We start from the raw sequence: 144,179 nt of genomic DNA on the forward strand, positions 1-144,179 counted from the left end.
GTTAACTAAGACAAGAACAATTATGTCATACCTTCAAATATTTGAATATCTCATTAACATCACACTTAGATGTCATTGAACATACAAATTGATTTATGCATTTTTCCACTACTTCTTAAGCTCACTAATTCTCATTTATAGTTTCTTTTTACATTTAAAATCATAAACAGTTTAGCACTTTCCACAATTTAATTGAGAATGTTCACATTTCCATGTATTTGTCTTACAGGAATCTATTAATTTCTTTTCCTTAACTTCTGGTATTTTTTTTCTGGGTTCAGTATATGATACCTTTAGTCTACAAACTCTACAATTTACAGCACCACAATTCCAAATCATCACATGCTTGACAGTCTCTATTTGGGCATAGCTATTTATTTTTTTCAATATTTTTTACTGAACAATTTGGATTTACTGTCCTTAGAGATGTTTCTTCAAAATAATCCCTAAAGTACATCCAATTAATTTTGTATTCCCTTTATTGTGACTCTTTCTTTAACAAGATCAGTTTTACCACTTTTATCCAATTACAAATTTGCCTTCAAGTTTGTTACTCTTTATGCATGGGCCATATGACTTAAGGTGCCCACACAAATACCGATGTGCTCACGATGCGATTTTACGGCCAATTTCCTCATGAACTTTCATGGGAGCTCCCTTGCCATCGTTATCATGATTTTGGAAAAAAGACAACCAATCTGTCTTACGATCTCACGATCTATCGGATCATACGCATTGTGAGATTGGCCATAACAAATCGTGAGTTGAAAAAAAAAATAAAACAGGCTCTTGACTATTGGTGGGAAATTTAAATAGCCATAACAATGGGAGGGGCTAGCTAGGGAGTATAAACAGCAGGAACCCTTTAAACTCTGTGTACTTTCTGCTCTGCTACTAGATGAGGCTAGGTGTATTCCTGCTGAATCCTGCATATTGCTACTGTGCTCTTTGTATTTGGTTTGCCTTATACAAAGTTTATTCTACCTGCAAGTGTGTGCTACCTACCTGCATTCTATCCTGTTCCTGAATTCTGTACTGATGCGTCCCTATCAGTATAAAGTGTTGGTCGCTGAAGCTGGGGTCTGGGAAATTAGGAAGAGGACCCAGCGAAGAAGGATGAGAGCATTCTGGACTAAGGAGTGGCTGCTACAAAGGGATACCTGCTCTCACATGTCCCTGCTGATGGAAATCAAGGAGAACAACCCGGACAACTATCGGAACTACCTGCGCATGGATGACGCCAGCTTCCAAGAATTGCTGCATCTGGTGACCCCCCACATCAAGAGACAGGACACAAGGTGGCGGAGGGCAATCCCTGCTGAAGACAGACTGGTGGCTACCCTAAGGTACCTGGCTACAGGAAGGTCACTGGAAGACCTGAAGTTTGGGACACTCATCTCACCTCAGTCCTTGGGCATCATCATTCCGGAGACCTGCAAAGCCATTGTAAAAGTGCTACAGTACCATTATTGCAAGGTAAGTTAAAAAAAAACACCACACTTTGTTTTCTTGTGTAAAGAAAATTTTTATTTTTTATTTTTTTTTAAAACAAAGAAAAAAATATCCTTCATTTAGTACAATGTGCACTGACCTGCAGGCAACTGTAAGTGTGCACTAAACTGTGTGTAAAATACTTTGTTTATAACAACTTTACAAAAGAACATTATCACCAAATTTTATGAATCCCAATAGGTAGCCGGCTGTATGTGATAGGGTGGGTCAGACGCCAGTTTGAACAGGCCAATACACACATGGCACAAGTACACATTGTGGCCCTGGCTTCCAGCAATGTGTACTTGTGCCATGTGCGTAGTGACCTTGTCCAAATGGCATCATCACCACCCTATCCCATGCAGCAAGCAAATATTAGAATTCATAAAATTTGGTGACATTAAAAGCAAGACAAAAAAACAACCAAATTAAATATCACCAAATTTTATGAATCCCAATAGGTAGCTGGCTGTATGTGATAGGGTGGTTCAGATGCCAGTTTGAACAGGCCAATACACACAGGGCACAAGTACACATTGTGGGCCCGGCTTCCAGCAATGTGCACTTGTGCCATGTGCGTAGTGACCTTGTCCAAATGGAGTCAACACCACCCTATCCCATGCAGCAAGCACCTATTAGAATTCATAAAATTTTTGATATTAAAAGCAAGAAAAAATGTACATCTCTGTATATTGGGACGACTCATCTGCTGCATCCAGCAGAGCATTATACAAGGTGGTGCTGGTGCTTGTTGTGCTTGGTGGGGGAGTAATATCTAACTGGGCAGGGGGGCAGACATACCTATTTGGGGCAGGGGAAAATAGCATTGGATCTGCATTGTATGTAGAATTTGAGATATTTTTGCTCATACAGTGACTCAAGAGGTCCTAGTTTAACCTTAAAAATTTCTTTGGATATCTGCATCCAGATTTCTCAATGTGCTGTTCACATGAGCTGTGAAATCATATATTGCATCTAGGGGGTTTCTGCAGCAGCCGTTCTGCATTTTGTAAAAAATGGTCCTCACGTTCTGTAAAATTCTCCTTTCTGCCTTGTTTTTTTTTTCTTTTTTTGGGGTTGTTGAGAAGATGATGATCCAGGTGGAAGTTGAGTTTCCACTTGTGTGCTATTCTCCGGATCACTGTCACCACCGAGAAGACTGAGGTCTGGTGTGGATGTTAAATCAGGGTCTTGGGTGGGAGTCTATAGGGAAAAAAGATATAAAAAATATTATAGTCATGTTTTAACATCTTTTTTACAGTTTCCTAACACCGTGGAGGAGTGGACCAGCATTGCGGAAGATTTTGAACAACGTTGGAATTTCCCTAACTGCGGAGGAGCCATCGATGGGAAACACATCCGCATCAACCCACCTGCCAACACCGGATCATATTACTACAACTACAAAGGATTCTTCAGCATCGTTCTCATGGCAGTGGTGAATGCCAACTACGAATTTCTGTTTGTGGATGTCGGCAAGAATGGGCGTGCTTCGGATGGTGGGTCCTTCAAAAAGATGGCTTTCTACCAGAGACTCGCCAACAAAACTCTCAACCTGCCCTCACTGGACCAGACAAAGCACGGCCTAAATTACATTTTCGTTGCAGACAAGGATTTTGCATTACATGAACATGTGATGAAGCCATTTGCACACAGGGGCCTGACCAGAGAGAAAAGGATATACAACTACCATCTATCCTGGGCACGGCGCATTGTGGAAAATGCGTTTGGAATAATGAGCAACCGCTTCCACATTTTCCACACCACCATCAATCTACATGTGCAGAAGATACACTGGGTCGTGACGGTGTGCTGTGTGCTGCACAACTTTCTGCAAAGAAAATCTACTCAACGAGGACCAGTCCCAGCTAGACCAGAAGATGTAGGACCCCTGGAGGACATTGAACATTTGAAATCTGTGTCTGCACCACCAACTACAACAACATCCACCGCACGTGCCAAAGAAGTGAGGGAGGAGTACATGACCTATTTAAATGGACCAGGTGCTGTACCATGGCAGGAGGACTGTCTGTGAACTACTGACTAAATTGGACATTTGGGATTTAACAACAAAAACATTAAGGATTTTGGTTTAAACTGTGTCACTACTTACCAAGACTTCTGCAACCTCCTCATCTCCCTCACGGTCAGACATCAAGATGATTGATTCCATTTGAGGTGCTTGTTCACTGATGAATGACATCATTTGGTAGTACCACAGCGCAGGAGTATATATTTTATCTGTAGCCGCTCCAGATTTTTTGGAGTCATCCACCTTTTTTTTTTCTTTGATGTACACTGTCCTGATTTTTTGAATCTTTTGCCATACAGTTTTCAGGTCTGCATCAGATATGTATTTTTTTGTATACACCAACAGTTCCTCGAGTGCGGCCAACTTGTGCGACTTATTGTGGTACTTCCGAGAACTGATCTTCCACAGACAGTCTTTCGAGTGCAGGATTTCAATGAATCCTGTAACGAATTCACGTTCAGAATCCATGGACATTATCTATGAATAAGGAAAAAGAAGGACATTTAAATATTTGTGTATATAGTTTTGTTAAATGTAATGTTGTTTTAGTTGACATTTTCAATGTTTTAATATTTTCTTTTTTACAGGTTTTTAAAGGTTTATTATGGTATTCTAATCATGTTTTATTTTACAGGAATGTTATGTGTTTATTGCTTGGTAATATAATGTTTTTCTTTGTTTGAGAGTATGGGTTTTCCACCTTTGTGCCTGTCGTTGTGGTAGAACTAAAGATCCCAGGGTGCCCTAAAAACAGTTTCAAAGGTGGGTGGCAGGTCATCCTGGGATCTGTAGTTCCACAACAGCTGGAGACCGAAAGGTAGAAGACCCCCAGCTTTAAATAATGTGTGTTTTTAAATGTAATGTATGGTGATTTTTTTGTAAAATACGTGTTTATTTATTTATTTTTTTGATGTATTACACACATTGGTGGGCAGTGGGAGCTTAATGCATGACCCAGCCACCGCCCACCTCAATATGGCGGGCAGTGGCTGTGGCATGCATTTAATACCTGGGGGCACACATTGGTGGGCAGTGGGAGCTTAAATGCATGACCCAGCCACCGCCCGCTTCAGTATGGCAGGCGGTGGCTGGGTCATGCATTCATTACCTGGGGGCACACATTGGTCGGCAGTGGGAGCTTAATGCATGACCCAGCCACCGCCCACCTCAATATGGTGGGTGGTGGCTTGGTCATGCATTTATTACCTGGGGGCAAACATTGGTGGGCAGTGGGAGCTTAATGCATGACCCAGCCACCGCCTGCCTCAATATGGCGGGCGGTGGCTGGGTCATGCATTTATTACCTGGGGCCACACATTGGTGGCCAGTGGGAGCTTAATGCATGACCCAGCCACCGCCCACCTCAATACGGCGGGCAGTGGCTGTGGCATGCATTTATTACCTGGGAGCACATATTGGTGGTCAGTGTGGTTGTATTAAACTGTACCAATACTCACCAAAACTTGTCCAAAAAAACACTTCAGTGTGCAGGCTCCCAAAGTGCGACTGTCTTGCTCCATACATGATGCTGCACAAGATGGCGATGGGGCGTGTCCAGGCTTCTGTCTGTCAAATTCCGCATTGTGTGATGAATCGTATGATTCATCATGAGGAAAAAAACCCTCACGATCGGCTTCCATCGTATTCATGGTTGGCTAATCTGACCTACAGCACGGCAGATCAGAAGATGCGATATACGATGAGCGGGGATGCGCATCGGCATTGTGCTCATGAATATAAACTCACGATTTATACTTTTTTTTACCCGATTCGTCATCACGATTCATCGAAATTGGCCAAATCATGTAAAATGTCGCTATATGTGTGGGCACCTTTATGTATCTGTTGTAAATTTTAATCAGATGAAGTGTGCCATTCCATTCCTTCGGTCGCCCCAGGACCTATAACTGTACATATAATATCTGACAGTTGGACAGATGTTTGCTGTCCGCATTACCCATATCTATGGGTTTACCAAAACCCTATTTTGTGGGCCTACCAAACCCTATTTTGAAGGCCTACCAAACCCTATTCTGAGGGCCTATCAAACCCTATACTGAGGTCCTACAAAACCCATTACTGAGGGCCTACCAAACTCTATTATGTGGGCCTACCAAACCCTATTCTTTTTGTTACTAAACTGGGTCTTCTTAGTAGTTCTAGGCACACTATGACCATACCTTTGGGATATAGATTGATTGACAAAGTTGTTATAAACAAATCCCAAAATGTTCCTACTATAGTCTGGAGATAATCTCCATTAATATAGCAACCTACCAACAAACAAAATGTACTTCTATGTCTATTCACTCTGGAAGTATAAAGATCACAAAATGTATCAAGGGACAACACTTATGCTAATCAGGGAAACAAATTATCAGACTGTTAAATAACATTGACACATTTGCATTTCTCAAATGTAAATCTATAAGGACTATAGTCTGTATACATTTTTAAATATTCATTAGACATGTCATTTCATAAAACAAAACCCAAAACCTAAAACAAAAAAAACAAAAACAAGAGTCTGAGACACATAGATATCTATACCTGAATCTCTAGGCAGACACTAGAGTTCCCCAAAACAGTGCAGTTCAACTTAAGCAGAAAACTATTGATCCCGAGATTGAAGACAGAATCCACTATTCTGGTCACTCCCAATGTGTCTGCCCTCAGACCAGGGATAGGATTCTCGGTGGAACACCTCCAAGTGTTAGATCGTAATTAATCTTCTGTAATTAATCACCAGCCAAAGCTCATTTATAGTTTGTTAGACCCTTGTAGTACTGAGAACTCAGGAGACAGAATCAACACAGCCAGCAATCTTTGTGTTTCAAGATTCCTCTGACTATATTTACATGTCATACAATAATATAAAGCACAGTGTTCTCACATTAGCAACATATAAGTATTTTCACACTACATCTCGACACAGCAGTCATTGTTAGTATTCGTTACATTATTATCTGTACACGAGGTAGTTAGTTGTTAGGGAGTAAGGGAGGTGAGCATGGGAACATACATACATTGTTATCTCCAATACATTCCAATCTTCCTTAAACTAGGAAGGTTACTACAGCTGAATTCAAAATTAACACTAATGAATAACTCTACAGGCACAGATAATCCATCTTGTTACAAAATGGAGTCTTATGTGGTTAGCTTAATAACAGATTTATCACAGGCATGTCAGGACCATTTAAAACTCTCATGGATGTGTAGAATTTAGCTATTGAGATCTCCTTCACAGCATGAGATCTTTCTGCATGACAGGAGAACCAAAATGGTTGAGGCAGGTCAGACTTGACTCATGCGCTGTGCGCACTTCCCCATCTACTTTGATGTTACTAATGTTAACGCTGTTGCACATCATTGGATGGATATGAGAAGGCAGAAGTGGATGTCCCTATGTTCGGCTAAGCTTTGGAAGGCATCAGCATATTTTAGCATCTGCAGTCCATATGAGATCGCAGTTGTGATTGCATTAGTGGAAATCCTGGTCAGCATTCCCTGGCTAGATAGTTCAAGGCTCAGTCACCTGATAGTGTTTGTTTATTAGAAACTCATCTTGGGATATATTTATAATGGTTCTATTTTGTTTTCTGTTTGATTTTGCATTCGATTTTGGTTCAATTTCTTATGAAGGGATTTACTAAAGGCGAAATTGAATGTGAAATCAAACAGAAAAAGAAATTTGAAATGAAATTGAATTTCTGAAAAACATCGATGTTTTCACATAGATGACAATAGGATGCCTTCATTTATTCAAACTGCAAATCCCCAAATGAATAGAAGAACTTCATGCATTCATTTTCAGCTTCATCAGTTTGATTTTACACAGATACATGCATACATCAGTGAGTTGCATGCATGTATCTTACTGTAAAAAGCTTGTAAAGAGTTAATGTTAAATACACAACCAGCCCCAGACTTTCCATAGCCAGTCCTGGTTGTGTAAGTACAGGGAATAAATTGTGTCGGGTTCCGCTGTCAATGGTGAGAGCCGCAGGGTTACTAAAGGTGATTCTGCATTTCCCACCATTGAGTTCAATGGTGGGAGCTGTTCATTGGCTGAGAGACTCAGGGGCTGATGTCTCTCAGCCACTGAACTCTCAAACATAGCCCTACAAAGAGAAAAGCCACATCTGAGCTCTTCAATCAGGTGGTAACAACCATCGTTGTTGTTACCTGTTGCGCAGCTCAGGTTTTCTCGGTTTTTTATTTTACAAAAAGGATGCCTACAGTGAGAAGAGGACCAGTCCAGGTAATGTAGGTGAGTATGTTTGTATGTATGTATGTATTAAATCTATACTGTCACTATACTATGGTGTGTTTGTATTGTGTTTATTTAAACATTTCTTTACAGGTCAACTACAGGTACACCTGTACAATCTTTGGGTTTTATTTTGTTCCCAGATAACTAGAATTTTTTATGACACTGATAGCAGTGGGTTGATTGTGATAATCTCCAAGCCTGGTAACGATCCATCTTTTCAGGACTCTTACCATGCTATTTCTCTATATCCACTGATGTTAAAATATTTGCAAAAATGTTAGCTCTCAAGCTTAATAAAGTAATTTTGTATATCATTCATCCTGACCAAACTATCTTTATGCCTGGGTGCTCAAAAACTAATAACCTACAGCACCACTATACCTAGATTTCTGGTGAAGAACTAGAAGATGCATTGGCTATGTCCTTGGATGCAGCCAAGGTGTTTGATTTTTTAGAATGGTCTTTTTTGTGGGAGGTGCTTTCTATGTTTTCTGTGGGTCCAGTTTTTTTAGCTTGTGTTCAGCTTCTTTATTCTTGTACTACTATCAGGGCCTATATCAATAGTTTAGTTACATATTAATTCACATGTGATAAGAGTACCAGATAACAGTGTCCATTATCATCTTTATTATTCACCATTACAACAGAACTGCTCACTTGTGCTACCAAATCTTCCCCTGACATTTCTGGACTCTTGGTTGTGGGACATTAGGATTGAATAGCTTTACATGCTAATGATATGTTGTTTTTGTTTCAAATGGAATGCTACCTGCATGCTCTCTTGGCAACGCTGAATCTGGATATTTTTGCAGTATTCAAATTGATTGGGAAAAATCAAGTTTTCCCCTTACAGTAGTTCTAAATATTTCAAGGTCAATAGGTCAACCTCCTATGATTTCCCTTCAGCTTGTGTATGCAGTTTAAATATTTGTGTATGCAAATAGCTCACTCCTCTGTCAACTATGTGACTTTGAAATTGAAGCCTAAGATCGACTATTTCAAGGTTAATTATCATGTCTGGCAATGGATGCCCCTCTAGCTCATGGTCCCAGTGAAGTTGGTGCAAATGGGTATGCAGCCAAAATTCTTAGATGTGTTGGAACATTCTTTAGTCTATATACCTCAATCCCTCTTTTCTATAATTAATCATAAATTTACTTCCTTTGTTTGGGGCAACAAATGAGCCCATATTTCCTCTAAAACACTGTGCTGGCCTATAGAGGAGGGTGTGTATCTATGCCCAAAATTAGAATATATTATTTGGCTGCACAGCATGTTCACCTCTGGGACTGGTTCTTTGCTTTGGAGCAGGGGGAGGTGTAATGGGCTTTGTTGGACTGTATGGGTTTAAGTTATACCTCTTTACAGTTTCTTTTGGCAAAATCCTCACCTGTCTGCCATCCTGCTCTCCTAATGCAAGCACGTAAAGTATGGTTTGTGGTGTCCAAGTTACTGGAGAAGTTTTAGGACCTCATTCAGACCAACTCGCAAGCTCCTATATGCTCGCAAGTGGGTCGATGGTGAGGCCCTGTGCATGCGCAGTGACCGCAGTGCGCAAGCCCCGGAGCGAGTGACAAAGTGATGTTGATCAACAGCTCACCCCATTTTGTAGGCAAGGAGGGGGGTGGCTGGACAAATGAAGGCATTCCTGAAGGAACGACTGCAATTTGTAGGTGGCCCTACTGACATCAGCAGTGATGTCAGTAGGTAGCTTCCTGCTCTGTTGCAGGAGATGAGACTCGACCTCGAGACCATCACGACCATCACCTGGTCACTTGATAAAGCTGTTGGTGGTCACCCACAGCTTAGCAAGCAGCCAGGAGACCGGATTTTAAAGAAGAAGTGGCCGCCCTCATTCAGTGCGAGCACTCACATTTTGTGAGCGGCTCTGAATGAGGTCCATAGTTTGATCCTTGTTCTTTGCTCTGGAACAATGCTGACTTTCCAGAACTTTGTACCCTTAAGGATTGGTCCCCCTGACAATTCTGGGAGGAATCGGAATCTATGGGACATCTTTGTGCTTTGTTCCCTTTCCTAACTGTGTCTTGAATTTGCTCTCCCAATCCCACCTGTTTTTAGATACCTTCAGCCCCCTGTACATTTTTTGCTTCAGACTTTTTATAACTGAAAGTCTATTTTAATAACATACTGTACTCCACTTTTATCATGACTAGTGTTTGGTGGGTGGACCTGGATTCTCTGTCTGAAGATGATTGGAGTTTGCTACTGGTGTCCCCCTGTGCTGTCACAGCAATGCCAGATTTGAACAGAACCAATTATATAGTACTATTTTATAGAATTTAATGGACTCAGTGGATTTGGTGATCATCTACTGACTTCTACCTTAAGTGTGGGGTCTATGAATATGACTTCTTGCACTTGCTCTGGTCCTGTAATCAAGCCTTCTTGTTTTGGACCCAAGTCTTAAACTTAGTACATATGATTGGGATTAAGATACCATTACTTAACCCTTATCTCTGTGTTTTTGGATTTAGCCTGGCTGACTCTCTTAATTCCTATCTGTAGCTATTTGTTAATAATCTGTTTTTGTTCACTAGTGTTTGTATTTCTTGGACCTGGATGTCTCTGCATGCTCCAACCTTTCCCTTCACGCTAGGTTTGGTCAATGCTACTCTTTCTTGTGAGTGAATTATGGCCCTCATTCAGAGCCGTTCGCTATTTGCGGTCATTCGTTCAAAAACAAGGGGTGGCTATTCAAATGATCCGTTCACACATTGCAGTCTGTTCACACCTCTAAGTCTGAATGAGCGAGCAAAACATACGCTCGTTTATTTGATAAAAACGACCCCCTGGCCGCTCGCACCATACGTCATGTCCGCTATTTATTAGATTAATCGAGTACATCGTACAGCATATGAACTGCTCGCTATTCTTGTGGTTGGTTTTTTCAACTGCTATTTTGCTAGCAGTTCTGAGTTAAAAAAAACCAAGTGACGCTGCTGTATTAATTATGCACTCCCTTAAAACGCCCGTTTTGACCTTTAAGCACGCCTGCGTTCGAATTCCACTCCTCCGTTTTCAAGCACCTTCCCCTGTTACCACCCACATACGCCTCATTCTGTCACTCAAAATTGCAGGCACTCGCTATATAGCATACAAATGATTTTCGGCCGCACTGACTGGTTCGCGCATGCGTACTAAAAACCGTACGCATGCGCAGATGTGCGAACATCGCTCAGAATGAGCGTACTGCCGCTAGTGAGCGGCTCTGAATGAGGGCCTATGTACCTTAAATGGAAATGATTTCTTACATTTGACAGGGTTTCAATCCTTTGACAATCTTGCAAGTATGCCCTGGGCTTACAATCAACCGCATCATAAGAGCTATTTCTGTGTCCTGTAGATATCTCCACTCCCTTTATTTTATCCTGTACCATACTTTTTGTCATATGTTTTACTCTCTTGCTGTGTTTTTGCCAATATTCACTGAATTATTTCATGTGAGTTTGTGTCCCACTTGGTTCTTCCTTAACCCATGTTCTCTTTTATTATGTACTAAGTTTGTTCTTTTGATTTTGTAACAAATTGTTGTTTATTGTTTCTTTTTACTTTTTTATTTGTTTTTTTTCCTGTAAAACTTATCATTAAAAATGCTCACTAATTTTTTTTTAAATGTTGTTTCAACTCCACTCCTTCCACTCCGATATTTCAGTGCAAAGCAAGTTATTCATTAAAAGATTTCTGTGTTTTACATACTGAACATGTGCATATGGGGCACTGCAACACAGAACTGCCTCCTTCAAAATTGTCAAACTTACATAGCCAAATAACATGATTATACTTTTGTCATTTAGATACCATAAAAGTTAATAAACAATACATATTTTCAGTAGATCTTCATGGTTTATGTCAGGTGCTTGCTTGACAGTTTTACATTTATTTTATAAGTAAACAAAAAAATGGGATTTACTGTGGTACAGTCTGTGTTAGAAGCTGATGCTTAGGGTATATTGTGAAACAAGAAGAAGAATGAGTTAATCTCAGCAATTTCTTTAGTCTGCATATGTAATGACTAGTTGAATCCAGTGGTGCCACAAGGGGTGTGCTGGCCGCACACCCGGGTGTTACCCACCGAGGGGTAACATCAAAGTGCCGACTCCTCAGTGACAGGAAACTGGAGCTGCACTGTAGCATTACATGCAGCACTCTGCTCCTGATGCAGTGAGGGAGTCAGAACTGCATGCAGACTGGTCCCCAGGGGCAGCCCGCATCTCTGAGACCCCCAGAGTAACTAAACTGGGTTCAGGCCATGAGGCCATGCCCCTACCTAGGAGACCACACCCCTACCTGTGAGACCACACCTTTTTTTGTTAGCTCATGGACTTGCCGCACGCAATAAAATCCTATCCTCATCGGGTGCCACCACGGGGAGGGATGCCACTGGTTGAATATTCAGATAGCTATTAGTCAGTGTTTCTATATATATAGATATATTCCTTTATCCAATCCCAACTTACTTTAGTACTCCCTTTCCCATCTATAACAGTCCTCATCTGATAATAAATCAATTATTCATATCATATAACTAACCTCTTTCGCAAATTTGGAAATTAAGGAAGGACCAAATAGATGAAGACAAACACCAGTATTGGGTAATTAGTCCACATTCAATGTGCAGTGCTAAAGGAGTACTTACTGGTCAATTTTAATCATCTCGAACTAAGGGTGAGCCTGGATGTCATATGGAAGAAGATCAGGTGAGGGAGTTATTTCTTGTGCCAATCTCACAATAATATATTATTCTGACCTCTCTAAGTGGCATGCTTACACATGCATGGCATATCTTTAGACCATGTAAAACAAATATATACAGTCTATGTTACTATGCATCTCATTGTGAACTGTGGGCCTGATTCAGACCCGCTCACAAGCGAATCAATGGCCGGGCAGTGCGCACTGCGCGTACACGAACCCTGGAGCGAGCAAGAAATCACTCACTCTGGTGTTCGCATCAAAAAGGGGTGGCTGTCAATGTTGATCAACAACTCACACCATTTGGTAGGCGGGTCGGGGGGGTGGCTGGCAAAATGGAGGCATTCCCGAAGGAACTCCTGCCATTTGGGGGCGGCCCCGCTGACATCATGAGTGATGTCAGTGGTGAGCTTCCAGCTCTATTAGAGCCGGAAGCTCACTGGGGCTTGCGGCAGGCGAGACCCTAGCACAGTGATTCCCAACCTCGGTCCTCAAGGCACACTAACAGTCCTGGTTTTAGTGATATCCATGATTGTGCACAGATGGTTAAATCAAAATAACTGAGGTACTAAATAAGTCACTTGTGCTCAAGTATGGCTATCCCTAAAACATGGACTGTTAGTGTACCTTGAGGACCATGGTTGGGAACCCCTGCCCTAGCACAAGGGTCTCGTCTCAAGCCCCAATGATCGCAATGGTCATGAACATCACCTGGCTGCTCGCTAAAGCTGTGGGTGAAAATAAAGCAGTTTATTTTTGATTGCAGCATTTAAATCTCTCAAACTACCCTGCTGCTGCTCTACTCCCTATTATATTGCATATTCTCTTAAACACCCCTCCTGCAAAGTGGGTACTTTGGGAAAATGATATTACCTAGGTAATCCCATACCTACAATCAATTCCTATACTATTTTCTTGGCAACCACTGAAGATGATTACACACACCAATACATACTTAAGCATTCTTGCCTTAGGGAGTTGGATAAAATCAATCTGCAGTACAGTATCTAAAAAGGCTTTTTTGCAGGTTTGAGCAAACTTAATTGCATTAACCTTTAAACACCTCGGGGTATATCCTATTAGGTGTAAGTTTACCAAAATTCTCACACCTGCATGGTTTTTTCATGCAGATGTGAGACTTTTGGTATTCAGAAGCTGATTCAGAGCCACTCGCTAAATGCGATTGCTTGCACAATGTGTATGCAAATTGCTTAGGCAGTGCAATCACACAGCAAAGCATTAGCATGCCCAGTATTTCTTAGAGAGCAATCACATAGTGTATGCAGACACCCACCAGCCTGTCTTAAGATGCCCACTTGTGCACGTCATGTTCAGAAAGCGTATGCAACCATCAGTACATCGGGTAACATCTGATTCGATCACAGTGCTTGAGGTTGACCATACCCTGCCGCAAGCACTGCGAGCACTTCAGTTTAAAAACAAGCCAGGTGATGTGTACTATGATGCTGTCTTTTAATCATGCACACCTCTAAAACGCCATTGAGTTGCTCAGGCACACCTGCGTTTGCACCTCCACTCCCCCATTTTTAATGACCAGCCCCTGTTACCACCTGCAAATGGCTTCCCCTGTCACTCACTCTGCTGGGCTGTCTATGCGCAGTGAGCAAATGCTTTGAGAACTTTTGCTAAAGTATATGCACACGCCAACTGCAATGCATGCGCACAATGCATACCATCGGCAGCAGCAAGCGTTTGCATCTTAGCATCTCTGAATGAGCTCCTCAATTCGGTTCAGGATTTTTTTTGTAGCACTTCCAGATCAGGTCAAATTTTTTCTTAAATCCATATTTTAATGAAAAATTATCGGGACTTGCTTCTGGACCCCTGTGGCACCTACCCAATGACCAATTAACCAATTGGATGTTTCCAAGTAGCTTAATTAATCCAATAATTACTTCAAGCGATGCTCTCCTTCCCCTCCATTTCTCCGGCATGCTGCTGTCTTTCCTCCAATGTCTACAGAGTGTTTGAGTGATTTCTGTGTGTGTTTGTGAGATTCCTGTCACCTCCTTAACAGGTGAGGTTGTTTTATGTTCTTCCCCGCAAGTATTTGCAAATAACCCCACAATCATTTTTTTTTTACCTGGATACAGTGGATATCATGAGTGCGTATAGCCATGCTAATCTAAAACTAGTTGCAAGGTCTGCATAATTGTTTGTGGGCAGAACCTTGCTGCCAATTGGATGTGCCCCATGGTGCAATTAGTACAGTACTTTGTAGCAATAAAATAAAATCCTGAGGGAAACAAAAATCATTAATCTAATCAATCATGCCCATTTTTTATACATGTGTCAAACCATAAGATAACTCTTCCCCAAGATTCTTGGGTATCTGTAATGCAGTTGTCCTTTTGCCATCATGAGACTTCCTGTGAAGGACAAACCGCTTGCATAGATTTTAGTGTATGTTCATCAGGTATGGTAACACCATTTAGAATAAAATAATTCTTATAGGCTTATTCAATTACCATGATTTATCAGTGTAATATTCATAATTTTGCATTTTACTAGCTTACATGGTTCAGTGAGTACTCTTCTACTTCCTTGCAAAACACACAGGTATATAAACTAATTTAATATGTCACCATTGACTGTATAGCACTTCTGAGACACACAATCGCCAGTCACTACAGCAATGCCTGGAGCAGCCTGAGAATGCTCTGCCGAGCTATAAGGGCAGGGTGTGACAGTCTGAAGCATCCTAATGATGCACCGGGTGGCACTACTGCATAGATTCTGGCTTATAGGCACCATGCTATCCAGATGAGGCTAGCAGAAATAAAGCTCAGAGGGCAAGAGCAAATGATTCCGGGAACCTTATATGGCCCCCCATCCCTGTGTTACAAGAAAAACAAAGTTACTTAAAGGAAAACAGGGACTGCTCACAGTTCCATGCCCCCCTACTCCCCCATCTGTGACAGTCAAGGAACTTTAGGTGGTATGTTTAATTTCCATTTTGTCAGACATGAAGCTGTAATGTGTCTTTTCTGTTGGCAAGTCTGCTGAATTCTTCACCAGGAGTGCTGTTGCAGCCACAGTCTTTGTGTGAGGACAACTGTTGCAACACCCACACATTTATCACAAAACAATGAGTTTGAGGGGCATATTTACTAAAGTGCTGGTGGAGAGGTTGACAATAGCAACCTATCAAATTCTACTTAACCTTTATCTCGCACCTTCTAGAAAATAATAGCTTGAATTTGATTGGTTGCTATGGGCAACATACCCACTTCTAAAAACCCACACTTTAGTAAATTTACCCCTGAGTTTCTTAAAAAAACATTGTTCAGTCTCAACAATGTGCACCAGAGGTTATGGAATGGTGTCTGCTGTAAAGTATGAAGTGGTAATGTGTAGTGCTTATATGCAGCCTGAAGTTGAATGTCATAAACCCAGTGTGAGACAGTGTTCATGGTATAATATATGACTTTGTTAGTGCATAGTTGCATTTCCCTGGACACCATGGGCCAAATGTAATAGGGTGAGAGTTTAGAGAATATGAGAGAAAACTCAGCCAATGTAATTAAGTCACAGAACATGCAAACTTGCTTGTTTCTCAGACTCAAAAAACTCTCAAGATTTAAAATCTCATCCAGGTGTTCCCTATATTGAAAATACATCTCGATCAATGTATTAGTGTAAGAGTTTTACTGCTAAATTCTCACATTTTCTAAACTATCACCCCATTACATTTGGCCCTTTATGTCCATTATCTGCGAGAAATACTAGTAGTGCTTGTGTATCATGTATTGATGTTTCTTTGGATTAACAGATAAAAGATCAATTACATACTAATGAGTGTAGAGTCATGTAGAGCTATGATACAAGTAAAATTGTTCTGTAATGTTTGACTAAAAAAACTGGGGCTATTAAAAAACCCATATGAAATCAGATCCAAGTATATGGTTGACCCCTGGTTGTGAAATAAAACAGCCATTGTCTACATGAATGGAAATTACAGAGAGAAGACATGATGAGCAAATATGAATGGCAGTGCAGTATGAACTGGTGAACTATTAATCAAACACCCTACTGCAATGCTGTAAAATGTACAATGGTAGTTTGGGTGAAGTGGGAACTTCATGCATATTTGCAAGAAGTATGGCTGATGGATTTAGTTAATCTTTAATTTTTGCTCATTTTCTTTTGGTACCTGCAAGGAATCTCCATCAGGAGTTCAGTAAACAGTACAGTTTTTAATTCACATAGTTTAGTGAATCAGTATTGATAATCATTTACAGTCTTCTCTGTTAGGGATTGCCTTATAGTTAGCAATTTTGGCCAGTCATAATCAATGGTGGCTACATTGCAGTCCAAAATCAAATAGGGGAGCCACACCAAAAGCAAGTGAGTCCCAACCATCTATGTTTGTAATTGCAGTTGGTGTGGCTCCCCTATTTGAATTTTGGACTGTGCTGCAGCCCCACTTCTGGAGCCACCACTGGTCATAATTGAGTGGGAACAGTTTAATACTGCATTTCAACATAGTTCCCAATGGGAGTTAATGTCCAGGCTTGTTACTATTCTTTCCTTGGGCACCCAATTAATCTAATTATTTATTATTTATTTATTAACAGATTCTTATATAGCGCAGCAAATTCCGTTGCGCTTTACAATTTGAAGATTCAAGGCATCTGTGCTATTAAAGACTGCTTTTTCCAATCACAGCAATGGGGACTGTGTACACCAACTTATTCAAATAGGTTATGCAGTCATGTGGATCTGTTCTGGACACTGTTGAGGGATAGCTTGTAACTCTACCAGTGTTCAAGGTACATGTAAAGTCCATTTTGATGGTTTATCTTCTGGGTAAAGCACAGTCAGATTTCTCAATGGGGTTTAAGGACACTGACTGTTTCTGCTCATCTCTTGTTTTTCTCTGTCTCCTAGCACCCTACTTATGTATGACTGCCAAGACATATTAGACAGCAAGAGTGGACAAATAAGGTGGATTGGAAGACTTGCAAAGTCCACTCTGAAATTGTAGGTGGCAGCATCTTTGCCCTCCTATCTTCTTCCCAAAGGTGTAAGGTGGCATTTATAATATTAACCACTTACTATCTGCCATTAGCTCATACATAATTGGTGGCAACAGGTGACAACAAACTTCATCAAATGGTTTCAGTTTGGCAGTGGTAGTACCCAGTTTATCAGGCTAGACATCACACTGTTCTAAGCTAAAACTGTCGATGTCTATGGAACTCTGCATATCTTTACCTGAGGTGCCGTTATTTTCTCAAATGAAACTATAGCAACTCATGGGAGCCAAAATAGCCAATAACTCTATACATGCAAATATACAAGGTTAATATCCTTTTCCCTTTTGCAGGGATATCTTTCACTAGCAAGGTTTGCTGATAAATATGAGGTGATTTACATTGTACACTTCCATTTAAATTAACATTTAACTTCTGCACAAATCACATCCATAAATCCAGAATTTTCGAAGGAGGATCAAGGGTAACACTACAACAAGGGAAAAGAGAAAATGGTATGATAGCCAGAACTTATCATTGCAGATGTGTGAGTCCCTAAAAAAGGCAAATGTAATGCCAATATTTTCTCCAATATTCTCTGGATTAGTCTTGCACAGCAATGTTTCTGTCCTTGGCAATGTCTGAGTCTCTCTCCACTTTCTCAAATACCATACTGATTCTATGCTCTTTTTTCAATAAACCGTACTCACTTCAAGCAGACAATTTGCAACCATCAAAAAGTTCTACCCATTTTTCAACTGCTTTTTAACAATACAGCCTTCAAAACTAACTATGGAGGTTAATATGCAGTCTTTCGTAGATGCCTTCAGATGCCATTAAAGACATGGAACAACTTCTCTGGTGTGTAGATTCATCACTGTAGGTATAATATGGCCTACCTTAACCCAAACTTGTGATGCTGACACACAACCTACAGTACATAAGTATTGTCTATTTTCTAAACATTTGTCTCCCTGCAAATTCTATCAGAATGAAACTCAAATTTCTATTTTCTGCTGTTCCCCCTTATCTATCCAAAACTGTCACAAACTTGTGCTGGTAGACCACACAGAGAATATTGCAACCTTTATTTGTGTGGAAAGCGGTATATGTTATATCAAACATTTTATTTCACCATAGACACACCATTTAAATATTCAAAAACAATTCTCAAATTTATTTTCTAACATGGAACACTGGATTAGGATTCTATCCCTTCTTTAAAACTACTTTTTTCTTCACAGACCCAAATTTTACTTATTTTCAAAACAAGTACTATTCACTGAGACTCATAGCTAGAGCTCTGTCATACAGACAATCCCTTGTCACCCATTGCAGACTCATACCTGGGGTCCAATATAGCAATCTTGAACCTGCTGATCTAATACAGACTCAACCAGAAGTGGACCTCAACCAAGAACTCATAATTGAATTACATAACTATGCACCCCAGAAATGGAATTTGGTCAATAATTCCTACAGTGATCTGCTAACAGACCAGAACCATGATCCCATACCAGCACACCCAGAAATGAATCAATGATATAACCAGCAAACTGCCTTATAGACCAGAACACTCAAGAATAAAACCAGTTATAACTGTCTTGATACCAATTTGACACCTATAAAACTCATTCAGCTGTTTAATTTAATTTCACTTTAAGATGATCTTTCTTTATCATAATTCTCTTTCTTTAAAACTATACGTTAATTTGCTCTTTTACTGTTAATTACATTTCTGGGCAACACTCCAAGAAATGACAGAATGAGGATGCTCACTCAGACCACAGTAGCAAAAGACATAGAAAAAAATACTTGATAAATTCTTCCAAATAAATATGTGGATTTCTTCTTACATGCTAGCAATTATTAATTACTTATACATTTTAAATGAACACCTTGCCTTGCAACTTTACCTGAGAAACCCAGGCTTCATTGATACCATTACCACAGGCATTAACAGAATTGATCACACATATCCTTCCATCAAGAGTTTCAAAGTCAGGTGAAAAAAAATAAAAAGTATAGGATGTGATCTGACCTGAGACCCCTGAGGTAGACGAGCCATTTATCCTAATTCATTGCAAGCTGCAGTTTGTGTATCAGAGTCTCAACACCAATTGAACAGCAGTTGAAACAACATTAAAGTTTTTTTTAACTGAGTATTTTCATTTAAAAGTTTTATGGGGAAAAAAAACAAATAGTAGAAAGAAACAAAAAAATGCTTTTCTAATTTAATATATACTAAGTTTGTGCTTTTTATTGTATTACTAATGTTTTTTTGTTTATTTCTATTTGTTTATTATACATGAACTTCACTTTTTTATTTTCATTCTTTATATGCAGCTGTGGCTGCTCTTAACTATCTCTTTTACACTGCACTTTTCTTACTATGGTGGTGACCTGGGGCAGCTTAGCTGGGCTAGTTTGGTGGTGTCCTGCACTCTGGATTTGAACCCTAGTATGTTAGGGACCTATCCTAAAAAGTTTATCCGGATATGGTATGTAGGCCCATAACCTTTGCCATGATTATGCTAAAAACCGCTATTGATTGTAAAATTTTATTGCATTTATATATTACCAGTAATTTGGAGTTATGCACCTGAGATTTGTCTGTTTCTGTGCCTGCAATTAGGTAGCATCTCCCATTATATGTATTTAGGGTGTGCAGTCCAGGAACCTTTCGTATATACTCCATTTAATGTGCTTTATTGCACACCTGAGGGAAAGGAGACACCCTCAGTCTGGATTAGCACCCCTTCCTTATTGGTTTAAAAACATGGAGTCTGGTAATGTATATGCACACTTATATTAGGTACAATTGTAGGTAAGTCCTACACATTATATACTGTAGTGCAAATTTGGTTCATTTTTGGGGTGTGGGTCCCCCTGGATTGCTTTGGGTGATCTGTTTCAGGGCACCACATTATAACACATTTTTCTTTTATAACAACTATTAACCCTTCACGGTTTGTTTATTATACATATACTTCACTTTTTTATTTTCATTCTGTATATGCAGCTGTTGCTGCTCCTAACTATCTCTTTACACTGCACTTTTCTTACTATGGTGGTTCCCTGAAACAGATTAGCTGGGCTAGTTTGGGGGTGTCTTGCTCTGGATTTGAACCCTAATATGTTAGGGACCTACCCTGAAGAGATTACCTGGATATGGTGGGTAGGCCCATAATCTTGGCCATGATTATGCTAGAAACCTCTATTGATTGCCAAATGTTATTGCATTTATATTTTATCAGTAACTTGGAGTTGTGCACCTGAGATTTGTCTGTTTCTGTGCCTGCAATTAGTCTCATCAGGTAGCACCTCCCAATATATGTATTTAGGGTGTGCAGTCCAGGAATCTTTCCTATATACACCATTACCACAGGCATTAACAGAATCAATCACACATATCATTCCATCAAGAGTTTCAAAGGCAGGTGAAAAAGATCTGAGACCCCTGAGGTAGATGAGCCATTTATCCTTATTCATTGCAAACTGAAGTTTGTGTATCTGAGTCATGACACAAATTGGACAGCAGTTGAATCAACATAAAAGTTTTTCTTACTGAGTATTATTATTGAACAGTTTTATGGGAAAAAAAAACAAATAGTAGAAAGAAACAAAAAACTGCTGTTCTAATTTAATATATACTAAGTTTGTGCTTTTTATTCTATTACTAATGTTTTTTGTTTATTTTTATTTTTTGTTTTAGATAAACAAATTTTACAGGACATGCAAATTGTTATATACATATGAACTTGCGTCCGACTTTAAATCAGTCCACAGTTCAAGCTTCAAAATAAGTGTATACAATTGTATTCTTAGGATATAGCAATGAGAATTAAGGTTAACCTAAGGAACATGGGCCCTCATTCAGAGCCGTACGCTCTGAGCAGAGCGCACGCTCTGAATGAGGGCCGGCCTCCATGAAAATGGAGCGTCCTTCTGGACGCTCGTATAGCTGTGGGTCACCACCCACAGGCTATACGAGCGTGCATTTTGATGGCCGCAATGGTCGAGACCATCGCGACCATCGAAATTGCGAGCCGGAGCCTGTGGTTGAGGTTTTCAACCGCAAGCTCCGGAGTGATTTTGGCTCTATCAGAGCCAAAATCACTCCCTCTGACATCACTAGTGATGTCAGTGGGCCGGCTTTTGACGGGAGGCGTTCCCATGGGAACGCCTCAGTCAGGGAGGCACGCCCCCGGCACGCCTACTAAAGGGGGAGTGCTGTCAATCAACATTGACAGCACGCCCCCTTTGATCGGACACAACGAGCGAAGGACTTTCCTTCGCTCATCGCGTCTGGCGCATGCGCACGATGGAGCTCCCTCCGTCGTGCGCATGCTCAGTCCAGAACATCGACCCACTTGCGAGCGGACAGCCGCTCGCGAGTGGGTCTAAATCAGGCCCCTGGTCTGCAATGGAGTTAGTGTTTATGGGCCTGATTCAGGTCTGTTATTTGCTTTCATTTAAAGGGGCAATCTGACTAGAGTGGAACTCCTGTCAAGTCTCTCAAAGCTTTTGAAACATCTAGAGCACTGCCGTTTGCAGTTTACAATTATGAAAAGGGCAATACCCCTTTCTGACATAAGAATCTGGAATTTACCAGCTCAGAACCAGATTTTTCAACTCTGCAAAAACCTGGGTTTTTGAGCGAGACTCCCTTTCACACTGCAACTTGGACCCAGGAAATTCCGAGTCAACCCCATTCACACTGAGCATGGAAATTTCTTGTTTTTTTTAACAAAACCGTGATTTATATTTTGGGCTCTTGTTTTTGCTGATAACACGGCAGCATCCAAACACCTCTGCACAACTGATTAGGACCACAGTCACACCCAATAAAAGCCATAAACCACATTTTAAAAAACATGTTCTTTATTTGAAGCCAAACTGATTTCTGCTACTTTACAGGTTAATTTGTTCTTATAGCTATTTATTTATATTTATTTTTGGGTATAACAAAGGCCCATTAATAACTGCATAATTGCAAGAAATAACGTAAATAAAATGACAGCAAAAAGACTCTCAACTGCCTAAAATAATTAAAAATAAAAACAGTATATGTGACCACTACAACAATAATGCCCTCCTACAACTGTCTATATCTATTGTTGTCAGTATTCAGAGGAGTGTGCTGTGGAGTGCTTTTGGATGGGTTCATAACATTAGACCCTGCACTATAACCTTCCTCCAACGGGTATGGAGAGTATTGTTATTGTAGTGGTTGATGCGGCTGCAGTGGGTAATGTGATTGTAGTAGTTGATGTGGTTGTAGTGGTTGATGCATTTGCAGTGGGTAATGTGTGTTTGTAGTAGTTGATGCGGTCATGGTGGGTAATGTTGTAGGTGTTAATGCAGGCGCAGTGGGTAATGTGGTTGTAGTTATCAATGTGGTTAAACTGGCTGGGTTGGAAATCTTGAAACCAGTTGACCAAGGAGCGCAATTTAACTATCATGCATGGACCTAATTTCAGATGGAAATGAAGCATGTAAGGCCCTATTATTTTCCATGAACAGCTCCATGCGTGCCTCTTCTTTTTGTCATGTCACAAGTTACTTGCTCCATCCTGGTCATTTTTTTTTCCTTGCTAGAACATTATAAACTAGAAATAATAAAATAAAAACAACACATTAAGATCAGCATTCTAGCTTTAAGTTAGTTTACCACTCAATAAAGAAAGCACAGGTGAACTTACTGTTAGAATGTAACCTATGCCTCTCCATTTGTTGGTTCTGCTGGGACTCTTGAGCCGATGCTGCTGCCTCTGCTCCCTCACTCAAAGCATACATAGCTACTGCAGGAGTAAGTGATGAGTCCATCTCACTTTGATCACCACTTGGATCATCCACTAGCAGCTGTGATGACGGTCCTGCTTGGCTACATGTTTGTCCAGATCCTTCCTGCTCTGCTGACCCAGAATGCTTTGCAGTGCACATTGAGGAGGAAAAGGCCTAAGAGTTAGACAAGGCTGAGTTGCCAAAAAGCCAGACCGCATTGGTTGTAAAAGCCCCACTTCATCCGACCAGCACCAGTTTTGTTTTTATTGTGGTCATGAACTTTGAGGAAATACTTATTCAAAGCTTTCAGCTTGTTTAACACTTGCTGTTGGCTTCCTTTTATCCCTCTGCTGGTAAGTATTTTTTAAATATTTAAATATAATGTGGTGTCCTTCACAGTCCCTGTTATTTGGTTTTGGATCTCCTACTCACCCCTCACCACCAGCAATTCTTGCACCTTATATTCTGACCAGTGAGACATGTCTGCTGCATGGAGGCACTCCAACACTGTAAAATATTGTGGCACTCCAACAATGTTGAACAATACAACACTGCGAACCACTCAAACACTTTTAAATATTTGATATAAAAGTAAAGAATAAATAAACATTATAATTATTGCTACTATAGTAATAATAATATGAAATGGTGACACTTCTGTGTTTCATAATATTGGGTTTCAAAATTAAAATCTGGTAAGAAGGCAATGCAATGGGGTGTTCACTTCTTCCCTAAGAAATAAGTCTGTAGTGTGAACAGCGCACACCTCCATTTAAGTGGTCTTTGGAGAAGATTCATATATGGATGGTAATTCAAGGCCACTTGTAATATGTAGCTGTGATCCCAGCACTGTGACCACCGTCACAAGCTGGGCTCTAACATTGCAAACATTGTTTGCCACATGTTCGCGCAAAGGGTCTGCTAAATAAGCTTCAGTTTATACAGTTGACCAATGGAAAGTGGGAGTGTGAGGCCTGGAAGTATGCATAGTGTACCTTCTAGACTGAGGAAAGGGCAGGGCACTAAGGGGATGGACAGGTAGTTTATGCAAGCTCCTGAAAAGGTACACTGGCATTGTGACATACCACATATTCATCACATGTGGGGCCATGTCCAACAGTTATGGAGGTGCTGGGCTTCCCTCAAGCTCTTCCCTCATGGGGAATAAATGAGGTGCTGGCAGTGGTCGGACAATGCAACTTTTCTCACCCACGGGACACTGTGGCCCATGGGTGTGGAAGGCACAGGGCAACCTGTTTTAGCAGGGTGATGCTAAAACAGCAGGGTATATTTTGGCCCTTTAGAATCAGGAAGGGTGTGCCAACCCACTAAAACAGCCTAATGGGAATACTAGTAACATACAGACCCTCACCTCTTACCTCTTGGAAATTGGCCACACAATAATGTCCATGTACATTATACCACACAGTAGTGCCACTGTATATTATGCCACACAGTAGTTCCTATTTACAATTTGCCACACAGTAGTGCATTTTAATGCCACACAGTTGTGCCCATGTACATTGTGCCACACAGTAGTGCTATTTAATGCCACACAGTAGTGACCATCTACATTATGCCGCACAGTAGTGCCCTTAATGCCACACAGTAGTGGCCATGTACATTATGCCAAATGGTAGTGTCACTGTATATTATGCCACACAGTAGTGCCCATGTACATTATGCCACACAGTAGTGCCCCTCTAGACAGTGATAGGCAGTACAGGTCCTGTAGAATATGCCACACAGTAGTGTCCCTTAATACCTCACAGTAGTGCCCTGTAAATAGTGAGTACTGTCTGCCCTGACACTCGACAGGCCGGCCACCAAATAACTGCAGTGTGCATGCAGGCGACTGGCATACACATATTGTGGGCAGCGTAGCTACTGCTGCTGGTGGACCCAGCTTATCTGAGCAGTTTTGGCAAGCCCCAGAACTAAACTTCCAGGTCCAGAACTTTTACACTATAGAAATCCCGGGACCATCCTGCGCAGACCCAGGAATAACCCAGGTAAATTGCAGGGTTGGAGACCTGGGCTCCCTACCCGGGTTGGTAGCTTTCACACTACTGCTACACCTGGTTCATTTCTACTGTGCTGGGAAATTCCAAGGATTTCAGAGCATGTGTGAAAGGGGATAAGGTGCTATACAATTAGAGGGGATTACTGATAGCTGATATATTTTACCTAGTTATATAGCATAACTCTGCAGTTTCCTGCAGACTGTTACTTTTTCTAATAAACAAGGTCAGCTTAAGTACAGCATACACCAGCTGTCTGGATTGGAGTGCATGAGTATTAAAGGAAAATATGTTTTCTCTCTGTAAGAAAGAGAAGATTGCTAAACCAGCATGGTTTATCAATGATAAATTCTGAAGAGGTCCCCTTGAATAAAAGAGATATTTTATAATTGTATTTTTATATGTCACTGCTAAATTCTAAATTCAAGGAAAACATATTTTCTTTGCTTGCTGTGCAAGATCTAACCATAATACATGCTGCTTAGTTCACAATTTGGTAAACACTGAACAATCTTACTTTTCATTTATCTGCATGCAATTAAAATAAACATGTGTTATCATTGGTCCAGTGATATTCTCTGACATGATCTTGGGAGAGCCACTTGGATTTATGTATGCAGCTAGAGTCTAGAATGAAAACTGGATATGTGTTTTCTTTCATAGAGGATTGAAAAGGTCCAAAGCAGATTTAATTTTTGATGGTAAGTAAAAACAATAAATGAATAAATGTTTTAATTTATGTTGATAATGGGCTGAATTGTAAAAAGCATGAAAGGGAATTTTTTTTAATTTGGAATCAAATAAATAGGAAATGTTACTCATCTCATAAGTTAAAAATATAAAATTGATACAGGTGAAGGTAAAAGCTTCCTAATGAATCAGACAAGCACAATTTAAGGACATACCTGTACTAGCCAGCACTGGAATGGATAGGCAGATGACATTAAAACTCATATGGAACTTTAATACTTGAATCAAAGACAAGGCAGAAGTTGTTACCAGATAACTAACTTACTACTTATTGAGGGACAAGACAAAAGCATTATTGAACTCGAACAGAGAAATTTGGTCATTTTCAGTGATAAACTAGTCAGTTTCCAATACCGGAATTTACAAACGTCCAACTCGCATGTTTATCACAAGTTGAGCACAACTTTACTACGCAAATTGCAGCTTAACATCATCAAAATCAATTATCATATGATTAACATTGCCATTTATGCAATATAGAAATTTACTAAGATTTGTGTTGACCGACACAAATGAACTCACAACAAAATCACAATGCAATGCACAAAATCAATAGATGACCAAATGATTGGTGTGTTAACATGTGAATATTATTTCAATTTAGAACCACACAATGATGCTTATAAAAGATGGTTAAGTCAGCTGCTGCATTGTTTGTGATCCTAAACATGGCTGAGGCAGACTTTTCAGTGATGTGGGCACAGGGCCTGCTGTCATATGGATTGCACCAGCAGACTCAAGGTCCCAGAAGCCTGAATCAGAACAGAGAAACCAGAAAATAAGGATGCTAAAGAGCCTACATAGGCCTAGGTTCTTCTGTGGGCAGTTAAATTTGAATGCAGTGTCTGATGATGAGTTCATCCAGATGTTCCGCTTCAACTGCAACAACTTAATGTACCTAAATGACCTTGTTAAAACTCATCTTGAGCCAGACACTGCATGGTCATGAGCCATATCGTGCCTACAGAAACTGCTTGCTGTTCTGCATTTTTTGGCTATTGGGAACTTTCAGTCAGTCACGGGGAGCATGATTGGAATATAGCAAGACACCTTCTCCCACTACCTGGGCAAAGTTCTAGCCATACTTAAGACCCTCTCCTACACTTATATCTACTTCCCTAGCCTGGAGTCACAATGACACGATGTCAGGATAGCTTTTAATAGCATGTAAGGTATGCAAAATGCCCTGGGTGTTATAGACTACACACACATTAGGCTAAGACCACCTAGGCCAAGGGCCCACATATACCAAAACAGGCCCCATGCCCATTCTACTAATGTGCAGGTGGTTTGTGATGCAAAACAATGAATCAACAGTGTTGTGGTGGGCTATACTAGCTCATGTCATAATGCCTTTATCCTCAGTCATCCCTCTATGCTAAGTTTGAGGTTGGACAAATGCTGGACGAATGACTGCTGGGTGAGTACACATATCTGTGGTTAACTGTTATACTTTATGTAACATTTTTGAACCATTATAACCTTCACATGTATTTTAACAGTTGCCTTACAAGGGATTTGGCTATGGCTGTTTCTCCTATCTACTGACTCCAAGTATAATGATACACATAAGACCACAACATGTGTTATTTAACGTGCATTTGGGCTATTAAATCTTGGTTTCGCTGTCTTGTTAAGTCTGGCAGGATTATGCAGTATTCCATTGATAAAATATCTGACATTGTGCTCAGCTGCTGTCTATTGCATAATCTATGTTTGTAACAACCTCCCCCATCATATTATGCAATATACAGTCGGCAGGAAGGTATATTTGTTACACCTGGTTACTCTGTGAGCACAGAAAGTGGGAGGCAGGATAGGGTTTCTGTGTTTAACACCTATTTCACCTGTAAGTATATTACTTATGCTGGGCATTCACTATACAGTTATCTGTCAGATATCTGTCCAATCTGGCTGATTGGAATGAAAACCTGGTAATGTATGTTAGCAAATTACAGTCGATCATATGGTTTTAAAAACTGGAAAATGAAAAAGAAAAACTGTTCAAATTGATTAAATTCATGTGTTTTAACCAATTTGTGTGAACGATCAGTTTTGTCTGTTTTACACTGTTTGTGAGCAAATAGTCGATTGTCATTTGCTCCCATACATTACCAGGTTTTCATTCCAACCAGCGAGATTGGACAGATATATGACAGATAATTGTATAGTGTATGCACATCATTACTCTTTCAACTTAATCCATCCCAAAATGTGTGTATGTAAAGCCTTATCAAATAACAGAACATCAACAAAATTAATAAACTATGAACATTTGCTGCTGCATTTGTGGATAAATGATGTTTTTGCACAAAACACATTAACATTGTGTAAACACATTTGCAGATATACTGGAAACTACTTAATTAATGTTTCCCCTCTGTGTGAGTGTTGCTAACTTGCTTATGTTGAATCTGTTATTAACTCATCATTTAATGGGAATATCTTAAATCACATAGAAAATGCAAGTAAAAAGGCATCTAAAGTCTACTTATATTTAGAAAATAGAAAAATATCTTTAAACATTATATTTATTGTTTTAAATGTTTGCCTTTTTTTGAAGCTGAAATTAAATAATGTAAATATAAACATCAAACAATCCTTAAATTGGCATAATAAAATAACACACATAGCAATAGTTGTTACAACTTATTAATTTATACACTTTGAAAAAAACAAAAACACAATTATTCTTTTCTTTTAGGAGGGTGTTTAGAGGAGGGTGAGAAGTGACTAGGACAGGCAGCACCATCTCTGATGTAGTCCCCACACCTGGGTGGCGATGGTGCTGGTAAGGCAGTTAGACTAGTGGAGATGCTAGTTTGAGGCTCAGGTAAATGATTAATAATCTCTCTGCCTAATGAAGACATGGTAGTATTCCAAAGGTTCTGCAGGTGGCTGTAGTCTTAGCCAGTGCTCGAAGTATGCCGGTATGCAACGGTATGGCATACTGGCTCTTCAAGCACTAAGCAAATTTTTTTTTCCAAGTTAAAGGGACAGGGCGCGTGCCTTTGCCCCATAACATCAGTCACTGACACACTGCACACAGGCTGTCACAGACAGGAGGACAGCCTCTAAAGCCTGCCGCACAAGCAGACAACTGTGTCTGGCTTTAGGGGCTGTCCTTCTGTGACAGCCCATGAGTAGTGTGCCGCAGATGATAACAGGCACCAGTCTCTGGCTCTTGTAATGTGCACTGCAGCCATGGCCAGTAACAGCCACAACCCCCTGCCACTACTTTCCCCAGACCCCCACATCATGCATTACAGCCGCCGGTTGATAACAGATGCCACCTCCCAGGGGCCATCATAGCATGCACTGCAGCTGAAGCCTCCCCGCGTGCAGCTCCACCTGACTAAGTGATGTGCTGCTGCTCCTCATCAGCCCTGACTCCTGATAGAAGCAGTGGTAAGGTGGCACTTGCCGCAGCCTGATATTATGTATTATAGCTTTATACTGGATACAGTGTACAGTGGGCCTAATTCAGCATGACTCGCAACTGCAACAGCATCCACACACAGCCGATTGTTGCATACTGTGCATGCACCGTAGTGTGCGCGCGCGACGGCAGCATTGTGATAAAATTGCCATCACGCAGACTTCAGAAAGCTGTGAGTGAGAGTGAGCAACAGGTAGTCAGCATTTGGGGGTGGTGATGGGGGGGGTCGGAGAAACGTGAGCATGCCAGTCCATTTAAATGACGTTGCATAGGCGTGTATAGTTTAGCCACTGTGATGGCATATGCAGCTAGAGTACTTACTGTGTTCATTGTGGTTAGTAATTTCTGAGTAAGGTCAGACCTGCTGTAATTGTGCATGAGGGGCCGATGTTTCCAATGTATACGCAGCACTAAAGTTATCATGTATGGGAAATGGGTAGTGGGCATCGCTATGCTGGCTGTGTGATGGCTTTGCAATAGCAAACATTAGCATATATTCACAGCAATCCTGTATGCACAATCACAATAGCAATCCATAGTGAATCAGGCTCAGTGCAGGTGCAAATGGTGAGAAACAAAAGGAAGGACTTAGAGATGGATGCATCACAGACCCGCATTTTGAGTTGTCACATCCCTCATGACACATAGCCACACCCCTCATTATGCATGGCCATACCCATTTTTGTGGCATGTACATATAGTGCATCCCCATACCCCCACTTCAAATTTACCACTTCGACCACTAGTCTTAGCAAATCTACTGTAGGTATAGACTCTGTGGAACTAAAGCAGGATATGAGGTTAGTATTTTACTATGTAATCAAAGTGAACATATAGGGCTCATTTATTAATGAGTTTATCTCAAAAACGAGTGATACATTTCCCAGTGTATGATAAATGGTGCTCCAGCCAATCTGTTCCCAAGTGTCAAATGTTAGAAAATAGAGAGTTGGGAGCAGATCGGCTGGAGGACCATTTATCATACTCAGTGAAATTTATCACTTGTTTTGGTATAAAACTTGTTACTAAATGGGGGCCACAGTATGTTAAACTATTCTACTGAGAATTGTAGGCTGATATCCTTAAGTTCACTATTAACTCTTTACCTACCAAAAAATGTATAATGCATTATGGATGTACATTTCAGACAATATCAAATCATAAACTACTTTTTTTTTTTACAGATACTCACCAAATGGCTGTGTGTATGGTGGTGTATGCAGTGTCTGGGGCACTAGTGGACTGATGTTTTTGGTAGAGACCATGGATGCTTTTTCTGTTGGGCTTCTGGATTAGTATGCTGAAGTTGTACCTTCAAATTTAATAAAAAAAGATTTATTTACATTTTATAAAAGACTAAGTACCTGGATGACCATCATCCTGCTTTAAGGGTGGTGGTGCTAACTTCTTTTTGGCAATTTTACTTTTGCTTGTGATGGAATAAGTGAAAATAAATACGGTACATCTAATAGTGTTTGGATTATGTTTTGTATATAAATTTTTAAAACATACATGTGTATGGACATGTTTAGTTCATTATCAGAGAGGGATGCTAGATATACTGTGTAATTTCAATACAATCAACTGTACTTAGAATATGTTTTTATGTAGAGATGAGCAGTTTGAATTCCCTGCAATCTGAATACGTCCAAACTTCCTGGATCATAGGTGATCCAAGCCACAGCTCAGATCTCCCTGTCTGCACCGGATCCCTACCCGAGCAGAAAACTTTGAGATCCCATGACGGCACTGAGGACACCACCACCCACAGCGCCGACACTGAAGGACCCCAGGACTGGTGACAACACCAGTAGCCCCACACTGCTGGCACTTCTGCACTCAGAAAACTGCTGGCACTCCTACACTGCCGACACTGCCAGCATTCCCACATTGAGGACACCACTGCCAACCCCACATTGCCAACACTTCCACACTCAGAACACTGTTGGCACTCCTGAACTGCTGATACCACCAGCACTCCCACACAGAGGACACCGGCGCCACCCTCAAACTGCCAACACTGCCAGCACCCCCAAACTGCTGACACCACCAGCACTCCCACACTGGACCCCATTGTCACCACTGCATGGCTGACACCACCAGCACCCCCACTCTGCCGACAATGCTGGCACCCTCTGTCACAGTAAGTGCACCATTGTTATATCTAACCCACACTGTATTTGACCTGCACTGTAATCCGCAGTGTATCCGACCCACACTGTATCCCGCTCTTTATGTGACCCAAACTGTATCCAACACACACTGTATCCCACACTGTATGCAACATGAACTGTATCCAACCCACACTGTATCGTGCACTGTATGTGACACTCACTGTAGCCAACCCGCACTGTATCCAACCTTCAGGTACAGAAGGCTGTTTTTATGGTTGGGGAGATTTGGGGGAACTGCTCAACAAAATGGCTAAATGATCACATTACTACTTAGCAAAACATTTTTAAACTGAAATAACTGCTATGTATTTGTGCCAGTGCTCTATTTCTTAGTTTAGCCAGCCAGCCTTTGGCCTATATTGGTGAACAATATTGTGAGCTGTGAGGTGGTAAATATTGAGTGGAAATTACTGGAAATTAATGTTATTGTGGTTAATAATACTTTAGGAACAAAAAAAGGCCAACCTTATGTGATTTTAGCTTTTTTTGTAAATTTTTGGAAAACATCCAAAACCAAAACCAGTCACAGTGTTTTGGCTACACCAAAACCGGACAAATAATATGAACCAAAATCAGCAAAAATTGCCCGTCACACATCTCCAGTTTTATGAATACCTGTTACAAAATAGAAAGTCTATTTCAGTGGTGACGAACCCTGGCTTTCCAGCTGCTGTGGGACTTCATATCTCAGCATACCCTGCCACAGATTTTGCATTCCCTAATAGCAAAATTCTGGCAGTGCATGCTGGGATATGTAGTCCCACAGCAGATGGAGTGCCAGGGTTTGCCACCACTGGACTCTATTTTTATATTTTTAATCTTGCACAAAGATTACATTCTTTTTCTAAAATATAAATGAAAAACACCCGTTATTTTTTTTCCTTTTGCCTTAAAAAAACATGTTGTCAACTTAAATACTGTATTGTGCCGATGTAGAGTATTTTTTTTGCATTGCAAAGTGACATTTGCATGTATGTAAAACACTAATGTTATAATTCATAAAGAGTAACATGCATATATTTGGTAAAGATGATGAGATTATTAGAAATGTGCGGTTCGGTTCTCCTGAAATCCGAATCCACGCGAATTTCATGAATCCGGGTAAATCCGATTTGCGGTTCTAATCTCCTGAGGAAATCCGGAAAAATCCGGGGCACAGTTCTGATCATTTTGTGGTTCGGAAATCGGATTTTAAATCCAAATTTTGTGTTTTGGATTGTATAAATTACATGATTTTAGCTGTTTTTAACACTTTTTATCTATTTTCTTTTTAAAAAACAAGATCAAAAGCCAAAACCAAAACACTTAAGGGTGGTTTGCAAAACCAAATCCAGATCAAAAACCTTAAAGGGGATACATATCCAAATCCAAAACACTGGGGCAGCGCACATCCCTAAATTATATATATTGTTGTAATTTTGACTTTTAAATAATATTGATTAAACAATCCAAACATTACCATAAACACATTACTCACTTTTTGGGAGGGGTATCCAAGTTGTGGACAATTGTACCCTGTTCAACCTCTGGTGGAATAACAGTCCAAAATGGCCATTTGTATTTCTGCCATTCTGGCTGAAATGGTAATCTGCCACTAGTCTGCATTTCCATCAAAGTCTTTGATGCCATTTTCAACTTAACACGACACTTAATGTCACATTTTTTGGACACATCCTCGCATTGCTTGACTAACCCAGAGAAATTTACATCATCTAAAATTTGTTTCCATATAATTGACTTTTTACATCTACTTGTGTAACTTGCATGCAGGCCAATGAGCACTTTAGAGTGCATCATCACCCCTCTCACAAGGGCCACATTTTCATCAAATGTAAAAGTGTACATTGTGCTCACTCTTTGTCTTTGCCCTGGGCATCATCATCTGCTTCTAACTCCTCCAAAGGCTGCTGCACTGACAACACCTTTTCCTCAACATCAGAATCTGATAAAACCTCCAGATGCACTGACCTACTACTACCACTGCCCTCCACCATTACATCAAATAACACTAAACACAGAAAAATAAAATAACAAACCTCCTCCTAACCACTAGCCACACACTCTTTACACACGCAACACAGGCACACACTAATAATGACAGGAGAAAACTTAAAATGACAAATGACTAAAATGAAGACAAGACTACTAACACCAGCAAACAACAACCATCAAATAAATTCAGCAAACTCTCCTCTCCAACCACAGTGCAGACTCCTCTTAAACCACATGCCAGCAATTGACGTGTTGTGGCAGTTGGTGGGGAATTTATTAGGGCATGGTGATCACACAGGACCATGTGGACTTTCTGAATAATCGGAATAGTTTTGCGTGTGTATTGTAATTTAACACCCATTACATTGCATTTTCTGTTGCAACCCCCAGTGCTTCTGAGTTTGCCGAACTCATTAGCTTGAAGGCAAATGGGAAGAGATAAGGCATTAGTCTGAGATAGGATAATGGAAAGAGATTTTCATAAGGAAGGGTGAGAAAGGGGCAAGTTTAAAGAAATGGGCAGACAGGGACAAGTTAAGCAGATTAATTTGGGAGCAAGCAGCAGGAGTGAAGGAGTGGAGGACACAGGAGATAATGTCTTGGCATTGAGGGGAACATTAATAAGAGGATGCTCACTTCATCTCCAGTGATGGGATAAGGCAGAAAGGGTGGTCTAGCCAGTATGGAAGAAAAGTGGTGCAAAAGGAAAAGTATAGAGGGAGTATATGGAGTTAAAGATGGCTTTAATTTTGGAAGTGAAGTACAAAATAAGAGGTGAAAAAGCAGAGAAGAGCATGTACTTCATGTGTATGTGACTTCCTCCAGTATCATTCAGCTGTGCAGGTACAAGTTGTTTAGTATATCCATCCATTGCATAGTGTGTTGTGGAACATGCCAGGCCACAAGTTCACTGGGATGTATAATGTCATATTAATTGAGGAAGACAAAGACCGAAAACAGGAGAAGACCAAAAAAGGAGTAATGATCAAAATATATTTCCATAATCTGTTCCTTAAACATTGGTTGCAGGCACTTTGCAGGTTGGCATTTGTCTAACCCAGAACCTCAATCAGTAAAGTCTATAAAATATAAAAAATTCTGGAGAGGACATATGATCAATCTGGAAGAGTTATAGGGCCTAATTCAAAGCTGTATGTAATCCACATACAATGCCATTGTTCATGTAGTTGAACAATTTTTGCTATTGTGGAAGTATTATACAGAGTGAATGCACAAAAGTGCTGTTGTGATTGAGAGGGAAAGTAAAAAGATATGATGTGGAATAGTGATGGGTCTTCCTGTGTGGTGACTGGGATGGGACTATAAATGAATGCAAAAATGGTCCATTTAGTAGGCGTATCACAGGAGGGTCATGGGAGTGTCAGTGAAAGTGATTGCTTACACAGAATCTCATTTGCTCACATAGAAAGGCATTCTCATATGGAGAACTGCACCTACCATAGAGCTGGTAAAAGTTTTTGATGGTGTGACCAATGGTGGCATCTAATATGCACAAATCAGTAATATATGTATAGATTATAAAAGTGGTCACCTCAATCCTTGCTCATTTGACTGCATGAATGTACAGATGTTTTCTTGGTTATCTAGCCTCAATATGCCATGCAGTGGGTGAGCCATCAGGTCCTGTACAACTCTGCTAGTGTTGGCTGTCTTTTTTTGCCTAAAATGCAGCTACATGGTAGTACTTTGCACAATGATGAAGAGACTAAGTTGCACACATATATACTAGTGTCACATATCAAATCAATCAACACAGTCTCTTGGTGCGGTAGTCTCATTTATTGCGACTTAGATGCATTTTTGGTAAAACAGAGGCAAAACAGATATCCAGTGTTAGCATAGTATCACAGGACCAGCTGCGCCAAGAAGGGCTGTTTTTCCCAACTGCAGCAATGATGAGTGAGGACACAACTGTACACAAGGTAAGGAGTTTGTAGCCCCATTTGCATAAAGTCACAGGTGGGCGACCATCAATAGACACTGCTGCATGCACTTCTGAACTTGCAGGCATCTAGAGACTTAGCTGGTTCACAGTGTTATGTTCTGGGTTGCTTGTGGACCTGGAGTGGTAGCAGGAGCGATCACAGAAGCAGATTTGAAAATAAAACTAGGAATTTTAATAAGTGCTTGAGTAGACATATAATGTGGCAGTAAATAAAAGTCCAGGAAAATATAAATGTGTACAAGAGTTCTGTGGTGGGAGCAAAAGGGTTAATGTCCAGGTAGAAACAATTAGAGCTGTCCAGGTGTGCAGGTAGTGAAACTGAAAATAATCAAGCCAGGTTTGCAGGTAGTGAACAGAAAATTATCAAGCCAGGTTTGCAGGTAGTAAACTGAAGCGCAGGATGTCAGCAGGCTCAGGCACTCAGGTATGGGCAAGGGTGGTGGAGGTAGCGGGGTAGTCCAGTGGGAACTAGGAGCTGACAGGCAGACTGGCAGACAGCGAATTCACAGGAACAGGAAAGCACAGAGAACTCCCTCTCAGCTAGGCTGAGATACACGTTGCACTGGCAAAGAAGGAAGGCACTGACCCTTCCTAAATACCCCATGCCGTGCTTTTACTGGCCGGAGGGAACATGTGACTCACCAGGATTGGCCAGCCGCATCACATGGCCAGAAGGCAAGATAGCAGCGCCCATGCCAAACAGAACAGAGACGCTGCCAGGCCTCACCACCGCAGAGTGACAACAGGGCCGCACAACAACGCGCGCAGCCAAAGCCCCCCGCCAGACGCCAGCTCCGCCACCAGACAGCCCACGCCACAATGACCTCACAGGTAACACCCGCCTAGCACCATGCTGAAATACCCTGGCCGTGACAGTACCCCTCCCTTTTGGGGTGGCCTCAGGACACTCACCAGGCTTCTCCGGATGGGCAGAATCTCCTGATGAGCGTGGGAGCATGGACATCACGAGCATCGGTCCAGCAACGTTCCTCTGGACCGTAACCTTTCCAGTCCAACAAATACTGAAGATGACCTCTGCGCAGACGAGAGTCCAAGATCTGGGCTACTTCAAACTCAACTCATCTCTCTGTCTGGACTTGAGGAGAAGCAGGTAGAGCATTATGGAGCCTATTCAGGACTAGGGGCTTTAATAAGGAAACATGGAAGGAATTGGGAATTTTTAGGTATGGGGTAACTGTAAAGGGTAGGCCACAGGATTAATGACTTATGTTATGGTGAAGGGACCTATGAAGCGGGGTGCGAATTTCATAGACAGAACTCTTAGACGAAGGTTCCGAGTAGACAACCAGACCTGGTTTCCTACTTGCATGCGTGGAACTATTCTACGCTTCTTATCGGCCTGGGTCTTATAGCGTGAGGATGCCTTCAACAAATCAGACCGTACTTGAGTCCAGATGGCTGCAAAATTCTGCACCGTGTCCTCCACGGCCGGAACATCGAAAACAGGCAGGCTTCGTAATTCGGGAACATGAGGATGAAGGCCATATACAACCGGAAATGGCATTTGGTTAGTTGACGAGTGGTAGGAAGCATTATGTGCAAACCCACGGCAGCAAGGCAGCCAAATTGTCCTGGGAAGATGACATAAAAATTCTGAAGAAAGTCTCTATATCTTGATGAACTCTCTCGGTGGAGCCGTTGCTTTGCAGATGGTAGGCCATGGAAAAGTTTAACTTCACTTGAAGAACAGAACACAAAGCCCTCCAGAATTTTGCAGTAAACTGCACACCACGGTCAGAAGCAATTTCAGCAGGAAGGCCATGTAGACGAAATATGTGTTGGACAAACAACTGTGCCAGGTCAGGGGCAGAAGGTAACTTCTTCAACAGTATATAGTGGACAATCTTAGAAAATCGGTCTATTACAACTAGGGGTGAGCGGGTTCAGTTTTACTCGGTTTTACCTGGATCTTTTTATTGGCTATCGCCGAACATGTGTTTTGGATAGCGAATAAAATCAAGCCAAATTTGCGGTAAAGTGGCGATAAAAACTGAGTAAAACCTAGTAAAACCGAACCCGCTCACCCCTAATTACAACCCAGATAGTGTTGAAACTTTGAGAGACTGGCAGGTCTGTGACAAAATCCATGGAGAGATGCGTCCATGGACGTGATGGAGTAGGTAAAGGAAGCAATTCCCCAGCTGGAGCTTGTCGCGATGATTTATGCTGGGCACAGGAGGAGCAGGAAGAGATAAACTCCATTATATCTGCCTTCATAGAAGGCCACCAATAGTGTCTTTTCAGGAACTCCAAGGTCGTCCGAGTGCCTGAGTGCCCTGTGGAGTGAGAGGAATGTGCCCAAGTGAGAAGCTGCTTCCTTAATTCCAGGGCCACAAATGATTTTCCCGTAGGAGGCTGAAGTTGTAATGCGGCGAAAACTCTTGATTCCAAGACAGGGGTATTGCTTTGATTTTCAGATTGATCATCACAGAGGAGAGATCTCGATATGGCATCAGCCTTCTGATTAAGTGCTCCAGACCGGAAGGTCAGGGTGAACTGAAACCTGGCAAAGAATATTGCCCAGCGGGCCAAACGAGGACTCACACATTGGAGGTTTTTGAGAAATAGGAGATTTCTATGGTCCGTAAATACAGTAAATGGAAACTTGGCGCCTTCCAGCAAATATCTCCATTCATTCAACGCCAACTTTACTGCTAGTAGTTCTTGCTCACCTTAGGCGTAGTTCCTTTCGGCAGGAGAGAATGTTTTAGAAAAGAACCCACACGGATGGACTCGGTTGTCCTCATAACGTTGAGACAAGACTGCTCCCACAGCTTCAGATGATGCGTCTACTTCCAACAAAAAAGGCCTGTCCAGATCGGGTTGTCGAAGAACTGATGCTGAGATAAAGGCCTGTTTTAGAAGATGAAAGGCAGACTCTGCCTCAGGTGACCATTTGGGCAGATTTAGCACCTTTGCAGGTCAAGGCTGTAATGGGAGCCAGCAGTGTAGAAAATCCCTTAATGAAGCATCTATAATAATTTGCGAAGCCCAACAATCTCTGGATGGCATTCAGTGTCTGAGGTCGGGTCCAATCCAGAATTGCCTGTACCTTCTTGGGGTCCATTTCTAAACTGGAGCCAGATATTACATAGCCGAGAAAAGGTACACTGAGCACTCCAAAGACGCACTTCTCCAGTTTCCAGTAAAGGTGGTTTTCTCTCAAATGGGTCAAAACTTCTTTAACATGTTCTTGATGTTAAGCCACAGAGGGTGAAAAAATCAGTATGTCATCCAGATAGACAACAACCGAAACATATAACAGATCCCGGAAAATCTCATTAACGAAACTTTGAAAGACAGCAGGGGCATTACACAATCCAAAAGGCATTACTAAATACTCGAAATGTCCATCTCTGGTATTAAAAGCGGACTTCCATTCATCGCCAGCTTGGATACGAATGAGGTTGTAAGCCCTCTTAGATCTAATTTCGAAAAAATGACAGAGCCCTTGACCCTATCAAACAACTCAGTAATCAGGGGAAGAGGGTATCGATTCTTTACAGTAATGTCATTAAGGCCTCAATAATCGATACATGGTCTTAGACCACCGTCCTTCTTGCCAATGAAGAAAAACCCAGCTCTGGCAGGTGAAGTAGAGGGGCGAATGAACCCCTTTGCCAGGTTGTCCCGGATGTATTCGGTCATGGCTTGAGTCTCAGGCTAGGACAGTGGATAGGTACGACCACGAGTGGTATCTTATCAGGTATCAATTCAATTGGACAGTCCCATTCCCTATGAGGGCGTAAGATATTTGCTTGTTGTTCAGAGAAAACGTCGGCGAACATCTGATATTCCTTGGGAATGGCAGAAGAAACTAATGGAACTGTCTTTCTCACAGGTCGAATTTTTGGAAGACAGGATTTCTGACAGTCCATACCCCATGACAGAATCTGCATAGAACTCCAATCAATCCTGGGATTATGTTGACGTAACCAGGGTAGACCAAGAACAATTTCTTGAGAGGCCTCTGATATCACCAGGAATTTTAAGGATTCAGAATGAAGTGCCCCAATTCGGACCAATACTGGTTGAGGGCGTCCGTCTATAGAGGTCAGAGAGATGGCATGGTTGAGAGACAAACAAGGAATCTGAAATTTATCTATGAAACTAGACGTTATGAAATTTCCGGTTGCTCCCGAGTCGAGTAGAGCAGTAGCAAAGACAGGTTTGGGTTTAAGATCCGAGGCTAGGGTAATCGTGAAATCTTTAATTTTTGGAGACGGGTTCATAACTCCTAACTTGATGTCTCCAGGGTCAGTTAGGATTTGGCATTTCCCGGTTTATGGGGGAAGGAGATAAGCAGGTGACCAGACTCTCCGCAGTACAGACAGAGGTTCTTTTGCATTCTTCTCTGACGTTCTTCTTTAGAGAGGTGTGTATGATTCACCTGCATAGGCTCCTCTTCAGTAGGGGAAGGAATGGGACGGGTAGAAATGGAGGGGGTAAATGACCTTTGCCGGTCAGTTCTGTTTTTTTCAGCCTGACGTTCCCTGAAGCGTAGGTCAACTTTGATACACAATGAAATCATGTGGTTCAGATTAGTAGGAAGCTCTCGAGTGACTAGATCATCCTTTAGTCGGTCTGACAACCCATGCCAGAAGGTCGAGGTGAGGGCTTCCTCATTCCATTTGAGCTCTGATGCTAAAATTTGAAATTGCACGGCATATTGACTGACAGGACGGACCCCTTGTCTCAGTGTCATGATGTTTGATGATGCTGATACAGTACGCCCAGGTTCATCGAAAATCCTCCTGAAGGATGACACAAAGCCTGCGTAATTATCCAGCAGCACATCTGAGCGCTCCCAGAGTGGGGAAGCCCATTCCAAGGCCTGGCGGGATAACAGAGAGACTATATAAGCCACTTTAGTTCTTGCAGTTAGAAAGTTGTCAGGCTGCAGGGTAAGATGTATGTCACACTGATTTAGGAATCCTCGGTAGAGTTTAGGATTGCCGTCAAATTTATTTGGTAAAGGAAGACGTAAGCGGGGAGATGATCTGCCTCCTGTATTCCCAAACGCTGATGCGGATGTAGATGCTGGTACTTCAGGGATAGAAAAAGAAGTTTGCAAACTATCCTGTCGCTTGGACATCTCTTGCAGAAATTTAGCCATCTGATGCTGCATGTTTTCCAGATTTTCTAAATGACCAGAAATGCACCTGAACAAATCCACTCCTGACTCCTGATCCGTGGCCAGCTCCATGGGGCCAGTGCAAACTGTTATGTTCTTGGTTGCTTGTGGACCCGGGGTGGTAGCAGGAGCGATCACAGAAGCAGATTTGAAAATAAAACTAGGATTTTTAATAAGTGCTTGAGTAGACATATAATGTGGCAGTAAATAAAGTCCAGGAAAATATAAATGTGCACAAGAGTTCTGTGGTGGGAGCAAAAGGGTTAATGTCCTGGTAGAAACAATTAGAGCTGTCCAGGTGTGCAGGTAGTGAAACTGAAAGTAATCAAGCCAGGTTTGCAGGTAGTGAACAGAAAATAATCAAGCCAGGTTTGCAGGTAGTGAACTGAAGCGCAGGTTGTCAGCAGGCTCAGGCACTCAGGTATGGGCAAGGGTGGTGGAGGTAGCGGAGTAGTCCAGTGGGAACTAGGAGCTGACAGGCAGACTGGCAGACAGCGAATTCACAGGAACAGGAAAGCACAGAGAACTCCCTCTCAGCTAGGCTGAGATACACGTTGCACTGGCAAAGAAGGAAGGCACTGACCCTTCCTAAATACCCCATGCCGTGCTTTTACTGGCCGGAGGGAACATGTGACTCACCAGGATTGGCCAGCTGCATCACATGGCCAGAAGGCAAGATGGCAGCGCCCATGCCAAACGGAAAGGAGATGCCGCCAGGCCTCACCAGCGCAGAGTGACAACAGGGCCGCACAACAATGCGTGCAGCCAAAGCCCCCTGCCAGACACCAGCTCCGCCACCAGACAGCCCGCGCCACAACGACCTCACAGGTAACACCCACCTAGCGCCATGCTGAAATACCCTGGCCGTGACACACAGTGAAGGAAGCCATGAGTTGTAGGGAGCAACTGGAATTGAAAAGTGGAAATTTAATCTCTGAATGACAAGATTTGTGGATATGAAGAGTCAGGCTGGTACTGTAAAAACATGGAAAAAAAAGATTGTGAGAGGGATCACAGTGTTTTTCCATTGTCCAACTTTTCACATGAAAACTCTAGTCCTATTACCTGATGCCCAGATCAGTGCATGCGGTGTATATGGGAAGAAAACACATCTGATCCAGAGAATTGGACAGAAATGGAGTCTTCGTAGGTAGATCAAGACTAATGGAGGTCCATAAGCTGGTCTGTCATTTCTCTGGGGTCCCAGATAAGAATCATTTTTCAGTTAACGTCCATTATGTGTTTGAAATTATATTCTGATGATATTGATTGCCTCTCTCCCAGATAGCCTTACAGTAGATAGGTCTATGAGGTCACATCTTTTAGCAATTTTCACAAGGTAGAGATCCTGGAAAAACTGCAGCTTGACAATATCATTTAAAAGATGTGGCTGACCCTGGGCAACCTCCTGGAAGTGGATGATGACATAACTGTGGTACCGTCTATCTGAAATTTGTTCAGAGGTCCCTGTGAGTACTTTACAGTAGAGATATGGATGCATGGGATCAAATAAGGTTTGCAGATAGGATTCAAGGTTATTTTGGATAACACTCTCAGGCAGATTTATGATTTTGGTATTTTTCTGATGCTCCTGGTTTTCCATGTACTCATATTTATTTTATTAGATATTAAAGTCCTATACCAGTGTGGACAATGGCAATATCACTATATTGTTGCTATATATGAAAGTACTCCTGATTTGTTTAAATCTTTGTAGTGTGAGCTGCCAAAGAAGAAATGTCAGACTTTATGGAAGAAACTGCTTAATATAGTTAAAGATGAAAGGATTAGTTTTGCTGAAATTTGAGCACACCTGATCTTTGAGGATTCAAGTTGAACTGAGAGCCAGCTTGGATCAATTTGGGGTACCGATTGGCACAGTGTCCCAACTTCTACTTGGATCTAAAAACTAGATCTTCCATATTTTGGATTGCATTTAAGTTCCTCCCTTTTGTTTTCAGGTTCTGTGAGGTGGTCGGGTATTGACTGGAAATTACTTGAAAGTAATGTTATTGATGTTAATAATGCTATAGAAGCAAAAACAGATCCAAGTTACATAATTTAAGCTGTTTTAGCATTTTTTAAATAAATCCAAAGCCAAAACAAATCCAAAACACTTGAGGGTGGTTTACACAAAAGACCAAAACATTTGAGGGTGGTTTTGCCAAAACCAAAACATGTGGGTCCATGCACAATTAAACTTATAATTCAGTTTCAAATGACAAGCTGAGATTGCAGACATTATTCTAAAAGTGGATATTATAAGGCTAGGAGTTTGCCCCTAGTGGTTGGCAGTGGGCAGGGTGACTCATGGTGATTGTTCTATGCTTGTATGGGTAATGATGTTGAACTGATTTATCTTGTCTGGCAAAGTGGTGCAAAATTTCAGCTGAAGAACATTTCTTGCTTTAGATGATAGGAAGAGGAGGCTTGGACTGCATACCCTAATTTTACACATAAGATGTGTTACCATGTTGAGACTTGTAGTACAATGCAGGGAACAGATAATTAAAGTCCACATCATTCAGAACAATGATGGTCAAAATAGTCCAGATAAACTCTACAATTATATGTAATTGGTATTATCACCCTTCTCATGTGTCCTAAGGTGTTTTGAATCAGCACATGTTCCTACATTAACTGTCTGCATATGAAAATGGGTACAATTATATGTAAATTCTGGATAAATTGACATAATGTGTTAGTATTAAGGACATTAGAGACCCATCTGTTGGGGTTCACCTTGACATGGTGGATGGGAAAACATTTTTGGGCAAACAAACTAAGAACCTTATTTATACTCCATGTTAATTGTAGAGTTGATCAGGATTATTGTGACAATCATTGTTCTTAGTACTTGCATTATCGGTTTCCTGCATTGTACTACAAGTCTCAGCATGGTAGCTTCTCTTATTATACGTAAAATTAAGTTGTGCAGTCCAAGCCCCCTACTCCTTTCCTCTATATTTGTATATATATATATATATATATATATATATACATATATATACATATATATACTTCAAGGCTGAGACTCCTCCTGCATAGTATTAGCACCTCTCCCATCTGGCCTTAGGTCTTTTTAATCAGCACATGTTCCTAAATTGCTGTCTACATAGAAAATGGGCACTATTATAGGTAAGTCCTGTATAAATTGGCATAATGTATATTAGGGATGTTAGGGACTCATATTATGGAGTTTACCTTGACAAGGTGCAGTCTGATGTCATCCTCCATAGTTGCCAGTTGTGTCCTCAGTTCATGGGCGCAGCCATCTTGTAGCCAGAGTCCATCAGTATTTCCTGGTTGTCTAGTAAGCTGAGAGTCAGCCACCAATCCCATCCTGGATGCTCATTCAGTGCCTGTACAATGTCTCTTCAAGTTCTAGTATTTGGCTCCTGTAACCTTCCAGTGTTGGATCTGCTATGCTTCTTTATCCTTTGCCCTTTGCACCAAAGATGCTACTTTGGGTCAAAACCCATTGCATCTAGGAATGCACATCTGTTTGTTCTATTTATATCACCAGGACATATCACAGTATTCTACAACCAGAGTTTGACACAACTTTGTGTACTCAAGTTCTACACTTCCTTCAAGCCTGCAATACCACACAGTCTATCTGAATATACCTCTACACCTTGTGACCTAGGGTTCCCATCTCGTCCTCCTGGGTGTACCCCGGTGACTCAGACTCAGGATTTCTCCTATCATCTAGTGAGGATAATTCAGTGTCATCTGACCTGCGTCCTGCTTGTCGTGGAACTTTATACATCAGTACTAATCCTCCTACTCCAGATAAGTTGTTCTTCATCCTGGACTTTTACTTTTGCTACTACTCAGTGTTCCAGTCAGTTCTTTGTTATTTCTAATAAAGCCTTTTATCCTTCACCATCACTGTGGATATTATTTCTTCTATGAGGAAAAGCTATTTAAAACCTCTTCCGTTTCTACTAACATGGTCCCAGCCCACAGAGTCTGATTCATCTCAGGAGTCCTGACAGTAACAAACTATTGGTATAGGATGATGTGGCTGGTGTAAACTGTTTTCTGGTTATGTGTTTTTTATTAAAATAAATTACTCTTTTTGCTGCAATTTAAAGAAAAAATTTTTTGTATGGAAACTGCCTAGCATCTGCCATTATTTTTTAATATACTGCACAATATCTTTGAATGGTACTGTACTGTAAATGTAGTTATGATTAGTTTAAAAATGCATCCAACCATTTTACTATTATCTGGTGTCATTTTAAAATATTTCCATTTCATATGATATTTATAGTAGTTTATTATGAGTATAGCATAATTGTTTTCGTTGATTATACCTCTGTGTTACAATTAAGTAAAAGCTTTTTATTAAAACATGCTATCTTTTTGTGTACTGAACAAAATAGTTCATTCTAAATAGCTACTAAAAAATCAAGAGATCTTAAAAATATTTACAAATTAAATAATCACATAAGTAAAGAAAATTGATGTCTGTGCTGGAATTTTCTAAATTGTCATATCCCACAGGATATCTATTTTACTGTGTATGCTTATTATAGCAATCAAATTACATATCTAGGCATACATACATATTTAATGTTAAATAATTAACCTTTATTAAACATTCCAAATTTTACTCAAATCATTTCCTAATGTTTCCCAAGGTTCAACTGCTTTAAAAAAATGTCTTTTAATATTTTAAGATTGTCATTTGATCAAATGTTCTCAATTTTATTCCACTATAAACCCACTGTTTTCCCAGAATTGAAGCTGAACTAACTGTTTCATCAATATTTTAATTCATTCCTTGCATACAGTATAACTTATATCCTGCTGTGATATTTCACCATGCCGTATACACCCAATATTTTCCAATTGTGTGATCTTGTAATTGCTTTGCTGTGTATCAGATAACAAAGAAGTAAACCTAGTCTTTTGATTCTATCAAATTAAACAAGGATTTGTATAACTTTAAAACAAAATACTTAACTGTGCCTATAATGCACAAACACCAGATAAATAAATAATAAACTGTTTTTCTTACATTTGGATTGAAATGGACAGCATACAGTTTTGCATTAAACATCACAAAAAGACCCAATGGTACTGAGCTGTTTCAGATTTCATGAATAAAATTTTCTGGCTTGAATGCACACTGAGACCATGCCTGTTGTCAGTAAACGCTCTTGAAATTGTCTCTTCTTTTAAAAACTGATACAACAAACAAAAAATCAGGATTATAAAATTTCCACAAGTTATTACATAATATAATAAATATGTAAATATTTTAACTTAAAATAATTTTAAATTATGGGGCATATATAGCAAGTTTAAATTGCATATAAAAAATGGGAGAAAAGTTATTTGTGCCAGCCATCAAGAGTTGTTGATTTGATGTACACGTATTCACTAGTCAGCTTCACAACAATCTAACAAGTATGCACCTAAAGTTATTCTCTCAAATAATATTTGTTTACAGAAACAGCTTTGTTTGTTAGACATGTACTACAATGCATTAGTAAACATGTTGTTATAACCTGTAATAGTTTATGTCTTTTTGGTATTATTTGATAAATTAAACCTATTTTTAAGAATATTTGTCTCATTCCACATTAGGCTATGAAAATTTAGGTATTTTGCATGCATAAATTGGCATCAAATGTACTCATTTAAAGACCAATCAAACCATATAGCAAAATACCATTTAATTATTTTCATAGACAGTAAATTTGCTAAAACAGAAATTTACAAATTTAAAATTGGCAGTCTGCAAAAAACCTATTTCAGTACAAAATGTCATTGGTGCAATTTTTTTTCACTTAATTTATTATTTTATTTAAAGAACATGACTGGATTGTGATAATCAATACTCATATTTATAGTCTGGGTAAAGTGATTGTAGTTAACCTTCCTGGGCATTTCATCCTAGAAAGTGTACCAAAAGCTTTTTATAAAAGGCAGCATTCCCTGTCCAATACAATAGTATTTTTTATAAAATACAAGAAAAAAGGTGTACAGATAATAATAATAATAATAATAATAATAATAATAATAATAATAATACAAAATCTCCTATTTAGAGATTATTCTAACCTATGTTAACTAATTTACACTCGTCTTGCAGCTTAAGATATGGTTCATATAAATATTTTTGTTGCCATGAGAAATCAGTTTAATTTACTGTAAGTAGAACTAAATGTTGTAGCTGTTCAGCAGCTAAATGTACAGTACCTTTTGGAATGTGACAGAGCAGTATCTGATGCCTTAAAATATTTGGTCTGCCAGTATACTCCCTACTTTTCTTGCCAGGACATGTTATTGCTTTAGGGTTTCTGACCCCGCTGATGTAATATGCATGCATGGTCATCAGGTTGCACATGAGCTAGTGACCACTATTGGAAAGGGATTATTTGTATCTCTCTCTGGGAAACTTTGGTGAATTATAGCTAATAAGCTAGAATGACTATTACCATCTAATTATGGCAACATCTATCAGAAACAAGCTCCAGAAAGTTAGGCTTTATGGAGCTTAATGCAAGCATCTATATTGCAGACCTATAGAAAATTATTGGAAAAGCTGTGCTGGAGAACCAAAGCAGATATATCTAATATCTGTGGCAGACCCTATTAATACATTTAGGGATTCTATAAACATGAGGGAAAACTTCAGAAAACTGCATATTTCTAAGATTTTACTACAAAAATCTTTTGATACATCTCACCCCTTAAGAGGCCTTGAGGGACTGATAAGAGGTACTAAGAGACCTACTGGATTGAAGTGCTACCACATCCCATGTACAGGAAGAAGTACTTGGAGTTTAGCTTAACATAGTAAACATATTTTTTTTCTTAGCCTAAACAATACTACAGTATGTCTTTTTATTTTATTTAAAACAATTTACCAAAAAACTATCAATGTTTGGAGAGACTTAAGATAGTCTATTTGTATTATATACTGTACTAGCTGCCAATGTACATTTGAAAGCCTGTGGATAGGTGTATGTGTAATGTTTGCAATCAGAGATAGTAGGAGAGGGCTGAAGTCATAAGCAACAATCAATGTGTATGTGAGTAGCCTACATTTTTGCACATGAAAATTTGTGCAGAGGTTGCTGAATGTGTTACAGTAAGGGTTTCAAAAGGATTAAGAGGCTGATGGCAATCAATTTGTACTAGAGTAACTGACTGAGGGCCTGATTCAGACCCGCTCGCGAGTGCTGCGTGCTCGCAAGCAGGTCGATGGTGCCCTACTGCGCATGTGCACGACGGAGGCTGCTCCATCATGCGCCTGCGTGAGAACCGGCTAGCGACGGGGAAGCTGTCGCTCTGGGTCTCACACCAAAGAGTCATGCAGTCGATAGTGAGTGACAGCACGCCCCCTTTGGTGGGTGTGCCGGAGGCATGGCTACCAGATGGAGGCATTCCCATAGGAACACCTACCATCTGGGTCTGGCCCCACTGACATCAGAGCCAAAATCACTCCAGGGCTTGAGGTCACCGAGACCCTACCACAGGGTCTCGTCGCAAGCATGATGGTCTTGACCATCGCGACCATCATCATGGATGCTCACATAAGCTGTGGGTGGCAACCCACAGCTATGCGAGTGTCCAAAAGGCCGGATGGAAAAAAAAACGCCCTGATTCAAAGCGGGCGCTCGTTCAGAGCATCCGGCTCTGAATCAGGCCCTGAGATAACTAGTTTATGACATCTCTGATGCCAAGCAGCAAAGAGGAACTGTGTGTGACTTTGTGCATTACAGAACTAAAACAAAAATAGAAATCTAATATATTTTAGTGTATTATTTTAGAAATTCAATTGGTTTAAGTCAAGTAATATTGTGTGACAGAAAGCTTCAAAAATATGATGTACTGTAGATGGGAGACTGCACATTAAAATACCACAGACATTATTAAAATAAATATGTTGTTCCTAGTGTAATCCAAGTGGTTTAATTTGGGTATTGTTTTATAAGTGGCAGTATCATCACATCTCTGATAGCAAGTGGCAAAAGTGTGCTGTGGATATATGACTGAGTATTAAAACTATGTGGGCAAACCACATGGCCCTTTTTGCTAGTAGAAAATTCATATAAAATACTACTGCCAGTAATAGCATTAGGAAGTTTGTATTCTGTAGACTAAGCCACAAAGGACAAGAAGGGGTATATTTACTAAAGGTTGATTTTTAATCATTTTGAATAGATTTTAAATCAATCTAAAATGAACAACATCAATGTTTTATTTCTGGGGCTAAACCACATTAGTAATAGAAATGTTTTGATTTATTTTTTAAGTCTTAGTAAATGTGTGATTTAGCCCAAGAAAAACAACATCAATATTTATCGATTTGAAATCTATTAAAATTGATTAAAATTGACCATTAGTTAATATACCTCCTAGATGTAAAGCTACTTGAAGTTTGAAGACACCACACCAGCTGAAAGCACAGTGAGATAAGGAAAGGATGAACTCATACATTGCAAGATAGACATTGCATAAAATATAATTTACATTTATAGAATTGGTCCGTTGATGTTTCATCTTTTGTTAAATTGCCATGTGTTTGTACATTATATCTGGCCCTAATTTTAGCAAGCTGGCATGTTGGAGCCTACGGCCAAAATTGGTAAAAACATTAACAGTTGTGAGGTGTTTATTAGAAAATTGGCTGAAAATGAATGTTAATGATATAAATACTATGTAGGAAGAAAAATATCAACAAAATACATGATTTTAACAGTTTTGGATCTCATTAAAATGGTCAAAAACAAATTTCAAAACACATCATAGTGGTTTTGACAAAGCCCTAACAAAAAATACAAAACACAAATGTGCAAACACCCTCGGCACTGCTAAACTTAGTTGGTGTACTTAGTGCAACATAACGCAATCAACTCATAAAAAGTTTCCAAATATTCTTGAAATTTCTCCCAGTAATAGAAGTTTTTTTCTGCTAGAACTTTCTTGAAGCTGCATGCAATACCTAACCAAACTAAACCGCAACCACAATGTTGCCATAGCAAATTAATGCATAATGTACGAAGAAACATTCTTCTGATTAATAGCTGGAACTGTACCATATGGAGCAGCCATTTAGGTTCTAAAAGTGAGTTTAAATGGAGAGTTTACAGATTCCTCCTCTCTCCCTTCAAGCACAAACTGCCCAGATGTTCATGGGTGGTTCCCAGTTTATATGGAAATTGCTATGACAACATTGTGAGCCTAATGTATGCATTTTTATGTTACTGTATGTCAATATTGTCACACGCCGGCCTGGAGACCCCAGAATCAGACCCCGTCGCTTACCTGTGCGGGCGCTGACCCACGCTGTCTTCCGGCTCCCGCGCTGTACGCTCCTTCCTCTTCTCCCAAGGCAGTCCCCGCTGTTGTCCTCTGGAGGGTCCCGCTGCTGTGCTGCTCCCACGCCGGCTCCTGCTGATTGCTGGTCCCTGCTGACTACCTCCAGGAAGCGCTGTCCTCCGGTCCATGGGCGCGGCCATCTTGGATTGCCCATGTGACCCCACTACCACCAATGAGGAGCCTTCTCCTTCTCTCTCAGCCTGTCAGCTCCCCGTGTCCACTATAAAAGGATCCCCAATGCTCACACAAGTTGCCAGTGCAACTAGTTTCTTAGTTTAGCTAAGCAAGCCTTCCCACTGCGCTCCAGCCGCTCCATGTAGCCACTCAGCTACCAACGTCTACCCATGGCTATCCAGCCGCTCCACGTAGCCTCTCAGCTACCAACGTCTACCCATGGCTATCCAGCCGCTCCACGTAGCCACTCAGCTACCAACGTCTACCCACGGCTATCCAGCCGCTCCACGTAGCCACTCAGCTACCAACATCTACCCACGGCTATCCAGCCGCTCCATGTAGCCACTCAGCTACCAATGTCTACCCACGGCTATCCAGCTGCTCCACGTAGCCACTCAGCTACCAATGTCTACCCACGGCTAACCAGCCGCTCCATGTAGCCACTCAGCTACCAATGTCTACCCACAGCTGTCCAGCTGCTCCACGTAGCCACTCAGCTACCAACGTCTACCCACGGCTATCCAGCCACTCCACGTAGCCACTCAGCTACCAACGTCTACCCACGGCTATCCAGCCGCTCCACGTAGCCACTCAGCTACCAACGTCTACCCACGGCTATCCAGCTGCTCCATGTAGCCACTCAGCTACCAACGTCTACCCACGGCTATCCAGCCACTCCACGTAGCCACTCAGCTACCAACGTCTACCCACGGCTATCCAGCCACTCCACGTAGCCACTCAGCTACCAACGTCTACCCACGGCTATCCAGCCGCTCCACGTAGCCACTCAGCTACCAACGTCTACCCACGGCTATCCAGCTGCTCCACGTAGCCACTCAGCTACCAACGTCTACCCACGGCTATCCAGCCGCTCCACGTAGCCACTCAGCTACCAATATCTACCCATGGCTATCCAGCCGCTCCATGTAGCCACTCAGCTACCAACGTCTACCCTCGGCTATCCAGCCGCTCCACGTAGCCACTCAGCTACCAACGTCTACCCACGGCTATCCAGCTGCTCCACGTAGCTTCCTAGCTACCACGTTACTGCTGCATTCCTCAAACGCCTGTCAGTTCACTGCACCCTCTCATGCGGAGAAACTTCATTAAGCCAAGTCTCCTCCAGTGAGCATCTGCACCAAGTAATACAGATCCAAGGCCCTGTCCGGGAACACAGCTCCTAAATTCCACACTTGTGACAGTTTGCCCTGGCCAGATGGACTCGGCAAGTGGTCATGTATCTGGGGTAGAAGCCTCGCAGGATGTACTATCCCATCTGGAAAGACAGGAGAACTCTCAGGCTCAGCAGATCCAATTTATCCAAGATATGTCATCATGCCTGGACAACATTCAGTCCTTACTGGCTCATCCTGCTCCCGCTGGCTCCCAAGCCGCCTCTCCTCCTGTGGTGTCACCTGCTCCTCCGGTTCTACCTCCTGCTCGTCTTCAGTTCTCCCTTCCAAGCAAGTTCGATGGCAACCCCAAATTATGAAGGGGTTTTTTAAACCAATGCGAAATCCAATTCGATCTACAATCCGCCAACTTTCCGACAGCCAGAACCAGGGTGGCATATATCATCTCTCTACTTTCTGGCCAAGCACTCGATTGGGTCTCGCCCCTTTGGGAGAAGTCGGATACCCTGCTCTCCAACTACCCCGAATTTGTTGCTACATTTCGCAAAATCTTTGATGAACCCGGAAGAACCACTTCCGCATAAGCTGATATTCTACGCCTCCATCAGGGCAGCAGGACTGTCGACCAATACGTAGTCCAGTTCCAGACTCTGGCTTCAGAAATCAATTGGAACGAGGATGCCCTAATCACTGCCATCTGGAGTGGCCTTTCTGAAAGGCTGAAAGACGACCTAGCTTCCCGTGACCTTCCAACCAGTTTGGATAGGTTAATCTCTCTCTGCAACAAGGTGGATCTCCGTCACAGGGAGTGCGCCTTGGAAAGAGGCAGATTTGATCGTGGAAGGCCACGTCCAGTTTCTCATTTACCCTCTCCTCCTCTGGGTGAAGAACCCATGCAGGTCAACCGCTCTCATTTATCGGCTGAGGAGCGGCAGAAAAGGCAGAGGCAGAACCTCTGTATGTACTGCAGATCTCCTCAACATTTAGTTAAAACTTGTCCCATTCGTCCGGGAAACACCTCCTCCTAACTTATGAAAGAGAGGTTAAGTTAGGAGTGGCCATTGAATCACAAAGTAAGTCTGATTCCACCATCCAGGCTCATTTAAAGTGTCCTCGAGGTTCCATAGCTGTATTAGCTCTCCTGGATTCCGGAGCAGCAGAGAACTTTGTCACTACTGACTTTGTCCAGAAGCATAGAATCCCCATGGAAGCATTGCCTCGAGTCATCACTTTAACCGCCATCGATGGTAGTCGCATTTCTAGTGGAACCATCACCCATCGTACAACACCACTTAAACTTACCATTGGGGTGCACCATTCCGAACAACTATCCTTCCTAGAGATTCCCAAAGCCTCTCATTCTTTAGTCCTCGGATTACCCTGGCTACAGAGACATTCACCACAAATCAATTGGACCACCATGCAAATAACCTCCTGGGGTTCCAATTGCTTCAAAGGCTGCCTTCAGCGGGTAATACCTATCAGATATTCAATTGTACGGGATTCTACAGACCTGCCCAAAGCCTACGATGGGTTTCAGGACGTCTTTAGCAAACAGAGCGCAGACCTGTTACCTCCCCATCGTGATTGGGACTGTCCCATAGATCTGATTCCAGGGAAGAATCCTCCTAGAGGCCGAACCTACCCTCTATCTCCCCCTGAGACTCAGGCCATGTCAGAGTACATTACGGAAAACTTAAGTAAAGGCTTCATTCGACCTTCCACGTCTCCAGCAGGGGCTGGATTTTTCTTCGTAAAAAAGAAAGATGGTGGCTTGCGCCTGTGTATTGACTACCGGGGACTTAATGAAATAACTATTAAGAATCGCTTCCCTCTTCCTCTCATTACAGAGTTATTTGATAGAGTCAAGGGAGCCACAGTTTTTTCCAAACTCGACCTAAGAGGAGCCTATAATTTAATTCGTATACGTCCAGGCGATGAATGGAAAACGGCCTTCAACACCAGGGATGGACACTACGAGTATCTCGTTATGCCCTTTGGCCTCTGTAATGCTCCGGCCGTCTTCCAGTTTTTCATCAATGAAATCTTCCGGGACCTCCTGTACAAATGTGTGGTCATTTACTTAGACAACATTTTGATTTTTTCTCAAGACCTCCAAACTCATCGAGACCAGGTCAAACAAGTCCTTCTGAGGTTGCGGTCCAATCAACTGTTTTGCAAATTAGAGAAGTGTCTGTTTGAGGTCTCAAGTGTACCATTCCTGGGATACATCATCTCCGGAACAGGCCTTCAAATGGATTCGTCAAAACTACAAGCCATTCTCGATTGGTCTCTTCCTTCTTTCTTAAAATCCATACAAAGATTCCTAGGATTTGCCAACTATTATCGCAAGTTTGTAAAAGGTTTCTCGACTCTGGTAGCTCCGATTACAGCATTCACCTGCAAGGGAGCAAATCCAACTATATGGCCCGTCGAAGCTACCTCTGCATTTCAACTTCTTAAGCAAGCCTTCATCTCCGCTCCCATCTTAAAGCAACCAGACTCCGCCCGGCCCTTTATCCTGGAGGTGGACGCAACCTCTGAAGGTGTCGGTGCAGTGCTCTCCCAGCAATTTAAAGATGAAAAACTTCATCCCTGTTGTTTCTTTTCCCGGAAGTTTTTGCCTGCAGAAAAGAACTACACCATTGGAGGTCAAGAGTTACTCGCCATGAAACTAGCCCTCAAAGAATGGTGATATCTTCTAGAAGGAGCTCATTACCCCATTACCATTTTTACTGACCATAAGAACCTCCTTTATCTTAAATCTGCAAATTGCTTGAACCCTCGTCAAGCCCGGTGGGCAATGTTTTTCTCCAGATTTAACTTCAAAGTCTCCTATCACCCCGGTTCACAAAACCTCAAAGCCGACGCAATCTCCCATTCCATGACGAGCGACCCTGATCTACCCAATGAACAGCCCCAACCAATTTTGAATTCAGCTTTCTTCGCCTCTACCCAATTATCTTCTATACCCCTGGTTGGGAAGACTTTCATCGCTCCGGAACTCCACAAGAGGTTACTGCATTGGGCTCATGCTTCCCGGTTCTCTGGTCACTTGGGTATGGATAAAACCCTAGAAATTATCCAGTGGTCCTATTGGTGGTCTTCGATGAAAAAGGACGTCAGGTCTTATGTGTCTTCATGCATCAAATGTGCCCAACACAAGATACCTTGGCGGGTTCCACATGGTCAACTCCAACCTCTTGCAATTCCATCTAAGCCATGGACTCACCTATCTATGGATTTCATCTCTGATCTTCCTCCATCTAGGGGCCACAACACAATTTGGGTTATCGTGTATCGTTTTTCTAAAATGGCTCATTACGTACCACTTACTGGGCTTCCGTCTGCACCTCTACTCGCCCAGAGCTTTATAAAAAAGAGATCTTCAAGCTCCACGGCCTTCCTCAAGAGATCATCTCCGACTGGGTAGTACAGTTCGTAGCGAAGTTCTGGAGGTCACTCTCCTCAGCCCTTCAGGTAAAACTCAAATTTTCTACCACTTATCATCCCCAGACCAACGGTCAGACCGAAAGGGTCAATCAAGACCTGGAACAGTTCCAGCGCTCTTTTGTCTCATCCTCCCAAGATGACTCGATTGAACTTCTTCCTTGGGCCGAATTTGCCCACAGTAATCATTATCACACGTCCACCAGCTCAACTCCTTTATTTACAGTTTTTGGTCAACATTCTCGAGTGCCAGATTTCCCTCTTCTTCCAACATTAGATGTGCCTGTGGCCAAAATGTCCCTGCAACGGTTCTCCAACATCTGGGAAAAGGTTCGTTCCTCTCTAACTAAAACGTCAGCCCGGTACAAGAGATTTGCTGACTGCCAAAGACGAGTGGTTCCAAATTTCAAACCTGGGGATATGGTCTGGCTCTCTACCCGAAACCTAAGACTCCGAGTACCCTCGATGAAATTTGCTCCGCGATTCATTGGTCCATTCTCAATCATCAAAGTCTTGAATCCTGTGGTTTACAAGTTAATGCTTCCAACATTTCTTCGCATTCCAAGTTCTTTCCATATTTCTCTTTTAAAACCACTAGTCTTAAACCGATTTCAGAAGGTCCTGCCTAAAGCTTCTAGTGTTCAAACACAGCAGGGAGAGGAGGTCGAAGTTGACAGAATCTTAGATTCCCGTTGTCGATAAAACCGTCTTCAATACCTCATCGACTGGAAGAATTATGGTCCAGAGGAACAAATCTGGATAAATGCCTCCGATGTCCATGCACCCCGTCTGGTCAAAGCGTTCCATATGAAATTTCCTCATAAACCAAGGAAGTGTCCTGTGGCCACTCTTGAAGAAGGGGGTACTGTCACACGCTGGCATGGAGACCCCAGAATCAGACCCCGTTGCTTACCTGTGCGGGCGCTGACCCACGCTGTCTTCCAGCTCCCGCGCTGTACGCTCCTTCCTCTTCTCCCAAGGCAGTCCCCGCTGTTGTCCTCTGGAGGGTCCCGCTGCTGTGCTGCTCCCACACCAGCTCCTGCTGACTGCTGGTCCCCGCTGACTACCTCCAGGAAGCGCTGTCCTCCGGTCCATGGGCGTGGCCATCTTGGATTGCCCATGTGACCCCACTACCACCAATGAGGAGCCTTCTCCTTCTCTCTCAGCCTGTCAGCTCCCCGTGTCCACTATAAAAGGATCCCCAATGCTCACACAAGTTGCCAGTGCAACTAGTTTCTTAGTTTAGCTAAGCAAGCCTTCCCACTGCGCTCCAGCCGCTCCATGTAGCCACTCAGCTACCAACGTCTACCCATGGCTATCCAGCCGCTCCACGTAGCCTCTCAGCTACCAACGTCTACCCACGGCTATCCAGCCGCTCCACGTAGCCACTCAGCTACCAACGTCTACCCACGGCTATCCAGCCGCTCCACGTAGCCACTCAGCTACCAACATCTACCCACGGCTATCCAGCCGCTCCATGTAGCCACTCAGCTACCAATGTCTACCCACTTCTGTCCAGCCACTCCACGTAGCCTCTCAGCTACCAACGTCTACCCACGGCTATCCAGCCGCTCCACATAGCCACTCAGCTACCAACGTCTACCCACGGCTATTCAGCCGCTCCACGTAGCCACTCAGCTACCAACCTCTACCCACGGCTGTCCAGCTGCTCCACGTAGCCACTCAGCTACCAACGTCTACCCATGGCTATCCAGCCACTCCACGAAGCCACTCAGCTACCAACGTCTACCCTCGGCTATCCAGCCACTCCACGTAGCCACTCAGCTACCAACGTCTACCCACGGCTATCCAGCCGCTCCATGTAGCTTCCTAGCTACCACATTACTGCCGCATTCCTCAAACTCCTGTCAGTTCGCTGCACCCTCTCATGCGGAGACACTTCATTAAGCCAAGTCTCCTCCAGTGAGCGTCTGCGCCAAGTAATACAGATCCAAGGCCCAGTCCGGGAACACAGCTCCTAAATTCCACGCTTGTGACAAATATATATTACTTGCTTTGATATACTTCACTATCCAATGCCATTCTATATTTTTTGAGGGTGGGTTGGTTTGGTGAAGGATTGCATGCAGCTTATATCAGAAATTAATATAAGAAAAAGACTTATCTCTATTCCTGGGAGAAATTTCAAGAATATTTTGGAACTTTTTGTGACTTGATTGTGTCATCTTGCACTAAATACAACCACTAAAGAGTTTAGCAGTGCCAAGGGTGTTTGCACATTTGTGGTCACCATCATTTGGAAATTGAGGGTCTTATTCAGTTTCATACAGAATTGCAAATCTGCTCGCAAGCAGCTTTGCAATTCCATCTCTGCAGGTATGGTAATGCACAGGAGGCATCACGCCACCTGCTGCATTACTTATCTGAGCTGCATTTTCCAATACAGTGTCAGATAATCTGCAGAACATTGGTCTGCTAAGGTGACCCATGGGGACCTGCAGCTGGCTGCTGCAGATGAGAGGTAGAAGCCAGGAAATCTCCATCAGCCGACAGAGAGCCTGGCCTTTTCCATCCCCCAAAATGGTGGTGACATGTCACAGTTTTGGGAAACAAAGGCCATCGCCACTCCCACCCTGACCACAAATGGCAGCAGACTGTAAATCAATGCGGAGATCGCAGACCCATTCTGCACATGTGCAGAATGGATCACTCACCAGCAGAATGAGTGCCTGAGGTAGCTAAATATAAGTGCACCAATGCTTTTTCTACATTTTTATTACAAAGAACAAAGAATGTTTTTGTACCAAAACTGAAATTGGGTTCTGAATCTATACAAGAAGTTCTATGTTGCAGCTGCTATGGATTTTTCTCTGTAGTTCCATTGTGCTTCATATGCAACATTGTACATGTATAAAACTAAATGCTGTGCAGTTAAATTTGCAGCCAAGCATCTCTAGTATATTTTAAGAGGTGTTTTGCTGTGTTTATGATAAGATAAAAATTATACACTACATTTCTCAGAGCAGTTCTGTTGCACTGGGGGATATTTACTTATGGTCATCTTAATCAATTGTAATCAGGGATGGATTGGGCCACTAGGCCATCCCTACAGTGGTTAGCAGCCACCCTCCACTCACCCATGGCTGCTGCTGCGATTGGAGCTGAGCTCCAATCAAGCATCTCTACACTATAGCAGCTTAATGGTACAAAGAAATGGTTACAGGGGAACTGATGGGCATGCCCAACCACAGCAGCTCCCCCACAAGCCTTTTTGGAGCATGTCAGTCACCACTGACAGCTCCACCTCCAGTCCCTCTGTGGCCTGGGCCTGCCTCCAGGACAAACTCAACAAACAGTCTGCATGTGTAGGCTGTATACTGGGGCTGGGGGAATGAAGCTGAGAGACAGACTGGGGGAGTGTAGCTGCACTGGGCCTGAGAGATGCACACTGGGCCTGAGAGATGCACTGTGGCTGACATATGCACTGGGGCTGGTGGCTGGGGACTGATGCTAAGGATTGAGGCTGATGACTGATGCTGAGGGCTGAGGCTGGTGGCTGATGCTGAGGACTGGGGTTTGGAGAGGCACACTTGGGCTGGGGGGAATGAGGTTGAGAGACAAACTGGGGCTGCGTGGAATGGGGCTGCACTGGGGCTGAGAAATGCACACTGGGGCTGTGAGATGCACATTGGCTGAGGGATACACTGTTGCTGAGAGATGCACTGGGGCTGGTGGCTGAGGACTGATGCTGAGGATTGGGGCTGGTTGCTGGGGATTGCTTCCATAAATTTCCCTGGCTGTGGTTATCTACCCCAATCCACCCCTGATTGTAATCTATTTTAAATTGATCTAAATCGATCAACATTGATGTGTTTCAGGGGATTAATCACACTAACACTTCAAATTTGATATAAAAAAAAATTCTGTTAGTAAATGTGTATTTTTACATCTGAAACACAACATCAATGTTGATTGATTTAGATCAGTTTGCAATCAGTTAAAATTGGTTAAAATTCACCTTTAGTTATTTAACCCCTAGTTCAGAGGTTCCCAACCGCGATCCTTAAGGCACCACAACATATCGGGTTTTATAGTTATTCATGGTTGACTCAGCTGTGGTCAAGCATGGATATCCTTAAAACCTGGACTGTTAGGCTGCCTTGAGGACCAAGTGGGGGAACCTTTGCACTGGTGTATGATGATGCATCTGTACCTAAAAATAGAGTTTCAGGAATCTCATAATCATAACCTAAAATTAGATAATTAGGGTTAGAATTTGCACTGCCTACCTACTTACCAGAGGAATTCATTATTCCTCCTCTCCATAAGAATTTCTTCCGAAAAACTGTTATTTTTGCAATGACAGTTTTTTGGAAAGTAGATTTTCCCTGACTGCTCCTATCTTAGCGCAGCAGTTATGCATGCTCCACATCCGCCATTTCCATTTACAGAAGCAGATTACTGCTGCGAAAAGTATAAATTAGAAAATATTTATTCAATGCTTTCTTCGCTGCTGCATGCATTGAAGTTTCTCCCCACTGTCTCTTTCCCAGTGACATTTGTAAGTACTTCTTCGAATGTGTTATTTTATTGTTGAACTGTTTATAGTAATTTTTTCCCCTAGCGCAGAAGTTCCCAAACTCTTAAGAATGGACAGAGGGGAGACATCCTTTACGCTGCAGCAGCATGCAGCTGCAGGGTAGGGAGCAGGGAGAATGAAGCAAAAAAGGGGGAGCGAGGAGGAGCTTAATGCTGCTGCAGTCCCATTGTTTCACAAGCTACCATATAAATGACAGCTTGTGAAGTCTTGCACCATCAAATTCCAAAAATACATCATTTTCAGAATTTGATGAATGGCATAATTTCTACATCCCCATACCAAGGAATTGGGAGTGTGGAAATTAATGGACTTTAACCAGGAAATATCACTGATATCTCCTGTGTTACTAGGATAGATAAATGTCTGTGAAACTTACAAATTATATAAATAAGTAATAAGGATTAATTACTTTAGGAATGATGAATAAACCCCTCAATAACAAACTTTCCTTTACATACTGTATATGTCAGATGACTGCTCCATTCTGGTTTAGCAATGAGTGTGCATGGATTTTAGAAACTTTTATGTTCTTATAACACCATTGCATAAGAAAAAAATATAGTATTTTTATTTGCCATTTTTTATAACATCTATTGAAACATAAGGACAAATAGTTCCAATATGCATAGAATGAGAGTAAATACTTTGAAGTTTAATAAAGATTTTTTGCTTTATGTTTTTAGGGATAACATGATTGTGTTTTTTAATATTATTATTATTATTATTATTATTATTATTATTATTATTATTATTATTATTATTATTATATTATTATTACTGTATTATTATTATTATTATTATTATTATTATTATTATTATTATTATTATTATAATTATTATTATTATGTTTGTGGCAACAGCCACCTGTGACTTTCACCTGTTAGAACTACAAGTACCAGCAAAATGTATAATGAGACCTTTCCTACACATAGTGTGAAAGAAGCACTGGAGAAGTCTGGGATGGCATATATGTGTGTCCCAGATTCCTATCATATGTGTTTTAAAAACCCCAGGAAAAGTTTGTTATGCCAAACAGACCAGAAGTGTCGGCTTTTGGTAAAAGCCGGATAATGGGTCCTAGGGGTGTGGATGTGAGAAAAGAAGGGAGGGCTCCATCCACAGGCCATGCCAGGTGTTGGGCCTTTCAGTCTGAGAGCATATTTGCACTGGAAGTGGCTCAGATAAGCTGTGTTAGGTTTTGGTTCAGTGTCTCACAAAGCCTGGGGAGAAACAGACACTGAGGCTTGTTCAGAGACACTGTGATATTTGAAAGTGTTGTGTTTGTGGTAAGGCAGTAGGCCCAGCCACTTGTAGAGAGAGAATAACCTGTCTAGTTAGTGCCCAGAAGGGCTAGGATTTATTTTTATGATTTGTTTATTTTGTTAATTATATTGCACAATAAAACTGGTTCTGACCAGCTTGCACGAAAACCCTGGACTGGTGTGCTGTTTCCTGGCTGCTGTGTGTAATGAGGTGTCCATCTACCCCAGGAGAGGGACCCCTACCCCAACTATATCACAATAGTTATGTTTTTTTATTCTTTTCATATTGAAGGCTTGCAGTGAAAGTTGTTCAATATCCACTCAGTCAGTGCAGACTTCTTTTATTGAGCTGATTCCTACTGAAAATAAGCCATTAATGCAGTTTCAGTACCTGGATAGGATATCACTTATGTTGTAGTTTGTTACTTTTTTCTAATTTACACAAAACTACTTAACATGGCATTGTATATTGTTGAGAAGTCACTGTGACTGATACATGATGTTGCCTTAAACTTTTGTTTTACTCCAATGGATAATCTTTACATTTAGATTTTTGTTATTTTCTTTTTTAATTTGTATTCTAATTTTGTATTTTAGTTAAAATGATGAGCTAAAGATTTTCAATCCTTACATGTCTCATGGAAATATCTTATATTTATAGTAGTAAGTAAAAAATAAAAACACAAATTACTGATAATTTATGTTTGAAATATGCAGTATTGTAATTTATCTTATTTAGTGAGATAAAGAACTACATAACAATGTATATACCTCTATGTAGCAGTATATCAATCTGTATTTAGTGTAAGGTTAAATAGATGCATACTCAGTAATATATTTTTGTTGTACCGACACTTTTTATTTTTTCATTCCTGGAAATCTGCACATTCTCTTTCATTCTTTCTTCATTCATACTTTCAAAGTTTTCTTCTCCTATTTACCTCATCCTTACCATGACCATGTTATCTTCAACTCCTCCCTTCAATCAGTTTCCATCTAATTTTTTGTTCTGCCCCCTGATTCCACCTCTATCCTTTTTTCCTGGTGTCCTACTATCTCCACTTCTCTCACTGCCTCCCTCCCCCCTCTTCTGTCATCTCTCCATTTTTTTCCTCTTATATCCCCCCAGGATCCTACTTCCCCACTGATAATATTTCCTCCCTCACTTCTCTCCCTGTCACTTCATCCCACCTACATCCAAGTCTCCTTAATTTCCCTCCCTGCACACATCCTGCAAGTTCTTCTCATAGCTTAGGAGCCCGCATGATCCAAACACTCTATTCATCTCGGTCTCTCAAAGTAATCTCATCTCCATGCAATAGCAACCCTGATAAACTAACTCACATTTCTCCTATCAACTCTGTCACTCTATCCTGTGCCCTCTGGAATGCCAGATCAGTCTGTACCAAACTGGCCCCCACCCATGTCCTTTCCATCTCCAACTCCTTGAATCTCCATGCCATTACTAAAATCTGGATTTGACCCTCTGACACCACTTCTCCTGCAGCTCTCTCCTATGGGGGCCTCACATTTTCCCACACCACTCAGCCTGGGGGTCAGCATGGACTACATTTGAAGTTCATGCTATACACCTCTTCCAACCAGTACACCTCCAAGTAGCTGTCATTTACCATCCCCCTGGCCCTCCCTTAAAAATTCCTTGACAACTTTGCTTCCTGGCTCACTCACTTTATCTCCTCAAACCTAACCTCTATTATCCTAGGTGACTTAAATATTCCAATTATTATACCCCCATAATCATCTGCCTCCAAACTCCTCACCCTCACTTCCTCACTTGGCCTTTCCCAATGGACCGCCTCTCCCTCCCATGCGAGTGGACACATTTGCTATATCTGGTATTCACTCACTGTTGTGCTATTTCTGCCTACTCCAATTACCCATTCCCACCATCACCTCTCTTTTAAACCTTTCCTCTTTCATTCCCCTCCTCTACTTCCAAAAGCCACCATCACTCAGCATAACATTGAAGCTATTGCTACTTCCCTATGCAATGCCTCCCTTACTTCTGCTGTGGAGTCTGTGGCTCCGGTGATCATTGCTCACCCTTGCAAATACACACCTCAATCCTGCCATTTCAAATGCACAAGATACCTGCAAATATGTTCACGAACCGCAGAGCGACAGTAGAGAAGATCATGCTCTCAAGCAGATTTTCTCCATTTCAAATTTCTGCTGTCATCCTACAGTGCTGCCCTTTCCCTCTCTAAACAGTCATATTTAAAGAATCTCATCTCCTCCCAGTCCTCAAATCCCCAGCATCTCCTTTATACCTTCAATTCCCTCCTCTGCCCACCCCCTCCTCATCTCCCCTCCTTGCTTTCTGCCATTGACTTTGCTACCTATTTTACATCTAAAATTGATTCCATACATCAGGACATCATATCCAACCAGTTCTCCAGCTCTCAACCTCCACCTTTCCTGGATAACCCCTCCTCATCTATTTTACCGACTCTGACATCCTTCTCCCCTGTATCTTGAGAGGAATTAAATGCCCTCATCCAGTCATCCCCCTTCCACCTCTCCTGTTGACCCCATCCCCTCCCACCTGTTCTGCTACCTCTCTCCAACTGCCTGCTCCCATCTTGCCCACCTTCTTAATCTCTCCCTCTCTTCTGGCACTGGCTCTTCTGCGTTCAAGCATGCCCTTGTCTCCCCCATTCTTAAAAAAACCTACCCTTGATCCAAACATTATCTCTAACTACTGACCCATTTCTCTCCTCCCTTTTGCCTCCAAACTCCTTGAGCATATTGTTTACAACAGCCTCACCACATTTCTTTCCTCCCACTCCCTCCTTGACCCTTTTCAATCTGGCATCTATTCTCTCCATTCTACTGAAGCTGCCCTCACAAAAGTCAGCAATGACCTCCTTGTTGCCAAATCCAAGGGCCACTACTCCCTGCTCATTCTCATTGACCTCTCTGCTGCTTTTGACACTGTGGACCACCCTCTCCGGCTGTATATCCATCACTCCCTTGGTCTACGTGACACTGCTCTCTCCTGCATGTCCTTCTACCTCTCTGACAGTTCCTTCTCTGTTTCCTCTCATCACTCCTCCTCCCTTCCACAACCTTTTAAAGTAGGTGTTCCCCAAGGTTCTGTTCTTGGGCCTCTTCTATTCTCTCTCTATATGTCCTCTCTAGGTAAACTCATCCACTCTTTTGCCCTCAATTATCATCTCTATGCTGATGATACTCAGATCTACCTTTCCTCACCTGATATCTCCCCCTCTCTACTGACTAGTAGTGCAGTCCAAATTTCAAATCGGGGAACCACACCAATTGCCATTTCAAATGCTGCCAAAAATCAATGGCTGGGATTCCCTGGTAGTTGGTGTGGCTCCCCTATTTGAATTTGGAACTGCACTGCAGCTGCACCCCTGGAGGCACCACTAATAATAATAATAATAATAATAATAATAATAATAATAATAATAATAATAGTAGTATATGAATTAGATTATCTTCATTATTAAGTATTGTCTCATCTCAGAATTTAAATGCATGCATGTTCACCCATCTCAAGAGTACCAGCACATAATACTTTCATGTCAACTCCTTTGACTCTTTATTGTTTTATTCTGTATAAGACAATTCTATTTATTATTCGGTACTAGAAGTAATCAGGATGACTTTCGGTTCAGGTGATCCAAAAATAAACCCTTTTGAACATATGTAAATCCACATGTTTTCAGAAGACAGCATAGTGGTCTTGACAAAGAGCTCTATGGGGCTCATCATTACATAATTAGCACTTTTGATAATTATGTTTTAAACTCACTGTGAGTTTAAAACACTGTTTGAGGCATTCATCATGCCTCACTGCCTAGTGTATCACTTCCAAAAAACTAATCTTTTTCAGGGGTATTCAATATGGAGCGAAAAGTCAGTTTTTGCGATAATTTCACACCGGTGACATCATTTTCGCTGGTTTTGGTTTTACACCGTATTCAATTTCAAAGACTTTTCGCAGGTTCGAAAAGGCTTTGAAAAAAAATGAGGATAAATTTTCACCACTGAATAGGTGGTGAAAAAAAGTGCAGAATTGGGGTTTAGGGGTGCAGGCTTAAAAAAAATAGCCTGCATCCCTGGGAATGTCATTTTAAAATAAACTGTGTCAAAAAAAGTAAAAAAAAAAAGAGGGACACCCCAAAATAATGATTCAAAATTTGGGTTAAAAAAAAATGGGAAAAAAAGTGTTTAAAAATAGGGAAATAGGTTCAGGGCTACTCTGCAAGTATGCGGCAGGTGTATTCTAGAATAGGCTATTAGCGGCAGGTGCATATTTGCAGAATTTTTAAATAAAGACTTTTGGGACTTAAAAATATGCTAGTACCCATTTTCATGTACCCGAAATTTGATGGGACCACTTAAAAAAACGAAAAAAATAACCTAAGTGCTCTTCTGCATCACTTCTTCAATGTCAGGGAAAAAACTCCTGCCGCGGCTATTTAAAACCCCGACTTTCATTTACAGGCTAAAACGGGGGTACCCATAGTGATCCCCCATGTTTTTACAGTTTTAGGGGGTGTCCTACAATTTATTCCAGGTAAATTTCATATTTTTTCGCAAATCCCACTTCGCAGGTTCCCGTTTTCGTAGCTTTTATATTGAATACGGGGATAAAGTGGACACGCGCCCGATACTTTATCCCTGGAAAATCTCTGATGTGGTGCGAAAAGTCCAGCAAGGACTTTTCGCTCCCATATTGAATTCCCTTGTTTGTAGAGTTAGCTTTTTGAAAAGGGATACTTTTCCCCCTACACATGCTATGCCTTATGGATTTCTCAGCTGCGGCCAGTGTTGGTGCCCTCCATGCTGTAGCTGCCGATGTCTGTGGCCCTCACTTCTGTGTGTAACCCACCTGCTCTAAGCTCCCGGGTTTCTGCAGTACAGACATAGCAGGGAGGGATCTGAATAGATCCCTCTGCTGGCTGCTGCAGCTGCCTTGTAAATCTTCACAGGCTGCTGTGTAAACAGTGCAATTTCTTCTCTTACATGGGATGGTCGTGCTGGACCAAGGTGTGTTTCAACAACTACAGTAGTGTCTAAATTTACTAAGCAGTGGTGTCAATTCAAACCTGCCAAAACTGCCAGAAGTCAGCATCAATTTGGTAGCATTTACTAAAGGACAGTGTTGATGTCTAATCATAATCCGCCATCGATCTCTGTCAGACTAGCAATGACAAACCATTGTGGTGTATTCTATATGGCTTCACTTTCTATTGAATCCACTGTAGATTAGAATATATTCTATTCATATTCAAGCATTGGTACTTTTATAGAAACACCATTTAATTGATGTCATAGATAAAGGACATTGTGGTTTACAAACTATTATGATCATAATTATTTAATTGTGCTAGGGATAGTTTTGCAGGCTGTCAACAGTAATACTGTAATTAGCGCTTATTCTGAATAAGCCCATAAATAGCTGGGGTAATGATGTTGGTAGTGCAGCCAACACTTGTAAGTGGCCAGGATTTGTATGCAAAATATTAATTTATTAACCAGCGTTTGTCCAGAGTGGATGTACAGCCATTATTTTTGTGGACATTCTGGGTGTAAAGTTGGTACATGTTGGGCTGCAAAGACTTCCACCCTGTGTTGTGGATATTGTGGTCTATAGCTGGAGCTCTCTGTGATGAGCTACAGTCCATGACCAGATCTTTCTATCATAAGCTGCAAATTTGTTTGTTCTGTGCTGTAGGTATTGCGGTTTGTGGCCGGACCTCTGTGTGAAGAGATGCATTCTATGAAAGTAGCTTTGCATTATAAACTGCAGTTGACACTTGTGTGCCTGAACAACTACTCCAATAAAAGTTTAACTTAGCCTGTAAACTCATGTTGTATAAAGAATTATGTGCTGGTAAATCTCTGGTGCTGTACGAAACATGTAACTCTAATGTGTTTCTTTGCCTACACCTAAGTTGTCCACATACATATTGGCTGTACATCACACTCTAACAGCTCTTATTCTGGACAAAACCTAGTTAATATTCTACATACAAGTCCAAGCCACTTAAAAGTGTCATCTGCGCTTCTAACATTACTCCAGCTACTTACAGTATGGGCTTATTCAGAACAAGAGGCAATTATTCCTGCTGAGACCCTAAAAATAAATTCCTGCACTTATGATATCTGCACTTCATCATTTACTGATTATTTGTGCTGACAGCCAGAGAGCACACCCTTTCAATTACTGGCTGCATAGTTCAGTCGCTTCCCATATTTGATGATTCTCCACTCCAGTGACCTATTTTTTATATCACACTAGTTTACAGTAAGTGACCCTACTATAACCATTCCAGTACACCATCAAGAGAAACAGTTTTTGATTCCAATTACCAGCTTCCTCAGCACAATTTGGAATTTATTGTCTAACAAATGCGAGAACTTATCACTGATTTACAGTTGCACAAGATTTTTACAATTATTATCTATTTATATGTGGATTTATTTCTCCATATACACTGCTGCTTACTCACATTGAACATTACTCATGTTGAACATTTATTTACATGTGCTTATTAAACATAAAATCATCCAAACAATACTGAATGAGACTGCCATTGTTACAAAAGTATTTTCTCATATACCCCTATCAGACATACAGCAAAAATGCAGGTTTTTTTTTTTACATGAATGTTAATCAACCCGGGTTTTTACTATCTGCGAACTGAAACAATCCGGGTCAAAGTCCTGGGTCCATGACCCTGCTCTGTACCAGAGTTTTTCACAGGTGAAACCCGGGTAGGCAAAGCATCCAACCCAGATTTTTAGACCTGGGTTTTAAGAAAACGTTCTAATTGGCTGTTCAGTGCACCTGAAGACGACATCAACTGCAGGCATCTGGACCACATGGCTGGGTAGCAAATGAATTTATGTGTGTATTTTTTTTATGTTTAACTTTTTTATGGAACAAATTGTCTTTGTATAAGCTGAAACCTTCTACAGACTATATTTATGTTTTTCTTATATTGTAATGTAAAATTGTATTGTTTTCAATTAAAAAAAACATTGTAAACAAACAAAGTTGATCCTTTACTCTAAAAATGCTAAATTGTATATTATGTCATTACTGTAAACAAAAAAAAATTATCCCCTTTAAATCCACACTAAATTCCAGGGCAGACCCGGGTTCAGTGTGAACGTACCTGACCCTGGAATTTCCTGGGTTTTGGGTGTAGTGTGAAGGGGGTCTCACACGGGTACTTCCTGGGTCTATCAACCCTGGAAATTCCCAGGTATTAGTCTATTTCCCGGGTATTATGTCTGAAAGGGGTAATATTGATGAGCGGTTCAGTTTTGGATTCGATCATCCCACCAAGTTTGCATGTCAGAACAAGGCAAAACTTCATCCTTTCCGTACAAAGATGACATTTTATCTGTGAAAGATGACATTTTGCCTCGTTCTGAATCCTAATTTGGTAGGAAGTTCCAAGCCAATACCCAACAACTCATCTCTATTTTACTGTACAATCGTATTGCACCGTATTTATATTTTTTACGAATTAAGCAACAGTGCTGGCTATTTTTAGAGATAATATGTCTTATCTGTACTAAATGTGTATTTTGTTTTATATTGTATGTTCTAATTCTATTTTGGATTAAAATGTTTATTTTTTAATTTCTAAGACTCAAGCCCTATTGTCAATATTATGAGCAAGCGCTGCTATATTTCTTCTTTTTTGTTCTATATTTGGGATTATTTCAGTAGTTCCTTAGCAACAGTAGCTTCACACAATTTGGACACTTTTTATCTTCTTTGACATTGTGTCAACCGAGCATCAAGGCATCATTTTGTTTTTTGCTATTCTATTATTTGCATGGCCTAAAACACTAATGGTACATTGGTATTACATTTTAAGGTGTGTTTTCTCAGAATCCCAATGGCAGATTTAGCATTACTAAATCGTTGGTTTGCAAAATTTATGGAAAACTGCCAAAAAAACCACAGGAAAATCGAACCTGCTGCATAGTAGTTTTAGCCCTAAAGGGCTAAACCATTTTAACAAAACCTTGAGAGACACCCTTCTACTTTTTTAAGCATAATACAATAGGGGGATTTCCCCAGTGTTATTTAATAAAATGTTCCACATCTTTATGTGCCCTGAGGAGTAAATTTGTTTAATGAAAACACACTGGGGTGGGGGTGAATCAGCTTAGGATGGAATTGCAAAGCTGCATGCAAACAGCTTTGTAAGTCAGTCCTTGCAAACATGCAAATGCTGGATCACATTTGCAATTACAGCACTGTGATCAAGATCTGGGCTGGGATCACCATCATGACTATCGGTCACTATGGGGGACCTTGCCCGGCAGCTGGCCAGTTGAGTAAGCCTCAGCTTACTCAGACTGGCTGGCTTTCAAGACCTGAAAACTGCCTTCATGGAGGCAGCCTCTAGCCTTGCCAAAATGGGGGCAGGCATGCCCCCGTTTCCAGGAACACCGGCCATTCCCCACCCCCGCATCGCATCTTAATTGCCTCTGCCTGTCAATCAGGCGGAGGCATAGAAGGGGCTGCTATCGATCATGCAGAAACTGTTCTGCACATACCCAGAATGTGTCCTGCGCTCATAAAGATTCCCGATAATTGGGAATCTGCATTCAGCATTGCTGCATGCAATGTTGATCTAGCCCCTATGTTTCAATTTCTTTTGTTTTCATAGTAAAATTGAGAAAACATTGTAAATTCCACCACTAATTCTAAATTTATTTCTGCTGCTTCATTTCCTTTTGATCTGACTAGTAGCACATATTTTTTCACCAACTTTCTTTGTATCACATTCCCCTATGGTTCTAGGCCTGAGTCTGGTAAAACTAGGCAGCTTGTCCATGAAATGCACCAAGGTGTACCTTCCTTCTTTGTAATATATGTTTCAGCATCTTTTAATGAAAATTCCAGAGACTACTTTGCAATTTAGTGACAAGGAATAGTGACAAGGAATATTAGGCCTGATTCATAGATGGAATCGGATCACACAGGTTCTGCATTTTTGTATGCAGAGGCTGTGCAATAATATGCTAATGCCACAGTAGGCATCTTGTGTAAATAGCCACATCCTTATGGCTTCTCTGATCTGCTGCAGTGTCCAAAGATGCAGCATTTGATCATCTTTGTGAACATCAGTCATCTGTTTAACCCTCAGGTTACTCAGGATGACTGGGAAATTCAAGCTGTTGAAGCCAGTTAAGCTGCATTCAAGGACACAACCACTGGTTTTAGCACATCCAAAAATGGATCTGATGCCCCCTTTTTTTTTTAATACTGCCTGTCTAGAAGACCACTGTGGCATACATAGGGTATTAAGTCATACCTACCAACCTTTGGGAAGTATAGACCATTGTGTGTGTCTTTGGAGTGTGCATTGAGAAGGGGGCATTGCTTCTCAGAAAGGTTGTGTGTAATAGCAGCTTAATTGGTTAGCATTGATATGTGTTGTACCTGCGTCCTTCTGTTCTTGTAATCAATCCTGACCTTCCAGATGCTTTTGGACCTGGAGTCCCTTTGTCAGTTTTCAGAGAGACAAGGACCCCCCAGAGAACCCCTAACAAAGTCACTACTAGTTTGGACAGTGACTATGAATTTTATTTAACTGGAACACTGTGTCCCAGTACTTTTGTGAATAAAAGGTCAGTTATGCAAATCAACATACAGTATGGAAATCAATGTTGACTAACTGAATTTCAGACTGAAACAGAATTCACAAATGCAACTACAATCTAAGGATCACATTACATACATTATACATTCAGATAGTCCTTCAAGACCTGTGGACAGGCCATATAATATCTTAGGCTGGCCACCAGGTGGCAGGATTGAATGAGAATGACAAAGCAAACAGGTAAACTTCCTGACTGCCTAGCATTTGACAATATGAAATCAAAAGGCAGTACTCTTAGCTAACTGTGGAAACAGATACAGAAGTTCTCTCTGCAAGTTGTAGTAGTAGAAAACACAGATCGTGATAGAAATTAATACAGCTCTCCCTGTAGAATTAGGATAGCAGGTAATACAGATCTCCCTGTATCAGGATAGCACGTAATACAGTTCTCCCAGTAGCATTAGGATTGCAAGTAATGAGCTCAGTTTTCACTGCCTTATAGTGGGTAGGGCTGTATACTGTCACTAGCTGGTACTGACTACCTAGTTATGGAAAGTCCCTTCCCTTGGGTGAAAGGTTGGCTGGATCACTCCTCAGTGAGGAACAAACTAGCTGGCATTTAGTGATGAGCTCTGAGGGGTCTGTGCATTCTCTGTTTTATCTGGCCACCCCCTTTAGCTGGTCTCCCCTGTGGCTTACCCAGAAAATCAGCTGCCTCAGATGTCTGCATCTCCAGGTTAAAGCTGGTATCCTGGCTCCCTGCCATCAGCCTCTGACCCAAGGCAGTATTACAGACGCGGCTTGTGCCCATCACATTTATGTCCGCTGCCTGCTCCTCTTCTCTGAGTGGCTGATACCTGCAGTGCAGCTCTCACTCAGCAGCCCCTTCAATATCTGCTCTTTGCTGAATCATGCAGCTCACACTGGAACCTGACCAGCTCCGTGCCTGCTCCTGTAAGCCCAGTTCTCCTCACAGCTTCATGTTCCTGACTAACAGGCTCCACCTCTCCAGTTCACAAGTCAGGCTGCTCTCTCTGTCTGGACTCTTCCTGCTCCTCACTCACTCTGTTTGAGTCCCCTTGGTCCTAAAGCCCTCCTGCTGTCAATTGATGTCACAATGTGAGGGGAATGATTAACCCCCTCAGCACCAGTGTTCTTTTACATAAACATGAAATTCCATTAAGGCCAGACACTCTGTATTGGGGCATCCCATGTGGTCTCACAGCAAAGAGATCTAGTCTCGTATCCATGAGTCATGCCCTCCATTTTCTTCATTCTGGGGGCATACCCAATGCTCCAGGAGTTGCCGGGCATGCTCCCAGTCACTAATTTTTTGGTGAATACATGGCACATGCCATGTCACAGCATTTATTCACTGGGTGTTCTACCAAGCAGTGCAGCAGGTTTGAAAGGAAACCTACCAAACTCCCTCTCACCATGGTCCTTTGCAGCTCATGGGTTGTACAGCTGGACAGTGACTGCAAAGTAGCATGTTCCTGCCAAAATCAGGTGAGAGGAATGCTGTCTGGGGTACTGAGGGCATGTTGTAGCATAATGAGATACTATGTGGCATACTGAGGCTCCATGTGGCATACTAAAGGAACTCTGTGGTATACTAAGGGTATTGTTTGGTATATTTAGTGAAATGTGTGGCATATAGAGGGCACTGTGTGGCATGATAGTAAATTGTGTTTTATAGTGGGAATGCTGTGTGACATTAGTACTGGGTTCACAGTGTCACAATGTTTATATTGGGGTCACTGTGTGGCATAATATGCAGAATGAGGCACTGTTTAGCATACTCAAAACACTATGTAGCATATTGTTCATATTAGGTACACTGTGGTATAATGTTTATTTCAGGGCACTGTGTGGCATATTGGTAGCACTGTGTGGCATCATTTTTATAGTACACTAGGTTCACTGTGGCAAAATGTTTTTTCTTGGGGCACTGTATACCTTAAAGTTTATATTGTTGGCACTGTTATAGGGGTTTGTGTATCAAGCAACAAAACACGTGGAGAAGTGGACCAGTGGGGAAGTTGCCCATAGTAACCATTCAGCCCCTACCTGCTTTTTGCAGTATACATGCTGCCACTGGGTGAAATAATCAGACGTCATGGCCTGGTTTACCACTGCTATGCAGATGATACACAACTGTACCTGTCCTTTACTCCAGGTACAAATGACCCAATAACAACCCTAAATGGCTGCCTAGCTGAGCTTCAGGAGTGGATGAGTGCCAGTTGGCTGCGACTGAACCCTGATAAAACAGAGGTTCTTATGATAGGTCACAGGACAGGGCAACAGGATAGCCAACCAACAGGACTTACGCTTGGGGGTTCAGAATTACAAAACACTAAACATGTGCGGAATCTTGGTGTTGTCCTGGATAGTGGCTTGACACTTAAACATCAGGTATCAGCCACAATCAAATCCTCATTCTTTCATCTGAGGAACATAGCCAGAATCAAGCACTTAATTCCCTCAGAAGATCTGCCTAAAGTCATACATGCATTTATATCATCACGCCTAGACTACTGCAACACCCTCTACCTCGGTCTCCCAGCAAAAGAATTACACCGCTTGCAGATGGTACAAAATGCAGCTGCCAGGCTATTAACCAACCAGCCCCGTTCCAGCCACATAACACCCATTCTCTACTCCCTTCACTGGCTGCCTGTCAGATGGCGAATTGCTTTCAAGATTGGATTAATAACTTACAAAGCCCTTCATGACCATGGCCCAGGGTACCTGAAGCAGCTTCTGATTCCCTACTGTCCCACTCGATTACTGCGATCCGTTGACGAAGGACTATTAACAGTACCTAGAATCTCACGGAATTCGTCTGGGGGTCGAGCTTTCAGTTTTGTGGCTCCAACCTTATGGAACTCACTTCCCCACACAGTTCGAGAGGCCGCCACTCTAGAATCCTTCAAAAATAGACTCAAGACTCACCTATTCACCCAAGCATTTCACTAATGTCCCTTGTTTAAGCTTGTTTTGTATTTTGTACTGTAAATGTAAAGCACTTTGAGTCCTTTAGGAGAAAAGCGCTATATAAATAAAATTATTATTATTATTATTATTATTATTATTATTATTATTATTATTATTATTTTATAGACTGCACTTGGTAAATTCTTTTTCAAAGGTGATTGGTTGCTGTCTCCACTGGTCAACTTCTCCACACTTTTCACTGCTTGATACATAAACTTCATAGGGCCTAATTCAGATCTGAATGCAATGCGCGCACAATTATTTTAGTGTGCATGCATGAAAAATTCTGATATCTCCTACAGCACATACATTACCTTGACTGTAAGCATAAAGGAGCTTTTGCAATAGGGTCAGACAGTATCAGAAATGGGCATTCCGGAGCTGTGACTGGGAGGTGACTACTAGTGCAGGCAAAAATGGTCCAATCAGTAGGCATATTATTGGAGTGTCATGGGTGGGTCAATGCAAGTGGCTGCATTCAAAGATGCACAGCCACAAGCATAGGAGACTGTGTTCATATGTAGATACTGCACCTGCCATAGGACCATTGCAACTTTTGATTGTGCAACCAATGGTGGGAGATAAGGATGCTCCAAACTATACAACAGCATACATAGACACTAAAAGTGAAGTTGCCTCAGTCATACTGTAGCTTATGTGCAATCTTCAATGTTACGGCCAATGGTGTAGGTATGGTAAGTCTTAGTACGTGTGGCAAAAGAATAACACTGCTGCCAGAGGGCGTCTCAGTAAGCTGAGTATCATTCACAACATTTTCATAAAGTCGCAGATGTTGTTGTGTAAGAAGATGCAGTCACAGCTGTAACTGCATCCACTTCTGAATTAGACCCTATGGGTAAATATAATGTATCAGAAATGAAGTGGCAATCTGAAAATCAGTGCAAAAAGTGGCACATTTCTTTAAATATTTTCCCACCATATTACCAGATGTAATACTGAGCAATTTAAAGAGTGAAAAACCAAGATGCTTACTGTATAGCAAGGAAAAGGGATAGTTACAACACATGCATTTTTGCCTCAATACCACAGGCCATGTAGCTGCTGTTGCAAATATCTCTAAGGCCATAAGCACCAACTATTTGCAGTATATTTTACTGTGACTTGTGAACACCAAAAAAAATCAGGATGGCTTCATGCAGTGACATGTATGAAAATTATGTTTTTTTGGCATTGTTTTGGAATTTAGGGCCACATGTAATAGGGTGAGAGCTTAGAAAATGTGAGAGTTTAGCAGTAACCTCTCACATTGGTTGAGTTTTATCTTCAAAATGGGAAAACATCTGGATGAGAGTTTAAATCGTGAGAGTTTATGAGTCTAAAAACATGTGAGTTTGCATGTTCTCGGACTCCATTACATTGTCTGAGTTTAAAAAGTGTGAGACATTACTGTTAAACTCTCACATTTTCTAAACTCTCACCGTATTACATTTGGCCCTTCATCTCTAAAAAGGCTGGGCTTTTAACAAGATCAAAGGTTTTTACATTCTGACCTATGATTGAGACCAGTATAAATATTACATTCTATGTTGGTACCCTTGGATAAAGTGCCTAATGCATTAGATATAACCAAAAGATCTGATTTAATATGCTTAAAAAAATATGAAAATTAAATAGACATATTGGTAGACAGATAAAATTACACATAACAAATATTATTTAAATTCTTTACTCATCCTATTTTCATAGTTGCAGGATTAATATATAGAGTGATCATTTCCAAAATTAAAAGCATGAAGTTCTAGCTAATAAATAATGTCAAACAGAACAGGCATATGCTCTGTTTAAATCTTCACTTTAAGATCATTTGTCATCATTCATATTTCACTTAGAAATATGAGTGCATAATATACAGTAGTTTCAGTTCTAGTAGACAAATTAATTGGCCTATAAAGTAAATGTGACATTAAGTATATATGTTTGCACTGTACATAATTTTCAACCTGCACCTCCAGAAACACTACACATTATAATCTGGAAATAATAATAATAATAATAATAATAATAATAATAATAATAATAATAATAATAATAATAATAAATATTATATATATATATATATATATATATATATATATATATATATATGAATTGGCAATTGGTGCATCAGGAAAATGCCTTTTTTTTTTCCAAAAGTCTAATGCTTTGTGTCTGTTCCAATAACTGGAGTCAAAGCTTGTTCTTCCTTCTGACTCGCACCATGACTGATGAGATATATTCTCCCTTCTTCAGGAACAAACAGCTGCATGATGTCATATGGCTCCATGGCAGATGCATGTGGTGTCTACTCTTCTTCCCTGGAAGAAGCTGACAGTTTCAGGAGTAACTCACTATAAATATATCAAACATTCCTTTTTTAAAGCTTATCAGTCAAGATGATTCAGTTACAAACATCATTCATTGAGCCAAAGACATACATTACCAGCCATCAGCAGCATACTGTATGAGTCAGGCCATGACAGTTAGGCATTTCATCACACAAAGAAGCATAATTCATTTTACTCTATTTTTTATTTTAAAAAAATATTTTTAAATGACCAATATCTAATTCTTACCAGACTGATGCATCAAAATCTGTGAGGATAGGTTATTAAAGAAAAGCCACAAATAAAGTATAGTAAATAAATATTTTATTGCAAATAAATACTTTGGACTGCTTCTGGTATATGAGCTGGATATTGTGAAAGCTGCTTTTTAGTGTGCAAATATTAGCAATTTTGTTGAAGTTATTATTTTTATGCTTTACTTATATGATACCACAATGGTTCGTCAGTGCCTTAAAAAGTACAGAAACAGAAAGAGTATGGAAAAATGAGGCTCACAGTACAAAACATTGCAGAACTTGGACTACAAGGTTTATAACATTGAGGCATCAGAAGTCATAATTCCTTAATTATCATTGTCAGCAGAACCAAAAGATTCAGTGCCATTGATGGTAGTGGGGAGAAGATGATGGTATAAGTGAGAGAAGGAAAAGCACTTGAGTGAAGAGGGCTCTGCACAAGAGAGTTTACAATCTAAAGGGGAGTGGCAGACAGACAGGGGTGACACAGAGGAGAGAGATAGTGAACAAGGAGCATGAGGCTGTGGGTAGGATGAGAGCCAGAAAGCTTTGATAAAGAAATGGGTCTTGAGAGCCCATTTGAAGCTTCGTAGAGAGGCAGAGCATCTGAGAGGGAGAGAGTTTGATTGGTGGGGAACAGCATGGGCAAAATCCTTTTTTACCTGCAATTAATGTATACATTTATGGGATTTGCACTATGTGGTATGGATGTCACAACACCACCTGTTCTGAGGCACTTTTAAGAAAATGGTAATTCATTACATGAGTTTAAAATTATGCCCATTTAACAAGATCCACCTCTTCGCAGAGACGGTGATAATAAAAAGAATTTACTACAAATGGAGGCTAGGTGGATAAATCACTTGACTGATTTCATGAAAAATTTCAACTTGTTTTTTCTTTTATGATTGAATATATATATATATATATATATATATATATATATATATATATATATCACATTCAATGCAATTATGCACTCTCATCACCAAATGCATTAAATACTGGGGTGCACACCTTGATACATGTAAAACACAGACAAATAATCACAGGCATGGTATTGGTCACGTTCACCTGATTTCTAAGCTCAAAACATGCTTTATTGGCAAAATGTCATGCCCTCACAACACTGTCACATTTCTTTATTAACATTTTGGTTTCTACAAAAAACCTTTGTCAAGATCAACGATCTTGACAAAATTACAGCATCAGAGTAATAAAGATGACATCATCATGAACAGCCAACCCTATGCAGCAATGTATATCCCCTATGTATACAACAGAAGACAGCTGACATAGGGCACCAAACTATTTATGTTCCAACAATGGAATATATAATACTTACATCAGACCCCTGGCAATGCATCTTTCAGATCGCCATGCTACATTGCTCATGCCATTGGCTTCAGATCATTCTTCTGGTCTCATGTCACACTGGGCCACCGTGGAACCCACAACCATCCTGTTGTATGTCTATACCACTCATAACTGACCAAAGGTGAATGCCGATGCAAAGCACAGCCATTTTGGTGTATACCAGGAAAAAACCATAATGGCTTAATTATATTAAATTGTAATAAACAATGAAAAAACCAAAAAAATTATAAATATATATATACACACACACACACCATCTGCACAAACAAGCTGCGACACTAGGAGATTTGTGAAAGAAGTAATTTGTATTTAAATCACATCATGTAAAACCATCAACATTTTGGGATGCTCCTGTCCCTATGTCAAGGCATAATCATAATGAACAGTGTCAAGCTTACCTTAAATAAGAAAAAACCCACCAAACATGCAAAATTACACATACCAAACCACCGGGGTGTTCATCTCTCTCCTTGTCCTCTGGAGATGACATCAGACTATCATCCGGGTGCCGTTTCCTAGGTAACCAGGATGCTAAGGTCCTGTGTGTAGTGACGGAAAACTAAAAGAACACAGTACACAATGAGTTGATATTCATATATGATCGACATTAGAATTAAACATAACAGTATCAGACATGCATCGATAAAAACATAGTACTGACTGCCAATGTGCCCAATAACATAGATAGATATAGCAAGTGATATTAAGTGTCAACAGATGCCGACCCAATCAGATCCAATAATCTGTCTACAACATTGTTATGGATGCTAAAAAAAGCTCAGCAAATTCTTTGCATAACACCACAGATTTTATATATATATATATATATATATATATATATATATATATAAACTAAAATAATAGAACACCAACTGTGATGCATAGAAACAATGCATGAGCAATAAGCAAGAGTGTGTGTAAAAATACAATTAAAACATGTTGCACCTGAAACAGGTGCATCAAAATAAAAATGAAAAATAAGAATAAGAATTAAATACCTGGGTAATGTGTGAATGTGAACTCAGTATGTGAAAAATGTAGGTGTTGTAAAAAAATGAACTGAAATTGTGATGTGCAAATACCATGTAAAAAATGTATACTAAATGAAACATGTAACTTGAACAAAGTGTAATGTAATATGTTGTGTATATATAGAAATAAAGTGTAGAAACAAAGTGTGAATATAAAATAAAGTGTATCTAGTGACCTGTTTTCAAAAACTCTAGTGTTAATGCAAAATATATATGTTAAAAAATATCAATTTTAAAAAAACAGAGTAACAGGTATGTAACTACTACTTGAAAATATTCCACTGGGTTTTTTCATTGAGCCCATAAGGACTCAAGGTGTTGAGAAAAAAGATCCATCATGTTTCTACTTGTAACAGTCTACCAACACGATCCCTGCCTTTAAATCCCCTAAATTTTTCGGTACATGATCAGTTAGTTGATGCTTAAGATCATAGAGTTTGTGACCTTTTTCTGCAAAGTGCCTGGCCACTGGTTGCTCCAATGGTTTCCCAGCTAATGCAGCTTTGATTGCCGATCTAGATAAAGCCATTCTTTATCATGCAGTCCTGGTAGTTTTACCTATATACGCCGTTCCACAAGGACACTTGATGAGGTAAATAATGAATGATGACATGCAGTTGAGAATATGTTTGATATGGTAGATCCTGCCAGTATTAGGATTAAACATTTGTAGCAGCCTGGGATCTTGCATAAGAAAGTAGATTGAATTTTATTGGAAGCTTCCCGTTTGAAGCCTGTGATGTCTGTGTGTACTACCATATATCGGATATTTCTGCCTCTGGTGTGGCAAGAAAAAGATTTCTTGTTTTAAAGCACTTGAGATTTGGGTCAATTGACACTATCAGCCATAAGGCTCTGAGTGCTCTAGGCAAAACTAGGCTAGAGGTGTTATATTCATTCACAAATGGTATGATTTGTTCTCGTTTCTTCTGAGAATGTGTTAAGAGTTGAATCCTCGGTATTTGTAAAACCTCCTCTTTCTGTTTATGGAGAAGTTTCAAATCATAGCCCCTTTCATAAAATGTGTGTACTACTTTGTCAAGTGCACTCCCAAGTTCTGAACGGTCACAGGTGATTCTGGCTACCCTGATCATTTGTGACCTGGGTAATCCTCTCACCTTACTTAAAGCAAATAGTCACCAGAGGATGGTGACTATTTGCTTTAATTAAGGTTTTCTTGTCTGTAGGTTTCACAAACACTTCTGTCCATAAATGATTATTGTGTATCTTTACCAAAACATCCAAATAATTCAAACACATTTCATTTGTTTGATACGTAATCTTGATGGGAGAGCACCTATTATTGATATGATTAATCAGCAGCTGTAATTTAGGCATCCCTCCAGTCCACAAAATGAATACATAATCTGTATACCTAAAGTATTTGAAGATGCATTTAGTCAGTTAAGGGATGGAAAAGAAAATTTTTTGTTCCTCATATATCATAGACATTAGCGAATGATGGCACAATGTTGCTGCACATATCACATCTGCTTGTTTGTCTGTAATATGTACTATCAAATAACAAAAATTCCTGGTTAATATTAATTCTAATAATTTGAGAACAGATTTAGATCCAAGTTGTCCATTTTTTCTCTAATCAAAAATTGTTTCATTGTATCCAGACCTTGTCTGTATACAGATTACATATGTCCATTGTACAAATGATGGTATCATCTGGCACACTCTCAATGGACTGAATGCCATTGAAGAAATCAGTTGTATCTTTGATATGATTACAGTAGCTTGTTTGATGATTAATGGTTGGAAAATGTGGTTCAAACACATGGAAATCAGCTGGTAAATGGAATTATGGGCTGAAATAATTGGCCACCCTGGAGGTTTGGTCAAATCTTTGTGAATTTTAGGAACACAATATAATATCAGAACACTAGGAAAATCTTGCTTATGTGCTTGGCATATTTTTTTAGAAATATATCTAAGATGTTATCAACCTCTTTCTTATATCCTTCCGAAGAGTCCATGGGTCCATTCATAGGTTTTTCTTTCAGCAAGCTGATTGTGAAACTCTTCTTTGTAGTCAGATAAATTCAAAATGGCTACCCCACCCCCCTTGTAGGTGGGTCGAATAACAATATCAAAATATGAGCCTTAGTTTTTAAGGCATTCCATTCGGATCTGGATAAGTTGTAATTCCTTTTCACAGTAGCAGTAGAATATGTGATGGTTGAGTCATTGAGAAGATGAATAAAGGACTTAATCGATGGATTGGCAGATTGGGGGTCAAAGGTAGACATATGTCTAGAGCTGAGAAATCGCTGATGTGGAGAGGTGTTAGGGAGAGGTTCATGTGATTGAAAATACTCTTCTAACTTGAGTTTGTGGGCAAATTTGTGAAGATTAATTTGCCAAGTGAACTAATATTGTTAGTGGGTATGAATGACAACCCTTTTTGGAATACTCGCACCTCGATTTCACTTAAAACACGGTCTGAGAGGTTGTATATCAACATCCTCTCCTTGCTGGTACATCTCATAATTCTCATGTTCTGCCCACCCCTGCGGGTGGGCGTCCTCTTAGTCTTAATCCTGTTGCAATATCATGGAGAACCCCTAAAGGGACACTGGAGTTGTCCCCAGTGCCTTCAAAATCAATGCATGCAAATTCACTATCGCTGTTAGATGTAGCCACCTCTCTGGGCTGTCTTTCTTTGTGTTTATGCCAATGTTGTTTGGCTTGAGCATTATAGGGTTTCTGGTTACCCGGTTCACTCCTAAATAACCATCTATAGACTCTATTTGTTTCATAGTCCTCTTGAACTACCCAATGTTTATTCCTCTTAAATCTAATTAAATCTTTGCAGTAATTTACACATTGTTTAAGTAGTTTAGAGAGCAATTCTGCATTAGAGTCCAATTGTAAAGTTCTTGTATGTTCTCTTTCCACTTTGTTAATTCTATCCCGGACGTCTTTTAGTTCGCATCCTGCTTCCTCGGTGACCAACAACATCAAATCCAAACTACATTTATTGAGTATCCCGACCCACTTGGTGCAAAACTCTGGATTAGTACGTCCTATGGTGGGAACATTACATACCCTAAAGCCTCTCAGGATCATTCGTTTCTTATAGTATTCGTATAGTGAAATACCATGCATGAGGTAATCTGTTTCTATGCATTTTAGTTTTAGTAGTAGATGGTACACATCTTCAATTTCACTTATTTTATCCGTGTCTGAAAACACTTCTTTAAATAGTACTCGTGCTGCATCATCCTCTGTGTAGCTAAAAACATCCCTGTAATGGGACCCTGAAGCATTTTGTGCAGCTGGTTCCCTTTGTGTTGATTGTTTTGTGCTTGACTCCATAGTTACGTATCAAATCATTACACTCTGTTTCAATGGTTGGTATCAATAGTTGTCACTTGGTGAGTATTATAATGTAATGCGGTGCCTTGTCCCTCATAGGGTAATGTGTGTCCACGATCACCCAATTTTACATATTCCAAAATGGACCAGCACTCGGTTCCAAAATGATCATCCACTCCGGTGCCCTCAGGAAAAATCCATATACACCATATGCACAAACAAGCTGTGGCACTTGTAGATTCGTGAAAGAAGTAATTTGTATTTAAATCACATCATGTAAAACCACCAACGTTTCGGCATGCTCCTGTCCCTTTGTCAAGGCATAAACATAATGAACAGTGTTAAGCTTACCTTAGCATCCTGTTTACCTAGGAAACAGCACCCGGATGATAGTCTGACGTCATCTCCAGAGGACACGGAGAGAGTTTTGGTATGCTTGGTGTTTTGGTATGTGTAATTTTACACATTTGGTGGGTTTTCTCTCTTCTTATTTAAGGTAAGCTTAACACTGTTCATTATGTTTAAGCCTTGACAAAGGGAAGGAGCATCCTGAAATGTTGGTGGTTTTACATGATGTGATTTAAATACAAATTACTTATTTCACAAATCTCCAAGTGCCGCAGCTTGCTTGTGCAGATGGTGTATATGGATTTTTCCTGAGGGCACCGGAGTGGATGATCGTTTTGGAACCGAGTGCTGGTCTGTTTTGGAATATATATATAGATTAAAAAATAAAATAAACTACAAGCAAACTACAACCAAAAAAACACACATCACAAACACCCGTTTAGTGAACATAAATTGCAAAGATGATAAAATATACTCAAGAAATCTAAGACAATATTTTGATCACATATTCAAATGACATACTAATGTGCACATCCAATTTTTGGTCAAAGTAAAACTGAAACAGATTATGCTCATTGAAACCCTGTGGTGTCACCAAATCCAATTGATTAATCCATCAACTCTCCCTTCTATGCAACCTCATAGCATGATCTCCTCCCCTCTCCAAAGGTGGTTTCCAGTCAATCAGCTTTCATCTAAGCGTGGCCAATTGATGATTATGCTCTAAAAATGCCTAGCCACAGGATTTTTGGTTGTTCCAGATTGTGGGACAGATCTGAATGATGCCCTATGATTTGTAATCCTCATCCTTTCTTCTAGGATTTTTTCTTGTGATTGGTCTGATGTGTTGTTTATGAGTGATTATGATGCATTCCATTGCTGAAGTGCAATTAGTTTGGCACCTTACATTTTCTGTGTTGTGTGGTACTGTATACATAGGGGATGTATACAGCTGCATATTTGTGGCTGTTCATGAGGATATCGTCTTTATTGCTGTGTTGCTGCAATTTTGTCTAGATGGCTGATCGTGACAAAGGTGTTTTGTAGATACGTCAATAAAGAAATTTGACAGCTATGTGATGATACTAATTTTTGCCGATAAAGCATATTTTGAGCTTAGAAATCTGGTGAGTGTGACCATTACCATGCCTGTGGAAGTGCAGTATACTGGAATATATATATATATATATATATATATATATTCAAAAAAGAACGGCCGGCACTCCATTCATAATATATTACTTGCCCAGGTGTCCTCCAGGGTCCATGATCCAAGCCCAAATAAAGAATCCAGATGATGGCAGCACTCACAGGTCATGTAAACAAATCAACCAAGGACAATGTCCAGCTTCAACGTTTCGGTTTATTCAACCTATGTCAAGAATACAAAACACACTGAATAACGCACCTTATATTCCTGCAACACCCTCATGTATCACTGCATCAAACTGCCCCCCATTGATGACAACATCTTGGTGCAACAACAAACCATAGCACGTCAAAGAAATGCCCACTCATTTGGTGCACCAATAGGCAACAGCCACCTCAGAGGAAGGAAGAACAGGTATCACCATGACAACACATAATATACAAACATGATATATAAACATAATGACACTGTACCACAAATAAATCCCGTCATCTGGAGTTGTGCAGCCCACATATCGCACCACATCAGGTGCACATGAAGGACACACCATCCAGGTGTCCCCCTGGACCCCGCCCACCTCTCGAACACAACAAATCCTCCTACATAAACATAACATAAAATCCCCCTACTCATGAGAATCTGCGGAGATGCAGCCAGCGCGCAACCAAAAACCAGTGCATGAAATATGCGACCCGGTCAGAATGCGTCGCCCGGCCCCATCTGTCCCAGAGACCCAACCATACTACAGCGTAACCATAGAAACATAAACATGAATAAACATGAACACAGATAATTACATACCCTACCTGCAAAAATAGTGAGGAGTATTCTCCCTTTACTGACATATACTTGCTGATAGATGCACTGAGATACATATCATATCTCTCAAACTATAAACAGTGCATCTCATCCAGCCAGCCACATCTACATCAACCTATATAATTACAATATATCTGTATAAAAAGTAAAAAAATAGATCCACATAAATGAACACAAATACATCCTAGAACTCCAAAACTATAGACATGAGGAGAACCTCAATTTAAATTCTCTCAATATACTAGCCACATGAGTGACACAACAGAGCCACCCATAAAGCCTTAATGATGTCAAATGCATCTGCCATCTGACATTTATAACGCTATTATGAGAGCTGATCCACCAAAAAACTTCATAAAAAACATGCAAAAGATAGAGTTTCATTAAGACCAAAAGGCACCACAGTGTTCATGGAATGTATCCATGATGCCTCTCGTTGCAACAATATACAATCTTGGTCACCTCCTCTTTTCAATTTAGGAATGTTATCCAAGATTTTATAGGATAATGAAGCCAGTGAGTGTTGCTGTTGTTTAAAATGTTTTGCTACAGATTGATCCACCTCAAGGCCATTCAGAGCTAAACGTATCGATGAACGATGTTGGGCCATCCTTTCATGGAAGGTGCAGGTGGTTTTGCCAATATACATGAGGCTATAGGGACATTCAATACAATATATCACGTATCGACTAGTACACGTGACCACATGTTTAATTGGTATCAGTTTGCCTGATCTTGGATGAGATATAAAGTTACCAGTCAACAAATATCTGCACGTAGTGCAACCGGTGCACTTATAGCACCAGGGTTGTTTAGTCAAGAAATGGGATGTGCTAGCAGGTGGAGTGGAGGATATGTCACTATGAACCTTCCAGTCCAGTAAATTGCAGCCTCTTTTATGACACATCATCAATCTCGAATTGACCAATGGCTTCAATGTAGTATCGGTATTAATTATGGGCCATAATTTTTTAGCTGTAGGTTGCACAATAGGGCAGGCTGTGTTAAACTCACTGATGAAAAACATTCTTTGCTGTTCCTGCCTCCTCTCATCATCCTCATAAGCACTGCATAGTAGATCATAGCGGTTTAATGGTCAACACCTTGTCTTTAGAGGCTTTAAGATCTGTTGCCTATTGGAGCACCAAACGAGTGGGCATTTCTTTGACGCGCTCTGGTTTGTTGTTGCACTGAGATGATGTCATCAATGGGGGCTGGTTTGATGCAGAGATACATGAGGGTGTTGCAGGTATATAAGGTGCATTATTCTGTATGTTTTGTATTCTTGACAAAGGTTGAATAAACCGAAACGTTGAAGCTGGACATTGTCTTTGGTTGATTTGTTTACATGACCTGTGATGTGAATTTTGGTTTTGGTTCTTGTTTTTGATCTGGATCCCTCCTGGTTTTGGATCTGGATTGGTTTTGGCTTCGTGTTTTGGTTTTGGATCTGGATTTTTTCTTAAAAAGTCATAAAAACAGCTAAAATTACATAAATGGGTCTGTTTTTGTTCCTACAGTATAATTAACCTCAATAACATTTATTTCCAGTAACTTCCAATCAATTTTGACCACCTCACAAAATGTTTTGCTTCATCTAGTTAAGGCCAAAAGGTTGCATCCAGCTACCTGGCTGACTAAGCTAAGTGACACAGTGGGCAGCACTAACATGTGGCAGTTCAACTTCTAATTTCCAACATGGATACAGTGTGTTTTACAGTGTGGCTTGGATACACCAATAGTGCACATACTGTGACAGCAGTGTCGGCAGTGCAGTGTTCCTGACAGTGTCCTCAGTACATGTGCTGGCAGCAGAGGCTGGCTGGCAACTTTTAGCCTGGGGAGCAAATGCATGCAGGTGGCCCTGGCAGAGGAGTAGCGTGTAGCCAGGGTGTCCGAAGAATATGCGTGCTATGGCGCCCCCCCTCAAGTGTTCCAGGGAGGAGGCGGGTCCATATGGGATTAATGTAAGGTAAAAATACAGATTAGGGCAGCCCCCTTATGCAGGCCTCCAGTAGTGCCCCCAGTAGTAGTCCCCCCTTGTGGGGCCCCTAGAAGTAGTAGCCCCCCCCCTTTGTAGTGCCACCAGTAGTAGTAGTCACCCCCCTTTGCAGTGCCCCCAGTAGTAGTAGTCCCCCCTTTGTAGTGCCCCCATTAGTAGTAGTCCCCTCCCCCTTGTAGTGCCCCCAGAAGTAGTAGTCCCCCACCCCCCTTGTAGTGTCCCCAGTAGTAGTAGTCCCCAGTAGTAGTAGTCCCCCACCCCCCTTGTAGTGCCCCCAGTAGTAGTAGTAGTCCCCTTATAGTGTCCCCAGTAGTAGCAGTCCCCTCCCCCTTGTAGTGCCCACAGTAGTAGTAGTCCCCACTTGTAGTGTCCCCAGTAGTAGTAGTCCCCCACCCCCCTTGTAGTGCCCCCAGTAGTAGTAGTCCCCTTATAGTGCCCCCAGTAGTAGTAGTCCCCAGTAGTAGTAGTCCCCTCCCCCTTGTAGTGCCCCCAGTAGTAGTCCCCACTTGTAGTGCCACCAGTAGTAGTCCCCACTTGTAGTGCCCCCAGTAGTAGTAGTCCCCCCCTTGTAGTGCCCCCAGTAGTTGTAGTCCCCCACCCACCTTGTAATGCCCCCAGTAGTAGTAGTCCCCCCTTTGTAGTGCCAGACCCCTCCCCCCCAGTAGACACACATAATATAAAAAAACAAAATAAAAAAAACACTTACCTGAATTCCAGCTCCCGCCGCCACCATCTGCTCCTCCGTCTGCCCTCCCAGGCAGGGCTGCTCTGCATTATGGGAGAGACGTCATATGACATCATGACATCTCCCCGGCTCCCGCAGTGGGTGCAGCAGCAGCAGCTAATGAGAGTCTGACAGACTCTCATTGGCTGCTGCTTACAACAAACACACAGCTGCCGGAGCCTGCGGTTGTGTGTTTGTCAGTGTAGCACTGACCGAACTCCGTCTGGTCAGCGCTACACATGCGGTGCAGTCTGTGTCACAGTGACACAGACTGCACCGGCCCGCGGCCCGCATGACGCTGAGGCCCAGGGGGCACATGGCACCCTGCCCCCCGGCCCAGCCCGCCACTGGCTGGCAGTGTCCTTACATAAGGGTTCCAGTGATGTCGGCAGTGCGGGGGTGCCAGCGGTGTCTTTAGTGTAGGTTTGCTGGCTGTGTCGGCAGTGCAGGGTTGCTGGCAGTGTCCTCAGTGCAGTTTTGCTGACTGTTGGCAGTGCAGGGGTTGCTGACGGTGTCCTCAGTACATGGAATGGCAGTGCTGCGGTGCTGGCAGTGTCCTCAGTGAAGGCTACTGGTAATGTCAGCAGTGTGGGGGTGCCAGCATTGTCTATAGTGCAGGTTTGCTGGCTGTTTCGGCAGAGCGAGGGTGCCAGCAGTGTCCTCAGTACAGGTTTGCTGACTGTGTTGGCAATGCAGAGGTGTTCTCAATGCAGGGTGATGGCGGTGTTGGCAGAGCGGGGGTGCCAGTGCTGTCCTCAGTGCAGGTTTTCTTACTGTGTCGGCAGTCAAGGGGTGTTCTCAATGTAGGGTGCCGGCAGGGTTGGCACCATGGGGGTGCAGTGGTGTCCTCAGTGCATATGTGCTGACTTTGTCAGCAGTGCATGGATGCTGGTGGTGTCCTCAGTGTGGGATTGTTGGCTGTGTGTAAGTCACTGATGGTGTCCTCAGTATATAGGGCAGAAGTGCAGGGGTGCCGGCAGTGTTGTCAACGGAGGTGTTGGCAGTGGGGGTGCTGGTGGTGTCAGCAGCAGGGGGTGCCAGCGGTGTCAGGGGGTGGGGGATGGCAGTCACCATCTTCTTTTTCTGAATTTTCAATGGGCTTAATGCTGATTGGCTGAGAGCCATGACAGACAGCTCTCTCTCGGCCAATCAGTGTTAAGCCCACTCAATAAAAAACCTTGCGACCCAACATCAGGTGAGGGATCCGGGACAGGCAGGGAGATCGCCCCAGATCCCCAAAATTCAGGTGGGTTCAGATGGCACTGTAATGTGGTGTCCACCTGCTACACACAGGTGGATACTATGTTGATTATGCAAGCTGGTACTTATATTTGCTAAGATGAAATTTATTTTATGTGTATCTCTTGACAACGATTAGGTGGCACCAAGACAACTTTCAGGCTTTCCACAATATGGATTGACTTAGATCCAGATAAGTTGTTTACCATAAGTTATATATGGCAATACATTATTTGCATATTCTGGTGTGCTGGCTACTGTTATAACGAATCCAAAAGCAGCATACACTTGCATTACAAATAATTCAACATTAGGGGTGCATCATAAGAGACTATTGAAAAAATGCTCCAAAGGATCAAAACCAATATACCAAGCAATATAAACAGTGAGCAAATCTACTCTAAATATAAAAAAAAAAATTTATTACCACAAAAATCACATACCCAGTGTTACCAGTTGCAGTACAAATTCTTATGCATCAATGTAATTCAGAAGCCTCTTCCTTGTCATCAACTTTTTGATCACCTATCTGACCATTTTTAAGACCAACAGCATATAACTCCTGCTTCCAACAAAATATGTATAATTAACAACTTACCCAGTACTGGGATATATCTACCATCATCTCCTCAATATCACTCAAACCTGGCTCAGGCTGTTCCTGCATGGTCCACCAGCAAAGTCACCATCACATATCAAGGATTGCTGTGCTTCCTGTCAGCTGATGTTGCATGCGTTCCAGCTGGAGCACACTTCTGAAAATTGTCAGTTATTCAAAACAGATTAAAAATACTTACTGCATTCAAGCTTGTACCTCACACCCTTTCCTTATTCAAAATTGTTTACTGCCATCCATTAACTGTAAATAGAGACACAACCTTTGGTTTTCCTATGTGGAGTGTCATATTAAACTTTGTTAAAGTCTCCAAGTACAACTGCCTAGTATGTTGCTTTTCTTCCACTAACAGAGGGCACTGGACCAATGAGCTTTTTTTATGCAGAGTGTCAGTCTTCCAGGATCTCCTTATATATACAACCTAATATATTCATTAGCAACATTATTGCAGCTGAACAAGCTTGATCATATAGTATAAGAGCAGGCAATTATATCATCTCTATAACCAAATGCTGGGTACTAACAAAACATAATATGTTTATTCTAAACAATATTAAACCCTTCAATATAATAATTAATAATATTAAACATCACAGAAAACAAATATATATGAACCAATTCTAACCAACAACACATAAAAAACACCACAATACTGAAATATAAAGACCATATGAACTCAAAAAATTTAAAAACATAATATTAAAATGCAAAAATACAAAACAGGATAAATAGAGATAATCCTTATGATGATAGAATGGTAATTACCAGCCAATTTTACATGACTGTATGCATTTTTTAAAGCTTGGACAAATACCAGGCTGATTCCAATGAATTTGCTGCCTCTCTGGACGATGCTGCATATGCTTAGACAATCTTGAGGATTTTAACACCAGGCCTCCCAGATACGAGTACCGTCTACCCTGTCACCTATGAGATATTGTCCAGACTGTAAAGATACAAACTGAGGGGTCTATTTACTAAGCAGTGTTAGGAGACAGAGTGAAAAGTGATAAGAAAGTGATAAGGTGCCAGCCAATCAGCTCTCAACTGTGATTTTTCAAACACAGCCTGTGAGATGACAGTTGGGAGCTGATTGGCTGGCACCTTATCACTTTCTTATCACTTTTCACTCTGTCTCCTAACACTGCTTTGTAAATAGACCACTAATTCTGCTCTAGATACTGCTCTTTATCTGCTTCTCATCTCTGAGAATCTGGAATTTATTTTACAAGTATCTACTACATTAACTGAGGGTGCACCACCATTTTTTTAAATTATACAGTATCTCTAAATGTTAGCAATGATATTGGGGGTTAATTCACACTAAGGCATTTGTGAATGTAAACAATATATCACTAGAACCAAACATGTTACAGAAGTATATTGATAAAGCTCCAACTTAATAAAATTGAGGCAATAACTAATTGGCATTGACCCATAAATAAGAAGCAGGTTAGAGTTTTTTTAGGAATCACAGGATATAATAGACATTTTTACTCAATTTTGCGTTTATTGCAGTCTTGTTGACTAATGCTTCCGAGGGTAAACAGTCAGTAATGGCCTGATAGATAGAAGCTAATTGGCAACATTAATTGTAACAGTACCTCTAAGATACTGGTAGAAGGTTGGACAGTTGCTAGTCTCAATCTCTCACTACCTGTAGAATAGGCAGCAGGCCTGTTGAGATACATTATGATTTCTGGCTGTAAGTACTGTGCTAATACTGTTGCTTTGTGAGAGAGACATTAGGTCCTTCCACTCTGAGAGAGTGTATAATTTTCTTTAGTTAGATCCAGACAGTCTAGGCTTTTCTTTTTCTTTTTTATTTTTATGACGCAAATAGAACTAGCTGTGGGTACTCCATGAGGTCTCTACACTAAAAAGCCAAAAAACTCTGCGCTGGAGAGTATACTTAACACATTATGTTATTAGTGCAAACACATGCTAGCATATACATATATTAAAAAGAATACAAAATAAAAATAGGAATGCAGTTGTATAAAAACAAATAGCTAATGCAAGTAATCACATGGCAATTATAATTGCTGAAACAAATTAAAACACTGTGTGTATAAATACTCAGGCTGAATTAGCATAACAAGAAGCTAATTAGATACAAATGTATCAGAAAGCACATCAAAAAATGATCTGATGCAATAAAATGAAAAGTTCAAAGAAAGTTCAAATGGCCAGTGTATGTGGTTTTTATTTTATATCTCACCTGTGATTTGTAATGTTTCTTGAGTGCGCATATGATAAACACTGGTCAATTGAAAATCTCTGCAATATTACGTCTAGTATATGAGCTGATAAATGTAAGTCCCCCCGACTACAGGAACTGAGAGTCCCGATACCATTTGCAGGGCCTCAATCAGATTGAGGGGCATTCCCCTCATGGGTCACTCATACCTGTCTTTGTGTCTAGCTTGGTGAAGAGAAGTGTTGGTTCACTATTGATGGCAATAGATCTTGTTCACAAGGCTGATCCTGGGTCGCGCTCCTCACTTTTGTCGGCACATCTTGCCATCAGCTAAAGTCTAAAATTGGGAGGTAGGAAAATTGCAGTGTTTCAGAAGGTGATTTCAGGAACAACAATGCATTTCGGTCACTACTTTGACCTTTTTCAAGACCCCTTAGTCAATCCTTGACTAAAAGTTTAGTTTCTGGTATATACTCACTTTTGCCTGAGGAATCACTTCAGTTGCATGACCCCCATGAAATTATTTGGGAGACAGACATGGGTTGTACTCTGGATGAGCATAATTGGTCTTAGATTTGGGAAAATGCCACCTCCAGCTTAATTTGTATTAAAATAAATGATACTGTATATAAGCTGTGGTACAGATAGTATTATGTACCATCCCACCTCAGCAAAATGTTTCCAGATACATCAGATGATTGGAGGGGATGCGCCTCTACAGATCCTTTTCTTCATATATGGTGGTCATGTCCAAAAATGTTGCATCTCTGGTGGGACGTTATTAATATCATATTCCATATTTTTCAGATTCTTGTCCCGTGCGAGCCTAAGTATTTTCCCTTTTGGTCTCCCAACTGCTAACAGACACCAAAACAATTTAATACGCCACATAGTTTCTGCTATCACTTGCCAGGTAGCTGCTGATTGGAAGCAATTGGCCCCTCATTCAATTAACTCAATATCATCTAGGATCTGGTATACCCATTGTATGGAATATATGAGTAGTATACTTAATAACTCTAACAAATCCTTTGACAAGACATGGGGCCCTTGGCTTGCTTCACAGAATGCTCCTTCCCTATTTGAGTTAGGTTAAATTGCCTCATCCTTTTAAATGGTTTTCATTGTTTAGGATTTTCTCCTTTTTTTCTTCTGTCTCTGTTTTTTCTTTCTTTTTCGCTCTCTCTTCTTAATGGTTTGCCACTCCTTTTTCTCTCTGAGCTCCCTCTTTTCCTTGTTCCTTTTAACTATCCAAAAAAATTGGCATGGTATTGTAATCCAAACTTAGATTACTATTGACTATGTTATACTTCTGACTATTATGTTGTTTCTCTAAAGTCATTGTTTTTATTGACTGTGACATTTCAATAAATTTTATGATTTTTATTTGAACAAAATAAAAATCATCCATTCCAAAAATGTTATTATAAGTTACCAGTTGTCTGCAATAATTTACAGTCCAAATAATATATGTACATATCTTTTTATATATTTATAATGTAAATTTGCCGACAGTCATGGTAAAGCTGAAAATATACATATAGATAACTTTTGTCAGCATTTCAGCATTTCTGCAGTCCAGAACAATTTTATATACCATTGTACTATATAGTATTAGAGTTGAAAAATGTTGCAAGCATCAAAAGTCTGTGTTACATTGGATCTATATGTACATCTTGTTTATACCTGGAAAAGAAAAAAAAATAATATATATATATATATATATATATACTGCATTTAGGATTTAGGCTTCATGTTCTTTTAGAGCCTCATTTAGAGTTAGGAGTAAATCCAGCTGAAACATGCAAATTTGCACCTTGGAAAAACCATGTTACACTGCATGAGACAGAGGGCCTGATTCAATGTGGTACGCAATATAGCATACATACGCAGTTCAGTGCAATAGTATGCTAATCCAAAGTAGGGATGTGCAGGCTCGGTTCTACTCGGTTCCGTTCGGTTCTTTTTACCGGATCTTATTGGGTTTCAGCTGTCACGAGTTTTGGATAGCCAATAAGGTTCGGTAAAAAGAACCGAACGGAACCGAGTAGAACCGAGCCTGCACATCCCTAATCCAAAGTGATCACAATGCCACAGCAGCACTACATAAGGACCCCCACTTTATATTACACACACATCCGTAATGGTTAGCAAGACTGCGAAAATATCGGCACAATTGAGTATCATCAGACCCATATGCACAGTTAAGGCAGGTTAGACCTTACTCAGGAATTGCTTACTTCAGCTCATGCTATGAGGCCTCAGGCTGTGTATGGTATTGCAGTGGATCATTTATGCACACCCATGCAACGCCGTTCAAATGCACTGGCATGCCTGTGTCGGCCGACTACTCACCTGTCACTACCCGCAAACAGCACTTCCTGTCAATCACTCTGTGATGGGTCTGTGTAGTCACTGCAATCGGAGTCCCAATCACAATAACTTGCATGCACAGAACATGACAATTGGCAGATTCCGTGCATATAAGCAACTGCGTTCCTTCCTGAATCAGGACCAGAGTAAACACTTGTGGACAATTTTAGAGTTAAGATAAAGGTATCTCTTAGCTCAACTGTAAATTTTGGTGTTAAAATAAGATGTGCAGTATTTGTGAGCTACATGTGAAAGCAGGTTGTATTTTCTTGTATGTAACAAACAAATGCAATTGCATGGCTTGCATTACTACATGGTTTGGCCACTTACAAATTGATCAACATTCCGCAGCACTTACTACAATTTGTCAATCATGTATAAATGTTATTTGGGACTGATTCTGAGTTGGAAACATCCACAGTCTCTCTTCCATCTGGCTGTGGTTACCTGTTTACTGCATTTAGGTAATGCAAGAAACCAGCTGTGTTTACAAAAAAATGTAGGGTGTATGTAGTAGTCTTCCTGCCCATTGTTCTTATATCCACAGCCATCATCATTAATATCAGGACTTACACCTACCCCATGCTGGGTGCAATTGACCAATCTTAAATTTCCCACCTTCATCCCCATGCCACGAATTAACAATGAAGAATATTTGTTTACATTTTTTTTCCTCCCCAAGAGAGACCAGGGAGTAGAGGGGACATGGCCTGACATGTCACGTCAATAAGTCATACCCACTCTTGGTAAATTGCCATTATTAGCACATATTTAAATGAGGGGCATGGCTAAATGACACAATTCTTGTAGAATGGGATATTTAAGACACGCCCCTACTCAGAGTCCCCCGATCACCATGGAAATTCACCCCATTCTCCTCACTTCACTAGGAAGTGGGTAGGAATGCGGGAGAATTGCCTACTTTACTGGGTGTGCAGGAGGTTATTTTGAAAAATTGGGAGCCTCCTGTGACTTCCGGAAGAGTAGCAAACTAGTCATCCAAAATGTCCATGGCACTCCCATAAGATGGATAATTTCTGACTGTCATTTCTCAAATACAGCCCAAATTTGCCCATTTCATGTATAGTGTTTTCCATCAGTAGATGTATTAAACCATATGCACTAGTGAACTAATGAACTCCATCTGTATGTTTACGTCTCATTTGGCGCATGTGAAGTTGCAGAATTATTTTTCTGGCATATGCCCAGTATGCTAAAGATCCTTGAGAACCCTCCACATTGCCACTTTTGTCTGACTCAGTACCTTTTTGTAGAAAGAAGTGCATAGTACAATAATTTGAATATCTGTCTAGGGGGAATATTTACTAAAGTGTGGGTTTTTAGACATGAAGATGTTGCTCATAGCAACCAATCAGATTGTAGCTATTATCTTCTAGAAGGTGCTAGATAAATGTAGATTCTGATTGGTTGCTATGGGCAACATCTTCATTTCTTAATACCCGCACTTTAGTAAATATAACCCTAATGGTGCTTACATACGGTACAATATCTATGAATGATAATGATATTGTCCAACAATAAACCATTCAAATTGATCATTTTTATGTAGCGGATAACCAATGAACAACCAACGATGTGCGTTCCCACATGGACGATAATGATATCTATGGTCGTCCGTACATGCAGGCCAACTTGGACGATTTCATCATGATTTGCATGTTCAGAGATGTGGCAGGACGACATCACTGAAATATATCTACCATAGTTATCTTTAAGTATCAGTGTGTACGCCCAATATCCTTTATCCTGCACTCCAGAAAGTTCAAGGGAAATCATTCAGCGATATCTTTGGTTGGGCAGACATACCGTGTGTATACAGCTAAAGTATGAACACAAAACTGGTGAATGAGAGTCTGTCTCTCTAGTTTTCAGTCCAATCATATTATATTAACCTTAAAAAAGTGAAGTAATTTGATATTGCAAGTCCACAACACACTATGGAAATTGCAAAGCTGGCCATATAAGCAAGACATATACAGCTCAGCAAGGGTTGCATATGTGCCTTCTATACTCCTGAAGGGCACAGTAGTTATGTGCTTGGTTTAGGCAAGTAAATGTGGCATGACAGTGCTGTTAGTAAATGCACAATATAGTACATGTCTTGACACAGTATTTACTAACTAATAAAACAAAAGATGCAATAATGGGCCCTAGATTGCTTAAAATGTTTCCACATTATTAAAACCATAAACTTAAAAAGTGATACTGTACATGGAAATCTGTAGTCAAATTCAATTTATTGAACATGTTCTACAAAACAATCATATATATGTAAATCAAATAAAAAACAAACAAAAAATCAATAGCAGCTAAAGACAGGCCAAACTTACTCAGGAACTAAGAAATCCCAATAAATAGAACCTATTTTAATTTAACAGGACAATCACTGTGCAGCATTAATCCACATACTGTACAGTAATCTATATAAATGTCTGGTTAATTTGAAATAGCCCCAGAAAAAGTTGCATTTACCATGAAACATGATGCAAAGACATACTTAAAGTACAACATAAATGAATACACCTATCCATTTGCTTCCCCTTTACAAAAAATCACATTAGTAAGTTTTATTACTACAGATCAAATTGCAAATATCAGTGTTTTAATGTGAATAGTAGTAGTAACAACATATAATATAGTATTAACAACAGGAATTTTTATACCTCAAGCCATTCAGAAGCAGCTGCTGACCCTGATTATCTATTACACCAGAGGTCATACACCCATAAGTGATCTGCCAAAAAGACACACATGCATCTTTCTGGTGCTCAGCATGGGATGCATAATACATGAACATGCATTACTTTAGTTTGGCCAGGCTTAAATATACCTTCCAGCCACTATGTTCCACCTCCTTAATAACAAGGGGCCATGAACATAAAATGCATCCCAGTTAGCATGGATAAGAATTTTTTGTGCACATGTGCAGTTGAAAAAAATTCAGTTAGATGGAGGAAAAGGGAGCAAATTACATTTGCATCCAACTCTACATAACTCCTTATTTACTATTTATTAAATACTATTTATTATCTTTACCAAATACTTCTTAATAATTGCAGTTTCAGGAATGCAGTTCATAATTTGATTTTAATACCCATTAAACAGATTGCATCCAAATATCAAACCAGGTCTGCTAATTCTCAATATCTGAATACTTTTCAAAAGTACATATACATAAGCAATAACCAAGGGATCATCTTCAGTGTTCTGTGCATTGTGTGTGATTGCATGTTGTATGCGTCTATGCTGTTGCAGATATAAACCGAGCCATAGCAGGGCACGTTTGCACCCTATGTCGGCCCCACACACTGAGTGCACAACAACATGATGTTGCACAGAATGGGGTGTGACCTACTTCTCCAGTAAGTGCAGCAATAACCGGGCATCCTCAGAATGCATATACGTTGCAAGTTACCCATCCTAAATGCCCACAGGAACCTCTGTGGGTGTTGCAGCTGCAATCCTGGCACACAGAAAACCAAGAGCAAGGGCTCTGGGTATAAACCATACATGCCTACACTCCCGGTTTTCGTGGGACAAATGGAGAGAACTTCTGTGGTGATCGCGGGTCCACGTGTAGGGGACGGGACTTACTTACACAATTCTCCATTAATCGCATAATTTAGCCATGCCCCCTTTAAATGCAAGCCAACTGTGGCAATTTGCTGCAAAGGGGGTTGGGCTTAATGACATGACATTTCAGGTCACGCCACCATCACAGCCCACCTGCTTCTCCTACCAAGGCTTCTCCCGTGGAGGAGAAGCCAAAGGTAAGCAACTATGGTACAAACTAGTACTAGGATTAAGTTATGGAGTTGTGTCTCAATGAAAAAAGTGTCTGTCTGTGGCAGGTCAGTGTATGGCTGATTACATAAATTGTAAAAGATGAGCAAGCTTTTTCTAAAGCTCAGTACTGTAAGTGCTGCAGATGCACCAAAGTGAAGGTGAAACTACATATTTTTAGTAACAGTACCTGACTGTAAAAATGAAGGAGGCAGTCAGTATAGCCTACCAATGTCATGGATATTTGTGAGAATATAGAGTGTTGGTTTCATGACTTGTGTGCCGATAGCTAGCTGCAAAGAACATAGACATGGGATCATTCAGTTTATTTCAGGAAATGCCCACAGGTACAGCAGCATGTTGTATGTTGAATGAATATGGATCTGATAGTGGGAAGTATCTGTTCATGTGGTATGACATTACAAAGAACACATAATACTCTTTCCCTATTAAATGGTCCTTTTATCCACTAGTCATAAGTGCCTTGAAAATCAGAAAATGGGACTAGTAAAATAAAAAGAACTAATAGAAACCCGTCGTACTCTATGGTTAGTTTTTTTTAAGTATAAACTCATATCAAGCAACTAATGTAAACTTTATTTGAATAACAAAATATGTAACAAATTCCAGATTCCTTTGCCTTCTTTTCATACATTTGTTGTCAAATAAATACTGTTACCGGATGTCCTGTTACAAAATCGATCTGGCTTCAGGGTTATTGTGACTGAGTTAAAAAAATGCTGTCAAAGTTGTCTTGGAATGTTCTTGTCGGACTAAGTCAGCGATGTCTTTGTCCTCCAGGATGTAGACATTGTAATTTCCTGGCAGATGAAAAGCTAACCTGTGGACAGCATGCAATTTTTATTGCATTGGGGACTCAAGTAACCTCCACATGCCTCAGGTGTACTCACATAGAGCATGTTGACAAATTTTGTAACCAGGTAATTAGGTAGTCCATCTGGGGCAATATTCACAGTCTTAACATTCATACTATTGTAGCATTTGTAGATATATTTGTGTAGTTACTTTACTGCTTTAACTGTCAAACATACATATACATTGATATGAGGCTGGAATTTCTAACTCAATTACGGGTTAAAATGCACCACGCACTCATTTGTGATTATGAGAAAGTGGCCAAACAAAATTGACAAAATTCTCAGAGTGGCGATGTCCCAATTGGTTCAATGTATCACTGATGTTGTAGATGGGGGTGTCAAAACCCTGTTCAAATTGAGGATTTCAAGGTTTGCCATCAATGCATCAATTTATTTGGTTGTCTAGAGGTTGATGGCTGAGGGCTGGATAGTCTGCACCTCTTGATTTGGTTGTAAATGTTGTTGGAATCAGACTCATGTTGTAAGTACTCATCATTCTCTCTTGTCTGAGACATATAGTTGTGAACCATTGATTGCTCATGCATGCCAGTAAGGCTCTTACATTTTCATTTTTTTTGCTGCAGGGAAGACATTCTGTTACACAAAAGTATGCAACAGAAATATGTTTGTCAGTGAGACATAGATGTGCTGATTTCAGTGAGGCAGGGATATCTGCTGTCAGTGAAGCAGGGACGTGCTACTTTCTTGTGAGTAGTGCCTGTATGAATGATGCTGTTGTTTAAAGTTGGATTTGTCATGTGACAGTTGGAAATAGTTCAGGTGGGCGTTTATGGTGGGAAGTGTGCAGCCATTGGGAATAATGCACAGTCTTGTGATTTAGTCTGTCCAATCATGTTAGTGATATTGCTGTCATTATAACACAATACTTTACATGGGAACTTTGCTGCTCCACCACACCCGAGCCATTGCCCCAATCTAATTTTTGTATTACACTGCCACATCTACATGGTAAGACCTTTATTTTATACTGAAACTATATTTTTACATTAAGCAATTCTCTCAATATAGGTCTCGCAGTAAAAAACTTTATAGAATGTATACATTGATAAGAATATGCACTTTTAAAAATGTAAAATTTCTGAAAAAAGAGCAAGCTAAATGGTAACCAGATACTATCATAACAGCTTAGTCAGCAAAAGAAAATCCACTACTAACAGTATAATGTTAGGTGTTTCAGTATTCACAATACTCCCATGCCCTCTATTGCCTCACGTGTTTTACTGAATCCTTTGATACTTTGGGTATACTGTATTTACTAAAGTGTGGGTTTTTAGAAGTGGAGATGTCACCCTTTGCAAACAATCAGATATAGTATAGTATAGCGATAGTATAGCGAAGGATATAGTGATATCCTCTCCAGAAGAAATCCCCAGAGACCACAGCAGGATGAAACACATTGAGATAGACTTGAACAGGACCTCCTGTTACACTTCCATACTATTGGGCAGATAGGCTTTTTAATTATTGTTACATTGAACGAGTCTTCATTTTATTTTCATAAAAGTGTATGTGTTAATTAAACTTGCAACACTATTGGAAGCCTTTTCTTGTTGTATCTTTATCTACATTTGGACCTGGTCCCTGGCTCTGGAAATAGGAAAAAAGGAGAGATCATAAAGATACTGACAGATGAAAAGCTATAGCTAGTAAGAGGCTATTTTTTACTCTGGGTGCTGGAGTTTTATGATTTTAACACGAGTGGAGTGCTTCTAACACACTATTGTGTTTGTGTTTATTTCCACTATTTATGCATGCTGGCACTTTAATATTTATACATTTATATATTGTTTCAGACTACAGTATGTTTGTTTTTGTTTCCTTTTATTTCTTATGAAAATTGCATCATGGTAACCACATGAAGATTTTTGCAAAGACTCATCAATAGACTCATTTGGTCTTGGTCTAAAGATCTCTGCTATATAAACCACTAATCAGTACCGGTACACTGAAGGCACCATTCCTTCACCTTTTGTAATCAATATAAATATATATATATTTATATATAGGATACGCTATATAGCGGCACTCTGTGGACTTTTCTTGTATAAAAAGACTCTCAGTCTGCTCTTAATCTGCAATGTTTCGAGGTTTATTCCTCGTCCTCAGGCAGTCATTACAATAATATAAACAATCTTACCTTTTTATTAACACCTCGTGAATCAGATGCTGGCCGGCTCCTGGCACTTCCGGTCGCGGCCACAGGACTTCCTGCTGAGAAACCAGCCCTCATCCATCTGACACTACTCCCTCCATTACCATGGCCAAACAGCATCAACAGAAAGTGATATTACCCGTCATCCTTAAAAAGTTAAACAAAAAATATAAAAACAGTAAATCTCATTGTCACAACATAATATAATGAATAGCACCACATTACATTATATAGTTCTTACTCATTGTGGAATTTAGATACTCATAAGAAACAGTCTAAACAAAAGCATTACTTCTGTTGCCATATATAGGAGGAGCGGCACAAAAAACAAGTAATAAATATACTAAGAGACTATCATAGTTATATTACCTATTTAGATCTCTACATGAAAACATTCCATTTAAGCTGATCATTCAGCCCACGGGGTTTAAATGTATCTAACATGTAAATCCATTTGACCTCTAATCGGAGGAGTTCTTTATGCCTATCCCCACCACTCTTGTCCTCTGGTACATGATCAATTATAATGTGAGGCTGGTACATGATCAATTATAATGTGAGGCTATAATCAGAGGCTAGACAGGCTTTGGCAGAATTCTGCAAAATGTCTAGCTACTGGCTTTTCTGACATTTTACCCCCCAGTGCTGCCCTAATGGCCGATCGGTGGAGTGCCATGCATTCCTTAATGGAACCCCGTGGGCTGAATGATCAGCTTAATTGGAATGTTTTCATGTAAAGATCTAATTAGGTAATATAACTATGATAGTCTCTAAGTATATTTAGTACTTGTTTTTTGTGCCACTCCCCCTATATATGGCAACAGAAGTAATGCTTTTGTTTAGACTGTTTCTTATGAGTATCTAAATTCCACAATGAGTAAGAACTATATAATGTAATGTGGTGCTATTCATTATATTATGTTGTGACAATGAGATTTACTGTTTTGATATTTTTTGTTTAACTTTTTAAGGGTGATGGGTAATATCACTTTCTGTTGATGCTGTGTGGCCATGGTAATGGAGCGAGTAGTGTCAGATGGACGAGGGCTGGTTTCTCAGCCGTAAGTCCTGTGGCCACGACCGGAAGTGCCAGGAGACGACCAGTGTCTGATTCACGAGGGGTTAATAAAAAGGTAAGATTGTTTATATTATTGTAATGACTGTCTGAGGACGAGGAATAAACCTTGAAACATTGTGGATTAAGTGCAGACTGAGAGTCTTATTATACCTTAAAGAAAAGTACACAGAGTGCCGCTATATAGCGTATCTTATGTTTCTATTGGGAGAGCGCACCTTGGCAATACTTTGGTGATGGAGACTGCCGGCTATTGGGAACTATGGGCCTGATTCAGAGCCACTCGTAAGCAGCAGCTCGTTCGCTCCGAGCAATGTTTGGCCAACTGCGCATGCGTACGGATCGTTATATGCATGCGCGAACCAGTCAGTGCGGTCGAAATTCATGTACTCGCAAAATAGCGAATGCCTGCTAATTTGAGTGACAGAATGAGGTGTATGTGGGTGGTAACAGGGGAAGGTGCTTGAAAATGGGGAGTGGAGATCAGAATGCAGGCGTGCTTAAAGGTCAAAACGGGCGTTTTATGGGTGTGCATAATTAAAACAGCAGCGTCATTAACCACGTCACTGGGTTATTTTATAGCCAGAACTGCTCGCAAAATTGTGGTAGCAAAAACCGACCACAAGAATAGCGAGCAGTTCATACCCTGTTCGATGTACTCGATTAATCTAATAAATAGCGGACATGATGTAGGATGCGAGTGGCCAGGGGGTGTAGTTTCCCAAAAAACGACTGCAAGTTTTGTTCGCTCATTCAGACCTAGAGGCGTGAACAGACCGCAAACAGCGAACGGTTCATTTGAAAAGCCACCCCTATTTTCAGGACGAGCAAGCGCTAATTGCGTCCTGCTCTGAATGAGGGCCTATGTGTATGAACCATGCAGAGGTAGATTTTTGCTTCAAGTTATGGTTCAGAAGCCTGCAGCACCTCCCCGCATAATTATACCCAGACAGTGGTTTTTGTACCCACCCGATTTACAGCTTGTCTGTGTTCTATATTATATATGAATACAGTTACGATGGTTTTTATTAAGGACTAAGCTATTTAATATAGCTCATATCTTTATCAGTAAAAATGTCACAACCAATAATGACTGATGGTGCAACTGGATTTAAATGGACGGACTTACCGACTGGGGAAATGCTGAGTTTTACTGAAAGTGAATCAGAGGTGGCTCTCTTTAAGGAACGTTTTGTAGATACAGAAGACATGGCAACATCGAATGATCTATATAATTTGCTATTGAGATATAAGAAAAAAGAAATAGATTTTTTGTTGCATGGTATTACCCTCTCCGAGTATTACAGGGAGAAAAAAATCCCAAGAGGGTTTTGGGTGAGGAATGTACCGACCATTGGCCGTTTTAATAAAGAGTTTTGTCGCCACTGGATAGCGGTTCTAAACCAAAACTCATTTGATTTAATGACCTTGGTAATTGAGGAGTCTGCACGTGAGCTAGCACTGATAAGGAATAAAATTGTGGAATTTGAGGAATTGACTGAACCAACACTGATTCACGATCAAACAGAAAACTGGTTGGAACATCTTAAACATCAAGTGGCAATATATAAAAAGGAACTTATTGCTTTTAAAAAACAAAAGCTAGAAAAAGTGAACAAGGATTATGCAGAACAGCATGGTTATAGATGGATCTCAGGTCCGAATGAATATAATGCACGGGATATGAAATCCAGATATCGGACCTACAAAACATATAAAAATGCACAATCCTCAAGTGAGGTTCCGACTACCTCAGGAGATGAGTCTCCACAGAGATCTGGTACATCCACCTCCCTGCATAAACCCCCTTTAGGGATGAATACACGCGCAGGTCAAGGAAGGTTAAAAAACACACGAGAAGAGGGGGGGCAATGGCATCAGAACACGAACAAAGAGCAGAGGACGCAAGAAATAAATTTAGTCTTGAACCTATCCAAAAGGAATTTGACGATTCCAGAAATTTCGGTACTTAATAAAGGTTTGGGTTTTGTTCCTACAAAAAAATTCAACGAATTTCAATGGAAAATTGATCAGAGTCACTTACATCGACAAATCAAATTAAAAGAATTCTTTAAGGATAAGGAGGAGATGACTGGAATATCTATGGAAACAGCAACAAAAAAATGTAAAAGAAAATCCAATTTTGATCCACTATCCCATAATGTGTTAATTATGAGCTTTATGAAAGCTTTGGATGTACAGGTAATGCACTCTCAACAGGAAATAAAACCATATAGAAATAATTTAACACATGAAGAATGGATTGCCTTAAAAAAATCTTAATAACTATAGGGATATTGTGATACGCCCGGCGGACAAAGGAGGAGGACTTGTAGTCCAGGATGTTACACAATATCACCAAGAGATTTTATCCCAACTAAGTGACACTAAAACCTATTGTAAATTAACAGGAGTTCTAACAAATACCTTCAAACGTGATTTGGACCTTTTACTTGAGAGATCCTTACAAACTGCTCTAATAGACAAGGCTGTTCATGATTTCTTGAAGTGTGGTTATCCGAGAGTTCCCTTGCTATATAGTTTGCCGAAAATCCATAAAAGACTAGACAATCCACCAGGGGGGCCGATTGTTTTGGCTTGTGATTCACTATTAAGTAATGTATCTAAATACTTGGACTTTTATTTACAACCATGTGTGCAAGCAGAGGCTACATATCTCAAGTATACAACTGATTTATTAATACAACTGGATAATTTGGGAATGTTACCTGATAAGGTGTGGATGTGCACATTGGACATTACTAGCCTGTACACAAATATTCCAAATTCAGAGGGGATTTGGGCTACACATAAACCTATTGAAAACAATCCCTTATATACAGGTCCCGATATAAACTTGTTCTTGTCATTATTGGAAAGGTGCTTATAAATAGTTACTTTTATTATAATGGTGAATTTTATATCCAATGTAACGGATGTGCAATGGGTTCTCATGTAGCCCCCACTTATGCAAATACCTATATGTTCTCTGTTGAGAGAGAACAGTTTTTCAGCAGAGATATCTGGGATAAAATTATTTTCTATTAGAGATATATAGACAATGTGATCATATTATGGGGAGGCAACTTTGAAGAATTCCAGAGTTTAATGGAAAATATCAATGGACAGGACTGTCCTATTAAGTATACATTCTATATGAGTGTTGAATTCGTTACTTATTTGGATGTGGATATAACAATAGATAACAACAAAATCTCTACTAGCCTTTTCACAAAAATAACAGACAGGAATACACACCTTAGAGCGGAAAGCCATCATGCTGCTGCTACTAAGAGGAGTCTTCCATTTTCTCAATATTTAAGACTTAAAAGAATAACGAGTGAAGAAGAACAACTGAAAATAGATATGGATAAGATGACCAATAAATTTAGGGAATGTGGATACAAAGAATCTACCCTAAGGAATGCTAGAGAAAATGTGGAAAGAATACCCAGGAGTGATATATTGTTGAAAAATTAAAAACTGATACAAGAGAATAAGATCAACTGGGTACAATATTACAATACTTTATCTGAAGTGATACAGACAACCACAAAGGCCCTTTGGCCTATTATTCAAGCAGACAAAGATTTAAAAAGCCTAAGAAGAATGCAACCTCGACCTTGCTATAAGAGGGGAAGGAATATATGGGATTGGATGGTACATACAGATGTAATGGAACATTTATCCTCCAGTGTTAATATACAAAGAAAAAGTAATGGATGTTATAAATGTGCAGGATTCACTACATGTCGTCATATGGTGGATAATAAAGTATTTTTTCATCCACATAATGGACATAAATACCATATTCAATATGTTCTTACATGTAGTAGCTCCTACGTGATTTATTTAATTAAGTGCCCTTGTGTGCTTTGTTACGTGGGAAAAAACATGCGTTCATTTAAGGAACACATGGCACTCAACCGATCAGCCATTAGGGCAGCACTGGGGGGTAAAATATCAGACCAGCCAGTAGCTAGGCATTTTGCCAAATTCCAACATAGCCTGTCTAGCCTCTGACACATTATAATTGATCATGTACCAGAGGACAAGAGAGGTGGGGATAGGCATAAAAAACTCCTCCGATTAGAGGTCAAATGGATTTACATGTTAGATACATTTAAACCCCGTGGGCTGAAAGATCTGCTTAATTGGAATGTTTTCATGTAAAGATCTAATTAGTTAATATAACTATGATAGTCTCTTAGTATATTTATTATTTGTTTTTTGTGCAGCTCCCCCTATATATGGCAACAGAAGTAATGCTTTTGTTTAGACTGTTTCTTATGAGTATCTAAATTCCACAATGATTCCACAATGAGTAAGAACTATATAATGTAATGTGGTGCTATTCATTATATTATGTTGTGACAATGAGATTTACTGTTTTTATATTTTTTTTTACTTTTTAAGGGTGACACTGTGTGGCCATGGTAATGGAGGGAGTAGTGTCAGATTTATGACTACAAGGGCTGGTTTCTCAGCCGGAAGTCCTGAAGCCATGACCGGAAGAGCCAGGAGCCGACCAGTGTCTGATTCACGAGGTGTTAATAAAAAGGTAAGATTGTTTATATTATTGTAATGACTGCCTGAGGATGAGGAATAAACCTTGAAACATTGCGGATTAAGTGCAGACTGAGAATCTTATTATACCTTAAAGAAAAGTCTACAGAGTGCCACTATATAGCATATCTTATTATTCTAATGGGAGCGCGCACCTTGGCAATACTTTGGTGATGGAGACTGCCGGCTATTGGGAACTATATATATATATATATATATATATATATATATATATATAGTGTCACTGTGTCCGTGTCACTGAATGTCTTTCTGCAATTTCATCTTGGATGTCATCTCGCCACCTGAAACTTAATATTTCTAAACAGAATTAATTATATTTCCACCAGCCAACAACAGTTACAACATGATCTCTCTATCACAGTTGATAAGTCGACAATCCACCCTGCCCCACAAGCTCGCTGCCATGGTGTCATCCTTGACTCTGAACTGTCCTTTGTTCCCCACATTCAATCTGTCTCTAAATCATGTTCCATACATCTAAAAAACATATCCAAAATACGACCATATCTCACACAAGACACTGCAATAACTCTAATCCATGCACTTATTATTTCCCACCTTGACTATTGCAATAGTCTCCTTACTGGTCTTCCCAAAAACAGGCTATCACCATTACAATAAATTATGAATGCAGCTGCAAGGCTTATCTTCCTTGCCAAACGTTCATCGTCTGCTGCCCCGCTCTGTCAGTCCCTCCATTGGTTGCCGGTTTTCTACCGTATTCAATACAAAATACTCTTACTTACACATAAGGCTATTAACCAAACCACACCAACATACATCTCTTCACTCATCTCAAAATATCACCGTACCCGACCTCTCCGCTCAGCACAAGATCTGCGTCTCTCATCCCCATGCATTACTTGCTCCCACTCACGGTTACAGGACTTTCTTAGGGCTGCACCCACTCTATGGAATGCCTTACCATGCAAAATATGACTTTCCTCTAGTCTCCAATCCTTCAAGCGATCCCTGAAAACTCACCTCTTCAGGCAAGCTTATCAGATCCCAGAACCACCCTCACAACCTTCATAGTTACCATATCTAATTACATCCCCTTTTACAGTCCACACATAACCTCACACATTGTCGTTCTCTCACATCCTCATGTCATTTGGCCGACATTCCTGTGTGACTGGATCATGCAGCCAACCAAGAAACTGTGCATTGTGGCTGGACCGAGATGCAATATATAGCACCTATCCTTGTGTATTACTGCCTATTTCCCTATAGATTGTAAGCTTGCAAGCAGGGCCTTCCTACCTATATATCTGTCTGTTATTACCCAGTTTTGTTCTATCAATGTTGACAATTGTAAAGCGCAACGGAATATGCTGCGCTATATAAGAAACTGTTAAAAAATAAATATATATATATATATACACACGCACACATTATACCTGTATATATACAGTATAGATACAGTGTATACAGTGCATCTGGAAAGTATTCACAATGCTTCACTGTTTCCACATTTTGTTATTTTGCAGCCTTATTCGAAAATGGAATAAATTCATTTTTGTCCTCAAAATTCTACACATAATACCCCATAATGACAATGTGTAAAAATGTTTTTTGAGATTTTTGCAAATGTAATAAAATAAACACTAAGAAATCACATGTACATAAGTATTCACAGCCTTTGCCGTGAAGCTAAATATTGAGCTTGGGTGCATCCTGTTTCCACTGATCATCCTTGAGATGTTCCTACAGCTTAATTGGAGTCCACCTGTGGTAATTCAGTTGATTGGACATGTTTTTAAAAGGCATACACCTGTCTATAAAAGGACCCACACTTTGCAATGCATGTCAGAGCACAAACCAAGCATGAAGTCCAAGGAGTTGTTAGTAGACCTCCGAGACAGGATTGTCTCGAGGCACAAATCTGCGGATGGGTACAGCAAAATATCTACTGCTTTGAAGGTCCCAATGAACACATTGGCCTCCATCATCTCTAACCACCAGGACTCTTCCTAGAGTTGGCCGGCTGTCTAAACTGAGCAACTGGGGGAGAAGGGCCCTAGTCAGGAAGGTGACGAAGAACCTGATGGTCACTCTGTCAGAGCTACAGCATTCCTCTGTATAAAGAGGAGAACCATCTCTGCAGCAATCCACTAATCAGGCCTGTATGGTAGAATGTCCAACCGGAAGCCACTCCTTAGTAAAAGGCACATGGCCTGAAGGACTCTCAGACCATGATGAGATAAAGATTGAACTCTTTGGCATGAATGCCAGGTGTTATGTTTGGAGGAAACCAGGCACCGCTCACCACCAGGCCAGTACCATCCCTACAGTGAAGCATGGTGGTGGCAGAATCATGCTGTGAGGATGTTTTTCAGTGGCAGGAACTGTGAGACTAGTCAGGATAGAGGGAAAGATGAATGCAGCAATGTACAGAGACATCCTCGATGAAAACCTGCTCCAGAGTGCTCTTGACCTCAGACTGGAGTGACAGTTCATATTCAGCAGGACAATGACCCTAATCACACAGCCATGATATCAAAGGAGTGGCTTCAGAACAAATTTTGTGAATGTCCATGAGTGGCCCAGCAAAAGCCCAGACTTGAATCCAATTGAACATCTCTGGAGAGATCTGAAAATGGCTGTGCACCGACGCTTCCCATCCAACCTGATGGAGCTTGAGAGGTGCACCAAAGAGGACTGGGCGAAACTGCCCAAATATAGGTGTGCTAAGCTTGTGGCATCATATTTAAAAAGACTTGAGGCTGTAATTGTTGCCAAAGGTGCATCAACAAAGTATTGAGTAAAGGTTGTGAATACTTATGTACATGTGATTTCTTAGTTTTTTTTATTAAATTTGAAAAAATCGCAAAAAAACTTTTTACATGTTGTCATTATGGGATATTGGCCATCATTCAGAGCTGCACGTTAACAACAGTATGCTCGTTGCATTCCGATGTTGACTAACCGCGCATGCGTCGGTGTTACACTGCGCATGTGCGTACGGCAGATTGCGAGCTTTTTTTCTCTCGTTCCTAAAATAGCGTACAGGAAGTGACATGTCAAATGTGATTGACAGAACAGGGCGTTTTTGGGTGTTCACGGGGGTGGAGATGGAAAAACGCAGGCGTGGTGAGGCGTTTTTGGGGCGTACATACATTAGCAGATGCGAACGTCAAATGTGTTCGGACCGTCTCATACGTCACTGGAACATCCTCTTTCCCTTCAAAATGCTCGCACAGCTTAGGGTCTGGATTACTCTACCACATTGGCGATGGCCTTCTCCTCCGTCTCGGGACTCCACGATGTTGCAGCGATTAATCGCGGGTGGTCACAAAAGCAATTAGTGTTGTATTGAAAACCGGCTTGATATGTGTTTGGAAAGCAGTTTATTGAGATAGCTCAAAAGCGTACGCAGGTGGAAATCATACCGGCTAATGTCAGGATTACACAATCAATTTGCGTACTTTTTTTGGGTTTTATTTTGGCCTCATTTTGTTGTTTATGGCCTATTGTGACAATAATGTCATCATGTTTTAATTAGCTCCCCTTTTTTTTTAACTGTGGAATTTGCATCGTAAGGTGAATTTTTAAACGTTCCTTCAAGAGGCCTTTTTTTAAAAAAAAATTAAATTGTTTTTTTGGTCAGTTTTTGCCTTTAGGGCCAGGATTAAATGTAACCCATTTGACAATAATGTCACAATACAATGTCAGATTTTTATCATAAATTTATTGTTTAAACACAAACCAATTGGCATAATATTTTGTTGCCTTTTTTTCTGGCAAAGATACTTTTTCACAAAAATAAATAATCAATAACTGCTAACATAAACGTACAAAAATAAATTAAAAACATTTCACAAGAAAGGAGAGGGAAGTTTTGACCAGAAAGCAATATGAGCCAAGCACAGAAGGAGTGTGGGAAAAGTCGCCATTGCTGTCACCGTTTTTTCGCCCATTTGGATGGGGGAGGGTGGGTGCCAGACCGGGTCCGGGATGCCATCGGGCTGGCCTGTCCAGAGGCAGATGTTGTGACCTCTGGACTAGGCACAGGGCTATGCACATTTGGAGGATTGGCTGATGTTGTGCCAGAGGTGGAGGATCCTGATTTTCCGGCAGGAGGGGAGGTCGGCTCCACAATGTGCTGGCGAACGAGCTGCTCCAGGGCATCGGCAATGCGGATGTTGGCCCTGGTATTTTCCGCCAGGGCCTGACCAATGGTCACGTTGGCCGCAGCATTTTGCTCCAGGGCCTCAGCCACCTGTATCAGACTGGCGTCCATCCTCTGCAGAATCTCCATATGGAAATCCGATTTTAAATTGAGTTCTGTGAGGAGGCCCACTGCCTGTGAGGGGGCACGCCCTGGACTGGCTTCTGCAGGGTCCTCTGCCGGATGTACTGGTTCCTCCCCTGCAGAGCCAGCAGAAATTCTGCGGCCAAGGCTCCCCTCTGGAGCAGACTCATCTGCCTGTGTCTCTGTTGGAAAAATGAGAAAAGAGTCACATTAGAATCTACATATTGGCACAATAGCATTTCAGAGTTGGTGACATCACAAGACTTACCTGGGCCAACATGAGGAGCCGCAAAGTCTGGCATGTCCGTATCCATGTTGGACATGCCAAACACCTCCACGGGCTGCACACACCCCTGTGCCAGCTCTTCTTAGTCTGTCAACTCCAATGACACAGGGGTGGGACCCCCACCTGTCCCCCTTGCATGCCTAGCCCTGTCGGCAAGTTTTTGCTTGAGACGATATTTGAAGTCACCCCATCTGTGGAATGAAATTGGAACCATTATCTTTTTGTTTAAAATGGGGCTTGTTTATAGGGTGGGAAAGTGTTTACTTACTGCCTTTTTACATCCCGGGCTAGACGGACATAATCACCCACCCTATTGACAGCAACGGCTACCTCTTCCCACATTCTCCCCTTCGGGCTTAGACTCATATTCCTGTCTGTCTGTGGCAGGATGTCCACACACTTCTGTATCAAAACCTCCATCTCCTTTCTTGTGAAATGTGGCTGCCTTTTTTTTTTGCCAGCTTTGGCGGGTTGACAGGGGCCAGCAGTCTCTTCCATGTCATCGTCCTCACCTATTTGGGTAAATATGCTGATTTAGCCACTTCACAACTTGCACAATATTATGTTTGAAAATAATCATTGAGACAAAATGCATGAAGGCCTTACCGCCGGAATTTTGCCCTTTGTTTCCCTGGTTTGAAGCCATGTCTCTGCTTCCAGCATGAAATCATCCAGAAATTCTATGTGATTTCGTGACGTATTTATACATGCGTCCTTAGTTTGCGGCCGCATCATTGATTGTGCGTCCCTATGATTTATCCTTAATTTGTGCGGGAAAATAAACACTATTTATGGCTTGGTGTGTGTGGATTCAAGGTTGCGTTGTTGGATTATTGGCGGTTAAGTTGGTTGGAGTTTGTGGTTTACGGTTGGAGGATTTGGGGGATTTTGGCATTTTTTGGGTTTGCTACAGTTTATTTTTTATCCGTTCGCATTTTTGTTGTTTTTCTTGGGCCTCGTTTCCTGATTTGGTAAGTTTGGTGAAGTCTAACTTGTGGCCAATTGGTGTCTACTTCTTGTTTTTAATTTAATATTTTCAGCTTAACACTAATTTCATCTCTTTTAGATTTTTTTGGCTTGCGGAACCAAAGACTTTTTTGAGGGAAATCTTTTATATTAGCTCTTGGTAAGTCCATTATTTTTCTTGCATTTGCGAACTAATTAGCGCATTTTTCACTGTTGGTCTAGTGACTTGCATTTGCGAACTAATTTGCACATTTTGGGATGCTTATTCATCATGTAAACCAGTTTTTGTTTTCCCTTTTCCATTTTTGGCTTACATTTGACCCCTATTTGACGTACGGTGTGCAATGTCATTTTGATCGATGCCCAAATGTGTGTTTCGCCTATTTTAGGTTTTGGCTTGCACCAATTTGACAAACATAAATTCACCCTGTAAATTTTTGATGTATAATTTTTGGCTTGTTTACAGTTTTGACGTATCATGACAATACCCCGGCATGTAAGCAGCTATGGATGGTATCATAAAGCTAAGTTGTTTTATGTTACTTTTGGGGTGGCTCAAAAGCCTTACATTGTAAACTTTGAATTTCAGGTAGATCTGGGTCGAATTGTTCTGGCCCTGCTCCCGGATGCCAACCAACCTCAATCTCGTCCCAGGCATAGGCATAGTAGGCATGCAAGGCCCCAGATATTTCGAACACATGTCACCCTTTTTGGAATGCCCGATGATGAGGTTTTAAGATGCTACCGTCTACCTCCCAAAATCATCATAGACACTCTCTCATTAATAGAAAGTGATCTTGAGCGGCAAATTGACAGTCCAACAGCAATACCACCACTGATGCAATTTATGGCGGTGTTACATTTCTGTGCCTCAGGATCATTTCAAACAACGGTGGGAATTGTGGCGGGCATCTCCCAATCCTCCTTTTCCCGGATCCCGAGGGCAGTGATGGAGGCACTTTTCAAGCACCTCCATCATTTTATTAAAATGCCTTTGGATATGGGTGCCCTTAGTGTGGCCAAGGCCAATTTTTACCAAATAGCTGGCTTCCCACACATCATAGGGGTTGTGGATGGTACTCACATACCACTTCAGCCTCCAGCATGGCTGGAGGCAATATTTAGAAACAGGAAACACTATCACTCCCTGAATGTAATGGTGGTATGTGATGCCTCCCTCCAGATCCTGTCCCTGAATGCTACATTACCAGGAAGTGCACATGACTCCTTCGTCATCCGGCAATCAGGGATATGGCAGAAATTAACCAACCTACAAGCTGGTGATGCGTGGCTTCTGGGTAAGTGGAGACCTTTAGTACATAATGTTAAGCTTGATACACAGTGTTCCTGATGTTGTATCTTATTTTTCACAGGAGACAGTGGATACCCTTGCATGTCCTGGCTGCTCACTCCTTATTTGGCTCCCACACCAGGCCCACAAAGTGAGTATAATTCCGCACTTACAGCCACCAGGCAAGTGGTGGAGCACTGTATCGGCCTTTTAAAAGAGTATAGAATTGTTTTACTGCGCTATGCACTGTTGGATTTACAAATTTAGAAAACTCTATATAAGGTTTGCTGTCTGTTTAATTAAACAGGAGGCTTGAATAAAATGAAATAAATATACTTTAATACAATGGTCCACAGATAGACACTAATAATCAAATATACATATATAAAATCTAACAGAATGAATCAATCATATAGTAGCAAGGATCAAATGGCTCTCTAGCTTAAGTGCATTGCTAGGAGAAAGTAACTTTATCACTGAGATTCTACAGCATAACGTTCTAATGTTCAGCTCCTACACCAATGGCTACAAATGTAGCAATTAGTTTCCAATGGTGAGGCAGCTCACTTGCACTGCTTAGATTGCAATCACTACTGGCGTCCCAGTGTGAAATGCAGTCACGCTGGAGGATAAACAGGTAAGTAATGACAGTTGGAGTATCTCACCCCTAGAAATCCGTGATCACAATAATATCCGTCCCAGCTCAGCCCGTCTGGATGTTGTAATTCCGCGGCTGGATGAAGCCGGATGCCATACAGCCAGGGACAGATGCTGCTAATAAAGCGGTGGCTGTGTGTCAGCTGGCTGATATGCTGTGGAAAAATCTCAGATGCCTGGGTGATTGACGTCATCACCCAGGCATCTGAGATTTTTCCACAGCATATCAACTACTTGCTGCACGCCTATTTGGAGGTTTTTTTGAGCATACCGCTAGCTGACACACAGCTACCACTCCACCAGCAGCACCTGTCTTCGGCTGAGCTCACCGCCAGCTGACACACAGCCACCGCTTCACCAGCAGCTCCTGTCTCCGGCCGGGCTCACCGCCAGCTGACACACAGCCACCACTTTATTAGCAGCATACGCGGAGCGCTTCTGCCGGTTGGTGATGGGTGGAGGCTGGCTGGTGATACGGCGATCCATCACCTCCATAAGCACCAGCAGCTCGCGCCTGGTGAATGCGGAGGCTCTCATGATGGCAATGGTGTTTTTCATACAAATCATTTTTGATAAAGTGTGCAAAAAAATTCTGATTGGCTAATGTATTTTGGAATTAACAGGAGCAATTTTATTGGTTAGTGTATGAGTCATGTGTTCAACAGGGCCTGAAATCTCTGGAGAGTTATGATAGGCTTGATGCAGTGACATGCGTAAGCAAATTTAAATAAAGAAATGAACCCCGGGAAATATGCGGGGATCCACAGCAATAGAACAATTGTTTAATTGTGGTTCACATGTTTTTGGAACAATAAAAGCGAATGTTCCATCCGTACATTTTCTGCGGGTAAACACAAACACGGACAAGAGTAAAGTTTCTTGCATTGTGTTGAAAAAAAAAACCAATTAAGCTAATTGATACATTGATTGGCATGATACGATTGATGGAGGTAGGCAGAATAAAGGAGCAGGTAATCGACATCTGACAAGGCCACTTCCGGTTTATACTTGTGCGTGCGTTCCCTTCAAGCCATTTCGGGGATGTACGCTCGCTATTTCGCACGCTAGTTAGTTAGAGGAGGGGTCGCCTGAGTTTAGGGAGTAATTTTAGTTGCGAACGAAAATACGAGCGAGCCATTGAATTTAAATAATTTTGTACGTACGCCTAGCGTACGTGCGCCCGCTTGCGAGTGGGTCTGAATGAGGGCCATTGTGTGTAGAATTTTGAGGAAAAAAAATAATTTATTCCATTTTGGAAATTAGGCTGTAACATAACAAAATGTGGAAAAAGTGAAGCATTGTGAATACTTTCCGGATGCACTATATATATATATATATATATATATATATATAAATATATATACACAAGAAGATAACCCTTATCTTGCACCAACAAATAATGCTGCACCTCTAAGAGGATCCTCTGTTAGCTGAACCCCACAAAACAATAACCAACAATCTCAGAGGGCACTAGATCAGCACTGAAAATATTATTTTTTGATTGTACACAATGTTTAGTCCATAACGTCACAGTGTGGGTTGCTTAATTCTCTTGATACTATCAATCAACTCCCGATGGATGAGCTTGATTACTTCCTGTGCATCTGTAATTATATGCCCTCATTAAAAATGATTCACCCAGAAAATGAAGCCAAATGGCCAAATATTAATAAACACAAATAAAACTTCCAGTGTAAAATATTTTTAATATAACAATAACTGTTCTTACATAAAATGATGTCAAGCTTAATGTCACTTTGTAGACTATTGAAACTTGTGATTCTTTGGACTTGACACTTTTTAAAAAGTAGCCATTAGCTTTGGAATAAAACCCTATGCGTTTCATCCCCTTGGGAATTTCTTCAGGGGTAATCATATAGTATCGCAATAACTTCATATTTTGTCACACTGGATCTTGTATATATGCCTCACAGATCAATGGAGATTAGATCCTTTATAAAAGCCTTAGCCAAAAGGATCACAACTGATTTATGTGCAAAGTAAAAGTCAGTGTAGATTAGGTCCTTTTTGCAAGCTTTAGCAAATAGCTGGTCCAATTCACTAATACACTATGGGGAAATTATACAGCTCTGCAGCTGTTAACTCCTGTATAAAGGATCTATTCTCCATTGATCTATGAGGTATTTTTACAAGATAGAGTGTAATCACGTATGAAGTGATTGTGATCCTATTTGGCTGAGTTTTAGTTGTCATGCATTAGTTAGAAATAGACAGTGTATGTCAGGCTGCTTAAACAGTCAAAGCAAAGGCCATTGTTAGCCAGATAGGGAAACTTACTCTGTATTTCCTTCAATGGTGGTCTCATCACAGCCATGTAGTTTCTCTTACCCGAGCCCTGGCATACAACAGTAGAAACTTAGAGGGCTGTGACTCAGTCGTGCAGCTCTGTGTGATCATTTGGCTTCCCTGGAGTGCTGGTGGGGGGTTTGACGTGTGACGTAGCCATTACCAGTGGAGCTTGTTAGCTGGATCACTCTGGTATTAGAGTTTAGCTGCAATCGCGGGTAACATCCAAGGTGGGGAGAGAAACCTATGATCATTGCCAGCAGTAGAAACAGGCTGGGACCATGGAGATACCTTGAGGTCCTTTGGTAAATATGAGCGGCAGCAGCGCATTTCAGCAATGGCCTTTATCAAGCTGGATAAATCCTGGTGTACTAGATAAGGTTTAAATAGGAAGGTCCTTTCTTTTATTGGTTAATTGAAATTAACTCATTAATAGCTATTTAATTTGTGTTACATCACCTACACAATAAAATATTTGTGCATCCTTAACAGGATTCAACATTGAAATTATAATGCACAAAAATATTGTATTTATATTTTAAAAGGTATTAAAAACTGTAATCATGCATTAAATAAAAATGTTTTGACAGAAATATGATGGAGAACTAAATTAGATTTAATAAGTTTAAAGTATCAATAGTGAATAAGCACACATGTAAAAGGTCTAATAACTCATCTCTATCATTAATGGTGTGCCTCTATCTACATATATAGAAAATAACTATATAAACAAACAAAATTCTAACAATAAGGGACCTATTAAAAAGCATACTGTCCATTTTTTCTATAATTAATTATATAGCCATATTCATATAAACATTATAAGTCTAAATCAACACATATGTTTATCTTTCAGTAATTAATTTATATTGTTCATTTGGGAAGATACCATTTTATGCATAGGCTTATAAGTGTGCATTTATCAACAGAAAAAAACTCATAAAAAAGGGTACTAGAATCTATATATGTTTTTAATTTTAATTTCTAATTGATGCAGACATGGGATGATAGGAGACACTTTTGGTCTCTAAGTAATTAGTTTAAATAGGTGGCTAACTAGATGAATAGGACAAATAACCATCTCTGTATTTCAATCCAGATTTATATTCTAATCCCATGCTCTGCATATCTTGGTGTCCATGTTACAAGTATCAGTTTCATATTTAATGATAGATGTTTGTAGTTATTTTAGTGTTGTACTAAGTACCTAAGGTGCATTATGGGGTGACTGTGAGAGGTAGTGTCCATTCCATTGACCGGTCAGTACATATGGATAGGTGACGTCTTCCCACAGTTACAAGCCTAATCAATGAATTCCAAAGCTTCATTAAGTCCCTCAGGGCATAAGGTTTGAAAATTAATAAAATGCCTAATGTCTAACTGGGTCCCCATGCTAGTAGATGTAACTGTATTCTTTTTATTTTAAATGTACCCACAGGAGAGACATCTAGTGTGGTTATATCTAAAACACCTATTAGGGCATTCTGGTAACCAGGTCCCTCCAATTTTGTTTGTTTATTTTATTCACTTTAAGCATACTATACTTGGTGCAAGAAGGCTTTTTAATTTTTTTTTTTAAGAAAATAATAACAAAATAATTTGAGGTTTAGGGTCAATTATTTGGGAGAGGATGGGGTTATTATGTAGCAGTTTATAATTTCTGTTGATAATAGATTTGATCTGATTCTCACTGTTATTAAACTGTGTTATGTATAACAGAGCGGGATTCTTTTTCCAACAACTGTGAGAATCTCACACAACACTCGGGCATGTTAGCTGACTGAAAATAAAATTGTTCATATTTACACCAGCTCATAATAAGCTTTGGGAACAATTTGAAAGCTCAGGAGTTACCTGACATTACATTGTACAATACCTAGTGAAATCAGACTAACTGCCTAAAAAGGTAACACTGGTAATTTGCCAATGTTACACTAGTCAGAATGATCCAAACCACCATGAGTTAGATCAGTATTTGAAAATATTGTATTGTTGCAGATAGTTACACCAGTAACCTATAAGAGAGTAACAGGAATATATTTATCTTGTTAACAGCAGGAAATATCCTCATGTAAGGCAAAGAGATGCAACCCATATAATGAAGGCATTCATAGAGTTAAGAAGAGAGTCCCAGTGGCAATGATTACCTTGCCTGGTCTAAGCAGTCCACAGGCTTATTCTCATTGGAAAGGAAGGCATGGTGAGAACAGTGCAGTTATACTGGCATGCTCCAAACTTTTCCTCCTATTCAGGTAAGAAAGCACATTTTTGCATTAATTGCTTAATAAAGAACCTTATGAAAAACTTAACCAATACCAATGGCAAATATCCTTCCTAAGCAAGGACCTTTCCAGGCGATATACTGTAGATTGACTTCATATGAATTTTAAATATGTGTTAATATGTTGTAATGCATTCTCTGGATGGCCAGAAGCATTTCCAGCTGTATCTTGCACTGATAATTTCATATCCAAGAAGATAGTACAGGAATTTGTAAGTATATATGGGATACCTCACATAATACAATCTGATCAGAGGACACCATTCACAGGGCAGATATTTAAGGGTAAAGGGAAATAATCCAAATTGCATTGTCCTTATAAACCACAAGCTTCTGGAAAGAGGGAAAGAACTAAGGCCACCATACAGAATAAGTTGAGAAAAATCACATATGTCACTCCTAGGCCTCCAATGTATCTATCTCAATATAAGATATTATTATTACCAGTTATTTATACAGCACATACATATTCCGCAGTGCTTTACATAGAAAATATGGCCATTCACATCAGTCCTGCCACAGTGGAGCTTACAGTCTATATTTCACATAATCACATGCTCACAAACATACTTTACACAATAGGGGTAATTTTTGTTGGGAGCCAATTAACCTACCAGTACATTTTTGGAGTGTGGGAGGAAACTGGACTACCCATGGAAACCCATGCAATCATAGGGAGAATATACAAACTCTATACAGTTAATGCTGTAGTGGGAGTCAAACCCATGACTTCAATAGTGTGAGCCAGTAATTACACTGCAGAAATTGTTTGGATAATGTCCAAATTAACATTACTTAATGTAACTACCAATTATATCCTTACCTTGAATTATACAACAGAGCATAGTCTCCTCAAAGACAACAAGTAATAATGAGTTTAATTGTCATGATGTGAAGCCTGTTGAGTTTATACTTGTGCTCAAATTTCAACAGTTTCCTTCATATATCACTGGGAACAACTGTATCAGATATTACTGACCACCACTATGGAAATAAAGTTTGCAGGGGAGCCTGCCTGAATTAATGCTTATCATTGCAAGAGAGTAACAGACCGAATACATATCAGCACTAAAGCTAGAGGCACAAAGGAGTAGGCCAACCCAGCTTTTGAGTAACTGTTTAAAAAATGTAAATTGGACAAATTGCATAGTTTGGTAAGATGGTTGTGGAAAGCAGTGGAATAGGTCAAGAAAATAGTATAAAACTAATAGAAACAAAACATGTCCATTATAAGACTGGCCATGATAGCCTGGATGTGTAGTCTTTTAACCTATTATTTGATGGTACAGTAAATAACTTGATGCTGGGATGAATTAACCCCTATATGGAGAGCTGCCATGCTATAAAAAAATCATGTCATAAGTTTTTGCATACTGTATATTTAGAAATATGTAGAAATTATGGCTGGATCTCAGAATATCATTGTATCATATGTGTTAGTAAATGGATGGAGCAGGAGCTCCTATGATGAGTTCTGATGTTAGGGATAAAAGAGAGACATCTAGCACCCAAGTATATCAAGATTATTATTAATTAATTAATTAATTAATTAATTAATTATTAGAAGTTTTTTCTAAGTAAAGCTAAATAATTTTGTAGTTATGGCTGGAGCATACAAGAAAAATACATTTGTTGAATTGGCTACCATGGCCACAGGGAGCACTGCATACTATGTAGTACAACCTATGCATGTAAGGGAAGCATATAAAACCTGTTTCATTTGAATACCAGCTTATTTACCTGTAATGAAGGAAAAATGGTTTTTACAGGATGTCAATTTAATGTTCAAATATATAACATATTTTCTTCTAGGACAGGCAGATCTAAATGATAAATCTGGAATGTTTCATACCACTAACTATAAGATAGAATTTCAGTTGAGTGTTTTCAAAAAATCAAAATGGAAAGACATCCATGAACCACAACTCCATCATTTAGGAGACACTGAAAATTGTGTTAATGTTTCATAGACAGGGTACATATTATATTGTAGATACATGCTGAAAGGTATGTTTATAGTATGTGGCAACTTAGTATATACTGTACCTATTTCCCTGAAAAAGCTTCGGTACTGCAGTATGCTATGGAGGGAAGGTTGACTTTCTTTGCAGCACATGCAAATAGCACAAAATTAATAGCACTGATATGAATAAAAAGGTATTTACCCTATGATTGTAGGTCATATGTACCTCTACAATAAAAAACAAATCTGTGGCATTAGCAACTTCTCTGGTAAGGCAACCAGGCCTCAGTATGTACTGTTTATTACTAAGGTTATAAACAGCTTTGCTTGTGGCTTAGCAAAAACACTTAATGCTACAATATTACTACAGCCATATAATTGATAAATCAAGAACTAAGAGATGTCAGAGAAGGGATGCTACTGATTACTTGTTACTCAGGGCAAGGATTGAGTGTGAACATTTTAAAGGTGTATTGTTGCAATATTTCAGACAATAATGATCCAATTGAAAAGAGGAAAAGACAACTGAAAGATGTACAACAAAGTATGCAGCAGGATAGCAATTTTAATCTTTTATGGATAGCAAGGAATAAGTTTCTCCAAATGGTTTACCCACATACTAAACTATGTAATGATGGGATTAAAAATAATAATTATTATAGTTAACATGAGCATTTGATGCTTGCCTACTATTGTACACAGTTTTAGGAAATGAAGCAAGTCAGTAGGAAAAAGCAACACGCATGTAATGGTAAAACATAAAGTTGACACTCTAAAGTTTGTCACGTGTGCACCTGTTAATCAAAAATAATAAAAAAAATCACATAAAAATATTAAATACAAACACTATTCTGTTTCCCCATTCTGCTTATACTTTCCATGCACACTAGAACCAAATTATAATTCTATCAAGTCATGTAAAATTTGCAACCTCTCTTTTTCCTTGCTCTGTAGAGGAAAGTGCACTCCACACTGACACTAATGGATCTTTAAAATCAAAATCCTTATTCTTTTACAATGCTCAATTTGCAATAGATAAATTGAACAAAATAATTATAGTTGGTATTAATATTAAAACATACTTGTTGCTTAAACATTTGATTTTGAGAAATTCAGTGGACTGTTGAAATATAATCAAATGTTTCTGTATTGTTTTAATGATTATATATCTTCGTGAAATATAAATAGGCTCAAGTTTATTCTATGCAGTGGGAAAATATGTCTAGGGCAGTGGTTCCCAAACTGTGTGCCGTAGCACCTTGGGGAGCCTCGGAACACTTGCAGAGGTGCCTCAGGTTGGTGGTCCAGCACCAAATCAAATTATTTATGGTCAATGTAATGTAAAAATGTGGACAAACAAAAACACAAACATGTCCCCAACCACATAACTGAGCCTAAGGATGACAGGTCTGCACAATTTACTTCCCTTTACTACTTACTACATTATTTTCTGAAATTTTTATTAAGAAACTTTTGGCCTAGGAGTGCTGAGAAAAGAATGCTGATACTCTAGGGTGCTGTGATTCAAAAAAGTTTGGGAACCACTGGTCTAGGGGTTAACTTCACTGAATCTCAAAGTGAGATATATTGTATCTGTGAACAATGATTTATAATGTACCCTGGCCTAAGCCCAGCTTATTATATGGAATGGAGAAACGCTTGATGCTGTGAATGTGTCTCAAGTATCAAGCTTATCCATGTCAACATGTTACTATCAGGGAAGACCACAGATATAGTCATAATAATCATATGATGAAGAAATGTTTATGTGAAAAGATGCTAACATCATGTCTTTTATAAAATGTCACAAAACTTGCTTGCAAAAGGTGCATACAACACACCCCTAATCCTCACGTCACTCCCTCTTCTATTAGCAAAGCTTGTACTGTTTCTAGTTTATGATGTAATTATGAAACACTCTGTATTGATCTACACCGTTGTGCAGAATTTATGGAGGAATTCCCTTTCAAAATAATTTTAAAAAATTGTATAGCACAAAGTGACTTCAAAAAGAATTGCATTGAAAGCTTCCATGTCCTATCACCCCTATAATTACAGGGGCACACCTCTATATAATATATAACTAATAAATTAATATAAAATTTGAGAATCAATACAATATTATATAGAGAACACACAAGTTTAAAGCAATAATCTAAATATTACATAACTGAATATAAATAGGGATCTGATTTTCCTAGTCCTGCAAGATCTTCCTTAACAAAGGCCTCTGGTGAAATGCATGTCGACACCGCTCCTGGGGTACCCCTGTGTGCACAGAGGACCCCTGCATCATCTGACCATTGTCCCACTGGGCATCCTATTGTCTATCAACTAAATATACTTTACAGTATCTCTCTCCCCTGTTCTCTCACCAATTGTGTCCGAGGCTGACACCCTGTAATGCTTTGCAACAGGGTTTAGCTCACAGGGACTCTCTTTCCCAATCTGATGCTCAGCAGCATCAACTGGAAAGAGTGCTGACCATCAACAATATCACAGTTTAATAATGACAACAAATCACCATAATAAAAATATAAAAAAAATACTAGTTGTACCGACTGATCACAATAAATAAATTTATTTATCGTGATCTGTCGGTATGACTAGTAATTTTTTATATTTTTATAATGGTGATTTGTTGTCATTATTAAACTGTGATATTGTTGATGGTCAGCGTTCTTTCCCTTTGATGCATTTGTTTTGTCATAACCATATTTGATAAGGCCAAGCTCCTTATCTGTTAGTAGCTGCTACCACTTACAGTAATCACAAGTTTGGATACAAGTGGGAATATATTCACAGCAACTAATTGTGTAGAACTGTGTATTTCTTTAGTCACACTAGCGCCTTTTGTGAGGATTTTTCCTTAGTGTGTTGATGCTCAGCAGGACAGGGAAAATCAGATCTCAGTGTGTGTAAATACACAGACTGTTTTCATCTTCTTAGAACAATTCCATCCATGTTGAACCAATACCTGTTATTAAGCATACCTTTAGATTCCCAGTTAATTGATATTTGCATAAAACATTTAAGGACATATCAATTGGTCATGGTGCTATTTTTAATCTATGTGCATTTTCACTTTATGTTTATATGTTAACTATATCTTCGCTGATATCTATATTAGTAGTGATTAATACCACACATTAGCACAAAGTGCACATACGTTTTTTTACTCCACAATTTCTCTCATCATCATTTTTTTTTTTTTTTTAATTTGTTTTCATTCATTCATCTTTTCTTTGACATCATATTCTACTATAGTGTTTATATTAATTTATGTAATATTTAGATTCCTGGATTTTATATTCATTTCTTAATGGTTATATTTTATAGAGGTGTGCTCCTGTACATAGGAATACTTTCTTCTCTTATTTTTATACAATACTTTAAGCTCCTATGGAGCACCTTCATGATGGTATCACTTTAAAAATCCATTATTATGTTTTTGTTTTTGTGTGTGACCATTGGAGCTTCCTCACGGCCTCCTCAGTGCGGTGAACTGTATTATATTCACATTCTTTTTCCAATCCTTAATCATTTAAATCCCTATAATTACACCAGCAACCATGTGGGCACCCATATTTGATAGAGGGGAGTCCGATCTTTCTAATTAGGTGACCTACATAGCACCAGTAATAACTTGACAATATTACCCAACAATGCAGACAAACATTGTTTTGCATAGAAAGAGAAAGGGGACATTGTCTCCTCCCCCCTCAAAAATACTGTCCTGCACTCACAAGAAGACAAAATGTGGTTAAATTAAACAATGGGAATACAACCACAATTAGATTTTGACCCATATGCCCTGTTTTTTGGGAATTTTCACAAATCTGGTCCTGATAAGGGTAATAATTTTGGATGAGCTCCATTATAAATTTTTTTTGTTGCAATTCACCATAAAATAAAATTGCATAATAGATTTGTTTGGAAATATTACCAAGTTTGATCTCAAACTTGGAATCTGTTCAAAATGAATGTTCATATACATTATTTAGATGGTTATAATAGTTTGTTTGTTAGTTAAATGCTCTGTTTGACTATACTTGGCTGTTATAGCCTTTTGACATTTTTTTATCATAAGGCTTGCACTATTTTGGTTACAGAATTAGCATTTTAAAGTTTCTCAAGCATGGATACTTCTGAGGAAAAAAATAACATGTAGAAATTACACCTAACAAAATACGTAGAATGAGAATTCATATGCCATTTTGTGTCAATGTGTCTAACAAACTTTAGGTTAATTACTTCTGTAAATGAAATAAAACTTTAAAAGTTGTTGAAGTTTGGATTGCAATCTAGAGCTAAACTCTGTTTAACCATTATACAGTATTGTAATTCAAATTGGTAAAATCTTTAAGCAATTAAAAATAAAACACACATATTGGTTAAAAGGTATGATCTTTAACCTTTGTCCAACTAACTGGAAGATATTGAAGTTAAAAAGAACAAACTAAAACATTTATGCTGTATATACAATAATGGAATTATATAATTTATATGTGTAAATGAAATATTAAGAGGATCAAATATTAATTATTAAAGTGGCAAAAGGATCAAAATCATAGCAAATCAATATAAATCACATGTGGTTGCATAAATAAAGTATGACTTTTTTTGCAAGTAAAATAATTTTTTAATTTTACTTTTTACGGAAAAAGCTATATTTCATCTTTCACTTTGTGAATTCATTAAATATTATTACTAAAAAGTTAATGAAAGTAAAAGCATTTACTATCATATACTCTGTTAAAAATAAATACATTTTGACTTTGTAGCAAAGTCAAAATGTTGACTCCTCCCTTCCTCGCACTACGCATTCATAGTTCTACCAACTGTTCCAGTATACAGATTAACATGAAGTAAGCACAAACCATTTGCTCTGTGTGCTGTTCTGTTCTATCATTCCCCTGGAACACACATCTCTCAGTGGCTAACTAATTTCCTAAACTCTGATCACCCCATCATCATTGTTAGTTTCAAAGTGCCAAATAATTATGCATATTCTACTTGTGCCTACAACTTACGCATACTCTCACTAACCTCTCTGTGCCTCTCTCAATAAACTGATTTATATACTCATAATAATGGGCACTGCCTTGATCTTATTTTCTCCAGACTTTGTTCAGATTGTAATATATTTAGCACTCCTTTCCCTCTCATAGACCATCACATTATTACTCTCTTTAGACACTTTATCCCCGCTACTCACTTTTCTAACAAGTAACAAGTCCCTTATATATGTACAGTAAACAATACTTTACAACAAATTAAATTTCCCCAAATAATAGATTAGTTTCAGATGTGGCAGTATCACAGTATTAAGATAAAATTAATATACATATTGAGCTCATATTGCTGCTGTTAAAGAAGTTTCAGCAAACATTTTTTGTTTATTTTGATTTTAATATGCCTGAGATTTTTTTTGGTATGCTTTGGTAAGAGTTATTGAACTGATATTACTTATTGTTATGTTTAACAAATAATAGGATTTTGACTATGATTTGTGCTTTATGCTGCCAGTACTACCCACTTGGCCTTAATTTGAATCATAGTGTATTAAATACCATCTATGATACAACTAAATATCATGTATTAATCAGCAAAGTGGAATATACAAATTCCAAATTGAGGATTGTTCAGTGCCTCCAAGCTTTATGATCACAGCTCTACAAATGTGATCATACATGCTCTTGGGAATAATTATTGCTAAATAATTTTATTTTTTGAGAGTAATATAATTCTATGAATTTTTTGTCACATTATATTTAACTAGAAATTTATTTACTGTAATATTAATGAATATTGTGATAAACTTTACTAAAATACAATAAATATAAATTCATTATTATATTTTATTTATAAATATATAATTATATTTTATTTATAAATATAAATTCATTATCAAGTCACTATCTAGCTATATTTTTAACTTTTAGGTTAATGGGCATGAATTATTTTTTTTCTGTAGTATAAATAGCTCTGATGAATTTAGTTTGAATTCATATAATCATGTAGGCCAGTGTTGGCTAACCTTGACACTCCAGCTGTTGTGGAACTATATATCCCAGCATGCCCTTCCACAGTTTTAGCATGCCCTAATAGCAAAACTGTACCAGTGCATGCTGGGTTATGTAGTTCCATAACAGCTGGAGTGTCAAGGTTAGCCAACACTGATGTAGGCCAATAAACTTTATGGTAAAAATCCTGGTATTATACTGTACATTGATTTATACATGCAAAATTACAGTTTGTACTAAAATGCCTTGGTTATAGATAGCACTGATTTCAGTAATTGGATCCATATCAGTGTGTACATTCCTTAAACCAGCATTAACATATACATTTTGTAATTTTATTGTTATCATGATGTATCCAGTGTTCAATCTTACTGATATGTATAGTGTATCTCCACACTAGTCCATGATCACTATTCAACATGGTGTGTATTCTGCATACTTCATATGATGCTTAATGTACCCCAGAATTATAAAAATGTTATGGATATGTTTCCTTGTGGTATGGCAATGTGCTAAACATAGTATACTGTATGTCCAAAGGATTGTGGACACTCCTTAGAATTATAAACATGCACAGTATAATTGGGCAACACCCCTCTGCACCTTAAAAAATGATCAAATAAAGACACTTATCTTATTAATGTGATATCTTGATCTCCTTAGATCTAAATTTTTTGCATATATTTGCAATAATGGAAGATGTGTATTCCAATATAAGAACATATAGAGACATAAACACAAAAATCTAGTGGAGCGAGTTCATATCCATTGTTAATTTCTAAATCAAATGCTAAGTCAACACAATATTAGAGCAATATATACAGTATCTCCTTTGGGGAAGCAGTCAGAATACCGGTGGGCACTCTCAGCCGCTGATATCCCAACACTTACAATCAGACATGGGACTAAAGAAAGGCATTGAAATCTCAATATCTATCATTAGCCCCACTATGGATCCCAACACACTGCAAACCAAATGAAGGTATGGCAGGTATCTTAGCCTCTAGCCACGGGGAGGAGGGTTATGTTTAGGGACACCTGGGGGGACTTAGTGTTAGGCAACCCCCCGGGAGGGTTAGGGTAGGGGAAGGGATGGCTTGGCTAAGGCACCACTAGGGGGGTTAGCGATAGGCACCCCCATGGGAGGGTTAGGTTTAGGTTATGGGAAGGGGAGGTTAGGTTTAGGCAGTTGGTTAGGATTAGGCACCTATAAGGGATGGTTAGTGTTAGGGGGGGGAGAGGGGAGGGTTAGGGTATTTACCTTCACCTGTTGCAATTTTGACCCACCAGGCTGCCACTATCGGTATTTGATCCGGCAGCTATACAGCTGCAGGCATTACATACCGATTCCCTCCTTTGCATAGTTATATTTAATGGCAATGAGATAAATGCTATTTTAACATCAGCAAAACAATGGCCCTCATTCAGAGCCGTACGCTCTGAGCAGAGTGCACGCTCTGAATGAGGGCCGGCCTCCATGAAAATGGAGCGTCCTCCTGGACACTCGTATAGCTGTGGGTCACCACCCACAGTCTATACGAGCATGCATTTTGATGGCCGCGACTGTCGTGACCATCGCGACCATCGAAATTGCGAGCCGGAGCCTGCGGTTGAGGTTTTCAACCGCAAACTCCGGAGTGATTTTGGCTCTATCAGAGCCAAAATCACTGCAACTGACATCACTAGTGATGTCAGTAGGCCGGCTTCTGACGGGAGGCATTCCCGTGGGAACGCCCCCATCAGGGAGGCACGCCCCCGGCACGCCTACCAAAGGGGGCGTGCTGTCAATCAACATCAACAGCACGCCCCCTTTGATCAGACACAACGAGCGAAGGACTTTCCTTCGCTCGTCGCGTCTGGTGCATGCGCACAACGGAGCTCCCTCCGTCGTGCGCATGCTCAGTCCATAACATCGACCCACTTGCGAGCGGACAGCCACTCGCGAGTGGGTCTGAATCAGGCCCAATATATGTATCTTATATACAATGAAGAACAGTGCCTATATGACAAAAAATATGAAAAAGGTTTTTTGTTTATAATAAAATAGGATCCAAATAACAGAGTCCATATAAAAATGAGGTCAAATGTTTACAACTGATGCATCCAAACAGTAATGATGAGGGTGGCTTCCTACCAGAATAAGGGAAAGAGGTGCATATTGAAATTGAGTAGATGATCCGAATCCCTTAGGTAAACCCCAGCTACAGATGGTAACACCGTCTTCTCTTGGTATGGTCAATCTGCTAATCCCCCTCTCTTTAGCCAACTTGATTCAATCAGTCCTCTGATCTTTATCAAGGCATATGACAATTTTTCACCCCTCCAGGTATTTATACACAGTGGATGCAGAAAACCTAATTGCTGAGAGGAGCCTCACTTATTTACAGCAAATCATAATACATACATAGAATAATCAGGAAAAAATACTGTCTAATACATAGTTTATCTATCTAGCAGATTATGGCCCTCATTCAGACCCACTCGCGAGCAGCTGTCCACTCGCAAGTGGGTCGATGGTCTGCACTGCGCATGCGCACGATGGAGGGAGCTCTGTCGTGCGCATGCACGAGACACGATGAGTGAAGGACTTTCCTTCACTAGGGAGGATGCTCCATATTAATGGAGGTTGGCCCTGATTCAGAGCAAGCGCTCTGGTCAGAGCGTCCGGCTCTGAATCAGGGCCTATATTCCTAATGGGATCACTATTTGAAAATATTAAAACTATCTTTAAATTTATAAAAAAAACAGAGCTCCAGTATGTCCGGTCAATAAATAATTCCCCATGGTCTCTTTTCATCTATAAGGAGGGAGTTCTCCTGACTCCTGTGTCTGTAATTGGTGCTTAGCACTGTAAGTCTGCGGCCATTTTAAGAGCTGACAAACATTCTGAATCTGACACATATATAATCATCGCCCTGCATCAGAAGTGGGTCTGCAGCCATCTTGGAGGCTGGCATCCCATGATAATAACGGATGCCAGATGTGCCTCTGTGGCCATTTTTGAACTGGCATATTTAAAATGGCATTGTTGAAACAAATGTATTTAAACAAGCATATTTATAACATTTAATACTTCCTATTATGAATATGTTAATCACACTAAGCCAAGTCATATCTAATACCTTGGTACTTAACCCTTTTAATTTATGTCCCAAAAAAGGGATGAGTTTCCAAACTTAATCTCCACGATTTTGGATAGTGATATTTACTTTTAAAGTTTAGATGAAATTGTCTACTAAAATCATTTCATAGTGGACAAGCAGCCTTAAATTATCAATACAATCCTTCAGACATATACAGTAAAAAATACAATAAGAAGATAAAAAGGAAGATAAAATTTCATACAAGGAATGAATCTAATAAAGACCATATTCATAACAATTTCTGAAGAAGTAATTTCCATTACATATATTAAAAGTCCTCAAGGGTGATAATTCTGCTTTTCCATGGAGTTAATAGAAGATTATCCATACGAGTTATAGTCCCCTGATGAAAAGAAGGTGCTTGACATTGTTGGATACCTCTGTCAAATAGGGTCCTTTTCTGGCAATTATTAACACAATAAGGAGGCGCCACATACCCCAGAAAATAAATTAGTAACCTTTTGTCTCTATATTAATGTGCTAATCCAATAGAAAACAAAAAAATGAAAACTTCTGCTGGACCCATTTAACCTCAAATTACTTGTTTAAACCACATGGTATCAAGGTCTTTAAGAAATAGAGTTATTCTATCTTTGTATTTGCCAGAATTTTCACTGTTTTGGTGAGGATAACATCAGATAGTTATAAACCCTTCAGCTGCTTTAGGTACAAATTGGCAAGTGCTCATTTATTTTTTGCATTGACCCCTTATAATTATTTTCCTTGGCCATTAAGTCACACCTATTGCTAATAGGTGCATTCAACCTAGCATACAGACATACAATCTCCATATTAAAAAATTAGTAGCAGAATGTCTTGCCCTGAAGAGCTCAGTGATGTTCAACCAGGCATTACCATAGGGTGTCACCTTTACAAGTCAGTTTCTCAAATGTTTGCTTATCTAGTGCTGCCTCAGACAGCTGAGAGAGCTGCTACTGTGTAGTAGAAAAGTCTACGATCAACAACAGCTTATCAGCAAAGCATATACTGTATCATGGACAAATCATCTTCCCTCAATTGCAACATTCACCTCCAAGTTGCACACTGACTCTGTAAGCAACATGAAACAAAATCTGTCAAGAGACTTATGGTGTGGGGTTCCAACTAAATAAAAGTCTCAGATCATCTTGTGCAATGCCAGTCACTGAATGGAGTGGTGTAAACTACACAGCCATCAAAATCTGGAGCAGTGGACATATGTTCCTTTGATTGACCAATTATGCATCACCAATCTAACAAATCTGGAGGACCCTCTAGTTTTAGCGAGACAATGCAACTGTACACAATGCAAAGTCATAAAAATAGTTTGGTAAGTAAACACCATTAAACACCTTTGGAAATGCTTACTCTGAACCATGATTATTTATCCACAATTACAGTCTAACCTCACTAATAAATGAATGTGAATCCCTACAATTATGTTCTAAAATGTAGTGGAAAGCCTTTTCACAAGAGGTATTGCTATTGTAACAGCAATGGGGATCTCAATGTTATGTTCATTTTCATAATTTTTGAGTTGAATGTTAAACAAACAAATAGGGCTGTGAAGTTTGGTTGTCCACATATATTTTTTTTTTGCCTTGCAGTGTATCTTATTACTTTTGGATGTATACATTTTAACATAATCATAGATTGGAAATTAAACTTCTGAGAACCTAAGAGAATAGCAGAAAATAATAGGGAAATCAAAGTGCAAATTACCCACATGAAAACATATACACAGTATATTGTAAAAGAATAATTTCGGGCAGGGCTGATGTGATGCAGTCCAAGGGGTAAGCATTGCAAGGGTGGCTGGGCTGGAGAGACTGCTCCTTTTGACATTGCTATTATAATGACAATGCCAGTTTTGGGATATTTTAATTTTAACTAGAACTCATCTTCCATAAAGCCTGAACTGAGGTCATGTATGTGTCTTGAACCACATTTTCCAGGCCCTAGTTGGAATAGGGATCTGCCTGCACAGAGAGTTTGACATTAAATATACCTTTTGGTGAAAACAGCTGTCAAATAGTAGTTGAGTACATTTCCTATTTGAGTGTGGAAGTGTGTACTAAACCATAAAGAAACATTTTGATGAATGCTTCTCAAAGTTCAAAGGTTTCTTCAACCCATAAGAAGAATTGACATATGTGTTTGATTGATGAAGTCTTCTTGATCTCTCTCAGATTTCTCAGAGAATACAGGATGCCTACATGGGGATTTTCAGAATAATATAAAGAACATACCATTTTGTGCCTAACAGCACTTGTGGACAGCTCTTTTTATGTGTTGGAGAGGTGCCCTCTCACCTGCTTGCTTTCCGAGCACATTTACTGCTTTCCTGCACTTGCTTTACCATTGCACCTGTCAAAATTTATGACAGGTAGGCTGACGCAGCCAGCAGAGAAATGTCTTGAGCAGGTCTGGCAGGCACAGGCAAAACTAATGGATGGTCTGGGGGTGTACCAGAACAGCCATTAGCTAGATCACAGATCCAATGGATTTTATATCTATTTTATGTCAATGTCCAAGGCCATCCAGAGAGCAACTGATTTACTAGCTCAGCATAGCCACACCTGAGCATGAGGAGCAACTTCAACTTAGCTTCCAATCTCAACCATTCCTGCTTTCTAATCAATAGTAAATGAAACTTTTTACTGTACATGCATGACGTATGTATTGATGTCATGTCACACACATGCACTCTTTCTCTGTGTGGTGTGCCCCAAGATGAACAGGTCCTCAATGCCAGGAGGAGAACCTGAACTGTGAGACAGTTGACAACCGGCAACTGCCATAACAGAGGTGAAGCGGCCAGTCAGCTACAGTAGTTTTCAGTTAAGCTTATAGATTTCAGGGAGCTTAAGTACATTTTTGATGCTGTAGCCAGGGGAGGGGGATGCATTTCATATAATAGTGTCAAAGTTAGGTAAATAGTGCTAAAGTTAAAATGTCAGGAACTCCAGGATTCCATCATTAGTTTGGCAATTGCATTGACATACTTTAAAATACTTTGATTTAAAGGTACATTTTTAAATATTATTATAAAAATGTAACATCCAGAAAAAATATTTTATAATATAATTTTGTGATATTGTAAAAGGCTGTCTTTTAAAACACCAAACTATTATATTTGATTAAGCTTTCTTTTTGCTTTTTTACGCCCCCAAAATGTAATTTCTATATCAATATAAATATGTAATGTGAGGTCTTTTACATACACTTACATATATATACAATATGATTCTGTTGATAAAGATTAAAAAGACAAGCACCTGATATTGTAATAGTTTAAATTGTGATATAAAAGGTGCTCATGTTATTTGTGTGTACCAAAAGTAAATTATTTAACGCCTATCTGAATTTCCATTGAATAGCTCCTCGATGGACATAGCAGCACCTGGAGCTTGTCAGCTGAAAAACCTTTTAGAGGGGCTCACATAGGCCCATAAGAAAATACAGTAATATTGTGTAGTATTTCTTCCACACAAGTTTTAGTAAAGTGGACAATATGGCTCTTTACCTGATATTGTTGAAATTACAGCATGTAGTGATTTATTCCTGGATGTTCCTGCAGTGTCCCTCTAGTAATCCATACCCATGTAGAGATGGTGGGCTTCAAACCAAATAGAGATGAACCCTCATCGGTATCTTCACAGGTTTTTTATTGGATACTATAACAGGATATAGGGAAACATAGGATATAGAATAAAATGAAAATGTTTATCTTATTAAGAATTCATAAACATCTTGTAGGGAGCATCAGTCCACACAATGGAGAGATTACGTTAGTGGTCCCAATGCATTTCGTCCTAATAGGACTTCCTCAGTGGTAAAAGTGATAAACGTGTGCCTTGTGCCTTTAGTGGCTTATAGACATGGAAAGAACATAGGGAACTATGGAACAGGCTAACTTCTTGTCATATTTAAAAAAACAGGCTGCTATCAATGTCCAAGTTGTGTCTCATGTGGTTACCTGATTCCAGTACACACTTTTAACAACCCAGACTCTGGAAAAATATATAAGATCAAGCAAGTACTCACCTGTTCTACACAATTTGTAGTGTTTCACATAGTCTGTCCATGCAGACTTTATTATGTGGGCCAAACGAGCAGGTCCTTTGAGGAGAGAATCTCCAGAGATCTGCCATTCGGGGTATGCAAGAAGGTAAAAGCATTGATCAACCAGTAGCCTGTCATTTTAAAGCTGCTGGCCACAACCTCGCCAGCCTAAGGTACAAAATAATTTACTACATTCCTGCATCATTAATAGGAGGTAACAGGACGGCCAAACTGTTGTGCTTAGAGACAAAGTGGATTCTGCAGCTTAATACCGTACATCCATTCGGTTTAAATGAAAAAAATATGTGGTGTGCATTGACATAAGCAAGTACAGTATTGGCAGTAGACATTGTGAGAATTAAGATGTGGTTATTTACAGCAGCTAGGGGCATGCTGATTCATACAAATCTGTTTATAATACCTGTTTTATGTCACTAGTAGTTTACACTATGATATAGGTATCTTTAATAGTTGTATGTTATCGTAGCGCTGAATATATTACATATATATATGGCTAGATGGGAATGACCGTGAAGTGGTGGCCAGCTTAACAAATTATTGCAATATTTTGGAACCAACATTCCCTATGTTCAAAGGAGTTGCAGTTTGAAAAGCATGTGAGTGCCGAGTCTGTATGATATTTTTTATGTAGATGGTGTGGTCACATACCAAGGGCACCCCAGATGGTCGAGTGCCGTGGATTGAGCCTGTCGTTTATATATATATATATATATATATATATATATATATAAATATATATATATATATATAATTATACTGTATACATATTAGCTGGAGTACACGGCGTTGCCCAGTTTAAAATGTTCAAATTATTACATTTCTTTATGTGATATCAAGATCCATCCAGTTTAAGGCCCAGAACAGGCTCCCTGGGTCAAAGTTCTGCCCAGCATACACCAATGGGAGGTCTGACTTAGACCTCAACCCACTAATATGTCTTCTGGGATCCAATGTTGCCACTCTGTGAAGTTTTTGTCCAAATCCATCCAATGAAAGGCTTAGATCAGGCTACCTGGGTCAAAGTTCTGACCAGCGTTACACCAATATGAGATCTGACCGGTATCATAAACCCCTAAAATCTTGCCATGATCCAACTGGACCACCTTGCATTGGTTTCATCCCAATCGGTGCAGGAGTGTAAAATTGCATAACCAGACAGAACAAACAGACAAATAAATGTTTCAGGTTTTCGCAGGTGCACAGGCCAAGCTGGAATTATCACTGGAGAATAGAAAGAGTTTAAAACTCTCATCTGCCTGATTGTCTTTGCACTGATGCCTGTTAGAGGCCAGTTAGGAGGCCAGAGTGTTGTAGTGTCAGGGATGAACGGCTATGATGGGAGAGTATGGCTGATTGTGGCTGCAAGTCACTGCTTTCTGCAAAACACAAGGGAACTCATTCAGACCCTCTCGCAAGCGGGTCAATGGTGGGGCCCTGCACATGCTGCGCGCGTGCGCAGGCCCCATTGCAAGTGAGAAATTCACTCGCTCCGAGGCTCATTACAAACGGGGCGGCTGTCAATGTTGATCGACAGCTTGCCCCATTTCGTAGGCAGGGACGGGGGTGGCTGGTCAAAAGAAGGTGTTCCTGAAGGAACGCCTGCCATTTGTGGGTGGCCCTACTGACATCACTCGTGATGTCAGTAGTGAGCTTCCTGCTCTATTTGAGCAGGAAGCTCACTGGGGCTTGCGACAGATGAGACCTACCACACGGTTCTCGTCACAAGCCCGATGGTGGCGATAATCACGACAATCACCTGGCCACTCACAAAAGATGTAGATGGTCACCCACAACTTAGCGAGTGGCCAGGAGGCTGGGTTAAAAAAAAAGTGGCCGCCCTGCATCAGAGCGAGTGCTCACTTTTTGAGAGCACCTCTGAATGAGGTCCAAGGTCTGCTGGGACCTTTTATGTTAATTTGTTTATTTGTTTTATATGCCTGTGTGTACAGGACTAAGCCTCAGTAAGCTAAAGTGCAGTGTCTGCTGGTATTAAAAAACACTGCTTTACTGAGTACCTGCCTAACTGTAGTCCGCATTTCTACAACCCATGCTACATTTGGTGGCCCATATGGGGAACTGCACTGCTGTGTCACAGCACAATTGGCAGCCACTTCTAGTGTGACAACGGATCGCACAAGGCAGAATGTTCGGTATACATGAATACAGTTGGTGAACCACAAAAACTGCAGTTACTGTATATTAAGAAAACTGTAACTTGCTGTGCCCTCTAAGAAAAGCTGTTTGTGTGGGTACTTAGTAAAAAAAAAGGAAAGGTGTTTAAGACATATCTAAAACTGATTAGAATGTACACCTGCTAGTATTTGCATGCTGTCTAGTTAAGTTCACCTGTTGTTTGAATAGAGCCAAGCTGACATATTAAGTTTTAATTAACCACTGCATTGCTGGGGAAAAGAAAAAAAAATAATAATTGTATTATCTGCAGTAATTGAGATGAAAAGAAGACTTGACTGAAAATAAATCACAATATAATTTATCAAATTATAAATGGAAATTTAATATCCTGAAACAACAATATGACCAGTCATAGAATATCTCCTATAAGACAATAATAGTAACTACAGAAAATTATTATAAGCTAAATAAATCAATAATACACTACAATGTATAATAAAACCTAAAGGAGGTGGATCCTAAAAAAATGGTATTACAATTATTAAGATTGTATTGTGTGATACTCAAAGAGTGTAATTTTACGTCAATTGATGCAATATATTTGAAGTCCTGTAGCTAGTTCAATAGAACACTTGCAAGGTTCTGTGGATTTCTGTGAATATCCGTAATTCATTTCAACAATTTCAACATTTATTGATAGTGAAATTGTGAATACATTCAATACCTTTTTATGATTCAATGCTGGCATTGTTGAACTAGTTGTTTTTTTTTTTAATCTTGAATTTCATTGTTTTTGTTGATTGGATGAAAATAACTTATTGAAGGCACACTTATATAACCTATATAAAATACTGGTTTAGAGTGCCTTTAAAAAGTATTCACCCCCTTTGCATTTTTCATGTTTTGTTGCCACACAACCTGGAATTAAAATGGATTGTTTGAAGGTGTGCATCATTTCATTCACAGAACATGCCTACAACTGTGAAGTTGTGGGTTTTTTTATATTGTGAATCAAACAACATTTAGGACAACATAACAGAAAACTTCAGCATGCATAACTATTCACCCCCCTCAAGTCAGTACTTTGTCGAGCCAACTTTTCCAGTAATTACTGCTGCAAGTCGCTTTGGATAAGTCTCTATGAGCTTGCCACATCTTGCCCCTGGGATTTTTGCTCATTCCTCAAGGCAAAACTGTTCCAGCTCTTTCATGTTGGATGGTTTCCTCTTGTGAACAGCAATCTTCAAGTCTGACCACAGATTCTCAATTGGATCAAGATCTGGGCTTTGACTAGACCACTCCAACACATATAAATGTTTCCCCTTAAACCAGAGTGTTGCTGTATCAGTAAGCTTCGGCTCATTGTCCTGCTGGAAGGTGAACCTCCGTCCCAGTCTCAAATCACAGGCAGACTGAAACAGGTTTTGCTCAAGAATATCTCTGTATTTAGCACCATCCATCTTTCCCTTGAATTGAATCAGTTTCATAGTCCCTGCTGCTGAAAAACATCCCCACAGCATGATGCTGCCACCACCATGTTTCACTGTGAGGATGGTGTTCTTGGGGTGATGGGATGTGTGCATTTGCGCCAGACATAGCATTTTCCTTGGTGGCTGAAATTAAATTTTAGTCTCACCTGACCAGAGCACCTTCCTCCATACATTTGGGGAGTCGCCCACATGCCTTTTAGTAAACTCAAATCATGTCTTCTTATTTTTATCACTAAGTAATGTTTTTTTTCTGGCCACTCTTCCATAAAGCAAAAAAAGAGGGAAAGGGAGTTGGAGAGGTTCAATGAGCACAATGAGCACAGGATGAAGAGATATCATAGGTGTACAAAATAATATATGATATGAAAAGTCCACAGTGATCAAGATCAAACCCTCTTATCAAAAAGGTTGTAAATAAATAACAACATGGAGGTGCTCCCCTGAGAGTATGAATCAGTAGTAGTAGGGAAAAGGAGAAGAAAGAACTCTCTGGTTGGGGTCACCCTAATTAGCATATACTAATTAGAGTGACCCCAACCAGAGAGTTCTTTCTTCTCCATTTCCCTACTACCACTCTTCCATAAAGCCCAGCTCTATGGAGTGTACGGCTTATTGTGGTCACATGTAAAGATACACCAGTCTCTGCTGTGGAACTCTGCAGCTCCTTCAGGGTTACCTTTGGTCTCTGTGCTGCCTCTCTGATTAATGCCCTCCTTGCCCAGTCTGTGAGTTTTTTTGGGCAGCCCTCTCTTGGCAGGTTTGTTGTGGTACCATGTTCATTCCATTTGATGATGATGGATTTGATGATGCTCCGGGTGATCATCAGAGATTTGGATTTTTTTTTATAACACAAATCAGAATTGTATTTCTCAACAACTTTGTCCCAGACTTGTTTGGAGAGCTCCTTGGTCTTCATGGTGTGATGCCTCTTGCTTAGTGGTGTTGCAGCCTCTGGGGCCTTTCAGAAAAGGTGTTTTTATACTGACAGATCATGTGATACTTAGATTTCACACAGGTGGATTTCATTTCACTAATTATGTGTCTTCTGAAGGTAATTGGTTCCACCAGAAGTTTTGAGTGGCTTCATAGCAAAGGAGTTGATTACATATGCACATTTTTTTTTTATATATTTTTTATAATTTCAGCTCACCAAATTAGACTATTTTGCAAAGATCCATCAAATAAAATTCAGATTAAAAATAAAAATAAATTACAGGTTGTAATGTAACAAAAAAGGTAAAAAGCCAAGGGGGTGAATCCTTTTGCAAGGCACTGTATTAGCTAAACACTTTCATGATTGGGAATCTACTTTTTCTTGGAGGCAGGTAATTAATGACCCTTTATTATTTCTTATTTGATTCATTGCACTCAAGTGTGGACTGACATCTTTTATATGTTAAAATTAACTACACTATTGTGTGTTATTTATGTTATTTTTATGTGTTAACTAACATGAATCATTTTTGAAGTGTTAAGGAAAAACATGTTTCAGACAATAAAGGAAATTGCACATTCTGCTTATCAATATTTAAATTAAGCTAGAATTTGCAAAACCTAGTGATGCCTATGCATAATTTCATCATGTTAAAAGAGGTTGATGGTACACATTGAATGGGATTAAAATGCCAGTGGCTGTTTAGCCTTACAGGATCAAGATACCAACAGGGGCAGGTAAGTACCCTAACCTCCACTGTTCCCCCTTAACTCTCCTTTAGTGGTGCCTAACACTAGCTTTGCTCCTTAGTGCCTAACCCTAACCTACCCACAGGGGTGCCTAACCCTAACCCCCCCTTACCGCTCCCTAAACTTAACCCTCCCTAGGAGAGTGCCTAAACTCTCACTGGGGGTACCTAACTTTAACCTTGCCCCCTAGGGGTGCTTAACCTTAATCTCAACCCCCAAACCTAAGCCCACTAGACTCCCTAATCCTAACCTTCCCCCTCCTCCATGGCTAAAGCTAAGGGTGCCCTGGACTTACCTTCATTATGAATGGTGTCCTCGGTTTTCTGGCATCGGTATTAAGATAGGCATCAGTATTTCGGTGCCTATCATAAATCCCTAGCTGGCATACTGCTGTCAGGATTGTGACTACATCCTGGTACACACTTTCCTTTAAGTCCAATCAAATTTACCACTACTCATATTACTTAAATTACTGGAAGGTGTTATTCCTATATACTAATTATACAGTATTTCTATTAATTCTTAGTTATCCCTGATTGTTGCAATATAATCCAGAGATTAATTGGAAATATTAAAAATAAACAGCCAATGATGATCACGTTGTGCAGCCTCTTTCTGGACATCCATCAAATAGCACAAATTTGCATACAATTGAAATATAAAATGTGAATGAAGAATGAGTAGAAGCACATGGTCAACAAATAAAACAAAGAGTGTTCTTCAAATGAATGTAAGAAACCAGTCATTACTTGATGAAGTTCTTGGGGGAAAAAGTTGTACCCAATGGTAAATATTTCTTCATATAAAGTCTTTTGCTGCTTACTAATAATTATTTCTACTTTAACAGTAATTTCTTTATCCAAAATATCAATACAGCAATGGACAACAAGTTCAACCCTAGCTATGCAAATATAGTATATTTATGGTATCCTAGTAGGATCAAGCAATGTGGAAAGGCCAGTAATGGAGAGCATTCTCATGGTGTACTGTTGCTCCTGTAAGTATGCTTCAACTATATGCTCTTCAGAGAGGGGACTTGACTGATCTTAACATCTGAAAAGTTTTGAATTATAACAACTTCAATATCGAATTATCATTCTATAACAGTCACGTCTCGGGCATTATTTTAGATCAACCTGATTAGTAATAGTACTTTTCACTGCAGATACAGTATATGTGTTTTTATAATGTGGGCTATAACTGAAATATTATAATTATATTTGTCAATAGTTTGAGATTGGTAATTTCCCTACACAGCAAAATAAGATATAATTATGTAGCTCCTTTGAGAATCTGGGTTAAAAGGGATTGATTTTGCTTAGTAAAAAGACTATATAGGAAAGGATGTTAAGTAAACTATGAATTAGACAACTGACATAGGCCCTCATTCAGAGCCGGACGCTCTGAGCAGAGCGCTCGCTCTGAATGAGGGCCGTCCTCCATAAAAATGGAGCGTCCTCTTGGACGCTTGTATAGCTGTGGGTCACGACCCACAGCCTATATGAGCGTGCAGGTTGATGGTTGCGATGGTCTTGACCATCGCGACCATCGCCACTGCGAGCCGGAGCCTGTGGTTCAGTTTCTCAACCGCAAGGCCCGGAGTGATTTTGGCTCTATCAGAGCCAAAATCACTCCCACTGACATCACTAGTGATGTCAGTGGGCCGGCTTCTGACGGTAGGCGTTCCCTTGGGAACGCCCCCGTCTGGGAGGCACGCCCACCAAAGGGGGTGTGCTGTCAATCAACATCGACAGCACGCCCCCTTTGATCAGACACAACGAGTGAAGGAAAGTCCTTCGCTCGTCACGTCTGGTGCATGCGCATGACGGAGCTCCCTCTGTCGTGCGCATGCTCAGTGCAAACCATTGACCCACTTGTGAGCGGACAGCCGCTCGCAAGTGGGTCTGAATCAGGCCCATTGTTTGTAAATGTGTATATGGTAATACATATATATGTATATATATATATATATATATATATATATATACACAGTCAGGTCCATAAATATTGGGACATTGACAGAATTTTCATATTTTGTCCTCTATTCACCACCACAATGGCTTTGAAATGAAACAAACAAGATGTGATTTAACTGCAGACTTTCAGATTTAATTTGAGGTTAATTACATCCATATCAGGTGAATGGTGTAGGAATTACAATGGTTTCTATATGTGCCTCCCACTTTTTAAGGGGCCAAAAGTAATGGGACAAACTAAACAATCCTAAATCTAACTTTCACTTTTTAATACTTTGTTGCAAATCCTTTGCAGGCAATTACAGCCTGAAGTCTGGAATGCATAGACATCACCAGACACTGGGTTTCATCCCTGGTGATGCTCTGCCATGCCTCTACTGCAAATGTCTTCAGTTCCTGCTTGTTCTTGGGGCATTTTCCCTTCAGTTTTGTCTTCATCAAGTGAAATGCATGCTCAATCGGATTCAGGTCTGAGGATTGACTTGGGCATTGCATAACATTCCACTTTTTAGCCTTAAAAAACGCTTTGGTTGCTTTTGCAGTATGCTTCGGGTCACTGTCCATCTGCACTGTGAAGCGCCGTCCAATGAGTTCTGAAGCATTTGACTGAATATGAGCATATGATATCACCAGAAACACTTCAGAATTCATTCTGCTGCTTTTGTCAGCAGTAACATCATCAATAAATACAAGGGAACCAGTTCCATTGGCAGCCATACATGCCCATGCCATGACCATGCTTCACTGATGAGGTGGTATGTTTTGGATCATGAGCAGTTCCTTTCCTTCTCTTCTCTTCCCATCACTCTGGTACAAGTTGATCTTTGTCTCATCTATCCATTGGATGTTGTTCCAGAACTGTAATGGTTTTTTTAGATGTTATTTGGCAAACTCTAATCTGGTCTTCCTGTTTTTGTGGTTCACCAATGGTTTGCATCTCGTGGTGAACCCTCTATATTCACACTTGTGAAGTCTTCCCTTGATTGTTGACTTTGACACATATACATCTACCTCCTGGAGAGTGTTCTTGATATGGCCAACTGTTGTAAATGGGTTTTTCTTCACCAGGGAAATAATTCTTCTGTCATCCACCACAGTTATTTTCCGTGGTCTTCTGGGTCTTTTGGTGTTGCTGAGCTCTCCAGTGCTTTCTTTCTTTTTAAGAATGTTCCAAACAGTTGATTTGGCCACACCTAATGTTTTTGCTATCTCTCTGATGGGTTTGTTTTGATTTTTCAGCCTAATTATGACTTGCTTCACTGATAGTGACAGCTCTTTGGATCTCATATTGAGAGTTGACAGCAACTGATTCCAAATGCAAATGTCACACCTAGAATCAACTCCAGTCATTTTACCCGTTTAATTGATAATGAAATAATGAGGGAATAGCCCACACCAGTCCATGAAATAGCTTTTGAGTTGATAGTCCCATTACTTTTGGCCCCTTAAAAAGTGGGAGGCACATATTGAAACTGTTGTAATTCCGACATCGTTCACCCGATTTGGATGTAATTACCCTCAAATGAAATCTGAAAGTCTGCAGTTAAAGCACATCTTGCTTGTTTCATTTCAAAACCATTGTGGTGGTGAATAGAGGCCAAAATCTGAAAATTCTGTCAATGTCCCAATATTTATGGACCTGACTGGACTGTATATATTGTGACACAGTCCGGTTAGGGGGTCCCTCTCCTGGGTAGAGGACTCCTTCCTTACACACACAGCAGCTTGGAAACAGTACGCCAGACTGGATTCGAGTACAAGCTGGTCGGCACCAGTCTTTATTGTACAATGTCAGAAATAATCATAAAGAAAACAAACATAAATCCTAGCCCTGTTGGGGCACTAACTTCACAAGTGACTTCCCTCACTACAAGAACCTGGCAGTGCCTAATGCCCTCGCCAGCAACAAAAGCACAGCACAGCACTTACAAATAGGTTTTCAGGTGTCTCTGAGCAAACTCCCTGCCTGCTCTCCCAGGTGAGACACTCAGCCCTAAACACACTAGGCTTATATTGGCCACTCTCAGGTGGAAACCTTAACAAGCCTGTTACCAGGTTGCAAGGCCCAAAACCTGGAGGGGCCGTGGGTGGAGCCCTCCCTCTCCTCTCACCCACAACCCCCAGGTCCCAAACCAGCTTTTCAAAAAGCCGAAACTCAAGCCTGCTACACTGCAGACTTTCTCCTGGGGGTTTAAAACACATAAGACAGGAATCTGGGACAAATGTACCTGCCACAGACCACTTTACCAGTGATCTTATCACAATATATATATATATATATATATATAATCAGAATGTTAGGTCAAGATGTATTGTGTATGCATATTGTGAGCTTTCCAGGGATGGGTGTGTTTACAGTGATCCCTATGTATTAAATACATATATAGAAGGGGAAAGAGAGGCTCGAGCTGAGATATGAGCAGAGCATAGAAGAGCACAGGACGAGGATAGAGTTGTCAGTTGGCCCTTCAGTTGGAAAAAACTGCCGTTCTCACTACTGGTGTGTACTGTCTCAGTCACATACCAAGTGTGATTTAGGAGCACGGTCTCTGACTGCATAGTGTGTCACCCGTGTCGGCAGTGAAAGAGTCTGATCCACTGTAAGGGAGCAGTGGTGAATTTGTTTTGGGCATTCCCACTGCAGCGAGCAGGTCTAGAGCCAGAAGGGCTGGTGCCTGTTCCCTTCATGAAGGACTGTGGGGGAGTGGAGGTGGAACCATCCTGTACAATCTAGGAAGATGGAGAGAAGTTCCCTTGGTGACATACAGCGAGGGAACGGAGACTGTGGGAGAGAGGACCCAAAAGCTGCCCAAGGATGGGTGATATTAATTCAGAGGATCCAGTATTGTAGATTGTTCCCCTAGGGTGACAGTATCCATCTGCATTCCCACTAGCAAGAAGGAGAGGTCAGTTAGGATGTCTGTAGTCAGGCTTATTTCTATGTCACTATATTACGAAGGAGACAGATGATAGGAGAATACTCCCTATGGGGCTCAGGCACTACTAAGAAGAGTGTCCATAGACATTAGTAACCCCATATAATAATGTACGCCCGATACCTCTAGCTGGGATATAATCTGATGATGGGGAGTGGAGGTTATCTAGCTTTTATTAGGATTTCTACTGTGAAGCTATACAACAAAGGAGTGCAGGAGCACATATGTAGGGATCACTTGTGGATATATTGGTCATTGGAGAGCAGAGTATTTGAGATATTTTAACTGTATCGGCAAGGTAGTTATTTGTCATTATTAATACAAACTAAGACTATATGGCTATAAAGACAACAGGGAACAAGAAAGGATTCACAATCAGATACAATTATTTCTACTCCTAGCCACCACTTGTACTTTACGGGACTTATATGTGACCTTTCACTTTTCTAGTCACCAACATTTCAGTTAGTTGAGAAAAGGAATTGAACTGACAACTGAGGACTAGGACTACCTTAAGTGTTGTCAGACCAATGGATGTAGTTTGAGAAACACTAAGGTTATCATATAAGTCATACTAGTGACATGTAGTGTTTTGTTAACTGTAATGTATTATTTATATGTGTAATTATTTAAATGTGCACTTTTATGTGTTTAATGTGTTGAAGGTAAAAAGGGTTGTTATATATATATTTCGTTATGTAATGTTTTAATCAATGTAACTATAGGAGATCCGAAGTGAAGAATAAATAGTAAGAATTGTAATATTGGATCCAATACACTGTAGTCACTTGCTGTAATGCATAAAAGTACTAGCTGATTTCAAGCTGGTTGTTCAATATATTACTTAACTCTCAAAGCATCCAGAAGAATAGTTAGAATATTGTAGTCATAACCTGTAAAATAAAACATACATAATAATTAAACAGCAATTAACAATTACCCATATCCATATCCACTCCTAAAACCATTTAAATCCCCATTTGATAAAGGATTAAAGGAGAAAGGTCTCCCCAGCAATCCTCCCATCTATAAATACCAATAGACTAAAGCTGGGGTGGAGGCACTCAAGTTTG

Source organism: Taudactylus pleione, unplaced genomic scaffold (assembly GCF_031769625.1).
Source record: "Taudactylus pleione unplaced genomic scaffold, aTauple2 ptg000041l, whole genome shotgun sequence".
NCBI classification, from domain to species: Eukaryota; Metazoa; Chordata; class Amphibia; order Anura; family Myobatrachidae; genus Taudactylus; species Taudactylus pleione.